General features: G+C 35.0%; 3 protein-coding genes across 3 annotated transcripts in view; 1 reads left to right on the top strand and 2 right to left on the bottom strand.

The window, feature by feature from the left end:
• The window catches only part of LOC127174771 (L-threonine ammonia-lyase), a 15,573-nt gene extending 3,219 nt beyond the window's left edge, over positions 1-12,354 (bottom strand). The window contains exons 1-9 of the mRNA XM_051125352.1: positions 12,131-12,354; positions 8,352-8,663; positions 8,266-8,317; positions 6,466-6,582; positions 4,782-5,023; positions 2,689-2,854; positions 2,407-2,506; positions 2,245-2,320; positions 278-403 (exon numbers count right to left, since the gene is read on the bottom strand). Coding sequence (XP_050981309.1) covers positions 278-403; positions 2,245-2,320; positions 2,407-2,506; positions 2,689-2,854; positions 4,782-5,023; positions 6,466-6,582; positions 8,266-8,317; positions 8,352-8,663; positions 12,131-12,240 — 1,301 coding nt within the window. The 5' untranslated portion in view covers positions 12,241-12,354. The remainder of the gene's footprint in view (positions 1-277; positions 404-2,244; positions 2,321-2,406; positions 2,507-2,688; positions 2,855-4,781; positions 5,024-6,465; positions 6,583-8,265; positions 8,318-8,351; positions 8,664-12,130) is intronic.
• Positions 12,355-32,089: 19,735 nt separating this feature from the next.
• Positions 32,090-127,853, bottom strand: LOC127175292 (serine/threonine-protein kinase 32C). The gene is made up of 12 exons (XM_051126273.1): positions 127,540-127,853; positions 90,607-90,662; positions 67,078-67,229; positions 53,251-53,424; positions 49,500-49,537; positions 49,165-49,254; positions 47,076-47,179; positions 44,029-44,145; positions 39,739-39,864; positions 38,507-38,635; positions 37,895-37,962; positions 32,090-33,525 (listed from the first exon to the last, which is right to left on the bottom strand). Exons 1-12 carry the CDS (start codon positions 127,619-127,621, stop codon positions 33,336-33,338), a joined length of 1,326 nt encoding a protein of 441 aa, XP_050982230.1. The 5' UTR covers positions 127,622-127,853; the 3' UTR covers positions 32,090-33,335.
• Positions 127,854-130,667: 2,814 nt separating this feature from the next.
• On the top strand, positions 130,668-138,609 carry LOC127175463 (leucine-rich repeat-containing protein 27). Its single transcript, XM_051126537.1, has 5 exons — positions 130,668-130,937; positions 131,030-131,160; positions 133,730-133,788; positions 133,865-133,990; positions 138,214-138,609. Exons 1-5 carry the CDS (start codon positions 130,806-130,808, stop codon positions 138,408-138,410), a joined length of 645 nt encoding a protein of 214 aa, XP_050982494.1. The 5' UTR covers positions 130,668-130,805; the 3' UTR covers positions 138,411-138,609.
• The last annotated feature ends 5,570 nt before the right edge of the window (positions 138,610-144,179 follow it).

Genomic DNA, 144,179 nt, shown 5'->3' with positions numbered 1-144,179 from the left:
AATTCAGATAAACAATTTACTCTAGTAATATAGTTCATTAGCACACAGACGGATGCATTAATAACGTGCTGATCTGCATTTCACAGCAGCTTCAAGTGCAGCTCATGCATTCAGAGCCAGAGTTTGTTTTTTGAAGGAGATTCAGTTCAATAGATCACTGAAATGACTTCAGTCAAGTGTTTACCAACACAAACATGATAAAATCCTCTTCTAACTGACTCATCAAAAAGATGGTCCAGTTAGGATGGTAATAAAGTGAGTGAGGGGTTTTAACCACCTTTTTCCTTTAAGTTCTGGCAGTTGTCCCGCTAAGATGGCAGCCAAGCCCATGGCTCCTTCTGTGTCCACGGTCGAGCGCTCGTATTCCTGAAAGCGCAGCATGGCCACCAGAGCGTCCGCCTCCCTTCAGAGAGAGAGAAAACATCAGAAACACATACTCAAACGCAGAACAGACTCCACGTGACGCACACATAGCGCTCCTCAGTTCACCGCTGGAGACATTATAAAACACTTAACGCCCTAATGTATTATTGATGATGCTTACTATATATAGGCCAGCAGATGAGCCCAGAATATCAATGCAATTATTCCTTTTCATTGTGTTAAAATTCAAGGGAATCATTGATTTTCCAGGTCAGTGGATTCAATACAGTTCATCAAAAATACACACACACACACACAAAAAAAAAAAAAAAAAAAAAAAAAAAAATTATGGAGCCCTATTTCTGCTACTTAATAAAAAAAAAAAGTTCTTGCAACTTTTTGTCTCACAATTTTGACTTTTTTCCTCAGAATTGTAAGATAAAAATTACCTTTTTAATTTTTTATTTAGTGGTGGAAATTGGCTTCCATAAAAACAGTACATTTGTGAGAACTACTTTTTAAACATTTTAAACATGTTCATCAACTAAAAATGTGTTGTGGGTCAAATTCACCTGGAACAAAATCTATTCCATTAAGAAACATGCTTAATTGCATGTCAAGCATTTTGTGTTCATGTGTTTGTTGTATATACAGTAGTACGCACCATCATTATGGTGTACACTGAATTTGGTCTTAATACATTACGTCACATTAAGTGTTTTACGGTTGAATACTGGAACGCTCTAATAAAAATACAAAAACAAATAGTTCTGGTCCTTGATTCTGATTGGTGTAGCTGTTGTAAATTACTCTACAAACATACACATTTGTTTACTTTTGTGTGTTGCTCTGCAACCACTTTGTTGCAACCACAACTCTTTCTGAGGAACTACATTGTTTGGTGAAAGAATAATGTTTTTATCAGTATTGTTACACTTTATTTGCTCTTTTATTTTTTGAAACCTTTCTACGTACGCTACCGTTCAAAAGTTTGGGGTCAGTAAGACTTGTAACAGTCTTTAAAGAAGTCTCTTATGCTCATCAAGGCTGCATTTATTTGATTAAAAATATAGAAAAAAAAACAGTAATATTGCAAAATGTTTTTACAATATAAAATAATGTTTTTTATTTTAACATACTTTAAAATAGAATTTATTCCTGTGATGAAAAGCTGAATTTTTATCAGCTGTTACTCCAGTCTTAAGTGTCACATGATCCTTCAGAAATCATTCTAATATGCGGATTTATTATTAGAATGATCAATGTTGGATAATATCAACAGTTGTGCTGCCAAATATTTTTTGGAACCTGTGATTTTTTTTTTCTCAGGATTCTTTTATGAATAACAAGTTTAAAAAGTACAGTGTTTATTCAAAATATAAATATTTTATAACAATGTAAATTATTTATTATTAACTTTTAATAAACTTTTAATTATTAACTTAATACATCCTTGGTGAATAAAAGTACTCATTTCTTAAAAAAAAAAAAAAAAAAAAAAAAAAACAATAAAAACGTACTGACCCTAAACTTTTGAACGGTAGTGTATATGGAATAACAGTTTTCTAAAAGCAATAAGCCCCGTGAAGCTGTGGTTTACAGTGAATTTATAACAGCTAAGGGATTTTAACAACGCCCCTTTGAACATGTTAGTTGAATTAAGCAAATTCTAAGGGAATTTTGCAGCACAGAGGTCTTGGGTTCGATTCCCAGGAAATGCATGAACTGATAAAGTGTAAACCTTGAATGCAATGTAAAATGCTTTTTTATAAATGTGTATGCCAAAATGCATGAATGCCAAATGTTAAATTTTATTGCACATCTCCAGTAACAACTGAATTTATCTGTAGATATGAATGGAACCAGTGATCTTCAAGATACCTGACAGAAATGACTTTGTCCACCATTTTCTTGGCCAGCTGAAAGGTGTGTGTGCCCAGAGAGTGATCCACCAAATCTGTGTGACCAAGCAGAGCACAAACCCATCAGAACTGCTCACAGGAGAAAACAGGTTAGTTAGAATGGTAAAGCAGGGGATTTTACCTCTGTAGAGTTTCTTGTTGGGGTTGCAGTAGAGATCTTTAATGGGAGAGTCTGTTTTGAGCGACTGCAGTAGCAGAGGAAACTCCTCCGGTTCGACACCCTGTGGGAGACACAGCATGAATTCAACACAACCACTTATTCTGTACTTTGTTAATGCATTTGAGATCTAACAGTATATGAATCGTTCACAGATCTGATGAAATGCATGAGTTCATTCAGCTTTAACCAAGTGGAGCGTGAACCCGGAGCCGTAACGCCGCGTTTCCGTCAGACTGGACTCACTATGACAGAGATGCGAGGGTTCAGGTGTTTGATGGCAGCTGCGGTTCCCGCCAGGAGGCCACAGTGTCCGCCCGCAGGCACGATGACCGCGTCCAGCTTGGGCACCTGCTCGTAAATCTCCAGACCCACTGTTCCCAGACCTGCCAGATACACGGCGCTGTCGTCCCTGCGGGGCGGATGAGAGGCAGATGGGTGAGAGATGGATCCGTCATACCTGTCCAACTGCCCTCATGACAGACAGACACTCCGAACTCTGCCAAATCACCGCTTTGCTTTCAGGTTTGTGTTCAGCGCTCAAGGATGAAGAGTCACGCGTGAGCGGGCACAGGTTTGGACACGTCTGTTTGTTCTTTATGTGTTAGGATAATAGTACAGTGGGAGTGATTTAGAGACCAAAACATATGTGACCCTGGAGCACAAAACCAGTCGTAAGTATCACGGGTATATTTGTATCAATAGCCAACAAAACAATGATTGGGTCAAATTGAACGATTTTGCTTTTATGCCAAAAATCATTAGGATATTAAGTAAAGATGAAGATATCTATGAAGATATTTTGTACATTTCCTACTGTAAATATATCTAAACTTAATTTTTGATTAGTGATATGCATTGCTAAGAACTTCATTTTCTCAATATTTTGCTTTTTTTGCACCCTCAGATTTCAGATTTTCAAATAGTTGTATCTCAGCCAAATATGGTCCTGACAAACCATACATCAATGGAAAGCTTTATTCAACTTTCAGACGATGTATAAATCTCAGTTTCAGAAAATTGACCCTTATGACTGGTTTTGTGGTGCAGGATCACATATTACACAGATGAAAACAACCTTATATATCTGAGCTTATTTTTTGGATGGATTCCAACTTTTGACTGCTCATGTCATTTCACTCACTTTTACTGATGCACCTTACTAACTAACCCATCTTTACCAGTACTTACACTACCTGTCAACATTTTGGAACAAATATGTTTTTTCAATGTTTAAAAAAAGTCTCTTCTGCTCACAAAGGCTGCATTTTTTTTATCATAAATACAGTACAATTATGACATATTAAAATATGTTTATTATGTGAATATGTGTTAAACTGTAATTTATTTCTGATGTGCAGCTGAATTTTCATCCTCATTACTCCAGTCTTCAGTGTCACATGATCCTTCAGAAATCATTCTAACATGCTGATTTGCTGCTCAACAAACATTTCTGATTATATGTGTAAACTGTGATACACTACTAACTATCAAATGTTTGGGGTATTTTTTTAAGAAATTAATACTTTTAGTCATAAATGACATTAAATTGATCAAAAATGACAGTAAAGACGTTTATAATGTTACAAAAGATTTCTGTTGCTAATAAATGCTTAATTTTTGAACTTTCTATTCATCTGTGAATCCTGAAAAATAAAATGGGCTGCACAACAACTGTTTTCAACATTGCTAATAATCAGAAATGTTTCTTGAACAGCAAATCAGCATATTAGAATGATTTCTGAAGGATCATGTGACACTGAAGACTGGAGTAATGATGCTGAAAATTCAGGTTTGACCATGGAAATAAATTACATTTTAACATATTCACATAGAAACAGGTGTTTGAAATTGTAATAATATTTCAGAATTTTTACTGTGTCTTTGATCAAATACATATAGCCTTGGTGAGCAGAAGAGACTTCTTTCATAAACACTGAAAAACTTAATTATTCCTAAATTTAGTCTGCAGTATGTAGCCTATTTTTGTCCTCTTCTGAGGTTTTCTGGATTATGAATCTGAACTGTAGATGTCACTGTAGGACTCAGAGAGTAGAAGTGAATCACATGATAAATGACAGGCAGAAACACACAAAGATCTTCTTAAATGAGTCAAAGGTTTCTAGATAATGAAGATGCCGTCTGTCCATCTGTGCTGAATTCACCAACAGACTGTCGTCTAACAAGCGTCTTAATATCTTCATGCCTTATAGTCGCATGTACTGCAGCTCTAATCTGCTCAATCAATAATGCATGAAAAAATTAAGATATTATAAACATTTGCTATCTCATCTAGACTGACTGAACTCCTCAGATGTGAAGTTTTGACCCAGACTCACTCCTCCAGACACAGGTATCCGTTCTCTCGGGCCAGGTGTCTGGCGTGGTTGACGGAGTCTCGGGCCGTGCTGCCGTACGAGATGACCATGGCGCCGTAGTCTCTGTACATGCGCAGGCGAGGAGGAGAGCTGTACGCCGGCATGATGACGAACACCGGGATCCGCATCTCCACCGCGTGATACGCCACCGCCATGGAGAAGTTACAGTCTGTGGCCACGATCACACCCTTCCTCTGCTGATCCTGGAACAGGCACACGGTGACACTCATGTTTCATATTTCATACTGGATTTAATGATGAAAATATGTCAAGAAACCAAAAATCACATACAATCACACTGTGGTTTCTTGACACATTATAATCATATTAAACAAAATATCACTTTTACTATGTTTAAACCCTATTGTGATTGTGAGAATGGTCACGGATGAGTGATTTCCATGTAAAACTGATGGTGCAGACCAAACCGTAAGTCGTAGAGACTTGAAACTTGGAGGGATGGTAGTACTCACACCGCCTACAATGTGACCAAGGCTCGCCCCAATCGGCCTGACGGGGGCGCTACAGCGATCAAAAGTACTAAATCACTCATAACCCCTACACCATCAGTCCAGGCTCAAGTGTCTTATGTCGTTGGAATCCCTGGCTCATTTTTTGCAAAACCTACTTTTGCAAACTAGTCCTAGGTTTTTCACTCGATTGGAACCAAACAAGTGCAGAAAGATTCTCTGGAGAGTGAATACAATAATAATCAAAAAAAGTTGAACTTTCGACTCACTGTGGCAAAGGGACGCCAAAACGTTCAAAAGATGTTCAAAATATAAGAGCTCCATCTGAGGTCACAGGAAGAAAATTGCGGAGATTGGCCATTTGGTGGCGCAATAAGAGGGGAGAAAACATAAAAATGGCTATAACTAGGCAATCATTTGTCCTATCTGCATGAAAATCATTGTGCACAGTCTTGGTCCAAAATGCCACAAGCGTCTATGGGGACATTTTTGCATATTTAAAAAAAGGGCGCCAATGGCCAATTAAATTTGAGCACCTATTAGACAAGGTTAATGGAGGCTGATCAGAATGAAATTCTGTGGGCCTGTTTGACTTACAGCCCCAAAGGTGTGTGAGAAATTTGAAAGAAATCAGCCATCTGTGGAAAACCTACTTTTGCGAACTAGTCCTAGGTTTTTTGTTTTTAAGTGCAGTTCTCTGAACTGTCTATTTCATTAATTATCAAAAACATGTTGAAATGTACCATTTGGGAAGCTATAACAGGGTGCTTTAGTAAAGGTGCCTGTCCAAATATACCCAAAAGCCTATAAAGCCTAAAGGAAAACTCAAAACTTCACGAAACCCGCTGAGCACATGTGACAGGTGATTCAAAACAAGCATGCAAAGTTATAAAACATTATATTTCTGTGGTAAATCACCTGGATTTGACACAAATGCTTTTTTAATAATTGATTTAGGTGGTTACAGACTTGCTAAATAATATGTAATGTCTTTTCTTCATGTGCTTAAATACCTAAAGCGCCTGAACCTCGGTAATTGTTGCTTACAGCTGATGATTTGTTTGTAAATGAAGTTTGTGCATGACTTATGCTCTGGTTATTTCATGTAACGCAGTGACATAAGTGTGACTGAAGTGTTCAGATGCTGTTTGTATTAGAGGTGACGCTGATTGTACCTGTTTGAGCGAGGACAGCAGGTACAGCACTCCTCTCTCCTTCACTGAACCCGTGTAATGCAGAAGCTCTTTCTTCAGGTAGATCTCCATGCCGTACTGTTTGGACAGTCTGGAGTACTGCGGGCAGAACACACACGTTCATCAGTTTGACATCAGAGAGCTGTTTGTAAATCTGGCAAATGCCTCTCATTTTTAGCAGGTCATGAAACTAAACTAACTGACGCAGGGGAACGAATTTAAACAAACCTTTCCAAATTCACACTTAACTCAAGATCCCCTCATACAGCGTAACTGTACCCGTTCAGAGATGGCTTTAGGATTTCATTAAATCATTCCTGCAGAACTCAATATCAGTATCTGCATTTTGATCAGGCGCAGATGTTTCAGTCTGATTGAATGTTGATATTAGATCTGCTCTAGGCTCCCCTAAAATATTCATTATCTCCCCTAAATGAATTAATATGTCACTCAATATATTTTCTCAGTGATTGTTTTTTTTTCCAGCTGTACTTTTCTCACTGTCAGTCACAGCCCATTGAATCAGAGCGCCGGTGCTTTACAATGATGCAAAAAAAAAAAAAAAAAAAAAAAAAAAAAAAAAAACCTACTTAAATCTGAATTTGTTTATTCAGTTATATATTTTGAAATATTGCTCTGATTATATATATTCAATATTATTATATATATATGCAATATTATGCAAATATAGATAGAAGTAAAAATGCTAAATAAAAATAAAATTATAAAACAAAATAAAAATATAAATGGCGAGTCATGTGTAGTACTGTAAAATAATTCAAATTATTCAACTAAAACATAGTAATTCATTATACATATGTTGCCATTCAAAAGTTTGGAATCAGTAAGATTTTTAATGTTTTTAAAGACTTTCTCATCAAGGCTGCATTTATTTGATTTAAAAAAATGCTGAAAAATAGCAAGATTTTTAAATATTACTGCAATTTTAAATATCTGTTTTCTATGTTAATATATATATTAAAATGTAATTTATTGCTGTAAAATTTAAGCTGATGTTTCAGCATCATTACTTCAGTCTTCAGTGACACATGATCCTTCAGAAATCATTCTAATATGCTGATTTATTATCAATGTTGAAAACAGTTTTTGCTGAAATATTTTCAGGATTTTTTGATGAACAAAAATAAATATGCTAAATAATGTAATAGAAATAAATAACACTGCTTTGATGAATAAAAAGCAGCATTTATTTAAAATATAAATATTTGTAACACTATATACTAACATTCAAAAGTTTGGGGTCTGTATTTTTTCTTTCTTTTTTCTTTTAAATATATATATATATTTTCCAGCCAGGATATGTCAAATTGGTAAAACAAAACATTGCTAGAAAAGATTTTGAATAAATAATTGAAAAAAAAAATTATGTTTTTAAACATTTTGTTTCAATGATAGTTAAATTTAGCTTTTCCCTATTAAATAACACTGTCTGAGTTATTGGTTTAATTGAACAACAATTAACAAAACATTTTTTTTTTTTTTTTTTTTAAATAATTCATCTTTCTCTCAAATTAAATAAGTACTTCTGCTACTCATACAGCCATTTTTGTGCCTTTTGTAAAATCTAAAGTCATTTTAGATCAACACTGACCAAAAATATTTTGATTGATTTTACAGCTATTGCTATTCTAAAATACACTACTGATAGGACAGCTTGGACGAGTAGTGTTATCTCTGTGTGGTTTGGTGTGTGTGTGTGTGTGTGTGTGTGTGTGTGTGTGTGTGTGTGTATGTGTGTGTGTGTGTACTTGTTTTTGCTACATTGTGGGGACAAATGGGTGTTTTCTGAATGCCGGTCTGCTGAAATAGTAAATGATGTTTATCTGAAAGTGTAACGGCGCAAACATGTTTTCGCTGAGGGTGTCCTTAGGGGCAGATGTTCTGGTGGAGCTTTGGCTGCTGACTTGCTCTCGCTGCCTTTCTTCATGGCCGGTTTGGGTGTGGACATCAACTGGACTTCCGGCGGTTCTGAAACGCTGGTCTCGAAGACCTTCACATCTCCATTGAGGTACTCCTCGGCTCCAAAGTCCTTCAGGCGTTCTGGGCAGATGAGTGTGGAGCGGCGACCCACGCGGCCGTTCCCGATGTAGCCGTCTTTAGCGCACGGCCCGCTGTGGAAGGAGCAGTCGGGTTTGGAGAAACTTCTGCGCTGCTCCGCACTGTGCGGGGAAAAACCAAGAGTAATTCCTATTCAGCTCTTTTTGCATTTCTCCTCAAGTTGTTTACTAATCTAGTTTTTACTAAACCTTTTACTGTAAATACTGTGGCTCTTTTGACAGTCACTCTAAATAAATAAATGTAAATATATATAATAATATTGTTATTCAAGTGAACTAAAATGGAACAAACAAGACTCTCAAGAAACACAGGACCATCAAAGAACCTGAACAACCCACATGCCATCTGAAGATGCTCCTGACAGTTTACATCTGTTCATGTGTTTCTCTCCAGTGGCTTCAGACAACTACAGACAGCAGGTTAGTTCTATTTTCTGCTGATATGGAAGAGGTTTACAGTTTACTCAGCTCAAATAAACAACAGCGTGACTCAACAATGAAAAACAACGCAGAACCAGTGCTGGCGGATCACTGTGATTCATGCATATTACATGTATATTCCAGCATATTAAATTGCCCGAATGCTTCAGTCAAGGTGACAACATCACTAGAGCCACGTTTACACTGCAAAACAGAAGCAGCATCTCAACAGGCATTTAGTTGAATTTACACAGCAATTATAATTGCATAAATTTGCCTTTGATAACAGAGGCTGCGGTGGGTCAGAGCTGTTTTAATATAGTCTTGCTTTTATGCTGCATCAGTTTTAACACTGAATTGTGAGTAGCCTTAGTTTAGCTGTGTAAAAAAAAGATAATCACCCCCTTGTCATCCAAGAAGTTCATGTCTTCTTTCTTCAGTCATAAAGAAATTAAGTTTTTTTAAAAAACATTTCAGGATTTCTCTCCGTATAATGGACTTCTATGGTGCCAATGAGTTTGAACTTCCAAAATACAGCCTCAAAAGGATCCCAGCCGAGGAAGAAGGGTCTTATCTAGCAAAATGACTGGTTATTTTCTAAAAAAAATGGACAATTTATATACTTTTCAACCTCAAATGTGACCCTGGACCACAAAACCAGTCTTAAGTCGCTGGGGTATATTTGTAGCAATAGCCAAAAATACACTGTAGGGGTCAAAATTATAGATTTTTCTTTTATGCCAAAAATCATTAGTATATTAAGTAAAGATCATGTTCCATGAAGATATTTTGTTAATTTCCTACTGTAAATATATCAAAACTTAATTTTTGGTTAGTAATACGCATTGCTAAGAAATTAATTTGGACAACTTTAAAGGCGATTTCTCAATATTTAGATATTTTTGCACCCTCAGATTTCAGATATTCAAACAGTTGTACCAAATATTGTCATATCCTAACAAACCATACATCAATGGAAAGCTTATTTATTCAGCTTTCAGATGTTGTATGAGTTTTTAAAAAGTGACCCTTATGGCTGGTTTTGTGGTTCAGGGTCACAAATGCTTGTGTTGTCTAGCTCTGCGTGAAATCTGTTTTTTCCGGTTCATGACAGTTAGTGTATGTTGACGAACTCCCATCTCATTTTCTCCTTCAAATTGTCCTACATCGCTGCAGAAGTACCGACCCAGTGTTTACAAAGTGAAAATGCAAAGAAGATCAAACACCCTTTACAAAAAAAAGGTAAAACAGCGTTGTAGGATGATTTTGAAGTTGGAGAAGAAAATGAGATGGGAGTTTTTTGACATACCCTAACTGTCATGAACCGGAAAAAACAGAGTTCACACAGAGCTAGACGAGAGGTTAAAAAGTACATAAATTATTATTATTATTTTTTTTTTTTGAAAATAACCAATTGTTTCACTAGATAAGACCCTTCTTCCTCGTCTTTAGAGCCCTTTGAAACTGCATTTAAACTACACTTTGGAAGTTCAAACTCACAGTCACCATTGAAGTCCACTATATGGAGAACATTCCTGAAATGTTTTCCTCAAAAATCATAATTTCTTTACGACTGAAGAAAGAAAGACATGAACATCTTGGATGATCAGGGGGTAAGTACACTATCTATAAATTCTGGAAAATATTCTGGAAGTGAACTACTCCTTTAAGAGTATTTCAGTGTCTGAGGTCGTTTTTCCAGCACTGAAGTCTATTAATATCTGAGCTCTGCAGGTTTGACCTCTTGCCTCATTCTTACGTCACAGCTTTTATCTGTTAGAGAGAAACACCCTGTGATGAACCATACAGGATCATCTTTGATATGCACATTTCTGAGACTCTAAATGATCAACCTTTGCTGTTAAACCTGTTTCACACACAATCTGCTTAATCTAATAATTTCTTCTGTCAACTGATTGACAGTTTAGAGGTTTTACAGAGTAAAAGCTCTTTAAGTGTAATTGTACAAACGTCCAGCTTCTACAAAATACCCTTACATGTCAGAATAACTGTAGTCATATTTCCAGATGAACACTTACTGGACTGAAGCAGCTTGACTTTACTTGATTCTCTATGAATCATTTAGTAGAAAAATCAGTGAGTGTCAAATCTGATCGTCAGGATCTTTTGAGGAACATTTGTTTCCAGAAGCTTTATTTTAAATGTTCCTCAGTGGAGGAATGATCTTCACAAGCCTCCAAAACATCTCACATCTTTGTTCATTGGATTGCATTGCATTATATGTTTGGATCATTTCAGTCTCATCTTACTAAGACATTTTATTGGAGAAATAGAGTCACCACTGATATTTACAGCATTTTATGTCAGTATCTGCTCTAGTGTTATAAGGATCTCATTGATTTACATTACAAGCAGCAGAATTTTATCATATAACTATCAGCATCTGCTGCAAATTCACATTTTTGCTCAGTTTGACTCTATGAAGAAAACTGAGCTGTTTTTCCTCCATATTCTCACTATATGAGCCATGAAAGACTGATGGATCAAATATGACACTCAACAAAAAACACATGCAAACTTTTGAAATATTTTGTCTGTCATTTAAAAAATGTTTTTTACAAGGTTAATATCATGCATAAATGACTGTTTGTTTGAAGAGTCCTCTTTCAGCTCTTATTCTCTCTAAACATGTTTACCGTGGCAGGAAGAGAAGGATGAAGGTGAGGAAGAGTCTGAGGAGGATGTACACTAAAGCTTGGAAGAGCGACAGGAAGGTGGCGTTCTCAGTGAGCTGTGGGAACGGAGGGAGAGCTACGGATGAGGACGGGTCTGCTGCTTCTACAGGAGAAGGACCAGGAGCTTTGGAAGCAGGTTGAGGAGCATCAACCTTCTTAGAAGCTGCAGGCTTTGACCTGCTGGGTTTTCTTGGAGTGGGTTGAGGAGCAGAAGCTGCTGAGGGTGATGGAGATGCATGTTGGTGTCTCTGTGTGAGTTCTGCTTCAGGTTTGGGTGTCTTAATGGTTGCATGTGAGTCAGTGGATGGAGGAACTACAGGATGGGAAGGAGGAACCGCCACACGCTGGTGAAACTCCACACCAGTCACATCACGCCTCTCAGACTCAGGAGGACACTGGGAAGGTGTTGGAGACTCTCTAGGGGTTTCAGATGTACACGCTACGGTTTCCCACCTTTGCCAGAAGGGATCATATTCCTCGCTGTCATTAAAGCTTCTCCGTGTCTCCTGCGCCTGGGAGCCGTCGTTCACAAAGTTAGCAAAAAACTGCGCCGCGAAATTCATCCTGTACTCAAGCGGACATGAAATACGAAGCTCAGCAGACACTTTCTCTCTGTCCGGGGGTATTGTCCTCTTTCTCAGGCGTCCACCTTATTTAAGGAGGGATTAGCCGTAATCACACGCTCGAGTCTCTCCCGCCCTTCCAGCCCTCCAGACTCCACCTCCAGCTCTATTCCTGTATCAGACCCAGTTTAAACCCGCCTCTCACATGCTATAATCAGACTCTCTAAATGGATAGATGAGGACTTAATGCTTCCCACACAATAATGACCTGGGACTGTTGTTCAGCACAAAGTGCCCTCTATAAGACCTTGAGCTTTGACCTCTAGGACAGGCCAAATCCTCCTCAGACCAGATCACAGATCACCTCTGACTTCACACACATCATTTATGATGCTCCAGACTCTAAACATGCTACATCCATGATATATACTATTCATATTCATTGTAGTGTGTACACACTCACCATCAGTTTTTAATGTAAACATCTCAGCACATTTAAATAACAATCTCATTGGTTAACCAGATTTGGACATTATTTACATTACATTATTTTAAAGGAACTGTAAGTGTTTGCCCATGCAGAGCTCTCCACCACAGTGCTGTTCTGTTTGGTTGCTAGGGTGTTTATGTGGTTTCTAGGGTGTTCCTAGGATGTTCAGGATGGTTGCTGGGCTGTATGTGTGGTTTCTGGGGTGTTTCTAGAGTGTTTAGGTTGGTTTCTACGGTGTTGCTAGGGTGGATATGTGGTTTGTAGGGTGTTCAGGGTGGTTGCTAGGATGTATGTTTGGTTGCTAGGGTGTATATGCGGTTTCTGGGGTGTTGCTAGGATGTATATGTGGTTTCTAGAGTGTTGCTATTATGTTCAGGGTGGTTGCTAAGGTGTATGTGTGGTTACTATGGTGGTTGCTAGGGTGTATTTTTAGCTTCTGGTGTGTTGCTAGGGTGTTCAAGGTGTTTTTGAGGGTGTTGCTTGGGTGTATATGTGGTTTCTAGGGTGTTGCTAGTATGTTCAGGGTGGTTGCTAGGGTGTATGTGTGGTTTCTAGGGTGTTGCAAGGGTTTATGTATTGTTTCTCGGGTGTTGCTAGGATGTATATGTGGCTTATAGGGTGTTGGTAGTATGTTTAGGGTGGTTGCTAGGACGTTTTGGTGGTTGATGCAGTATTCTGTGTGGTTGCTATGTATTGTCAGGATGTTCTGGGTGGTATCTAGGGTGTTGCTAGGGTTTTCTGGGTGGTTGCTAGAAATTGCTGGGAGTTTTGGGTGGTTGTTAGAGTGTTGCACGGTTGTTCTGTGTCATTGTCAGGGTGGTCTATGTGGTTAATAGGGTGTTCTGAGTGGTTTCTAGGGTGTTGCTAGGGTGTATGTGTGTGTGCTTGCTGTGTGCTGTTGGGTTGTTCTGGGTAGTTCTTGGGGTGCTGCTAGGATGTTTTGGTGGTTGATGCAGTGTTCTGTGTGGTTGCTATGTATTGGTACGGTATTCTGGATGGTATCTAGGTTGTTGCTAGGGTTTCCTGGGTGGTTGCTACATATTGCTGGGGGTTTTGGTAGTTGTTAGAGTGTTGCATGGTTGTTCTGTATCATTGTTAGGGTGGTCTATGTGGTTTCTAGGGTGTTGCTAGGGTGTGCGTGTGGTTTCTAGGGTGTTGTGTGTGGTTGCTGTGTGCTATTGGATTGTTCTGGGTAGTTTCTAGGGTGCTGGTAGGGTGTTTTGGTGGTTGACATGGTGTTCTGTGTGGTTGCTAGGTATTGTTAGGGTGTTCTGGGTGGTATCTAGGGTGTTGCTAGGGTTTTCTGGGTGGGGATGTTGCATTGTTAGGATGTTGCATGGTAGTTCTGTGTCATTGCTAAGGTGGTCTGTTTGGTTACTAGGGTGTTCTGAGTGGTTGCCAGGGTGTTTTGTGTGGTTGCTAGGGTGTTGCCTAGTTCTGGGTGGTTGCTAGAGTTTTCTGGGTGGTTGCTACAGTGTTTCTAGGTTGTTCTATGTGGCTCATGTCTCTTCTGGTCTTCTGGATGTGGCTTGTGTACCTCCTTCAGTGTGCATGGGATTTCTAACTGTTTTCTAGTCCAGCAGGTGAAAAGGTGCGTCTGATCACATAGTAAAGTATCAGCACAGTCTCCTAAACAGTGCATGATCTGAGAAATCACTTGTGTCTCAAATGCAGCACTAGCACACTCAGCTTTAGTACTCAGTGCTGGAGGTTTCATCACATCACTGTCAGCACTAGTACTAGTAAATCATATGACCTGTTTGCTTTCAGACCCTGTTGCATGGTTAAATAACATAATTCCTCACATAAATGTTTAAATGTAATACAAGCATTTCAGTTTAAAAAAAATCACACATCAAACTCTGCCCAGAGTGTTTCCTGCATACTATCATTCATCCACAGAATATGTTTTATGGAGCTTGTAATGAAATGTTTCCTTTGTCCCTTTAAATCCAGCGTGATGCAGACGAACATGTGCAGACGAGATTTACAGAAGAACACTAACCCTAGACATCACACCTGACAGCTCCAATACATCACACAAAACTAACAAGGGCTGAAGAAGATCCCAAAGCAGGATCATTGTTGTCCATGTCCGTCCCCTTGATGACCATTCCAGGAAACAGAAAGGGAATGAAGCCCAGCCAAGAGAAAGTCAATACGGAGACAGAGCCAAGAAACGCTTTCCAGCAGATTCTAGCGGTGAGGCAGCACAAATCATTTAATACTCAGAATATTTGGAAGAATTGACTTCCCTTGAGAACAAATAGATCTGTGTGTTTGGAGGAACCAATCACAGTGAATCAGGCACGGAGGTGGCTGTAAACACAGAGGAGAAGATAAAAGAGAAGAGCAGCAAATCTTTCAATGAGATCAGCTATCAGAGAGTCTGCGTTTGTCCGGTTGGCGTACGGTTTGAGTTATCTTCAGTCGCGTAAGCACCATTGTGTATCCTTCTCTCTTAAGGAGCTTTGCACATCGTACATGGTGAACTTTACCCTTGAACACCTGCGGCTGAACTTTTGCTCTGTTTCAGTTTCTTGCTCTGCTGCTACAGGCAAACAAACCATCAGTACTATGTGCAGTGGGTAATAACTCATTACATGTCATCCTGATTACACAATCGGATTCCAAAAATTAAGTACTTGTAATTTGATTATATTACATTTTAAATTGTTCAGAATATGATTACTTTTTTATAGATTACATGATTACATTAGTCACACAATAGCAATAAATTATTCATAATTTGATTCTCCCTATTTTTTTTTTTTTTATCTTTTAAATTTTATCTTCTAAAATCAATGCAAATCTTGCAGATGCAAATCTTCCTGCCGTCCCACAGTTTAGTGCATAACAAGAATGATGCAGGGTTGTAGCTCGAACGAGCCTACTCATTATTGAATTTTGACATCCGAATCGGTAACCAATGCGTTGCAAAATGATTTATTTTTTTCTAAGCGCTCCAATCAGATCATTTGATTCAGATCGGGATCGCTGATGCGTCTAGTGAATCTGAATGATCGAAGTCACGAGTTTGAATCAATCGGAGCGGTTCCAGCGTAAATGATTCACTTAATTGAATCGGTTTGTCTGTTATTCCGTGTTTCTCATCTTCAGTCATGTTTACACAACACTGTCAGTACTACTACTGGCTTAGCTCGCTAGTTTGATGACATTAACTGAAGTAAGCAGAAAAAACATGATGTTTACAAATAAAACATCTAACATAACATTACATTTGACATAGTAAGCTGTTAGTTCTAGAATAAATGTTAACATGCATTAATTCATTACAGATTTAGTATTCCTCAAAATGAATAAAAACAGAGAAATTCAACCCAGAATAAGATGCAAACCTGCAATAATTAAATATGTTAAATAATACAGATATCCTTTATGCATTTAATACCATTTTATTAACCGATGTCTTTGCTGCTGACCTTCGATGATCCAATTCAACCATACTAATAAGCAAAAATTACTCAAGATAATCTAACATTTGTTTTCCTTTTTTTATTGCTGAAGAGTTGACTTTTTTTCTTCTGCAGTCTATGCTGTAAAAAACAAAAAACAATTTGTTGAGTCAGCTTAAAATAATTTGTTACCCTGCTGCCTTAAATTTTTAAGTTCAGTCAATTCAAATAAGTTTAGTCAACTTGAAATGTTAAGTTGTACTAAGTAACAACTTAGATATTTGTGTTTGTTAAACTTAACAGATGGGTAAGTAACCCAGCTGCCTTAAAAATTTAAGTTGAGTCAACTCAAATATCTAAGTTGTCACTTAGCATAACTTAACATTTCAAGTTGAATACATTTTTTTGAGTTCGCTGAACTTAAAATTTTAAGGCAGTTGGGTAACAAATTATTTTAAGTTGACTCAATTTATTTTTTACAGTGTACAGATGTGAATTTACTTTTCTTAAAGCTGAGGCTTTTGGTGTGAAAGGGCTTTTACATTTGCCACAAATAGAACTTTTTATGTTAAAAACAAACAAGCAAGCCCTGCTCAAAATTAAAAAGTAATGCAAAGGTAAAGTAACAAATTACTTTCCATAAAAAGTAAGTAATGTAATTAGTTACTTTTTTAGGGAGTAACTCAATATTGTAATGCATTACTTTTAAAAGTAACAAATAAATAAAATAAATCAATCACAACAAATTATTTATTTTAGCTGGAAAACAGCCCAAAGTAGCGCAGTGACTGTCACTGTTATGTTAAATGTATGTAATATTTCAAACCACGGCAGGAATTTGTATTTTTTTTTATCAGTATGGTATATGATACTATATCCTATTTAAATCAATGTGATAAATGAATTAACTCAAAAGCAATATAAAAGTAATCAAAAAGTAGTGTAATTATATTACCTAACTTGTGTAATGTAATCAATTATGTTACTAACTACAACTTTTGAAAAGTAATTTGGAATCAATAACAGACTACAATTTCAGACTACAAAAATATGAGTGAAAAATTAAGTACTGTATCTTTAATGATCCTAAAACCTGGTATGATGCCTCAAAGACTTCATTAACAAACTTAATTATGCATTTGTGCTCCAGACGTGTGTATTGTTGAGGGAAAAGTGCTGTTACTTTACCAAATGACCAAATGAACCATTTACACCTACTGGACTAGAAAACAAGTTAGAAATGTAGGCTAGAACAGCCTAGCAACCACCTAGAAACTGCATAGCAATGCCATAGAAACATGTAAGCAACTGTTACTCTGGTAGCACTTATAATTTTTGTTAGGAAATGTAAAAGTGTAGTTGTGTTGTAGATTTCAGCTGTTTATTCTGTTAGTGAAATCACTTTTCCTTTCTCTCTCTCTGTGTGTGTGTGTGTGTGTGTGTGTGTCTCACCATGTCTCATTAGAGCTGCTTAGGTTCAGACAGACGTCCCTGACCAGCTGACCACAGACACTCCAGTCTAATCCAGACGGACATGTTTACCATCATCCGCTGCCTCAGGATCATCATGACGCTGTGTGAGTGAGTGTGTAAGTGTGTGTGTGTGTGAGAGAGAGAGAGGGAGAGGGAGAGTGTGTATGTGTTTGTATGCGTTTGTGTTTGCTGTTCTTCACCACTGTTTATTTTCTGCACAGACACTCTGGGGACAATCATTTGTGAATACATCAGCAAAAATGTGTTTTGATGTTCAGTAAGTCTTCTAGTACATAATCTAATTTACTCCATGTCTCTGTGTGATACTGGATTGTGATTGGTTACTGGTGTCTTTCTGTGCTTATATATTAATATTTGTCTAATGATTCTAAAATCAAACTGATCTTTGTCTGTATCTCTGTGCTGTTTTCATAACACAACATATCACGTCTACTCATGACAAGATAATTTACACTCAAATGTGTGTGTGTGTGTGTGTGTATCATCTTTAATATTTCATCTATTTAATATTTATTTACTCTTTAGCCACAAGTAAAGTTACATTAACAGAGTAATCGATGGCTCAGGTCTTCTCAAACTGGGATTTCTGGGTTAATAAAAAAGCTAATAATAAAAAAAATAAAATAAAAATAACAAAATAAATTAATTAAAAAAATGAATTATTTAAAGGAGAAGTCCACTTCCAGAACAGAAATGTACAGATAATGTCCTCATCCCCTTGTCATCCAAGATGTTCATGTCTTTCTTTCTTCAGCCGTGAAGAAATTGTGTTTTTTGAGGAAAACATTTCAGCATTTTTCTCCATATAATGGACTGATATGGTGCCCTGAGTTTGAACTTCCAAAATGCAGTTTAAATGCAGCTTCAAACGATCACAAATGCAGAGGAAGAAGGGTCTTATCTAGCAAAACGATTGATTATTTTCATTTAAAAAATACTATTTAAATACTTTTTAATGTCAAACGCTTGTCTTGTCTTTCTCTCCCTGAACTCTGTGTATTGTCAAGACAGTTAGGGTTTGTCGAAAAACTCCAGTCGTATTTTCTCCCTCAACTTCAAAAATCATTTCATAATCATCCTACATCGCTGCAGAAGCACAGACACAGTGTTTACAAAGTGAACATGCAAAGAAGATCAAACACCCTTAACAAAAAAGGTAAAACAGCGATACAGGACGATTTTGAGGAAGAAAATGTCATGAACTGGAACGAAAACAGTTCAGGGAAAGAAAGACAAGACGAGTGTTTGACATTAAAAAGTATATAAATTGTATTATTTTTATGAAAATAACCGATCGTTTCGCTAGATAAGACCCTTCTTCCTCTGCTGGGATCGTTTGAAGCCGCATTTAAACTACATTTTGGAAGCTCAAAATCGGGGCACCATATCAGTCCATTATATGGAGAAAAATCCTGAAATGTTTTCCTCAAAAAACATAATTTCTTTACGACTGAAGAAAGAAAGACATGAACATCTTGGATGACAAGGGGGTGACTACATTATCTGTAAATGTTTGTTCTGAAAGTGGACTTCTCCTTTAAAAAAAAAAAAAATCATAAAAAATAAAATTAAAATAATTTTAACATAAAATAATTAAAATAATTTTCAAATTATTCAAAAAAACAAAACATTAAAAAAAAAAAATTAAAACAATTAAAAATGAGTTACTGTTAAAGTGTACATTGTCAGAAAAAAAGTACAGTTCTGTCATTGGTACTCTAAGGTACAAAAGTGAAAAGGTACCTTTCTTCTTTCTACCTTTCTAAAAGGTATTTTTGTACCTTACACTCTTAAAAATAAAGGTGCTTTAAAAGGTTCTTTACAGTGATGCTATTGAAGAACCATTTTTGGCTCCACAAAGAATCATTCAGTCAAAGGTTCTTTAAAGAACCATCTCTTTCTAGCTTTTTATAATCTGAAGAACCTTCTTTTGCCACAAAGAACCATTAGTGAAACAGAAAGGTTCTTCAGATGTTAAAGGTTCTTTATGGAGCCATTTAAATAAAAAAGGTTCTTCTATGGCATCATGAAGCACCTTTATTTTTAAGAGTGTACCTACCCCTAAAAAGTACATATTAGTATCTTAAAGACACATTTTAGGCACATATGTGACCCTGGAGCACAAAACCAGTCTTAAGCAGTACTGGTTTATAGCAGTAGCCAAAAATACATTGTATGGGTCAAAATTGGTGATTTTTCTTTTATGCCAAAATCATTAGGATATTAAGTAAAGATCATGTTCCATGAAGATATTTAGTAAATTTCCTACTGTAAATATATCAAAACTTAATTTTTAAATAGTAATATGCATTGCTAAGAACTTCATTTAGACAACTTTAAAGGTGATTTTCTCAATATTTTGATTTTTTTGCACCCTCAGATTAGTTCAAATAGTTGTATCTCGACCAAATATTGTTGTATCCTAACAAACCATACATCAATTGAAGTCTTATTTATTCAGCTTTCAGATGATGTATAAATCCTAATTTCGAAAAATGGACCCTTATGACCCTTATGGTTTTGTGGTCCAGGGTCACATATTCGTACTTTAAAAGTGCATATTTGTACCTTTTCACTTTTGGAGCTTAGGGTACCGCCCCAGTGACAGAACTCTACCCTTTTTTTCTGAGAGTGTAGCTGCATGTCACGTGATCATTAAGCAACAGCAGAGAACCGTAAACAGATGAAAGTGTTGTTCATTTAAGTAAATGTTTTGAGGTTTCAAGTAAATGTTTCAGCTCAAATGAGCTGAGCTGATGAAAACGTTGAATTGCTGGCTTCTGAGTCACGAGTCACAGTCTCTGGTTGAGTTTGTGTCTTCATGTTTCTGTGTGTTTGGCTTCAGTCCTGCTGGAGAGCGTGAAGCAGACCCACCCGCTCACACACACACACACACACACACACACGGCCCTCCTCCTCCAGATACAGAACACTTTTGTTCAGTGTTTTCATCAGGAGTCCAGCGATTTGAGAGCGAGAGACAGTGTGACAGAAGAGACACTTCCACAGACGCTCCAGAGCTCAAGTCAAAGGTGAGAGTGAGCTGCTGCTCTTCATTCTGTTGGTTTCTCACCAGTGTTTGTGACAGACGTCACGTCTCTCTTCCGCAGGTCTGTCATGGGCCGCTGGTCGACACGTGCGGCTCTTCTGATGCTCCTCATTGGTCAGATTTGCGCAGGTAAGACGCCGGATTGGCTGACGGTCAGCGCGAGCCGCGTTTGATAGACGACGGTCTGTAGTTTACGAGTTTGATACGCAGTCGTTGTTATGGAGGATCTAATGGTGTTTTCAGACGCTTCTCAGGGACTTTTGTAAGTCCGAGCCTGTGCGTGTGTGACTAGAACATCTGGTTCTGATTTGGCATGTTCAGACTGACAGAACCTCACAAACGCATGAGATTTCACACATGAACCGTTGGAGTTCATCCAGAACCCTGAGGCGCATCTGTATCAGTGGATCTTCGCTGTCGGTGAGGGAGGATGGGTTGTGTGAGATGACGTGATCAGCAGAGGTGATTAGCGTGATGTGTGTGATCTCACACTCATGGAATGAACACACACACACACACGCTCTCATTTTCTCTTTTTATTGGCTCAGGAAAGTCTCCACCATGCCCAGAGTTGAACTAAACAAATGTGTGGCATTAGTGCTTCATCAGCAGTTAAAGGGACCGTTCATCCTCAAAACATCACTCTGTCATCATGTGCTCCCCTCATGTCGCTCAAACCTGTGTGACTTTCCTGCGTCTTCTTCAATAAGTTTATTAGTTTTTATATGAACAATATGGAAAAAACTTGGTGACATTTCAAATGACAAACTGTTGATCTGGAAGTAATTATGTTTTTTTTAACTTGATGTGTTTTAGAGTTTATTTTGACTGTATTGTAGCACTTTGACCATTATAAAGGTACTTTGTAAATAAAAAGTATCATTATTCTCAAAGTATCATAACTTGTGCACAGGTGGTATTTTAATGATGCTTCTTTTGTGTTTTAAAGAAAAAAGTCATACAGGTTTAAAACGACATGAAGGCAATAAAATGAGAGATTTTTGGGTGAACTTTCATCGTAAAAAAATATTTTAGCACATCGATTTAAACTTTCTTTCCCATGGTCTTTTCTTTGGCATCTGTGAGTCATGAGAAGCTCAGATCTGTGAACCTTGAAGAGCAGATGAACTGATGTCAGAACAGCTGCTGGAGGCCGATGGAGGAGCACGTCAGTCTCTGTGTGTTAACAGGGAACATCCTGCAGCACTTACAGAGAAGATCTATTAAAATGCTGCTCACGACAGGAAGTTAAATGCAAAAACATCAAAGACTGCGGAGGTGGGAATCCTGCGGGAAAACTCATGAAACATAACGAGCCCTGAGAGCGGAAACACTCCTGTAAAAGCTGCGTGAGACGTGTGTGTGTGTGTGTGTGTGTGTGTGTTTTTACCTGGTATTCTCTACATTATGGGCAACCAAATAGTAATAGAATAGCAACAGCAGTACATTTTGTCCTTGTGGGGATATTTTTTAGGTCCATATTAGCATTACATCTTGCAGTTTTTGACTTTTTCCCTTTCAATTTTTAGCTTATATCTTGCAAATTTGTGACTTCCCCCCTCTAAATTCTGAGTTTCTATCTTGAAAATTTCTGTCCTCTAAATTTTTGCAGTGGAAAACATTTGACATTTTTATCCTGTAATTTTCTTATTTTACATCTTGCAGTTTTTGATTTTTCCCCCTCAAAATTCTGAGTTTACATCTTGCAAATTTGACTTTTTTCCTTCTAAATTCTGAGTTTGTTTTTCCAAATGTGTGACTTTTCTCCCTCTGAATTCTAAGTTTGCATCTTGTAGTTTTTGACACCTTTGTCCTCTAAATTCTGATTTTACATCTTGTATTCTTCATTATTTTTTGTTTGTTAAATTTTGAGTTTATGTCTTGCAAATTTGACTTTTTTCCTTCTAAATTCTAAGTTTATGTTTTCACATGTGAGATTTTTTTTTCCTCTGAATTTTAAGTTTACATCTTGTGGTTTTTGTCACTTTTGTCCTCTAAATTCTGGGTTTACAGCTTGTATTTTTTAAATTATTTTTTTGTCTGTTAAATTCTGAGTTTACATTTAGCAAATTTGTGACTTTCCCCCTCTAAATTTCGAGTTAATATCTTGAACATTTGTTACTTTTTTGTCCTCTAAATTCTAAGTTTACATTTTGCAAATTTGTGGAAAACATTTGACATTTTTATCCTGTATATTTTAATTTTACATCTTGTATTTTTCATTATTTTTTGTCTGTGAAATTTTGAGTTTATATCTTGCAAATTTGTGACATGACTTTTCCCGCCTCTAAATTCTGTTTACATCTTGCAAATTTGTATTTTTCCCCTCTCAATTCAATGTTTGCATCTTGTAGCTTTTTGTTCTCTAAATTTTGAATTTACAACTTGTAGTTTAACATTTTTGTCATGTAAATTCTTGGTTAACGTCTTACTGTTTTTGACTTTCCCCCCTCTAAATTCTGAATGTATGTCTTTTTTTTAATTTTTTTTTACTTTTTTGTCCCCTAAATTGTTAGTTCACATCTTGCAGCTCTTACCTTTTTTCCCTCTAAACTCTTTTGTGACTTTTTTGTCCTCTAAAGTTTATATATAGTTTTTTTTTTAAACTTTCCCCTCTCTAAATTTTAATGGAATAGCAATACCAGTAAAGGTTGTCCTTGTGGGGACACTGTTTAGGTCCCTATGAGAAAACAAGCTTATAAATCACACAGAATGAAGTGTTTTGAGAATGTAAAAATGCCTGTAGTTTAGTGTGATGTGTAAGGGGACAGAAGATACAGTTTGTACAGTAGAAAAACCATTACGCCTATGGAACGATCCCATAATGATAGGAAAACCAGCGCGACAGTGTGTGTAATATGAGCTCTGATCATCTGTTGTCATCATTATTCAAACTGTGACTGTATTTGTGTGTCCAGATGATTGTTCATGTTTGAGGTGAATCTCTGATCCATTTCCAGCAACGCTCCTCAGAGTGTTTGTGTGACTCACAGAAGCGGCGCAGCTGTGTGATTGATGTTTAATGTGTTTTGCAGTGACTCCAGACTGTAATTCACATATTAACAGGAGATCGTGTGTGTTTGTGTCGTAGAGACGAGCAGCAGCTCAAACGCCTGTCGGGATCAGAACGCTCTTCATGACCGGATGGACGCCGTAGAGAAGGTGACGTCACTGGAGCAGCTCAGTATCATCTGATCTTCATCAGCGTTTAATCAGACTCAAAGTCTCTCTTAAGGCAATTTGAGGAAAGTCACACGTCACGTGAGCTCTGTTAATGCCGGCCTGTCCTTTACCTCCGGCTGAGCACATGTGTCTCGTCTCTCCTCCTGGAAATGTCTCCGATTTCTTTTATAATAATCAAACACCTCATGTTACTTCTTTACCTCAGTTTTGTTTTTTTCAGTCTCAGTTCAGTTTCAGTTTCATCATATATTTTTTGTCATGTCTTCATCTTAATCATATCTTTTTTCTCTCTGAATTGTGAGTTTGCCTCTTGTAGTTTTTCACTTGTTTGTCTTTCACATCCTGCAAATTTGTAAGCTAAATTCTGAGTTAACATCTTGCATATTTATGACTTTTTTCTATCTAAATTCTGAGTTTATATCTTGTAGTTTTTAACTTTTTTCCCGCATAATTTTATTAGTTTATATCTTTTTGGCTTTGACTTTTTGTTCTTTAAATTCTAAGTGTACATCTTGCAAATTTATGACTTATTTATCTTAAAAAGTTTATATCTTGTAATTTTTGATGAATCTTGTAAATGAATTCTGAGTTTAAGTCTTGCAAATTTGTGGAAAACATTTGTTTTGTTTACATCTTCCAGTTTTTGACATTTTTGTGCTATAAATTCTCGGTTTACGTCTTGAAGTGTTTGACTTTTTCAAAGTTTAAGTCTTGCAAATGGGTCTTTTTCCCTCTAAATTCTGAGTTTACATCTTGCAAATTTGAGACTTTTTTTTACCTTTGAAATTCTAAATTCAAGTCTTGTAAATTTGTGACTTTTTCCCTCTAAATTTTAAGTTTACAACTTGTAGTTTTCAACTCTTTTCCCCTTCTAAATTCTGTTTTAAACTTGCAAACTTGAGTTTTTTTTCCTCTAAATCTTTTCCCTCTAAATTCCGAGTTTACATCTTGTAGTTTTTGACTTTTTTTCCTCCAAATTCTGAGTTTACATCTTACATATTTATGACTTTTTTCCTCTAAATTCTCAATTTATATCTTGCAGTTTTTAAACTTTTTCCCTCTGAGTTTATATTTTGCAGTTTTTAACTTTTTTCTCTCTAAATTCTGAGTTCACATCTTGCAAATTTGTGACTTTTTTTCTTTATAAATTCTAAGTTTGCATCTTGTAGTTTTTGACTTTTTGTCCTCTAAATTTTGAGTTTACAACTTGTACTTTGACATTTTTCTCCTGTAAATTCTTGGTTTACATCTTGCAGTTTTTGAGTTTTTCCCTTTTAATTTTGAGTTTACTTTACATATGACTTTTTTCTGTAAAGTCTTGGTTTATATCTTGCAGTTTTAGATTTTTTGCCTCTAAATTCTGAGTTTATGAATTCAAATTTTTTGACTTTTTTGTTCTCTAAATTCTGACTTTACAGCTTTTAAATTTTGACTTTTTGTCCTTTAAATTCTGAGTTTATATCTTGCAAAGGTATGAATTTTCCCTCTAAATTCTGAGTTAACATCTTGCAAATTTATGACTTTTTTCCTTCTAAATTCTGAGTTTATGCCTTGCAAATTTGTCACTATTTTCCTCTGAATTTTAAGTTTGCATTCTGTAGTTTTTGACTACAGTTTACAACTTTTAGTTTCTGAATTTCCCCTCTTGGTTTACATGTTGCAGTTTTTGAGTTTTTCCCTTTTAATTTTGAGTTTACTGTACATCTTTAAAATTTGTGGAAAACATTTGACTTTTTTCTGTAAAATCTTGGTTTATATCTTGCAGTTTTTGACATTTTTGTCCTGTAAATTCTCGGTTTACATCTTGCAGATTTAGATGTTTTGCCTCTAAATTCTGAGTTTATATCTTGTTTTTTCTCTCTAAATTCTGAGTTTACATCTTGAGAATTTGAGACATTTTTCCTATAACTTGTAACAACTTGTAGTTTGGTACCTAACTAAATTCTGAGTTCTGAATTCTAAGTTTGCATCTTGTAGTTTTTGACTTTTTTTCTCTAAATTTTGTTCTCTAAATTCTGACTTTCCATCTTTTAAATTATGACTTTTTTGTCATTTAAGTCCTTTAAATTAAATTCAGTTTATATCTTGCAAAGGTATGAATTTCCCCTCTAAATTCTGACTTTACATCTTTTAAATTTTGACTTTTTCATCCTTTAAATTCTCAGTTTATATCTTGCAAATTTATGACTTTTTTTCATGTAAATTCTGAGTTTATGACTTGGAAATTTGTGACTCTTTTCCCTCTGAACTCTAAGTTTTTGAGTTTTCTGAGTTTACAAGTTTTGGAAAAATGTCTCAGATTTTCAAGATGTAAACTCAGAATTTAGAGAGAAAAAAAAACAAGATATAAACTCAGAAAACTCAAAAACTTAGAGTTCAGAGGGAAAAGAGTTTTTTTTTTTTTTTTCTCTCTAAATTCTGAGTTTACATCTTGAAAATTTGAGACATTTTTCCAAAACTTGTATCAACTTGTAGTTTGTTACCTAACTAAATTCTGAGTTTATGTATTGCATATTTGTGACTTTTTTCCCCTCTGAATTCTAAGTTTGCATCTTGTAGTTTTTGACTTTTTTTCTCTACATTTTGTTCTCTAAATTGTGACTTTACATCTTTTAAATTTAGACTTTTTTTGTCTCTTAAATTCTGAGTTAACATCTTGCAAATTTGTGACTTTTTCCCCTCTGAATTCTAAGTTCGCATTTTGTAGTTTTTGACTTTTTTGTCCACTAAATTCTGAGTTTACAGCTTGTAGTTTCTGAATTTTCCCCTCTAAATTCTGAGTTTACATCTTGTTTTTTCTCGCTCTAAATTCAGGGTTTACATCTTGAAAATGTAAAAAAAAAAAAAAAATTCTCAAAATTCTGAGTTTACGGCTTGTAGTTTTCAACTTTTTTCCCTCTAAATTCTGAGTTTACATCTTCAGAATTTGAGACATTTTTTTTCTGTAAATTTTGCGTTTACAACTTTTTCTGGTTGTAAAAGGTTAAAAAGTTTTTAACCTTTTTCTCTCTAAATTCTGAGTTTATGTATTGCATATTTGAATTCTAAGTTTGCATCTTGTAATTTTTTACTTTTTTGTCCTCAAATTCTGACATCTTTTAAATTTTGACTTTTTCTTTTTAAATTCTGAGTTTGTCTTTCAAATTCGTTCAACAATTTTTACAAAATGTATTACAATTATTTTTAGTTTTTTAGACTTCTTTAAATTTCTGACTTTTTTTCTCTATAACTTTTACGTTTTGATTTGCAAATTTGTACCTTCCGGGTTAATTCAGAGTCTACATCTTGCAGTTTTTTTTACTTTTCTCTCATCTAAATTCTGAGTTCATATCTTGCATATTTGTGACTTTCCCCCCATAAATTCTGAGTTTGGGTTGTAGAAACTTGTCAGTTGTTTGTTCTCTAAATAATTTTTTTTCTTGTTTGATTTTGGGTGAAATATGACATGGACACTTAATTTCTGAGACATTTCATTATTAATGAAACTGAGATGATCAGTATAATGAGTGAACGCTTGTTTTGCTCTTTTCACTGTAAACACAGTTTAATGTGTAAAAGTGTGCACTCTAATGCTTGTGTTTGTTTGTTCAGCGGGTGGACGACACGCTTCAGAAGCTGGAGGCTGAACTGGCTCTTCTGCTGGACGCTGTCGAGGCCCCTGAGTGGAGCCCCCCGCTGGACAAACCGCTCATCGACATACTGGACGAGCCGCCGGCTCCAGACTCATGAGAGGACGCTGATGATCATCAGAGGGTTGTGAATGTGTTTTGTTAACCAATGAGTTGTCAAGATTACATTTTTATGTAACAAATAAGGATTTTTTTGCGTACAATTTTCGCCCAATAAATATTTTAGAGCTAAGCATAAATAGTAAAATCATATATGCAGGTTTTGCAAGACTATTTGAATCCTGTTTCTTTAATGACAAAAACAGTTGTTGAGGTGGTGAACAAGTATGCATCATCTTTTCCAAATGTGTAAAAAAAAGAAAAAAAAACAAGAAAAAAGCTGTCTGTGCAGGATGAGAAATTTTCTGCAGATTTTCTACAGCAATGAGACTTCAGCAGTAAAATGTGCTTATTATCTGGTCATAAAAATAACATTATTAATTCATTTTCTTTATGAAAAGTGTAATTTCTTAATTTTTCCCTCTTAATTTCAGGAATATGATCCAGACGTTCATGAGATTGCACACAACAATAACGGGACGGAGCAGATCATTAGTTCTGGTCCAATAATGAGTCGAAACAGGGTTTTCTATAAAGCTTTTCACATTAAAATTAATTTTAAACTGTAATATAATAAATATTTTGAGGAGATGGTTTTACCATGATCAGTCACTGTATGCATGTAAATATACAAAATAACATGTTTACAGTGAACATGAATCTACAATGAATCCAGGAAACCTGTTGCCTGTTCAGACTCCCAGCATGCACTGCTCTTCTATTTTTAATTTTACTATTGTGTTTTGTTACAAAATGAGTCTGTTAATAAACAAAAATAAAAAATATCACCAATTTTTAACGACATGCTCAATAGCAAAATGCATCCCAATTTACCCCAAATTCACTTTACAGTATTGAAACATCTATTTCTTTATTCTTATTTAAAATGTCCCATATTGAACCACAATGTGGGCGAAAAAGGCAAAAAAATGTCTTGGATCTTTCTTGAGCTGAGGCCCTTAGCTTTTTTCCCCTCGAATAAATAAATACATACATGCATACTTTTTCTCTTTTAGAAACTTTTTTTATCTTCTAAAAATTCCTTTTATTTTTTTCAAGAAACTTCTCAGAAAAAAAAAACTTTGTCATAAAAAACCTTTTTTTTTTTTTTTTTGGGAGGATAGAAAAAGCTTTTTTTTTTTTTTTTTTTTTAAGTACAAGATAATGTTTTTAAAACTTAGATAAAGTTTTAAGAAGGAAAAAAGTTTTGAAGACAAATTGCAAGAGAAAAATACAGAGGTAGAGAGAAAAAACTTGTGCTTTCATTCTGTCTTTTCTATAAAGTTTGCACTGATGTTACTGAATCTAAAGCTGAAAATAAGCTTTCAGTGACTTTCTGGAGGATCTGTACTGAAATGTTCTTTCTTCTGTATGTTTGTGTCGTGTTCATCAGCAGATGGTGTGAATCTGAGCAGATGGAAAGAGAACATGTTTATATAGAAGCAGGAAACAAACATTTTCCTGCTTTGCTGACATTTTTGACCTGCATGTGATACAGAGAAAAACAACACGAACAGACTTCCATTTGACTGTTAGTCAAAATACAAAAATAAATAATATATATATTTATTTTTTGGGTTTTATTTTTATTTTTACTAGTTTGTCTACCAGAATTTTGTAGATTACAGTTATATAATATAATATAATATAATATAATATATAATAGAACAGTAGTCTACAAAATTCTGGTAGACAAAATAGTAAAAATAAAACTAAAACCAAAAAAATTGCTACCTGAAATTAAGATATTTACAAAAAGCAAATGTATTCCAGCAAAATTTCTTATTTTCATTTAAATTAATGTCATGCACGTAAACAACTAAAACTAACTGAAATTAAAAATAAAAACTATATTGACATTTAAAAAAAATAATTAATGAATTATTAAAATAATTAAAATGAAAATAGATACTATAAAATAAAAATAATCTAACAACTATTAAAACTATTATTACAGTAAATAATACTAAAATAACACTGAATGCATGCAGTACCTTACTAGAGTACTTCAAGTTTTATCGATGGGTTATTTATATATTAGTACAATTACTTTCAGATTTTTTTGTATATTTGAAAATATGTTTATATACAAAACACACAAACCAAAATATATTTGATTTGTTCAGAAATGAAGAGGCACAAGAGTATATTAACACTTTATTCATACTTTAATGATCGTCAAAATCTATGGGTTGCCAAAATATTCAAGAGAATCTATGTATACGTACAGTATCATGCCGTCCACATTACAATGGAAAACAAGGTTAAAGTCAGACGTCTGGTCTTCACTGGATTCGTCATGTGATGTGAAACCAGATTCAGGCGGCGTCTGATTGAGCGTTCACACCGCAGACCGACTTCAGATTAAACATTCCAGGAATTGACTTCTTACAATAAATGCTTCTTTACAAATGTTACTGTGTTTCTATGAGCTTTACACACTAAACACACACACACTTAAAATCTCTCTTACACACACGCACGCACACACACTCACGCAGGCACTCGTTTCGATTAGAAATGGCTATGCAAATGGTACAAAAGCTTTGGCGTTTTTGCCTACAAGTTGTGCCTGCACACTTGAGAGAGATTTTAAACAAGACGTCGCTTCATAAAACCTCTCAGTATCGTATCGTCTATATTTAAACTCGCTAATGTCAGCACATCCACATAAAACTGTGGAAAATACTCAGCCTTTTCACTATGTACATGTTTACATGATGAAGCGGTGAGTTTGTGATTCGCTACACGTGTGCCGACGTCACTTACTGAATTAATGCTACGCTCTACACACACACACACACACACACACACACACACACACAGCTATAAATCAATCTTAATCTGGCGTCCTATAGCGATCAATAAGCAGCAGAGATGAAGGATCGGCGTCTCATCAAACCTTCACTGAGTTTAAGAGTCTAACAGTCAGAAAGGAGTTTGGCAACATGTGAGCGCAGGGCAGGAAGGGTTAAAGCAGCGACAACGAATATACTAGAGGAAACACCAGCATCATCATCATCATCATCATCATCATCATCATCGCTAACAGTGATGATGTGAGCTGAACACATCTGTCCTTAAACACACCAAAACGAGAGACTGTGGCTCATTTACACTACTAGTCAAAAACAAGGAGTCTCTTCTGCTCACCAAGTCTGCATTTATGTGATCAAAAATACAGTAAAAATTGTGAAATATTATCCATTTAAAACAGCTGTTTTTATATGAATATCTCTTAGACTGTAATTTCTTCTGTGATCAAAGTTGAATATTCAGCATTGTTACTTCAATCTTTAGTGTCACATGATCCTTAAAAAAAAAAAAATCTAATATGCTGCTTTCCTGCATTTATTTTAATAAAAATACAGTAAAAATGTGAAATATTATTAGAATTTAAAACAGCTGTTTTCTGTGAATATGTGTTAAACTGTAATTTATTTCTGTGATGCGCAGCTGAATTTTCAGCATCATTACTCCAGTCTTCAGTGTCACATGATCCTTCAGAAATCAGAATAATATGCTGATTTGCTGCTCAACAAACATTTCTGAAATTTCTTGAAATACAAATCTTTTGCAAAATATTAAATATTAAATGTCTTTTATACTTTACACTTTTGATCAATTTAAGGTGTCTGTGATGGAAATTGGACAGACTGCTGACTTCCGTTGCTGCTTCTACTTGTGTGAGCGTGTAATGAACTTGGAAAACATTCCAAAGTCCAGTAATTTCCTTTCAGTAAGTTTAAAAAAAACAAAACAAAAAAAAACTGGAAATGTTATAAAAAAAAACAACAAAAACAAACTGTAGCTTCAATCTTTTATGAAACAAATTCTAACGCCTCTTGCCGGAAATGACATCAGCATCATTTTCAATATTTATAAGACACACATTAAATTATTTAAGTACAATTATGTAACAACTACTTAATCCAAACTATTATTTTACATATCAGTATAAACAAACAAATAACTTAAATGGCTCTTACAGTCTCCTTTTTCAAAAAAAAAAAAATAAAAAAAAAATAGCAGAGTATCAATTTCCACAAAAATATTGTGCAGCAACTGTTTTCAACATTGCTAATGATCAGAAATGTTTCTTGAGCACAGGGTTGCCAGGTTTCCACAACAAAATCTGCCCAATTGGTGCTCAAAACCAGCCCAACTGTGTTTTGGTTGGGGTCCCCCAATAAAAATTGCATTCTAAGGGATAAAATACACACTTTTGGTGGGATTCCCTCTGGTAAAACTCAAATTCCAGGGGAAAAATATCAACTTATTGGGGTCGCTTTAACCCGCAGATATAAAAAAAAAAAACCATGACAACAGTGTTAAAGTAGCCTGATTCCGCAGGAAAACTGTGAACTTGGCAGCAGCAAATCAGCATATTAGAATGATTTCTGAAGGATCATGTGACACTGAAGACTGGAGTAATGATGCTGAAAATTCAGCTGCGCATCACAGAAATAAATTACATTTGAACAGATTTTCACATAGAAAACAGCTGTTTTAAATGGTAAAAATATTTCACATTTTAACTGTTTTTTCGATCAAACGAATGCAGCCTTGGTAAGCAGAAGAGACTTCTTTAAGAAATATTTAAATTCTAACCAGTAGTGTATATGCTGACAAATACTCAGCAGACAGACGTGTTTCAATCAGGGCTGTAAATACTGTAAGACCGAAGCTCCTCCTAAACTGTAAGTAGTAAATGACGGGTGATGCAGAAAGTAAAGACCACTGGATATTTACAGTAAAAGGGTGATGAGCCCTTCAGTGTCATGCATCAACTTCAACACAACAAATCAATAATTCATGAGGTCTTTAAAGAAAGACTGATGTCATTGTAGAAATGGTCATGTGATCATCCTCGTTTAGAATTAAACAGATTCATCTCACTGTAAACACATCAGTCCGGGGGTTTTTCATTTCTTCAGGAAATGAAACTAATGAGTCTCCAGATCCGACTGAATTCAACAGAGGATTTTCTCCTTTAAAGTGCTGGAAGAAGTCAAACGTCTCAAACGCACAGATCAGGAAAACATGAATAAAACAAGAACACATATCTGCCAAAATCAACTTCATCCTGACCCCACGGACGGATGTTTTGTTTCAATGTTGTTTTAATCATGAACTCCATTTTGACACATTTTTGAGAAAACTTCACTTTAGATCTGATGCCGTTTAGTTCTTCCCTAAATTAGGTTTACTGTATCTCGATCTAAGAATCCTTAGAAAACAAAACTGAAATATTGAGGATGACTAATTTTTCAAACTACATAAACATCTTTATTTTTACACTTCGGTGGCTTGTAAGTGTTTAAGGTTTTATCTTTTTATGACAAATGCTGTTAACCTAGTTTGACTTCCGGCAGCACATGAATTCAAGAGGCACCAGACGCTTCCATGATCAATAATGACTCACATATGTAAACATACAAACGCAGTTAAGTCAATTATCGGTTGCTCGTCAAGCAGCTTGATGCGTGCGGACTCGAGACGAAGATCTCCTCCGTGGTCTGGCGCGTGGTGTCGTCATACTCAAGCGAACAGTCTTACATTGTAGAATTGCCTCTATAATCTCTATTTTACATCATGCTGAAGAGTTACGTTGCATAGAAGTTCAAACTTACTCTAGGAGCGACGGAGACGAAGGAAGCCGCGCGGCTCGCTCACGGCTCGGATCACGAGGGCTTTTAAAGGCATGGTGAGCAGCTCAGAGACAGCGGGGGGCGCTAGCAGCTTCCTGGAGACGAGCAGACCGAACCGCACATGCTCAGTTTGGAGGTCTCGGGTTCGGCCTCGGTCTCTTCGTCCTCCGTTCCTCCCTCGGCCTCGTCGGCGTCTCCGTCTGGATCGGCGTCTCCCTCGGCTCCGTCCCCGTCTGCTCCCATACAGCCCTCCTCCTCCTGCCGACGCTTCAACCTGAAACGCATCACAGGAACTAATGCAACATCTTTATATAAAACCAGTGAACACACACACACACACATTAAATCACATTAACACTCCCACACACACGTACAAAAACACACCAGACAAATCAATTACAACTAATGCATTCTTATGAAGGGGACTGACTGATGGTCAGAGAAATGATGCATTCAACTCATGTCAGAAAAATCATACTTCTGAGATGAACACACACCATAAATTCATAATTACAAATGGGAAACTCTTCAAGGCCAGGGTTTCTGAGTTGGGTTCATTTCAGTTAGAAAAAATGTCAGATCCAAAGTCTGAATTGATGGTATATTTGTTAAAATTGTTTTTTTTTTTTTTTTTTAAATTTAAATTTAAAATAAAACTAAGTTCAATGTACAAAATACACAGTATTGCACAGTTACAATAGAAAATGTAAGTTTACAGCACCTTCATAAATTAAATAAAACACACCCAATGCACAGTCTTTCTACATAATTAAAATAAATAAATACACTTTGTTTAGGTATTTTGCTCATCATCTTGCTCCAAAAAATAGTGATTTGAACAAACACGATATCATAATTACACCTTCCCAATCTAAATATGAACTAACCAGAACTTGCATGCATCAAAAGTGATGTGAGCATCCAACTGCTTGAACACAGTGTTTGAAAATATTGCAACTGTGTTTTTTTTTTCCTGAGTTACTGAGTTTACATCTCACAATTCTGACTTTTTCTTGTAACTTCTGAGTTTACATCTCACAACTCTGACTTTTTTTTTATAAAACAAAAATCTTCTGCTGTTTCTGCTGGATTTAGTGCATTAAACACAATGTTAACATGGTACATGTAATTTTTTTGGACCGTTTCATTATGACTAAACTGGCTGAAAGAAGGAAATCATATTAAAATGACAATGATTTGATAATTTAGAAACAAAGCTTGCATTTATTTTTTCCAACTGTGATCATGTACATATGATAATTGTGACCCTGGACCACAAAACCATTCATAAGTGTAAATTTCTCAAAATTGACATTTATACATCATCTGAAATGATAGGACAATATTTGGTCGAGATACAGCAATTTGAAAATCTGGAATCTGATGGTGCAAAAAAAAAAAAAAAAAAAAAAAAAAAAAAAATCAAAATATTAAGAAAATCGCCTTTAGAGTTGTTCAAATGAAGTTCTTAGCAATGCATATTACTAATCAAAAATTAAGTTATATATTATTAACAGTAAAAAAAAATTACAAAACACTTAATATCCTAATGATTTTTGGCATAAAAGAAAAATTGATAAATTTAACCCATACAATGTATTTTTGGCTATTGCTACAAATATACCCATGCAATATAAGACTGGTTTTGTGCTCCAGGGTCACAATTATATTGGCTGTGCACTAAAATAAACAGTTTCTACACATATGTTCAAATCACTTAGATCAGAACAAGATGGTGCTGCATCTCTTCTGCATCAAATATCTGATTATTTAAATCAAAAACATGATGAATAAAAAGCGTGCATTGTTTTTTTTTTCCTTTTTTTTTTTTTTTACATTATTTTATGAAGGTGCTACAAATGTAATCATATGCAACTTTTTGCACTGTAAGGAAAAAAATGCTAATTAATGCATCTGGCATGTTTTCTCACCAACATCCTCAAACTCTGGGCTTAAAGGAGAAATTCACTTCCAGAACAAAAATTTACAGATAATGTACTCACCCCCTTGTCATCCAAGATGCTCATGTCTTTCTGTCGTCAGTCGTAAAAAAACCTGTTTTTTGAGGAAAACATTTCAGGAATGTTCTCCATATAGTGGACTGATATGATGCCTGTGAGTTTGAACTTCCAAAATGTAGTTTAAATGCAGCTTCAAAGGCTCTAAACGATCCCAGCTGAGAAAGAAGGGTCTTATCAAGCAAAACAATTGGTTATTTTCAAATGAACAAAAAAAAAAATTGACAATTTATACACTTTTTAACCACAAATGCTCATCTTGTCTAGCTCTGTGATGCACATGCGTACTCTGTGTAATCCGGGTCAATACAGTTAGGGTATGTCGAAAAACATATTGCAGAGTTAGACAAGACAAGCATTTGAGGTTAAAAAGTATAGAAACTGTATATTTTTCTTTAGAAAATAACCGATCGTTTTTCCAGATAAGACCCTTCTTCCTCGGCTGTGATCGTTTAGAGCCTTTGAAGCTGCATTTTGGAAATTCAAACTTGTGGACACCATAGAAGTCCACTACATGGAGAACATTCCTGAAATGTTTTTCTCAAAAAACTATTTCTTTAAAACTTAAAGACATGAACATCTTGGATGACAAAGGGGTGAGTACATTATCTGTACATTTTTGTTCTGGAAGTGAACATCTCCTTTAAAGAGTATCTTGAGTCTCCCACTCATAATTAGGAATTTGTGGTGACAATCATGTGCATTTAACTCATAAATGCAATATTTCTGACAGCCCACAGCACCTGTGGTCTAGTGTTGTAGGCAGCATAAGTGAGCAGAGGTTTGCGGCTGCAGTGTAAACATGCTGTTAAGGGAATGATGACTAGTACTAGTGATATTTGACTAAACAGCCCTGCAGATCATCAGGCGACAGATTCATCAATAATGAGGCAGTTCTAAAAATAGCATCAGAAACGTAAATTACAGCAGAGAGAGAGAGAGAGAGGCTCGTCCAGTAATGCAGACGCTGGTCAATAATGAATGAGGTGATGATGTGGAGCAGCGCTGCAGTGATATCAGACCTCTGGAGAACAGAGAACACAACTGCAGCGCTGCACTGCCGGAAAACATCAGCACCTCTATATCACGTTTACTATCCAATGGAGACATTCCATAGACTTTATTGTTTTTCTATCAGGGTTTCTTGAAGGTAAATTCAAGATTTTTAAGGTCTTTTATGAGCAAGAAAAGAACATTTAAGGAATAAATTGAACAGAATACAATATGGTCTCTAAATATCAATATTAAAAATATTAGCAACACTAACATAATATAATAGTTTGAAGAAACAACTTCCAACAGATCCCCATTACTCTTAAATTCAATTTACAAAAAAAAAAAAAAAAAAAAAAAAAAACACACTGAAATAACTTTACTGTACCCTCTGATCACACCGTAAAAAAGTCATGCTTTTGTTTAATATTTGTGTCTTGTTTTTTAGTGCAAATGTCTAAAGATCCTTAACTCAAGATAAATTTAGTTAAGACGCGAAATGACATAAAATAAGAATGTTTTATGAGAAATTGATCAAAATGAATTGAGCTTATGATTAAAATGAAAAATCAATACCAAATATCTGCAAATCAACTAAAATTCAAAAGGGAAAACGAGTTTTTATTCTCCACTGACAGATATTGGTTCTTGTTTTAATCAAACTCACTTCCTTGAAGGATGTTTAGAGATTTATACTGGAAAGACAAAAATACTGAGGAAGAACGTTTTTGCAGCGCATGCAACATTTAATTCCATGAATTTATAAATGCCAAACTTTCTGCTCTGATTTAAGATATTTTAAGGCTTTAATACGTGAAAATGTGAATTAAAATGTTTTAAGACCTGCAGAAACCATTATATACAGCTAATTATAAACACTATAACTTCACACTACACTGTAAAAAACAATTTGTTGAGTCAACTTAAAATAATTTGTTACCTGGCTGCCTTAAAATTTTAAGTTCAGCCAACTCAAAAAAAAAAAAAAAAAGTTTATTCAACTTGAAATGTTAAATTATACTAAGTGACAACTTAGATATTTGAGTTGAATCAACTTAAAATTTTAAGGCAGCTGGGATACTTACCCATCTGTTAAGTTTAGCGAACACAAATATCTTTTATCTTTAACTTAACATTTTAAGTTGACAAATTATTTTAGTTGACTAAACTTAAAATTTTAAGCCAGCAGGGTAACAAATTATTTTAAGCTGACTCAACAAATTGTGTTTTTTTATTTTTTACAGTGTAACAGCAAACTTTTTACAATTAAAAAAAATCAAACTTTATTTACATTGTATTTATACTGTTTTTCTACAGATGAGGACGCCCCCAAAAGGAGGTCAAATTTATTTTACTTCTGGGTACAATTTATCCTCAAAATATGGCTAAGAATGAAAGAAATAATAAATGCATTTTAAATAAAATAAAACAATTTATTTATTTATTTTTTATTTTTCGCCTGCATGTCATGTGACCATCAATCAGAGAACATGTGAGCATATGAATGTGTTAGTAAATTATTGAAATATTAACTTAAAATCTCAGAATGACTGCATGGAAGTATTTTATTTAAAAAAAAAAAAAAAAGGATCACTAGGATGAAAAACAAAACTCTAGTGTTTATAGTCTCACTTTTCACGGTTGAAAATCATGAACTCTTGCTGGACGACTTCAAGGCACTCCTGAAGATACTCGTTCTCCTGAGGGAAAAACAAGGAAACAACACGTTAATCAGCTCTAACTAGCCGTCAGACGGCAGTAACATCCTGCAGCTCCGAACGGCAGAATCCTGCTGGAACACACCAAAAATAGCTTGTCGTACTTCAGGAGAAGCTCCAGCACTGAAAGCTTCATAATTTAATCATCCAGGTAATAATGCCTGCACTTCCTGCATCTACAGACCACAGGCGCTCGTCTTCAGGCCTCTCGTGCTCGAGAGAGAGGAGCGAGCCGATTCATCCTGATCTGATTAGAGACACGCTCCGTAATCACGCAAACACGCGGAAAATATCTGGAGAACGGCGTCTGCCGAGAGGACGGTGTGTGAGGAGCCGGCGCTCACCGACTGCAGACGTCAGTCAGGCTCAGTATAATAAAGTCTAGGGATAAACACAATCAATGCGCCGGCCTTTAGGTCCTCAGGCCGTCGCCCGAGACGCTGTTATCTCAGGGATTACTTTCAAATGTCACACAACTAGAAGAGTGAAATGTAATTTCTGAGACGTGTGTGTGTGTTTCACCCACAGACTGAGAATCTTTGCTGTTGTCTCTCGATCTGTTTTTGGCCAGTCGCTTCTTCTTCTTATGAAGAGGACGAGACTCCAGAATCATCTCCTCCAGTTCAAAGGTGGGATCGCAATGCAGACGACCTTTCTGTTTGAGAAACAGAGTAAGCGTTATAGAGAAACGTTTGAAAGCAAATATTCAACAAAATCACAAAGTGCCTGAACGTGTAAACCGGGTCCAAAATTAAGTTGAACGTGGAACATTAGTCATTTTATTGGCTTTTATTTCCCTTTGGAATTATTTAAACGGAACGGATTTTTAGAAATGTGTCATTCCATCACTGTCTCACTACTGGATCCTCTGCAGTGAATGGGTGCCGTCAGAATGAGAGTCCAAACAGCTGATAAAAACATCACAATAATCCACAAGTAATCCACACCACTCCAGTCCATCAGTTCACATCTTGAGAAGACAAAAGCTGAAACAAATCCAATTTTTAAGATGTTTTTAACTAAAATTCAAGTCCATAATCCATTATATTGCTTCCTTTAGTGAAAAAATGGTCTGATAAGGAGAGGAAACTGCACAGATCAAGTACCATTTACAAGCCGAAACAGACCAAAAGAAATATGTGGCTGGATTTTGATGTGAGACACAACAGGAGATGGTTATTATGGACTCAATGTATTTGAGTTAAAAACATCTTCATGATGGATTTGTTTCATCTTTTGTCTTCTCAAGATGTGAACTGATGGACTGGAGTGGTGTGGATTACTTGTGGATTATTGTGATGTTTTTATCAGATGTTTGGACTCTCATTCTGACGGCACCCATTCACTGCAGAGGATCCGTTGGTGAGACGGTGATAGAATGACACATTTCTACAAATATACATTTCAGTGCTTTTGCATTTCTTTACAAATCGTAAGCAATTCACCATGCATTTGCTCAGAAACAATGCAGTTGTTTTCCAAACCAACACAAATGCACTAAAAATAATTTTTCCTCCCATCTCATATTTTTTGATAAGATATTTTTCCCCTGAAGAGAAGGACAGTAAACTTTAATGCATATTTTTATTTAAATATTTATATATAAATTTATATACATTTAATTATTATGTAAGCATGTATTTTATTGTGTTGTAATTTACAATGCTTCAGTCAGGTTTGTTGTGTTTATATGTGATATATAAATGAATAATGTGTGTATATATGTATGTGTGAGTCACTAGTTGAACTCAATCTCACATTGGGAACAAAGCCGGGCTCCATCTTCTTCTCATAAACATCGTCCCAGTTGACATCGGAGAGGTAGGGCGCCGTCTGCATTTGAGCCAGACTACAGAAGCGATGCTCTGGGTTTACAGTCAATAACTACAGAAACACAAGCACATACAGCAAGAACACCATCAGAACAGTCAAACAAACAAACCACACTTCTCACTCTCACACAAACATCAATGTTTATTCATATCCACAGAAGTATTCACACCACATTTTACTCAGAAATGGCACTAATGACACTACATTTCTGAGTAAACCAGGATATAAAGAGCAAAATTAAAGAGTCAGAAAAACTCTTGATTAGCTTTAATTAACTTGCTCAGGTAACAGGAACATTCTGTTCTCTCAAAGTCATCAACACGTTCTTCCAGTAATGTTTACTAGAATGTTCATTCAGCGTTAACCGGTCCTTAATAACATTTCAAAACTTTTTTTTAAATGTTACAAGTTTTAGAATGTTTAGAGAACATTCAAAAGTAACATTCCACCTTTCGGCTTTAGGTAAACAGCAAACGGTGAGCATTACGCATTTAGAGTGGTAAACAATGGAGGAGTATGTCAAAGTCATTTATATGTGCCGAACTTCCTGCTGCCAGCTGGTGGTGCTATGACTATAACTGAATATTGGCATGTAAATGTCTTCAAGCCACGACTTTGATCAAACCTATGAGGTTTGGTACAGACTGAACATGGTATGCTTGAGTTAGTGTAAAGCATGACATAACCTGCTGCCAACAGGTGGCGCTATGATTATAACTGAATATTGCCCTTCAGATGTGTTCAGGCCAAGAGTCTTACAAAATGAAGTGTGGTGCAGATTGAACATGGTATGTTTAAGTTAGTATAAAACAAGTCATTTCCTGTTGCCAGCAGGTGGCGCTATGACTATAACTGAATATGGGCACTGACGTGTTCAGTACATGACTCTTATCAAACATGTGAATTTTGGTGCTGAGATCAAGATCTTCACAATTTGACATCACAAAGTACTTCAGATTACACTGATCAAATCTGGTGTTGATCTGTTTAAATCTCTAGGAGGAGTTTGTTTAAATACAATGCCTGAAATGGCAAAAACGCCTCAAAACATGCAGAGAAAACTCAAAGTAACAGACTTCCTGTTGGGTTTCGTAATTCGTCCCGAAGGACTTTTTTTGTAGGTATGGGTATGTTACATGTGTCTACCAAATTTTGCACATGTACGTGAAAGATAGCTCGAGGGGTAATTCGTTGAAATTTTATAGGTGACACTATCGAGCCACTTTGCCACACCCGATTCTGAAACCCATATCAGATGTAAATTTCCACCACTTTTATTCACACCATGAGTTTCGAGCATGTTTAGGCCCTCAAAAACGCTATTTATTTTGGAGAAGAAGAAGAAGAAGAAACAGCAATTCCAATAGGGTCCTCACACCATCAGTGCTGGGGCCCTAATAATGTTTTCATAACTTAATGGAAGTGTTAGCAAAAATGTTGTTAGCTGGGAAACTTCCTCTTCAGCTCAGGAAATCTCAGGTTTCATTTGAGCATCCCTTTGATTCTCTGAAGACAAACACATGCACACTATTGAGCGAATCGGTTTCTCTCTTTTGACGGCAGACTTTGTACATCAGCCAGTTTGAGCTCACTTTAAAACTCTTCTAAAACTCTCACATCTTTTTCACAGTCTTTGTCTCATGAGAAACATCTGAGAAGCAGGAAGCTTTCACATTCATCATTTACATTTATGCATTTAGCAGATGCTTTTATCCACAGCAGCTTACAGGAGCATAAGGAATTCATCACAAGGGCACTGCATTTAATATGAATGTTATTTAGGAGAAACTATAGAGTCTGTTTTGCTAGATGTGACACAAACAGACTTTATAACTTTTATATCTTTACATGCATAGCTGAATCGAATTAGTTGATAATTGATGTATTTTGCAACTGACACTGTGCTTGAACTGAACAACACTACTGTCTCACTACAGCTGCTTTGGATTTGCCTTGTGGTTGAAGTTTGCATCTTTGATTCTGTTCCTTTGAGACAATCTGTATCTCATACAGCTCTGTATAGGTGACTTAACATGTCATCCACTGATGAAGTGTAAACACCAGTTTTATTTGCTAATACACTCAGGAGTGTGATCAGCTGTGAGTGGCTCACAGGAGGCGCTGCTGTTCTGAGGGCCAATGAGACGCCGGGGAGCCGTTGCAAACGTTATTCTCTTATCAGGCGAGGGCTGATTTTATGAAGCGCTGACAGCCGAGTGTCAGACAGGACGCGCTCCGGCCCTCGGTCGTCAGGGAAACCGTATCTGCCGGTGGTCTCGGTGCAGCGTCTGCATCTCTCTCTCCACGGAGCCCAGACACGAGCAATCGATCCGCTGAGAATCCGATGAGACGATACGCCTGAACGCTGCGTGAGCCGATCGGTTTACATTGCGTCATGAGAATAGTAAACCCTCAGTCGCTTACACTAACGGTTTACACAGATTGATAAACATATTATAATAATTATAATATAAATGGATAAAAAAAAGTTTCTCCTAAATAGACGTTTCTCTTGAGAAAAAGACCCTGTAATCTCACAAGTGTTATATTTAGTTATATTTATCATTGAGATACTATTTTAGTTAATAGTTTGAATTATATTTTTTGTGTGTTTTTATTCTAATTTTGGTTAATGTTTTCAATGTCATTTTTATAATTTATGAAAGCATTTTAGAGGCATGTTAAAAAAACAAAAAACAAACCTAAGATTACGAGATTAAAGTCGAAACATTTTGAGAATAAAGTCAAAATTACGAGAATAGTTTCGATATTACTAGAATAAAGTCTAAATCTTTCAAGAATAAAGTTGAAACATTTAGAAAATGAAGTCGAAACTTTGCGAAAATAAAGTTGAAATGTTTTGAGAATAAAGTCTAAATATTTTGAGAATAAAGCTGAAACATTACAAGAATAAAGTTGAAATATTGTGAGAATAAAGTCAAAATGTTTTGAGAATAAAGTCAAAATTACGGGAATTAAGTTTCAAACTAGAATAAAGTCTAAATCTTTCAAGAATTACGTCGAAATATTGCAAGAATAAAGTCGAAACATTTCAAAAATAAAGTTGAAATATTGTGAAAAAGTTGAAATGTTTTGAGAATATAGTCAAAATATTGCGAGAATAAAGTTGAAATATTACTAGAATAAAGTCTAAATGTTTCAAGAATAAAGTCAAAATATTTTGAGAATAAGGTTTAAAAATTGAGAACAGTCAAAATACTACGAGAATAAAGTCGAAACATGTTGGAAAAGTTGAAATATTGCGAGAATAAAATAGAAATTACGAGAATAAAGTTTCAATATTACTAGAATAAAGTCTAACTGTTTTGAGAAGTTAAAATAAAAACTTAAAATATTTTGAGAATAAGGCTGAAATGTTTTGAGAATAAAGTTGAAATTAAAAGAATAAAATTAAAATATTTGGGGAATAAAGTCAAAATATTTCGAAACTAAAGTAGAAATTACGAGAATAATGTCGAAATGTTTGGGTCTATTAAGAAACATCTGAGCTCAAACTGATACTTAAATAAAAACATCATTGAGAACTACTGATGTGAAAGAGGAAGTTCTAAGCACCACACTTCCTGTGTGTCCATCCTACCCACAATGCTCTTCTCCGGTGATTCATGCACACAGTGTAATCTCTCCGTTTCTCTCAGCTCTAATAAATGACCGTAATGTCTCCCGTCGCTCCCCGGTTCTTCGCTAATATCCATTCTCCTCTCATAATATTTCTTCTCTCTCTTCAGCGTTTTCTTCATTCATCTTATTTTATTATCTCTCCAGCTCATTATCATCTCCTCCTCTTTCCCTCGATCCGTCTCTTTATCCTCTCCTGCATCACTAGAGGGTTTTATTCTCCCTTTATTCATTCTGACTCCATCTGTGTTCTGTCTGTTTTCATTTCTCTCTCTACATATTTTGTCCGTTTCATGCTTATTAATGAGAAAAACAGTCAGAACACATTAACAACCACAATAAAGTCATGGCAACCATGCAGAAGCCCTAGCAACCACATAAAGTCCTGTTAACTGCCCAAAGCACCCAGAACACCCTAGCAACCCCCTGGAAACACCCCACTATATTTACACTATCATAAGTATATGTGAGTGGGGTTTCAGACACTATGCTGGGGTGTTCCGTGTGGTTGCTGGGCTGTCAGTTCTTGATCTGTATCACGAGTCGTGCATGTGTTTGACGGTCAGTTCATCTCACCTTCCTCAGCAGCGACACGAGGTCTTTGTGCCAGGATGAGCTGTACTGCACACTGACCGTACTGAACAACTGCAGCAGAGACTCCACCGAATTACTGGCGTGGATGTCGTACGGCCTCTGACAGACGGGACAAAAGAAGAAAATGCATCAGAAAATGGGTTCAGGTCATCCCAAGTTTAGATTAGAATAATGTTGTGGGAAAATTCTTTTGAAACATTTGTAAACATCCAGCACATTCCCTCTTTGAACTGTTGCCGTCCGGTCGACGCTACAGAGCACTGAGCACCAGAACAGCCAGGCACAGGAACAGTTTCTTCCCTCAAGCAATCCGTCTCATGAACACTTCACAATAAACGCGGAACACACTACGCTATTATACATTCACTTATCCAGTTATTTATTTAACACACATACTTATTTACCCTTCTAATTGCACCTTACGTACATAGTTAATTATTTTGTATTTTGTATATTGTAAAGTTATTGCTTTTTTTGCACATTGTATGTCTTGTATAATTGTATATTGTTCTTTTTATTATGTCTTTTTTCGTGTCTGGTCCTGTCACTGTCATTCTACTGCACTGTGGAGCTTCTGTCACTACAACAAATTCCTAGTATGTGTAAACATACATGGCAATAAAGCACATTCTGATTCTGATTCTAAACACGGAAATGTCCAATTTTCTTGTTGTGATTTAAAAGTTACAAAAATGTTTCACCCAAAATACAACATTATTTGGATTTTTATTTTTAATTCTAAGAATGTTACATTGTCCAGTTTTCTTGTGATTATACTGTTATTTAAAGGTTACAAAAATGTTTCATTGAATGTTCAAGTACAAGTACAAATTATATCATAAGGATGTTTTCGAGAACAGTGTTGGGGGTAACTCATTACAAATAACGCGAGTTACGTAATATTACTTTTTTCAAGTAACTAGTAAAGTAACATTACTTTTGAATTTCTAAGAAAATATCTGAGTTACTTTTTTCAAATAAGTAACGCCAGTTACTTTTTTCCCCATTTATTGATTGACAAGTCTCCTGTCGGAAATTGGGAGTAAACATGATGTCACTGTATTGTAGACTAAATGTGAACATGAACATTAATTCATCTCACTCACAAAAAACAGATTCAGTATTGCTCACTCAGAATATGACGCAGCCCTGCAATAATTAAATGCGTTAAATAAAACTAATATCCTTTATGTATTTAATCCCATTTTATTAACCAGTGTCTTTGCTGCTGACCTTCAATGATACAATTTAACCATACTAATAAGAAAAAATTACTTTAGATAAACTAACATTTGTGCTTCATTATTTTATAGCTGAAGAGTGATCTCCTGCATAAATGTACTTTTCTTTTTTTTAATTTATTTCACCTTTGGTGTAAAAGGGCTTTTACATTAGAATTGTTTTATATAAAAAACAAGCAAGCAAGCCCTGCCCAAATTTAAAGTAACGCAAAAGTAACGCAACACATTACTTTCCGTAAAAAGTTAACTAAGTAACGCAATGTTACTTTTTCAGGGAGTAATGTAACATTGTAATGAATTACTTTTAAAAGTAACTTTCCCCAGCACTGTTCGAGAATGCTGATCTCAGAACATTTTCTCTAAATATCATGAGAATAACTATCAAAAATTAATAGTTATAAGAATGTTCTGTAAACATTACTTCAAGAACATGTTGTCCTAACATTTAGCTAACTTTTAAAAAACATAGGTTAAGTTGTGAGAGCGTTCCCTGTTAGCCGTGGTTTCAGTGAAACTTGTTTCGATTTGTATGAATCTGCACAGTTGGTTGATAGGGAAAGCTGGCCAAGGATGACCAAGGATGTTAAGTTAAGCTAGTTAAGCACCAGCACATCAGCATCCCCTGCTGGAGAATTCAGTCCAGAAGACATGTTAGTAATTTTTCTTATTAGTATGGTTGAACTGGATCATCAAAGGTCAGCAACAAAGACACTGGTTAATAAAATGGGATTAAATACATAATGGATATTTGTGTTATTCAACATTTAATTACTGCAAGTTTGTTTCACATTATGAGTTTGCATTTCACTGTTTTAATTTATTTTGAAGAATACTGAATCGAGTGAAATGAATTAATGCATGTTCACGTTTATTCTAGAACTACAGTAACATCATGTTCACACAACACCTCTGTAATCACAATTTCTCTCAATCTGGGGACAGGAGACTGGTCAGTCAATAACTGGGAAAACAAAGTTCTTTGAAAAAAGTTTTCTTGTAAATTAAAAAGTAATGTGTTACTTTACTAGTTACTTGAAAAAAGTAATCTGATTACATAACCCACGTTACTTGTAATGCGTTACCCCCGACACTGCCATCATCATATGCATGAGTAGATCATAGAAACCACTGCCACCGATGCTCTCTACAATCACGCTCTTGTGAATCACAGTCCAGGGGTCCATTCTTCACACGTCCCTAACTCTGGATATGATTGTTGATAATTTGGCATGATTTTGGTCTTGGATTGGCTGTTTTTTCAAAGCTCATCCCAGAGTTGCTGTCGTAGCACAAGTCTGTAAGCTTAAACCTGCTCAGGAGCAGGATCATTTCACATAAACAGGATTAGATTGTATGTTTACTTAAAATCTGTTCCAGCCCCTGCTACTTTATTACCAGACCCAGGGACAATAATTTTAAGTAATAATAATTTAAACATTCATTTAAAAATAATATAATAATATTGTGTAGTCTATAATACTATAGGCACAGCCAGTTTTACTCATTAAAATATTTATTTGTGATAAAATAATTACTTTAGAATTGTATTGGAGTTTTGCACACATGCTATACATGCTATTTTTCTATTTCAGCATTTATGTTGTTTTGCTCACCTGGCTGTTTCCTTATAAAGGTCCAGAATGTTTTCACAATTAGATCTGGCATCTTTCAAATCATCTCAGATTTATTAACGAAGAATGGTTTCCCAAAAGCTGATCACAGAACCATTGTCACCAATGCTTTTGAGAAACGCAGCTTTGGTCAGTGGAGATTTCATGCTCATTTTACCCAGCTTCGCAGAACCTCAAAGATCGTCACACCCAACGACCACCAGTCCACCTCGAACGCATAACCGGTTCCTCCACTTACGAACGACTGGAAGATCTCTGGAGCTGTGAGGAGAAACACGTGCATTTAGAGCAGGATTATGATGGGATATTCTGACCAAGAACTGACACTCAAGACAAGAGGAGACCGAATGGACAGGTAATTTTAATTTAACATCCTAGTTAGATCAGTGGTTCTCAAACTGACTGATTCCAAAGACACTCCTAATTTGTGAAATTACATTTCAGGTTTTAGGAGCTTAATGTTTTTTTAGGGTTCCTGCTTTTTTATCCAATAATCTCAAATGACTTTCCCAGTTGATTCTGCTCTTGGGATAAAATAAATACTAATAAACTGTATATTCATTATAAAAATGTCTCTGTTTTTTTTTTTAAGATTTGATTAATTTCCATGACTTTTCCTGATCTGGAAATCGTATTTTTAAAATCACATACCCAGGTTGTCCAAGATCACATGAGCAACCATCCAAAATAACCTAACAACCTTCTTTTATTATTTACATTATTTTTTTCTTCAACTCATAACACTATTTTTTATTTATTTGTTTTTTTTTATTAAACACTTGCTTAGAAAATACAAATATGAGAAAACAGATGGCAGGGAAAGAAATGGCCAGGGGTTCAAAAATGGCCAAACAATACATAGCAATTATAAATCAAAAGAAAAAAAATATATAAATAATAAATAGATGAAGAAATGATTAAAATAAATAAATAAATAAATAAGCGGATTACATAACAATAAACATACCTATCCCTCAAAACATAAATGATCAACATAAAAATTAAAAAAAAATAATAATAATACAAAAACACCAAAGAGTGAGCATACATCCATAGTTTTAGTTGCCTTTTTGTTACATAAGGTAGATAATGATTTAATATAAATTTTAATGTCTTCCTGAAAGTAAGAAAAATGGGGGGAAACTTTCATAACCTTGCATTTGTGGATAAAATAATTAAATTTCAGAGAAAGTAAATATTTTCACACTGCTTCTCAAAAGTAAAAAATCCAAACAAAACATCCTTAAAGAAAAGCTCAATGTCATGAAGTTTACACAGTTAATTGGCAAAAATGTCATGCCAAAGTTTTTTTTGTATGAACACAACACCAAAAAAGTGCAAAGATGCAAGTTTCTGGAAAAAGTAGAGTTCACATCTATGCTTAATCTGAATTTTGAGACAAAGGTTTTAACAGGATAGTACTGATGAATACGCTTAAAAGAAACCACTATCTAACCATATCTACCAATAAATACCTGTTAGGAAGCGTCCAAACATTTTTCCATAAAATATTTTCCACTGATCTATACTGAAAGAGCATGAGAAATGGAAACATAGTAATTAAGAAAAAGATTTTATTTACTTTAAAATTAAGAAAGTGAATATTTCTGTTTTTTTGTTTTGTTTTTTTTAAGTAGATTAAAAACATATTCCATATTCCTATCTACATAACAATACTTTGTCATTTTCTTAACTTATTGTATAATACATGTGTTGTTTAACTATATTTTAAGCTGTTCATTTATTTGTTTTATTTATTTATTTATTTATTTTATTTTTACATTCACATTAACAAATAGGGCTGGATGATTATTTTATTTATTAATTCAAATGTAATATTTTGCCACAATCTAATATTTTTATTTTAAATCAACAAATTGCAGTTTTGAATAAAATAATAGCAAACATTACAATTAGACTGATTAAAAAAAAAAAAAAAAGTTTTAGAATTTTAGTTCTTTTAGCTTTTTTGTAATTCTGGTTTTTGTCTTATTTTAAATTATTTTAAGTCATCTTGAGCCGCCCTAGTGGATCCAGAGTTTGACCACTAAAATATTTGACAAAACAATAATTTATCAGTTTGTAAAAAAAAACTGCACAGTATTGTCAGTCTGTGACCGGCCGAACAGACTTAACTATCATTATTTCTCTGTTTAAAAGGATCAAGCACTGATTATCACAGATGAATGTGCAGTTGTGTTTGTTTGAGTTGTGATCTCTCATTTAGACGGTGTGACGTTTCTTACCCATGTAAGGCTTTGTACCGGCTAACGCCGTGGCTCGTTCGCCGTCTTTGATTATGGTAGCGATGTTAAAGTCTGTTAAATGCGCGTGACCTGAAGAACAACAGAGACACGAGTGACAACCAGACAAGAAACAGAGCTGAAGCTCAAACGCACCGATGTGGGAACAACTAGAAGAATCCAGGGCAATAATTCGCTCTTTCTAAAAAGGGAACATCACGAATAGAGCGAAGAGAACACGACACCATCATACGGATGTTTAGTGGAACAGCGTGTCCTCGCGTCACACACGCGTCTCCTTGAACCGTTTCTCAGAGCTTCACACACACGTGTCTCACCTTGCTCGTCCAGCAGGATGTTGTCCGGTTTGATGTCCCTGTGGAGAGATCATGACATCATCACGTCAGCTCGCATGACATCAACACCTGCACTTTATTTACACGTCACGTCCTCTCGGACTGCAGCCGTGTGTGAGATCGGCATGTTTTGAAAGCTTTGGCCACCTTCTTTTGTGTGAATGTTCAGTTCTCAGGGGGCGTCACACTTTCATAACACTAATTACAATGAATTCACACACACACACACACACACACACACACACACACACTATTAAGGAATAAAGGCTCGTCCAGCTACAGCCGCATTCTGGTTCCCTCACAGCTAATTAACAGCGAGCCGTTCCCCTGCTGTCATCATGATTCCAGAGAGCATGATGAGATTAATTCACACAGAACTGTGACACACACACACACACACACACACACACACACACACACACACACAGAGCAGTGATGTGATTACAACACATCACATTCTTCAAGACAATCTACTGCATCCTTAAAGAGGAAACTCCATCACACAGAGACACTTTTATGGCTGATCTGGATCAACTGTCAGCACTGTGCATCAATGCCAGGGTGTTGCTATGCTGTTGTTAAAAAGTGTTTTAGCAGGTTGCTATGTGGTTGCCAAGGAGTTTCAAATGGTTTTAAATGCAGTGCTATGAAGTTGTGAGTTGTTGTTCAGCTGCGTAACTACTGTGTTTAAATGTTACTAGGGTGTTTCTAGGCTGTTCTGGTGGTTGCTAGGGCGTTGCTATGGTTTTTTGGGTCATTTGTAGGGTGTTGCTGAGGTTCTATGTTGTTCTGGCTGGTTTCTAGTGTGTTGCTATGAGATTGCTAGGGTATTATGGGTTGTTGCTAGGGTGTTTCCATAGTGCTCTGGTGGTTTCTAGGCACTTGCTGTGTAGTGTGTTGCTATGGGATTGCAAGGGTATTATGGGTTGTTGCTAGGGCGTTTCTGTGGTGTTCTGGTGGTTTCTAGGCAGCTAACGCTTCTAGTGTGTTGCCATGGGAACGCTAGGGTATTATGGGTTGTTGCTAGGGTGTTACTAGGGTGTTCTGTGGTTTCTAGGCAGCTAACGTTTCTAGCGTGTTGCCATGGGAACGCTAGGGTATTATGGGTTGTTGCTAGGGTTACTAGGGTGTTCTGTGGTTTCTAGGCACTTGCTGTTTCTAGTGTGTTGCTATGGGATTGCTAGGGTATTATGGGTTGTTGCTAGGGCGTTTCTATAGTGCTCTGATGGTTTCTAGGTAGCTAACGCTTCTAGTGTGTTGCCATGGGAACGCTAGGGTATTATGGGTTGTTGCTAGGGTGTTACTAGGGTGTTCTGTGGTTTCTAGGCAGCTAACGTTTCTAGCGTGTTGCCATGGGAACGCTAGGGTATTATGGGTTGTTGCTAGGGCGTTTCTATAGTGCTCTGGTGGTTTCTAGGTAGCTAACATTTCTAGTGTGTTGCTATGGGATTGCTAGGGTATTATGGGTTGTTGCTAGGGAGTTTCTATAGTGTTCTGGTGGTTTCTAGGCACTTGCTGTTTCTAGTGTGTTGCTGTGGGATTGCTTGGGTATTATGGGTTGTTGCCTGGGCGTTTCTATGGTGTTCTGATGGTTTTTAGGCAGGTAATGTTTGTAGTGTGTTGCTATGGGATTGCTAGGGTATTGTGGGTTGTTGCTAGGGCGTTTCTATGGTGTTATGGATGGTTGCTAGGTGGTTCATCAAAAGGGTTCATCTCATAGAATCAGCAGCAGCTCTACAGACATGTGATTTGAGGAATCAGTGATATCTGGAGCACAAACTGCAGCTCTGAACTCTGATCAGTGTTTAAGCAGAGCAGGATCTGTCGGATCTTCCAGATGCTCTGCTCACCCTCCTGTTTCAGGAATCCTCCACTCGGACTAATTTTACTGCGGTGGCGGCGTGACACGACACACTGTTGCTAGGAAACACTTCTGCCCAACTTAGCGCATCTAAATAATACTATAGACAGGAAACACTCCTTGAGAAACATACAGCTACATCCACCACAGAGAAAACAATGTGACTGACTAATACACACACACACACACACACACACACACACACACACACTATCAAAGCCAGAGAGAGAGATCCAGTCCACTGCGTTCCCTGTCAGTTGTGTTCTAGAGCGTTTGTGACGGGGCCCAAAACAAGACAAGCACACATTTTATTTGGCACAGGATCCTCGTCTCCCTGAGGAGCCCCGCAGAACTAAACATGCAATTACACAACAAATCCCTGTGAGCAGACAGTACACACACACACACACACACACACACGCACACGCACACGCACGCACGCACACGCACTCCTGAATTTCACTATTGAGGATGTCAGCACAGGGAAGTTCACTCACTTTGGGTTCATTTCTTTGTCTGGAAACTGGAAACTGGAAATGAATACAATCTAAAACTAACACTAAAAATAAAGTAAATACAAAACACAAAACCATAAAATTTTTCATTACTTAAATGTTGACTAAAATACATAAAATACAAATCTATCAGTCAATAAATAAATAATGCTGGTAGGTATGTTTTGATGCCTGTTTAAGATGGTCCTTGACCAGCAACATGACCAGCAAAAACCAGCAAAGGGACAGCTTAAACCAGCATCAAAACCTACCTACCAGCATATGCTGTTTTTTTCACCAGGGACATCAACACAAATCTCCTCCATATTGAGGTGTGGTAACCGGTTTACTGCTAACTAGTGAAACACTCCATTAATATGACGAGCTGCAGCTCAAAATACATGTTAGATGGACACATTGTTCATTATGATGGAGTTTGTAGCTTAATTCACTTTATTTGAAATAGTTTGAGCTGCAGTTCATTCAAGTCTATCTCACATTTATCAGTATATACTGTAATAAATATTTGAGAAATTATTTCTGCGTCTAATTGTATTATGACATTGTGTGGAAGATGAATTTTAGCTAAAAGTGGTAGGTAAAGTGGATTTACTTTAGTGATAATGAGCACTGTAATGTTTAAGGTAGTGTTGAAAAGGGCCGGGGCTTCATAAGCTCAACATCAGACGGGCTGCAGGGATTATTTTGTGTGAAAAGATATGTGCTTATTGAAAAAAATAAACATTCATTTAATAGATACATTGTCTTTCAATAATTCAAGCACTTTTCAAGTACCTCTTCAAGGAGCATTGATATTTTCAAGGGTTTTCCAGGACTTAAATTTCAACAAGTCAAATTCAAGCACTTCAAGCACTGCATTTATTTTAACATGAAGTAAAATAATTAAAGCTAAAACTGAAATAAAAATAAACAGAAAAAAAACTAATAAAATGACAAAAACACAGTAGAATTACTAAAACTTTAACTAAACTTATATAAAATATTATTAACCAAATAATTAAAATAAAAATACAAAAAAAAAGAATTAAACAATAGAACAGCAATTTACAAAACAGTTTTAAAAATGACAAAAGCACAACAAAACTACTAAAAATGTAACTAAATTTAAAATGAAAACTAAACATATAATCAACCAAAAAAATGCAAAAACATAAAAGTTCATGTATAAATTAAATATGTGTAAACTGACTAGTGAAGTAAAGCAAAAGCTTCTCAGTCGTGTTGCTCGTGTTGAGTGGAGTCTGTGTTACTGTGGTAAACAAGTAAATCACTGGAGACAGGTGATGGATTATATAGTTAAACCAAGAGAAAACACACTAGCTGGAGTGTAGCTAATGCTGCTAACGCTGACACACACCTGTGTATGATGTGTTGGCTCTGCAGGTAGTCGAGCGCCAGCGTCATCTCGCACAGGTAGAGCTTGACGGCGTCCTCGGTGAACTGCACGTTCTGCTGCAGATGATAGCGCAGATCTCCTCCCAACAGCAGATCCACCACCATGAACATGTCCTCCTCATCCTGGAACGAGTACCTGGAGCACAGGGTCACAGGTCAGAGGTCACAACAAACAGGAAGTGACATCACAGCTCACATTTCACATGCAAATCCATCTCCTGATGAGCTGGAGTCATTTATAAGATCTGTAGATATGTGTGTGATATCATCACAGTCAGAAGCTTCTCTTCTATTGTCTTTCACAGATTGAGGTTTATTAATTAAAGTCACAGAGGTTATCTGATGTGGATATTTTAATTAAAGTGTTGACACAGTCTGCATCATCTGTCAATCATCTGTCAATCATCTATGCAGACACACACACTCATGCTCATGCACTAACACTGCTAATAAAAAAAAAGAAAGAAATATATATATATATATATTTAAAATCTAGGATTCCAAATAAACATTTCTCATTTTCAAATAGTTCACTTTTAACATAACTAAAACTGAAATAAAAAAAAGCTATACCAACATATTCAAGCAAACAAACAAAATAAATAAATAAATAAATACAGTAATAATGACATAAAAATGAAAATGTAATTTTACTCAGAAAAAAAAACATCTACTTGTTTTATTTCTGATAATGAATTTCTCATTTTCATTTAGTTTAATTTTATGTATTAACACAAACTAAAATAAAAATTAATTAAAACTATATAGACATATTAAGAAAAACACATTACCAAATGTTTAACTAAATTTCAAATATTAATAATTTAACACATTTTTATTCAGAAATGTAGCCTCTATAATTATTTTATTTCAGCTATGTACCAATACAAAATTTCTCATTTTTATTTTATTTGTACTAAAATAATTAAAATTAAAACTGTATGGACATTGTAAAAAAAAAAAACATGAGTAAGAATGAAAAAAAGAAACTTGAAATATTTAAAAACTAAATATTTTATTCAGAAATTAAATAAAATGTGCAAAATGGCTCATTTTTATTTGATTTGTACTAAAATAATTAAAATTAAAACAAAAAATAAAAATTGTATGGACATTGTAAAAAAACACAAATAAGAATGAGAAAAACTTAAAATTACTAAAACTTGACATTTTTAAATATTAATATTTAAAAAAAAAAAAAATGTACAAAAGTACTTATTTTAGTAGTTAGTTGCAAGGCAGCACTTCTTATTTTTATTTATTTCAACTTGATGTAACAAAATTTAAATATTCTTTTTTTAAATATGAAACTTAATTAAAATAAATAATAATATAATTATTTAATTACATAATTAAAAATATTAATTAAAATGAATTAAAACTACATACTTAAAAACAAAAAAAAAATGCAACAAAAATGGGAAAAAGTATTAATAATTCTAAACAAACTGCTAAAAATATAAATGAAAACATTAAAACTGGATCACTGAATTCAAACATTAATATTAGAAATATAATGAAAAGTATAACAGTGTGTGAGTGATATTAAAATAAGAGTGGTGAAGCATCACGAGCGGTTCGGCTCAGCTGCTGATCACAGGAATGAAGTTTCCATTTCACACTGAATATTTGTGAGTGTCCCTCGTTCTCATTATATACTCATGAGATGCTGTGAGAACCGTGTGTGTGTGTGTGAGAGAGAGAGAGAACTCTCTGTGCACCGTTTATGTGTGTGTGTGTGTGTGTGTGTGTCTCCTATCAGAGCACTTCAGAGCTCATTTCCCGTCTGTAAGAGGCTGCAGGTCTGAGAGCCAATCATCACCACATCTATTATAGATCTCGCCGCTCTCCATTCACTCTGACAAAGACAGCATCACATTCAGTCAGACGGCTCATATTAAAGATCACAGGGTCAGCGCAGAGACGACGGACGCGTGAGGATGTCAGGAGCCGCCGGAGACGTTCTGAGACTCACAGATGAAGATCTTTAACGTCTGAGAACCGCAGAACGGTCCGATTAAAGAGAGCGTTTCACACACAAATCATCATTTGTTCACCCTCACGTCCGTCCAAACCAGTACGACCGACTGACTTCTGGAAAAAAAGATATTTCGAAGAATGATGGGAACAAAACTGGGATAAAAACCCCAGGCATTTCTCAAAATATCTTCTGCTGTGTTGCTAAAATAGACATGAGGACAGCAAACGATGACAGAATGATCACTTCTGGCGGAATTAAGACTTTTTTGTTTCAAGAACCGGCTGGTTTAAGCAAAAAATAGAAAAGTAGAGAAACAGAGAAGGTACTGCTAATTTTCTGCCAGGACATTTTCTGCTTTTTACATTTATGGACATTTCCTGAACTTTCCTGAAGCAAAACGCAATGCAACGCATACTTCGAAATATGGGTAAAACACCTGTGAAGAATCAGTATGGAAAATTCCTTCATATTAACACAGTACACTGTGCCCTATTTTCTTTGAGTGTACGGCTCTGATTAGACAAAGCTCTGTTTTTTTAGCGATCAGCAAATCCAACACAAACCAGGTCTGTGAACAGCAGAAACCTCATGAAAACCAGTCATTACAATATAATATTTTGACATTCATTTCAATCTAAATGATCAAAACTTGAAAAATCAAGCCTTATACATCATCTGAAAGCTGAATCAATAAGCTTTCCATTGCTGTATGGTTTGTTAGGATAAGGTCAGCTGAGATACAACTATCTGAAAATCTGGAATCTGATGGTGCAAAAAAAAAAAATCAAAATATTGAGAAAATCACCTTTAAAGTTGTCTAAATGAGGTTCTTAGCAATGCATATTACTCATCAAAAATAAAGTTTTGATATATTTACAGTAGGAATGATCTTTACTATATATATATTAAATTTAGGACGCCAAATAAACATTTATTATTTTCAAATAGTTTAACTTTTAATGTAACTAAAAGTAAAATAAAAAAGCTATACCAACATATATATATATAAAAATAAAAATTAAAAATAATGAAAACAAAATTACTAACATTTTTTCTGAAATTAAAATAATAAAAAATAAAAAATAAATTATTTTATTCGGAAATTAAATAAACATAAAAAAACATTATTTGTTTTATTTCATCTAATGAATTTCTCATTTTCATTTACTTTAACTTAATGTATTAACACAAACTAAAATAAAAATGAATAAAAACCATTTAGAAATTAAGAAAACATTAAAACATTAAGACAAACGCTAAGAATGACAAAAACACATGACTAAAACTTAAATACTTAAATATTTAAATACTAAAAATAATTTAAATATTTTATTCAGAAATGTAAAATCTATAATTATTTTTATTTCAGCTATGTATTTTTACTTGTAGTAAAATAATTAAAATTAATATTTTAAAAATAAACATTTTATTCAGAAATAAAATTAAATTTAAAGATATTTTGCAATTCATTTCAAATGGTCAAAACCAGTCAGTTAACGTCTTTTGAAGTGAAAAGTTGCATGTTTGTTAGAAACAAATCCATCATTAAGACGTTTTCAACTTAAATACAAGTTCATAATCCATAATAACGCTTCCTCCAGTGAAAAAGTGGTCTGGTCTGAATCAGGAGAGAAATCTGCACAGATCAGGCACTGTTTACAAACCAAAACAGCTCTAAACAAATATGTCGCTGGATTTTGATGTGAGACACAACAGGAGATAGAAGTGTTATTATGGATTACTCGGTGTATTTGAATTAAAAGCATCTTGATGGATTTGTTTCATCTTTTGTCTTCTCAAGATGTGAACTGATGGACTGGAGTGGTGTGGATTACTGTGATGTTTTTATCAGCTGTTTGGACTCTCATTCTGACGGCACCCATTCACATCCATTGGCGAGACAGTGATGGAATGACACATTTCTACAAATCTGATGAACAAACAAACTCATCCTAGTCTCAGATGACCTAAGGGTGAGAATAAAAAGCCTCTACAGGACAATAATTGTCAAGTGGGTTAAAACTGCAGCATGTTACTAAGAGAACAGGCGTTCCGCAGCCATTTAGGGCCGGAGCGAGGGGGGAGACGGCCTTTATTCGCTCCCACACCACAGCAGGAGCGCGAGGAGGAAGGTTAGCAGACTGGAAAGAGTCCGAGAGGCTGAAATAATCAGGCCATGATGACAAATGAGACGAGGGATGCAGAGAGAGAGAGAGAGGAACACATAAAGAGGAAAACAGAGGGAGTACAACATTTCGTCAAAAATTTCGCAGTGTCCCAGATAGAAGTGAGCGCTCGTCTGCGCTTCACGAGCGACTCGAGGCGACACGCACACACGCGCACACGCTCTCGTTCGTTCCTCCGAGTATTTCTCCTGAATGTCCCGCAGTCAACGCCTCACCACTGGCCTTATTTCACAAGGTGCCTTCATAAGGAACGTCCCGAATGAACTTCACAAGTTTCCTGAGCTGTGAAGTTGAGGAAAGTTCCAGCAGAGCGGAGACGAGCGTCCTCTACGACAGAGACGCTGGACGGGATCAAGTGTCTCGACACGAACAGATCAAGGAGAAAATAAGGAGATGAACGCCTTGAGCAAAACCTGAACTCTAAGGGAAGACAAGGAACGAGTAATTCACCCTAAAATGTAACAAAAAAGCAGATTTATTAAGAAATGTCTTTGTCCACGATGAAAGTCAGTGGGGTTCAAAGTTGTTTGGTTCCCAATGTTCTTCAAAATATTTCCCACAGAAACACGTGTCTCATTAACTGCAACTAAATTCAACTTCCAATAATCAAAGACACCCATGCACACATATTACAGTATTTTTTGTCTTTAGAATGTCTTGATAAATGTGTATTTTATATTTACTGTTTTTAAACCTACTTTTATTCATTACTTATCACTTATCATCTTATTTTAATACTATCTTTACTGTTACGTGGTATTACTTTATTGTATATTTATTTTTCATTCTTTCGTTGCTTGAAATAAAATAAATGTCAACTGAAAAAAAAAATGTAGAACTTATTTTACTGCAGTTTGGTGTCAACATTTTTCATTTAAAAAAAAAAAACTGAAAAATAAATGTCAACTGGAATAAAATATAAAAAACTAAATAATTTTATTGCAGCTAGTTGCCAACATTTCATTTTCATTTAACTTGATGTACTAAAATAACTCCAACTAAAACTAAAATAAAAAAAGAAATAAAAACTCTAAAGACGTATTTTTAAAAAGTGACAAAAGCAGCAAAATTACTAAAACCTTGTAAAAAAACTTGTAATTTTGCATGTAAAGCATTATAGTTATCTAAAACTAAAACCATCAAAAAATATTTATTACTTTTAATAAAATAAACATTAACTGAAATAAAATATCTAAAAAAAAGTTGAACCTTTTTTTAATTTCAGCTGGCTACCAACACAACATTTCTCATTTTTATTTAGTTTAAACTGATAAACTAAAATAACTAAAACTAAAAAAAGAATTAAAACTACAATAAAATTACAAGTTTAAGCAAAATTTAAATGAAAACCAAAAACATAAAATATAATAAAAATATGCCAAAAAAACTATTAAATTAAAAAAAGAAATAAAACCTATACAGAAATATAAAAAAAAACCATAAGAGTGACAAAAGCAGAAAAATTACTAAAACTTTAACTAAATTTAAAATATTAATAATTAAAAAATATATTTCATTTAAGAATAAAACACAAAATATAACAAGAAAAACTTATTTTGTGCATGGTATGGCAATATTGTATGCAAAAGGTTATTATGGTTAAAACGTAAAAAAAACATTTTCATAACTTGAAATAAAAATAAAACCCTAAAAAATAAATGTCAACTGGAATAAAATATATAAAAAAATATTTTATTGCAATAGTTGCCTGAAAACACTGAAAAAACTGAAATTAAAAAAGAAATAAAAACTCTATAGACATATTTTAAAAAAGTGACAAAAGCAGCCAAGTTAATTAATAATATTTTAAATAATTAAAATTATTAATATTTTAAAATTGATATTTTATTCAAAAATTACACCATCAAAAATATTAATTACTTTTAATAAAATAAACACTGAAATAAAGTGTTTAAAAAAACCTTGACACTTTTTTTAATTTCAGCTAGTTGCCAACACAACATTTCTCATTTTTATTTAGTTTAAACTGATGAACTAAAATAACAAACTAAAATAAAAATGAATAAAAATCTTATAGACATATTTTAAAAGGAAACAATAAAAGTGACAAAACCAAAATAAAATTACTAAAATTCTGAGTAAACTTTAAATGAAAACCAAAAACATAAAAATAAATCATAATTTTAAAAAATAGTCAATCTCAATGATACTATAATAAAATAACACCGGTAAACACAATCATGCCAATAAAGTCCTTTAAATTGAAATAAAGACTGCAGCTCAGATCATCAGAGTCATTAGTGATCGGGATTGTGATTCGTCAGTTAACGAGCGTTAATGTGATGTTGGTTCCGTGAGGTCTGACCTCCGTCCGTGTGATGGAGGTGTTCACCGGGTTTATGTGACGGAGCCGTTCTCCTGCTGCTTCGTGACTCAGAGCGGGTAAATGGATACAGTAATTACAACTTTGTGCAGACGTGACATTTTAAAGGCTTAAAGAGACTCTGTGCTTCCTGTGAGGAGGAGGAGGAGGAGAAGAAGGAGGAGGAAGCCCTCTTCATTTCCCAGCCTGCAGCAGAAGCTCCTCTGACTTACAGAGACGCGGCTCTTCAAAGCTCGGTGTGTTCAGGAGAGACACATGAAAGCTGCTTCTGAGAGAAAGAGAAAATCCTCCCTGCTTCAAATAAAATAATTATATATACACACACATACACCGAGTGTTGAGATGGAGCTGTCAATGTCAAACTGTCCTTCCCTACTTCACATACTTCAGTGTTCAACACTGACTTACAAAAGCGATACTGTCCTTCAACACCAAACCCTCACACACACACTTATCTAAACAAGGACAGAACATCTACTGCTCTTGTAGAAATTGTTTTTTGTTAGATTTTATAAAGAAAATGGCCGTGATGCACAAACGCTGCAGGACACACACACGCAAAAACTGGACACTTAGGGTTAGAAGTTTGATCATCTTGAGTACTAGTAAACTGACTGAAACTGATTATTACAGATTACCACAGAACATCAGCACTTTATCATGTTTTGTTACATTTAGTTCAATTCTGGGGCTAAACATCTTCAACAAATAAAGATTCATTCGTAAGAGTGCAGTTCCTGAAAAAGTTCTTAAATATTTTCATTTATCCTAGGAATAATAAAATGACAGGCTTACTGTCGTCTGATCATGGTCTTGTCTAATACAACCATTATTAACTAAAACTATTAAAACACTTTTATTAACTGAAATAAAATATAGATGAAAAAACAAAAATAAGAAATGTTATCTTGGCAAAGGACTGAAATATGTTTTAGTTAAAGCACTAACATTAACTCTAAATAAATTAGAGCTAAATCTGAAATAAAAATAAATTAAACTTAAAGGAGAAGTTCACTTCCAGAACAACAATTCACAGGTAATGTACTCACCTCCTTGTTATCCAAGATGTTCATGTCTTTCTTTCTTCAGCCGTAAAGAAATTATGTTTTTTGAGGAAAACATTTCAGCATTTTTCTCCATATAATGGACTGATATGGTGCCCCGATTTTGAACTTCCAAAATACAGTTTAAATGCGGCTTCAAACGATCACAAATGCGGTTGTAAACGATCCCAGCCGAGGAAGAAGGATCTTATCTAGTGAAACCATCGGTTATTTTCATAAAAACAATACAATTTAAATACTTTTTAAGTCTTGTCTTGTTCTCCCTGAACTCTGTGTATTCTGGCTCAAGACAGTTAGGGTTTGTCGAAAAACTCCAATTGTATTTTCTTCCTCAACTTCAAAAATCATTTCAGAATCATCCTACATCACTGCAGAAGAACAGACACAGTGTTTGCAAAGTGAACATGCAAAGAAGATCAAACACCCTTAACAGAAAAGGTAAAACAGTGATACAGGACGATTTTGAAGTTGAGGGAGAACACGAGATGGGAGTTTTTCCACATACACTAACTGACATGAACCGGAACAAAAACAGAGAAAGACAAGACGAGCGTTTGACATTAAAAAGTATATAAATTGTATTATTTAAATGAAAATAACTGATTGTTTGGCCAGATAAGACTCTTCTTTCTCAGCTGGGATCATTTGAAGCCGCATTTAAACTACATTTTGGAAGTTCAAAATCGGGGCACCATATCAGTCCATTATATGGAGAAAAATGCTGAAATGTTTTCCTCAAAAAACAATTTCTTTACGACTGAAGAAAGAAAGACATGAACATCTTGGATGACAAGGGGGTGACTACATTATCTGTGCATTTTTGTTTTGGAAGTGGACTTCTCCTTTAAAGCTGCAGTCTGTAACCTTTGTTGCTCTAGTGGTTAATAAACAAAACATTTTTTAAAACATCAAATATTAGATCAAGTAAGCACAGAATTGACTTTACGCTTCTGCCCACAATCACTTCAAGAATCAGACAAATTTGCACGTGTATGTTGAAAAGCAGATGTTTTGGAAAGTGCTACGCCACGTTTTTCTGCCATCTAGTGGTTTAGAGGAAAATAATATCAAAGGTGCGTTTTACCCCAGGACACATTTAGTCCCGTTGTACCCTACTGAATAATAATAATACTAAATACTAAAAAAAAAAAATTAAATACAACAAATTTTGTATTATATGACTATATTAAGAAATAATTAATTTATTAAATTACATGATGAATATACAAACCAATTATTTCTAGGGCTGTCAAATGATTAATCACATACAAAATAAAAGTTTGAGTTTGCCTAATATATGTGTACTATGTGTAATTATTATGAATGTATACATACAAATACGTTCATGCATATATTTAAGAAATATTTACAAGTATATGTATTTATTATAATTTTTATATAATTTATATTATATATAAATAAAAATATTTTGTACATAAATAACATTTCTCTTAAATATATACATTAATTTGTGTGTATTTATACAAACATAATAATTACACAGTACACACACATTTATTAGACAAACTCAAACTTTTATTTTGTATGCGATTAATTGTAATTAATCATTTGACAGCCCTGTTTCATTAAACATCTTACATCTGGGGATTTAAGTTTCTAGAAAGATTCTTTTCAAGAACTAAAATTCTTATTGTGTTCAGCTTTGAGAACATCCTTAAGAAGTATTTTTTGAAATACAAATCTTTTACCCTAACTTTTAATGGTAAAAAACAAGAAAATAGAAGTTGTTCAGTGAATCCGTCTCCCGAAGACGAACGTGTCCCTAAAGTCCATCTGAAACACAGTGATATAGTCCTGACGCTGGCCACTTCCAGGAAGCTACAGCAAATCTAGTTTGTGCTTATAGAAAACACAACAAAATTCAATTTCGCAGAAGCAGAATCACGTCTGTCAGAGGAACATTACTCAAATCACACTACAAACAGCAAACACCCCGAGCGTCCATCACAGAGTGACTCACGGACGGCCGAGACTGTCCTCAAACGGGGAGGATGGAGGGAAACCAGGAAATGTCTTGTGTTTTATGGAGACGTTGTGTATCAGAGCGAATCCACAGAGGAGAGACCACACTAGCGATCTGACAGACTTCAGAAAGTCACTCCTAACCATCCATATCTTTGTCTCTCTCTAACAGAAGCCTGTTTCTAAATAGGTAATTGCAACTTTTTTCTCACAATTGCATGATATAAACTCACAAATGCAAGAAGAGAAGGGAAAATTGCAGGATATAAAGGACATTTACATCTCACAATTTTGACTTTGTAATTCATAATTGCAAGTTTCTATCAGCGTTCTAAGAAAAAAAAGTCCGAACTGTGAGATAAAAAGCACAATTACCTTTCTATTTTGTATTGAGTGGCAGAGATGGGTTTCCATACTCTCTGGTTGGCAGTGATTATGAACAAAAAGCCAACAGATGCTTCTCTTTGACAGCCTGCCTCTGATTTCTCTCTCTGATGAAGTTTACTTCATTTCTGCTCCGCACGTTGCGGATTCTGTCACGCGCAGCTGTGGGATCCAGACAGGTGATGCGGCGCCGATATTTCCACCCGTACGGGCCGCTTGAGCAATAAACGACAGGTATTATTTATAAACGGCGTGGTGTTGTGTGCATATGCTGGCCCGATGAAGCGCCTCCATCATGAGCGGGGAGAGAGAGAGCCATTGTCTAACAGATGGAGACTGGAAGAGAGCTGTCACGCTGGAGCGGCGTGGGAGAGACAACGAGCGCTGCAATATGCATGAGAGAGACGCATTGTGTGCGGCGCTGCACGCGCGTTCCTCTTTCATTCTCGTGTTTGTCGTCTGTACGGCTTTGGCTTTTGAAAGCGGCCGATCAGGAGCGATTCAGAGAGCTTTTTCTCCTCCAGGTTCACGCGGCTTTGATGTCAAATGAACAATTATCTACAGAACGGTAAAGAGTTCTGATGCTCAGACGGACCGGACGCCCACAGATGCCACCTTAAAAGCGACTTTTTACTGAATTGACAATTGGCATTTGACAGATGCTTTTATCCAAAGTGACTGACATTGCATTCAAAGTTTAGACTTTATCAGTTCATGCATTCCCTGGGAATCAAACCCGTGAGCTTTGCACTGCCACTGCTCCAGCTGAATTACAAAACAAACTGATCATAATGTCCATGCACATTTACACTAAAAAAGGCCTAAATTTAAGATTTATGCATTTGAATTGCATATAAAATTTCTATACATTCAGATTACATGGTTTATTTATTTATTTATTTATTAATTAAATAACATAATAAATGAGAAATACTTAATATTTGAAACAATGCATTTACTTAATTAAATATCTTGCTTTTAGGGATTGAAGACAAGTTGGAAGTTATCCTAACTTTAAGAAGATATTTATGATATTTACGATGACTTTAAAGGACATTATTTTCAATTATTCAAATTCAAGAATTCAAAAATAGTAAAAAAGAGAACACTCTGAAGACTTAAAAAAATAAATAAAAAAGTACTTTACCTTTACCTTCAGTTTTAACTTTTCTCTGAAGTTAGAAATTAAGAATGCAACATTTCTATCCATTCAGATTACACAGTTAATGTATTATTTATTAACCCTTTAACTGTCACTCCCATTTTGAACACAGATGTGAAAATGCACTATTTAAACTTAATTTTTTTATAATTAATGAATGAAAACATTTTTTAATATGATTTAAATGTACATTTTCAATGATGATGCAATGTCTGATTTTAAAATGGCTTTCAAAGGATGAATTTTGAGATTTTAAGTTTTCAACTGATATATCATTTCTAATGATTTCTAAAGTGTGACAGGGAAAAAAGCAACGAAGAAAGTCTTTTGTGACAAATTAATCTATTACTTTCCTACATAATTTGTAACACAAAAAGATGGTAAAATATCTATTTAGGAGTCTTAGACCTTTCCAAGATGTATAGCTTGTCATGATTAGATTAGAATTTATTTGGAATATGGTGAAGTAAACGTAGGCGTCCCGTATATATATTATTAACATATTAAATAAGAAATGCTTAATATTTGAAACAACCCATTTAATTAATTAAATGTCTTACTTTTTTTTTTTTAAATATGAAATGTACTTAACTTTTGCCTTAAGTTTTATCTTTTTTCTTAAGTTAGAAATTAAGAAAGCAAAATTTCTATCCATTCAGATAAAAACATAAATGAATGAACTTAATGTGATGCATATTTATCAGTCATACACAAACATATTTATGCACTTAAAAACTCATGGAAAGGTTTATTATTAATTATTTGTATCTATTTAATTTCATTTAACTGTCGCTCCCATTTTTGAACACAGACGTGAAAATGCACTTTCCAAATCCAATTTTAAATTTTTAGAATTCATGATGAAAACATTTTGTAATATGATTTTGATGTACATTTTCCATGGTAATGCAATGTCTGATTTTAAAATGGCTTTCAAAGGATGAATTTTAAGATTTTAAGTTTTCAACTGATATATCATTTCTTATGATTTCTAAAGTGTGACAGGGAAAAAGGCAACGAAGAAAGTCTTTTGTGACAAATTAATCTATTACTTTTCCTACATAATTTGTAACACAAAAATATGGTAAAATATCTATTTAGGAGTCTAATACCTTTCCAGCAATGTATAGTTTGTCATGATTAGATTAGAATTTATTTGTAATATGGTGAAGTAAACTTAGGCGTCCCACTGAGGGCACGGGTGACAATTTAGTCAAATTGCTTACATTCAGCCTACGTCTGATCACTGTGAAAATTACATTTGTTCGGTTAAAAAGTAAGAACATGGTTAAAATATGGCTAGCTGTGGAACAAGAATATTTAATTAGTTAAATGTGTGAGATTGAAACAGGATTTACTGATGATAAATACATAAACTTTATATTAAAACTGTATAATCCAAATGCATCAAATACAAAAACCTTTCATTTAGGTCTAAATATTTTTTCTGTATTTTCTGTACATCTATTTGCAGATATTTCTGCATCACATTTCAAATCAATATTTTACAAGTCAGTCTCTTATTTTAATATAATCACATAGAAATGAGGCCTGTAGTACTGAAAGCACATTAAACACTCACTAAATCAAGCATGTCCCTCACACGTCTGATCACATGCACACGAGCGCAGCACACCGAGTGATGAACTGAGTGTCATACGGAGATACAGAGTCACAGAAGGACAGGAAGTGATGAAGCGTTTCTATGGAAACAGCCTTAAAGTTGACCTGACCGCGTAAAGAGGAAGATGATGATGAAGATGATACTCATACAGGCTTTCTCTCCTTCAATTACACGAATCTCAGCCCCGTGACGTCAGACAATCAGACATGTGACATTACTGCAATGATCTCGTTTCAGGTTGAGCTGCCACATTAAACACATTAAGAGAGTTTAACAGTGTTTTGTGCATTTTTTTCAGTCATTTTCTCCCTGAGGTCACTAATGCAAAAACAACAGATGTCAGTTTTCCGGCATTTCTCAAAGCAACAGTTCACTCAAAAATAAAAATCTGTGCTCTCCCTCAGGTCATCACAGATTTAGATGAGTTTGTTTCTTCATCAGATTTGTAGAAATGTCTCATTCCATCACTGTCTCACCAATGAATCCTATGCAGTGAATGGGTGCCGTCAGAATGAGAGTCCAAACAGCTGATAAAAACATCACAATAATCCACAAGTAATCCACACCACTCCAGTCCATCAGTTCACATCTTGAGAAGATAAAAGCTTTAAAGTTTATAGACATTTTGGCTTGTAAACAGTGCTTGATCTGTGCAGATTTCTCACCTGATTCAGACAAGACCACTTTTTCACTGGAGGAAGTGTTATCGATTATAGACTCAGATTTTAGCTACAAATGTCTTATTGATGGATTTGTTTCAGCTTTTGTGTATGCTTTTATCAGCTTTTTAGACTCATTCTGACGGCACCCATTCACTACAGAGGATCCATTGGTGAGACAGTGATGGAATGACACATTTCTACAAATTTGATGAACAAACAAACTCATCCTAATCTTGTATGGCTTGAGGGTGAGCACATTTACAGAATATTTTCAGCATTTTTGGGTGAACTATTGCTTTTAGTTGCATTTAAAAAAGAGAATGAATAAAGAACTGCTCAAAAAATGAGTCTCATTATCATGCACATGCAGCAGAATCAGAGTAAGCACAGGATAGTCACCAGAGGTTTACTAAAAACACATGTTCAATCTCCTGAAGGATCTCAAGCTCTCTAAAGACGTTCCGGACCTCGTCCCGCTCAATGCACTGCTGCTTGTTCATGTACTTCATGGCGTACATCTTCTCCGTGTCCCGCTTCTGCACGATGCACACCTGAAACGCACACAGATGAACACGCAATGAGAAACACGACACAGGCCACGCTAATGAGAACAACACGAGGAGCACATACATCATCACAGACCCACGGCCTATTAATAACACGCTCGCTTCGACCGGAACAAAATGTCACGGGTCAGAGGTGCTGCATGAGCACAGAATCTGCATTAAAAGCTCATTAAATGATAATCAAGAGTGTGTGAGATGTGACACAGAGATAAAGGTCAAAACACAGTCAAGACTGTCGGACAGATCACATGGACTCCGCTAATATCACTGCAAATGCCTGTCACGATATAGTATTTTTTTTTTTTTAGAAATTTAGAGACAAATAATTAAAAATATTGTATTTATTATTAAACAATCAATACATACAATACAAAAATTCAGAGACAAATAATTAAAAATATTTAAAAAATATTATAAATATCATATATGCATTATAAATATTTTAAATATATTATAAAATTGAAAATATATTTATTATTAAATAATCAATACATAAAAAATGTAATAATTCATGCAAATAATTAATACACAATAAATAATATTTTACAGTAACTCTTCATGTTACAGAGTCACACAAGTAAGTATGAGTGAGTCATTTGAATCATTCATTCATACATTTCATACGAACACAGCTTCATTCGGGAACAAAACAAGTGAGTCAATGCATTATTCATTCAACAAATTAGTTAAAAACAGATCTATTTAGGAACAAAACATCAAAAGTTCGGGTAAAAGTAAAGTTTTAGTTCAAAAGAATAGATTCATTCAGCAGCAAAAGTGACCCATTGAATCATATACATAAAAGATTCATTTAAAACTACAGATTTGCTCAGGAACATAAACAAGTGAGTCATCGAATCATTTGTTCAACCTGTAAGCAGCCAAGTCTACTACTTAAAGGAGTAGTTCACTTCTAGAACAAAAATGTACAGATAATGTACTCACCCTGTTGTCATCCAAGATGTTCATGTCTTTCTGTCTTCAGTCGTTAAGAATTATGTTTTTTTGAAGAAAACCTTTCAGGATTTTTCTCCATATAGTGGACGTCTATGGTGCCCCTGAGTTTGAACTTCCAAAATGTAGTTTAAATGCCGCTTCAAAGGCTCTAAACGATCCCAGCCGAGGAAGAAGGGTCTTATCTGGCGAAACGATCTGTTATTTTCTAAAAAAACCAACCCAAAATAAATTTATATACTTTTTATATACATATATTTATATATTTATATACTTTTGCATGTGCATCGCAGAGCTAGAGAAGACAAGCATTTGAGGTTAAAAAGTGTATACATTTGTATTTTAGAAAATGTACGATCGTTTCGATAGATAAGACTCTTCTTCCCCAGCTGGGATCGTTTAGAGCCCTTGAAGCGGCATTTAAACTACATTTTGGAAGTTCAAACTCATGGGCACCATAGACATCCACTATACGGAGAAAAATCCTGAAATGCTTTCCTCAGAAAACACAATTTCTTAATCACTGAAGAAAGAAAGACATGGACATATTGGATGACAACAGGGTGAGTACATTACCTGTCAATTGTTCTGGAAGTGAACTAATCCTAAATCAGATGGTCTCAATCCCAGTCCAGCCTTTTACGTGATTCCCTGTGTGTCGTTCATGTGCATAACTCAGAAGTGCTCACTAAAGCCCGGACAGACAGAGGACACGTGAAGCGCTGACGCAGAGACCAGTCAAAGTCATTTGCTCTCACGGGAGTTTTGAACACAGTTCATTAAGCTCAGATTATTGTATTTTCTTTTCCAGTCATTTCTCCTCACGCAAAGGCAAATCACGTTCCAGCGCACTGCTGTTTTTCCTTCACCACATTCTTCCCGTGTGAAGCAGCGTCCGATATTAACACGTACCAAATACATGCTACATGCTGGACCAATAACCAATAATCAGATATTTATCACCAAGCACAGCAATAATAGGAGCTTCCATTAGTGTGTTCAAGTTTTTCTGGTAGGTTCATATTTATGAGTTGGAAAACCATAATTATGACATCAGATGCATTCAAGTCACTTTGGTTGAATCAAGATGACCAAAAAAACAGCAATATTTTTAAACTGCTTCTACAAAATAATGAATAAAGAATTTTTGTTTTATGTTTTTACTCACTTTAAGAAGGTGCTGTATATACACTACTGCTCAAAAGTTTAGGATAAGACTTGTAATGTTTTTTAAAGAAGTCTTTATGCTCATCAAAGCTGCATTTATTTGATCACAAATACAGAAAAATCAGTAATATTGCAAAATGTTATTACAATATAAAATAATGGTTTTTATTTTAATATACGTTAAAATATAATTTATCTCTGTGATGCAAAGCTGAATTTTCATCAGCTGTTACTCCAGTCTTAAGTGTCACATGATTCTTCAGAAATCAGAATAATATGCTGATTTATTATTAGAATTATCAATGTTGGAAACTGTTGTGCTGACAAATATTGCTTTGCAACCTGTGATTCTTTTTTTCAGGATTATTTGATCAATAAAAGGTTAAAAAGAACAGCATTTATTTGAAAGAGAAAGGTTTTCTACTGTTCAAAGTTTGGGGTCAGTACATTTTTATTCTTTCTTTTTTTTGAAAGAAATGAATACTTTTATTCACCAAGGATGTGTTCAATTAATAAAAAGTGATAGCATAGATTTACATTGTTAGAAAACATTTATATTTTGGATAAATGCTGTACTTTTTAACTTGTCAAAATTCATCACAAAATCCTGAAAAAAAGAATCACAGGTTCCAAAAAAAAAAAAAAAAAAAAAAAAACAGTTTCCAAGACTGATAATTCTAATAATAAATCAGCATATTATTCTGATTTCTGAAGGATCATGTGACACTTAAGACTGGAGTAACAGCTGATGAAAATTCAGCTTTGCATCACAGGAATAAATTACAGTTTAAAGTATATTAAAGTAAAAACCATTATTTTATATTGTAAAAACATTTTGCAATATTACTGCATTTTTCTGTATTTTTGATCAAATAAATGCAGCCTTGATGAGCAGAAGAGACTTCTTTAAAAAACATTACAAGTCTTACTGATCCTAAACCTTTGAGCAGTAATGTATTTAGTGACATAACCTGCCTTCGATTAATGGAATAACTCTTATTTTACAAATTTTTACAACGGCTGTTCTTCGAAAACACATTCCAGATGTCCTCGTTCAGGTGAAATGAAACAAGCCACAGCGTGACCGCTCTAGAAAATGCTCTGATTCTGTCAAACGGCTGCTGTGAGAGTCCAGAGGCAACAATCAAGTGATTTAGCTGTTCAAATGAGACAAGCAAACAAAATAATCCAGTTGAAAAGGCCTTCAAGGCGTCCAGTATAAATGTTGTTTTCCTGAACTTTAGAAAAGCCTTTGAGCTCATAACGGAACAGCGGCGTTTCGCCCCACAGATCCAGACGGAAAACACTCTAAAACGGTCCCTAATTGCATCCGCTTTGATCCAGCAGCGACTCGGCGGTTCGCAGCAGACACCTCCAATACAAACCTGCCCGCGGGCACCGATAACTCAGACAAACAGCCCAAATGTCACCCTCCGAGATGAGACTGATAACAGCGTCCCCGACTGAGATCTAATCACCCGTTCCACAACATCATAAACACATTAACCGGCACAAACCACAAAATAAGATGTTGTTCTGCTTTGACAACAAATTTTCCATTTTCTTGCTGCTAGAACATCATTCTGCAGGCAAAAGAGAAACAGAAGCAATAGTTCATCCAAAAATGATTGTTTTCTGAAAATATCCTCATCCTCGGGCCATATGAGATTGGGATGAGATTGTTTCTCCATCAGATTTGTAGAAATGTGTCATTCCATCACTGTCTCACCAACGGATCCTCTGCAGGGAATGGGTGCCGTCAGAATGAGAGTCCAAACAGCTGATAAAAACATCACGATAATCCACAAGTAAACCACGCCACTCCAGTCCATCAGTTCACATCTTGAGAAGACAAAAGATGAAACAAATCCATCATTAAGACATTTTAGTCCATAATCCATAATAACATTTCCTTCAGTGAAAAAGTGGTCTGGTCTGAATCAGGAGAGAAATCTACACAGATCAAGCACCGTTTACAATCCTAAACGCCCTTAATTAATAAGTGGCTGGATTTTGATGTAAGAGACAACAGGAGGTGGACTTTTATTATGGATTATGGATTCATATTTTAGTTAAAAACATCTTAATGATGGATTTGTTTCAGCTTTGTCTTCTCAAGATGTTTTTAACTAAAACACAAGTCCATAATCGATAATAACGCTTCCTCCAGTGAAAAAGTGGTCTGGTCTGAATCAGGTGAGAAATCTGCACAGATCAAGCACCGTTTACAAGCCAAAACGGCTCTAAACTTTAAAGTTTTTGTCTTCTCAAGATGTGAACTGATGGACTGGAGTGGTGTGGATTAGTTGTGGATTGTTGTGATGTTTTTATCAGCTGTTTGGACTCTCATTCTGACGGCACCCATTCACTGCAGAGGATCCATTAGTGAGACAGTTATGCAATGATACATTTCTACAAATCTTATGAACAAACCAATTAATCTATATCCTGGAAGATCTGAGGGTGAGCACATTTGAGTGTGCAGTGAATGGGTGCCGTCAGAATGAGAGTCCAAACAGCTGATCACAATAATCCACAAGTAATCCACACCACTCCAGTCCATCAGTTCACATCTTGAGAAGACAAAAGCTGAAACAAATCCATCATTAAGACATTTTTAAATAAAAATACGAGTCCATAATTCATAATAACACTTCCTCCGGTGAAAAAAATGGAGAAATCTGCACAGATGAAGCACCGTTTACAAGCCAACACAAGTGGGATTTTTGATGTGAGAGACAACAGAAGATGGGCTTTTTTTTTTTTTTTCACTGGAGGAAGTGTTATTATGGATTATGGACTCATATTTTACCTAAAAACATCTTAATGATGGATTTGTTTCAGCTTTTGTCTTCTCAAGATGTGAACTGATGGACTGGAGTGGTGTGGATTACTGTGATGTTTTTATCAGCTGTTTGGACTCTCATTCTGACGGCACCCATTCACTGCAGAGGATCCGTTGGTGACACAGTGATGGAATGACACATTTCTACAAATCTCTATATCACGGCACAGAATGACCCTGTTTTTTTAACGGGCACTAACGACAATCTAATTAGCTTAGTCTACCCCAAACGAGAGCATTAAACTCCTGCTGGCTGTTTTTCGTGGTTAAATATTTATAATGAACACCTGTGATTGTGCTTGAACACACATTAGACAATGAGCTAAAGGTCAGTGTTTGGCTGTGCTGGAGCTGAATGCGTTTCATGCTGTTCTGAGGTGATATTTCAGTCACTGCTCTGGGAAACATCATAACAATGCTGGCTGTCGTTCCACCTGCCCGCTCTGGTCAAAGGCAGTCGAGCGAGCGGATCGACCCGTCGAGGCCTAACCGAGCTCTGACCGAGTCACGCTGGAGCTGTGAGATAAACCGGCACGCCAGGGAAAGAGCCGCGTATAAACCCGTCCCACCGGAGAACATCTCCACTCCACAGATCATTTCACACTTATCATCATCTGTTCACATGTTTAGAGAATCTCTGAGCGGATTCTTACGAGACACTGCTGAATCAGCGACGAGCGTCCTGATGAGAAACAGCGTGAGAAACCCTGCAGCTGCCGACCAGACGATCTTAGTGCTGGGTTACTATCGTTAACGAAAACTAAAGCCATAAAAAAATCATTACCTGGAAAAAAAAACAAGCACATAAACTGAAATAAGATTTCTAAAAATGTTATTTAATTTCAGCAAGTTGCCAAGGCAACATATCTGGTTTAACTTGATGTTCTAAAGTAATAAACAACTCAAACATAAATGAAAACTGTATAGACATATTTAAAATAAAAATAATTAAATAATTAAATAAAATAAAAATATTAATAGTTAAATATATTTTATTTAGAAATATCCACCACATAGACATTTTAAAGTAATAAATATTTCAAAAACAAAACACAATTACTAAAATATAACTAAATTTAAAACATTAATAATCTATTTTTTTTTTGTAAAAATTAAAACATTGAAAATAAAATAAAATTAAAACCATTTAATTGAAATAAACCATCATACTTGAAATAACCTTAACTGAAATAAAATAAAATATAAAAAAAAAAACATTAAACTTATTTAATTTCAGCTAGTTGCAAAGGCAATTATTGTAACTAAACTAAATTATTGTTTAGTTTAAGATGAATGACTAAACAAAACCCTAAATAATAAAACACTATGTTGACTATAGTTTTTGTTATGTTTCAAAAATAAATAAAAAATGACAAACAACAAATGTACTAAAACTAACTACAATTAAAATGTAAAAAATAAAAACTCATTTATAATCTTAAAAACTATAAACATTACAAACATTAACATAATTTGTAACTATTGTAATTAATTAGAATATTTCACAGTTTTAGCTTTTGAGAGATGGTTTTTAAGGTTTTATCTGTTTCATTCTGTAGAGAGACACTGTAAAATCAAATAAATTTTGTGTACCAGTTGACGTTTTCCTAATTTGTGTTTATGTGAAAGTGCAGTTGAAAACAATCATGATAAATCAGCACAATTATAATTTTTGTGCAAAATAATCATTAAACTGTTACCATGCAGTTCTAATGTGAGGGAACAGGAAATGACGTGAGCCGGACTCACAGTGTCAAACTCTCAACGGTGTGTGTGTGTGTCACGGTACGTGCTGGATAGATGAGTCGAGAGACGAGATACGATACAAATAACAATTTAATATAACTCTTAGTAGGAACAGGCAGGAACAGGCAGGAACCGAACGATAATCCACACACATCCAAATAACGTCAAGGACCGACAGCAAACTCAAATCACAAGCAGACTTATAAAGGGTGGTGATTAAGACACAGACAGGTGTAGTAAATAAACTAATCAGGACAAAATGAGGACAGGAAGAACCAAATATGGGCACAATGGGAAAAACAAACATAAACAGTCCAAATGGCACACAGAACTCTGACATTACTCCCCCCTCCCGGAAGGCGCGACCTCGCGGCGTGGAAAGGGAGTGAAAATAATAAAGTCATTGTGGGAGGAGGCTCTGGTGGCGGACGGTCTTCCGGGAGGAGGACAATAAACAAAGTCCAGGGTGGTGACGACGGAGGGAGGAGCCAGGGAGAACTCAGGAGGGACCCGGAGCAGGAGGAGCCATGCGAGACCCAGACCACAGCCATCATGACGACCCACGGTGGAGCCGACGGAGGGAGGAGCCATGGTGGAGAAAAGGCTGACGACTCCAGGGGGCGACCGACGGAGGCGGAGCCGCTGGCGGAGGAGCTGGCGGAGGAGCCCGAGGCGGAGACGGAGAGCCGAAGATCCAGGGCGACACCGAGGATCCGGAGGGCCAAGGCGGAGCCCTAGGCTCTGGCGACCGAGGCGTAGGCGGAGATCCGAAGGTCCGCGGCGGAGCCGGAGCGACAGAGGATGGAGGCTGTGCCAGAGGGAGGAAGGAGGTCCACAGAGCCGGTGGGACGGAGTGACGAGGCGCAGCCGTAGGAACAGAGTCCTGAGGTGATGAAGGGCCGACGACCGACCAGGGCGGAGCCGGAAAGACGAGGGAGCCCGGTGGAGCTGGTGGACCGATGGGCGACGATGGAGACGAGGGCGCTGAGAGCCGTGGTGAAGCCGCAGGGTCGGAGGGCTGAGGCGGAGTTCTGGACTCTGAGGCTGGAGGCGGAGATGAGGGATCCTCCAGCCCTGACGCCGATGGAAGCTGGCAGACCCGCGGCGCACCCACTGCACAGGTGGTGGGCTGAGGGTGAGCAGAGGGGCTGTCAGGGGACAGCGGTGAGCAGACAGATGTTGACATAGGCAGAAGAGGGAGGGTGGGTGGGGATTCCATACAGGCAGGCATAACGAGACAGGTAGATACTTCTGTAAAAAAGTCTATTAAATCCCCAGAGTTATTCTCTAGATCTTCCGTAGAAAAGTCAATCAAGTCCCCAGAGTTATCCTCTAGATCTTCCGTAGAAAAGTCAATCAAGTCCCCAGAGTTATCATCCAGCTCACCCCCAGCAGTGGTGCAGTGGGCAGGGCTCTCCAGCCCTCACTTGCTCCATCTTGCACTCCCCGTCATGGTAGATGTAGCCGGCTCTCGCACCTGATCGGATGTGTAGGGCTCTGGCTCTGTGGCGATCTTTAGCTCTGTCGCTCGTGGCTCTGGCTCGTCATCCGCGGTGGGCTCGGGCTCAAACTCCGCGTGTCGGGGTGCTGGTTGGCTGGGCTCTGGGTCTTGAGTGGGGCTGGTGTCATCCTCCGCGGTCAACGAAGATCTACAGGACACCAGCACCCACTCCATGTAGTCGGCGAAGCTCTCTCGTGGACCCTCCCGGACAGCTGCGCTTTCGTGGCGATGTTCAGTCCTGCACGGTAAAATGTGCAAAGGCTGCTGTCCGGGAAGTGTGTGAGTGGTACGAGGTGGACAAAGTCTCTAGTGTGGTCCACGAGAGAGCGATTCCCCTGCTCCAGGAGAAGGAGGAGGACAGCAGGGTTATCCATAACGAAAAACAAAAAAAAAAACAAACACTGAGAAAAAAAAAAACGGAAAAAATAAAGCAGGGAAACGCCGGGGATAAACTGTAGGGTCGGTCCTTCTGTCACGGTACGTGCTGGATAGATGAGTCGAGAGACGAGATACGATACAAATAACAATTTAATATAACTCTTAGTAGGAACAGGCAGGAACAGGCAGGAACCGAACGATAATCCACACACATCCAAATAACGTCAAGGACCGACAGCAAACTCAAATCACAAGCAGACTTATAAAGGGTGGTGATTAAGACACAGACAGGTGTAGTAAATAAACTAATCAGGACAAAATGAGGACAGGAAGAACCAAATATGGGCACAATGGGAAAAACAAACATAAACAGTCCAAATGGCACACAGAACTCTGACAGTGTGTGTGTGTGTGTGTGATTTCACAGATGACACACACCTCCGTCTGTGCTGCTTCTGACTGACTGCCTTTATCCCATTTTCACACTCATGCACTGTTGAGAAGCTTCATCATTTATCACTCTCTCGACGGCTTCTACAGATCAAATAGTTTGAAATGGAAAATTATTATTGACATCTCAGAATTAACAAGCTAGTGTTGCACGATATACCGCTACTTAAAAAGTATAGTGATACCCTGCTTTTAAAAACGTTATGATTCCGCATTTTACTAGCACCGGTACTTCAAGAATGTATTTTATTAAGAGGCGTATTTCTGCGTGTCTGTGTTAGTGAATGGCGCAGACGTGCTGTTTTGTTTACTACACACATACGCTGACGCTCGCAGTGTTTTCAGCCTCTGCCGCATCAATATACGAGAACATGAACACATGAACATCATCTCTAGAACTGATCTGAGACTCACTTCATCAGCATTTCACCGTTTCTTTTGCGGAAAACTATCGTCATATACTGAAGACCCTAAAGGTCACAGCAACCCGTCAAAATAAAAGTTCGATTTAACTTGACAGTCAGAAACATATTAATATATTACTTAAAGTAAAGATAATATTTGTACTATTAGTAGTAGTACTATTAAAACAATGTTTAAGGAATATTTACCAGAAAAAATATTTACCAGAATTTATTTACCAGAAAATTGTAAATACACAACACAACTTTTCTGAAAAAAATAATAAAATAAATAAATAAATAGCCTATAATAAATTAATCAAATCTAATTATCCTTTATAAATTCATCAGACATGCTTTTGATTATTAAAATGTAATGAAACGATTAAAATAGAATCCAGAAAATTTATGGAAAACAGATTCACAAACAAAACTGAATTAAAAAGAAAAAAAGAAAACATATTTCATAGAGCCTTAACATGTAATTTTTGTTAAACTTTTAATAAACCGCTGTTAAATTCTGCAAGTTTCATGATTTCAATTAATTAGACATGCTTTTTGATAAATATTTTTTTATGTAACCATTAAATAGAGTCTAGAAAAAATTAGAAATTTAGAAAAAAATAAAACAGATTTCATAGAGCCTCTTTATTTCATTTGTGTCTTTGTTTTATTGTAGTTGTGCTTTAGTTTATCACTTGCATCTAGGTTCTTATTATTAATGACAAACATAAAATAACAAAAAAATGACTATGTCATGATAGAAATTGTTGCTGTGAAATAAAATTACTGAATCATGAAATAAAATTTGTCTTTATCCTTTAAGCAAACTACACCAATATAGCAAAGATCTGCACATATCTGTAGACTCAGTAGTTGTTCACTTTAATCCTGTGTAGTGGCACTTGCATGTGATTATTATTATACTTATTTATTTTTATTTTTTTAAAGGGGGGATGAAATGCTTTGTTTTAATAGATAAAACAACTATGATCTCCATTCTGATCATCTGTTATTCAGTTACTTTTCCTGTTGTTCTATGTTTTTTTTTTCTCTGTAGTATCGGTTCAGTAGTAGCACTGTGAGATTTTATGTTATTATTGTATCAAAGTTAAAAATGTTGGTATCATGACAACACTATAACAAGCAAGTCCAGAGATAAAGCTGTTAAAAAGGTCATGACATGGATTTATTATTTTGATATTAAATATTTAAACATTCCTTGAGCTTCACTTATAATGTTGGTAGTTTTTTGCACAATTATATTAGCCAAAAATATTATTTTCAACCCTCATTCTGGTCCTCTGTCAGTAAACATTCACAATTTCAATAAATAAATGCTAAATAACAGCATGTTAAATAAGTGCTGGTTTTGTACTGAGAAAGACGTTTTAAGATTCAAAACTTGAAGGATGTTTTACAGGTGAGCTCTCAGATGCTAAAAGATCAAGGCAACTTGAACAACTTTAAATGAGATTTCATAAGAATTCAACATCTCAAGTTCACTTCCATTCTTTGAAATACTGAACTGCATTAATACTGTATTTTCTGACATACACAAGGCCAAAAGTGATGCTTACAAACACATGAAGCACATGAAAGCAGCAGCTGCTCTTCAGAGAAGAGTTTGATGAATCTCCATCAGCTGCTTTATTATGGATCTGCGGCTTCTTCAGTCCGACACAGAGAGAAAGAGGTGAGAAAAGACAAGGACAGAAGCACAAAGGGCTTCTTCTTCTTTCTCTCTCTCTGCGAAGGACGTAAAAAGACACTTCAAACCAGCGTTTACGGATCAAAAAGCTACATTTCATAAAACCAGATGATATTCGGTCGGCACCGACGCCGAGCCCAAATGACACCTTATTAAATGAATCAGCGCAGCCTCGGCCAAAATCGGCAAATTATCTGTGATCTGCTCCCTTTCGTTCCGGATGACAGCAGTAAGTGCAGTTACTATGGTATTTTGGTGGAGACTATGGTTTCCATGGTTACCATTTTTTGTAAAGATCCTAATGAGGAAAAATGACTTCTCTTTCTGAGACGCCGGTGTCAGCTCTTATAAAGCAACATTTAATTAGCAGCAGAATGTCTCGGCACCATCGCTACTACTGAATCTGCGAAAGCAGGATACACAAACACGGACGTGACGGCTGTGATTCACATTCAGGTATGATTTCAACCTGGAGGAGACGCATAAAAATGACTAAACAATGCAGGTTTTAGTAAGGGAACGAAACTTTGCAAATGCACCAAGACCCTCAAAATACACTGCATTTTTCCCCTGATTTTTTAATATTATGTTTAGGGCTGTCAAACGATTAATCGGGATTAATCGCATACAAAATAAAAGTTTGAGTTTGCCTAATAAATGTGTGTGTACTGTGTGTAATTATTATGTAGATATAAATACAAACACATTTATTCATGTATATGTATTTATTATAATTTTTATATAATTTCTATTATATATAAATAAAAATTTGTAAGAACTTTTGTATATGTACAAAATTTGTATATGTTATTTTGTACATAACATATTTGTCTTAAATATATACACTAATTTATGTGCATTTCTATATACATAATAATTACACACAGTACACACACATATTTTAGGCAAACTCAAACTTTTATTTTGTATATGATTAATCGTTTCACAGCCCTAGTTCTAAGAAATTAAAGAGATTTGTTTTGTGTCATATTAGTATCAAAAAATTGTAAAATGTAAATATAAATAAAATATTAAATATAAATAAAATATATTTCACCCTTTCCCCAAATCTCACACACTTTTGGGACTGAATTTTGTTTATAAACATGAATATGAATGTCTATTGACAAACCACTGAAAAATGAACAAAAAAAACAACAACAAAAAAATTATGTAAAATGAATTTATTTTATTTGAAAACTTTTCAGAGTAATAATCTAATATTCTAAGAGGGGTTCTATAAATGTGAACTATTTTTGAGCAATCATGAGTTATAAATTCAGAGGGATTTAATTAAATTCTAATAATTCCAATAATTCTCAGATTAAATGGTCTTATAAATTTCAGACAATGATTTATTAAAATCAAATTTCACATCAGTGCTGAAAAAAAAAAGATATAGATATTTTGCATTCTAGTTTTTGGTGTAGTTCATGTGTACTTTGCAAAAATAAAAATAAAAATATATTTTTTAAATAATAAAACGAAAGGGGTAAATGCATTAAAAATACATAAAAAAATTGTATATGTATTTGTACAAAATTTGTATATGAGATTTTGTACATAACATTTGTCTTAAATATATACACTAATTTATGTATATTTATATATACATAATAATTACACAGTACACACACATATTTTAGGCAAACTTAAACTTTTATTTTGTATGCGATTAATCGTGATTAATTGTTTGACATCCCTAGTTTAAAAAAATAAAGAGTTTTTTTGTGACATATTAGTATCAAAAAATGTTTACATTTAAATATAAATAAAATGTTAAATATAAATAAAATATATTTCACCCTTTCCCCAAATCTCACACACTTTTGGGACTGAAGTTTGTTTATAAACATTGACAAACCACTGAAAAATGAAAAAAAAAAAAAAAACTTTTTACAGTAAGTTTACAGTTTATGCAAGTAAAATTAATTTATTTTATCTGAAACCTTTTCACAGTAATATTTGTGGGGTTCTAAAAATTTGAACTGTTTTTGAGCAGTCATGAGTTATAAATTCAAAGGAATTTAATTAAATTCTAATCATTCCAATGTGTTAATACAGATAATTCTCAGATTAAACGGTCTTATAAATTTCAGACAATGATTTATTAAAATCAAACTTCTCATGAGTACTGAAAAAAAGATGTAGATATTTTGTATTATAGTTTTTTTTGGTGTAGTTCATGTGTAATTTGAAAAATGAAAGAAATAATCAAAAAGGGGTAAATGCAGCAGTAACAAATGACAAGTGGCTGATCAGATGATTTTAGTTGAAAAGTATGAGGTTATGACTGAATAAAAAAATAATGATTCTTTGAATGTAAAAGTGGTTTACCTATTTTGATTGCATTCTGATTGTTAAGTGAACGTCTGGGTTTGCGGTGAGGCGGCGTCTGCAGTAATGCAGCATTATGCGCTCGTAAATCGTGTCAGGTGTTTTCTGTAATGCGTCGCTGGCGTTACGACTGCCGAACCGCTGGGGTTTGCGGTGTCTTTACTTTTTAAGCTTGTTCTATTCCCACGACTCTGATATATTTAGCCGCTCGCTCCATTGTTGTCACCAAGCACAAGTGTGTTCTGTTCAATCTACAGGAGACTCCAATCAAAAGCGTTTGCTTTCTGGGTCACAGAACTGCTGAGCGGAGCAACACGGCTTCAGGCTGAAGAGAAACAGATCTAAGAGCAGAGAGTCGCTCCGTCTGACCACCAGTCCGGTCGCCCGCTCCCAAAATAATGCCGCTTTAATGGCATCGGTGGTTCCGTGAAGAATCTTTAACATCCATGAAACCAATAAAGCTTCTTATAGTAAAAGAAGGTTCATTAAATAATTAACCCTTGTGTTGTGTTTCGGTCATTTTGACCCGGAGTTGATTTTCTTTTTGCTGAAAAATGCAGTTGATGCCATTGCACTGGAGTACAACTTGCTGACTTCGCTCACACTGGGTAAAACAACTTCATAAAAAAAAACACTCAAAAATGACCAGCCTATAAACTACTGTTCATAAATGTCTAGTTTTGCCATATTATCACCAAATATTGGATTTAATCTTTCAGTCAGCTTGTTTTCTGTCAATTTGCACAGGTTTTGTGTTTTTTTTAGAAACCGACTGATTGTAGACCTCACTGATCTGAACTCATGAATGAACATAAACAAAAATAAAATGGAAATTACTGTATAACACAGAATGTCGGAATTGAATTTTGAATGAAAAAAAAGTTGAAAAAATTTGTTTTAACAAGTAAAACTTATTTTTAGTAATCATTCAATTTTTAGAAATAAATATGTAGGCTTTGTAAATATGAACTGTTTTTGAGCAATCATAAGTTATGAATGAAAAGTAACTGAATTAAATTCTATCCATTTTAACAGAGTTAATACTGACAATTCTCAGATAAAATGGTAAATACATTTTTTATTACATCTTTTGATTTTAACAGTAAACCTCTGTTGTTGTGCAGCACTTTGGCAAAAGATGAAAGGGTTTCATTCTTTTAACTTTCATTTGATTAAAATATTAACTAGGCTGTTCATATTTTATGCTTTCATTTAATTACCAGAAATTAAGGTACAAAGAATTTCTGGGGAACAAAAATTCACATCAGCTTCACAGGCTGTTTATTGGCAAACAAAGCTTATACATTAGAAAAAACAACACAGTACTACACAATACAAAATACAAAAATATAAATAAAGCAAAACAAAGTGTACATAAATTCTATAAAAGATTCCTTAAATTGACTTTTGAACAAAATTGAAAAAAAAATTCTGGGTCCATCTTATAAAACAAGTCCTTAAGAGTTTGTCCTGATATTAACCTTTGGCCATATTATTGTAAAAATAAATAAATAAATAAATAAATTTACGTTTTTTTAAATTCAACTGAATAGACATTATTTTGATTATTTAAATTTAATTAAACCATTCCAGTGGAATCCAGAAAAACTGTAATGAAAAATACTTAAAATTAAAATGGCTTTTAACAGATTGTTGTTAATCTATCTATTAAGACAGAGTCCAGAAAAAAGTAAACAGAAAAAATGAAATTCAGGGAAAAAATAAATAAATAGAACCAGGGGAAAAAACCCCAGAATTTTTAAAGAAATAAAGAGAGATATACAAGCATTTTTAAAAGGCCTTAGAAATTTCCACTTACAAAAACAGTTCTTTTAACAACTGATCTTTGTATTTCATAAGGCTCTAAAAATATATTTTTTTGTTCAACTTTTAAGGTATTGTTGTTAAACTGCATCCATTAAAAAGGACTAAAATTAAAAAAAAAACAAAAACAAAAAAAAAACATAATTTGGGAAAAAATAAAACAGGTTTTACATCCAATAACACCAATAATATTTAAATTTAATTAAAAAATTCTATGTATTTTGTAGGGATTTTTTTTTATTTTGTACTTTTAACAGAATGGTGTTAAACTGTCACAAACAAATTAAACAGAAAAAAATGGAATTTGTAAAGAAATTTGGAAAAAAAAACAGACAGTAAAAAAAAAAAAATTGTAAATAAATACAGATATACAAGCATTTTTAATTTTTGCAAGCTGATAAAACACTGAATCCAAGATTTGGTGATAATCCAGCACAATGACACATTTACAGGCGGTTTAAAAAAAAAAAGTGTCATTTTTGTCTGGAAACACCAAATAAGATACAAGATTTTCAGCACAAGGGTTAAAATGCTCTTCACACTTTCAGAACTGTCCTTTGAGGAACCCAAAATGGCTCTTTTACGGCATTCCAGTAAAAAGCCCTTGATTTTTCCGAGTGTATCTAAATCCAAACGAATCATATTCCCTCGTGACGGCGTAAAATCATCCGTGAGATTGACTGGAGTGGATTCGATTCTATCAAAGCTGAACTAAACACATCTGACTGGAACAAGCAAAGTGATTTTTCTCTGAATTATCTCACACACACACACACACACACAGAGCCGCAGTGTTTCCAAACAGCCCTGATGAGTCTGTCAGTGATAAAGAGAAATCATTTCCTCTTATGTAAATTTGTTTTCTCTTCAGTGACGCAACGCAGGAAATGAAAGCACACGAGCGGCACTTACAACCCCAATAACAAAACACATCATTCATCCCGCATCTGAACATCCGAACATCTCATCTGCGCGCACAGAGACCTGGAACTGGCCGAAAATGAAAAATTAAAGGCCTGGAAACGGATGAGCGGAGAGGAAGAGAGGAAGACGAGATGAGACAAAGGCTGAGAGAAGAACACTGAAGGCTTCATTTGCTCTTGAACACGCTCATCTGAGAGACAGAAGCGCTATCGGCCCACACACACACACACACGCACACACACACACACTGAGAAACCAGCAAACAATTACACAAAGCACTGTGGGCTGAAGATTCATTCAGACGAGCTCATGTGAACCAACAACTCAATTAATCACTATTGGTTTCATAAACACAAGAACAAGGAAACAAACAGCCTGTAACACTCAACACAATCTGATCACGTCAGCATGAACGACAACATGTGAATGTAAATGAGGGACGCTTTCAAAACACTCATGAAGCGTCCAAACATTTACAAATCCTTTGTTTTGATCAGTGATTTGGAGCTTGTTTGATTTCAGCAAACGTGGCTTTGTCACATCATCCTGTTTTGAACCTTAGTCTCGAAAAAAACACTTCAAAATTCATCATTAAAATTGTTAAAAAGGTGTCTAATGGTTGAAATGATCTTGGGTCAAATGTAGGTTAATTTTTTATTCATTTTAATAGATATGCATGTATAATACACAATGAAAATATTTAATTGACTCTGATTTATTGCTTCTGATATTTAATTACTTGATTGATTTATTTAGTTTGCTGAAAAGTTGTAAATAAAAGATTATTGGGGCATATTTTATGATAAAACACTATTTTAGCTCGTCTTCAAAGATCATGTTTAATTCAGCATGTTACTTGCCTTTTTTTACAGAACCCCATATTTAAGTTATTTTAATTATTCATAAGCTACATTTAATAATTTACACTTTCATGAAAACATCTGCAAAGGTTTATAAATGAGTGTTCCTACTGTAAAATGAAATTTAACAGAAAAATAAAATTCAGAAAAAAAATAAAAAAAAATAAATAAATAAATCAAGGGAGATATACAAGCTTTTTTTAACAGCTTAAAAATTTTATGAATTCAATTTTAATAGATAAGCACATATGATATAAAATGAAAATATTTAATTGACTCTTATTTATTGCTTTTGATTTTAAATTACTTGACTGATTCATTTAGTTTGATTTAATTTGCCATGTCCTGCCTAAAGTTGGCTAAAGTTATGTAAAGGTGTAAATAAAAGATTATTGTGGCATATTTTATGATAGAACACTATTTTAGCTTGTCTTCAAAGATCATGTTTAATTCAGAATGTTTTTTTACAGACCCCCATATTTCTGTTATTTTACTTGATTGATTAATTTAGTTTTGGACTGATTTAGTTTGCCAAGTCCTGCCTAAAGTTGGCTAAAAGTTGTCTAAAGGTGTTCATCTGTGCAGAGTTTGTACAAGGTGCCTAAAGTGAATTTGACTTTTTGAAATTTAAGACCTGGAAAACCCAACATTCCTGAAGAGGTACCTGAAAAGTGCTTGAATTATTGAAAGACAACGTATCTATCAGAATTTATGATTCTGTAAAATGAAACTCCAGAACTTTCAAGGACTTTTCAAGCACTGCTTTTTGATTTTCAAGGACTTCAAACAGAGTAACTATGTTTTTTTGTCTGACCACAGTTTTACTACAAATACCATGGTTGAACTGTAGTTAGTGTACAAAAAGGGATGTGGCTTTACCCCTTCATATTTAAGGAGAGAACTATAGTTTCCAAAGTTGGACACCGTTTGTAATGAAGAATTTAGTAGAGACGCTGTGACACGTTCCTACCAATATCCAGATTCGTGATCCGCTCCGAAGTTCCACCCACACAGAAAAATTTTGGTCTGATTTTTTGGTGTTTATCCAATCTTATTTTGTAAGTGACTTCTCATTTTGTTTTAAAGATGCTTTGTTTGGATTGTTTGAATATTCTAAGGAGAATACAGGAAAATATTACATAATTTGTGTTTTCTGTTTTCTGCTAAATTTCACATCCATAAACAGAAGTTTACTGGCTCTAAACCTCTTTTTCTTTGTTCAAAGTGGATTTGGATAAATATGTGGAAACTATCCAAAGTTCTGCTCATTTGAAAGCTATGAAAACTGTATCTCTGTATTCATCCTTTGTGTCATCTTAAGATGTAATTGTATTACCCTGTTTTTTTCTTTGTTACCCTGGCAACAAGTCTATGTATATTCCTGTTTTTTTTTTTTTTATCATTTTATTTTGACTATAATTGTACTGTCTTGATGTTTTGGATATACGTATTGCTTAATAAATTTTTAAAAAGCGGTCCGAAGTTCCGATTCTGAAGCAAAAGACTCGCGAACCCGCACCGTTCCGATCCAAGTCAAATGATTCGCGATCCGCGCTCAAGTTCAATTTTGAAGCAAAAGATTCACGAACCCGCAGCGCTCCGATCTAAATCAAATGATAAATAAGATGAAAAATAAAATGTATGACGGTTTCCACAAAAATATTGTGCAGCACAACTGTTTTCAACATTGCTAGTAATCATAAATGTTTGTTGAGCAGCAAATCAGCATATTAGAATGATTTGTGAAGGATCATGTGACACTGGAGACTGGAGTAATGATGCTGAAAATTCAGCTGCGCATCACAGAAATAAATTACACTTTAATAGATATTCACAGCTGTTTTAGAGTGTAATAATATTTCATAATTTATAGTGTGTTTTTGATCAAGAAGACAAAAATATTACAAAGTCTTACCAGCTCATTTTGAAACTAATTTTTCTTATTTGGCTACAAGAGACAACTAATTATTACTTAAAAACATTACACACGTTTATTTGATTAGTGACCTAGAAACAGTTAAAGTTGTCTAGTGACACACATAAAGTTTTGAAGAGCATTTTGGCTGAACTATCACTTTAACATGCACAATTTAGGATAATTTCTGTTCTCAGACTAATGAGCTCCCGTTCTAATGAGTCTTGATTTGTTGTGTCCCAGTTGCATTTTTTAAAAACGAATGTAAGACTGCAGTTAAACTGAGATCTGGCAGCGGGAAGCGTCTCTGCTGAAACACAGACTCTGTCATCATGTCTGATAAACGGCCGTGTGAAACGCTCTCCCGTCCCTCGGGTCACGCAGCCGTTCTCCTGCCGTCTCATTACCATCCGCTCTGATGGGGAATCTAATCCTGCCGGCCCCCGGCGGCGCTGCTCTCCACGGGGCCGTGTCTCTCGGCAGGACACAGAAATCAACCCCAGACGCCGCTGAAGGTGGCTTTCAGATTGGGATGAACTCAGGTTCGATCCCAACACACAGGCCCTCTCCAGTTCAAACCACGCTACACTGTAAAAAACTATTTGTTGAGTCAACTTGAAATAATTTGTTACCCGGCTGCCTTAAAATTTTAAGTTCAGTCAACTCAAAAATTAGTCAACTTGAAATGTTAAGTTGTAGTAAGTGACAACTTTGATATATAAGTTGACTGAACATAAAACTTTTAGGCAGCAGGGTAACACATTATTTTAAGCTGATTTAAAATTGTGCTTTTTACAGTGTACGTTAGTGTCAAACCCACAATGTTTTATTGGTCTTAAATTACATTTTAAAAATTGTTAAATAATCAATAAAATATTTTAATTTAATTAGGGCTGTCAAACAATTAACCGCGATTAATTACGTACAAAATAAAAGTTTGAATTTGCCTAATATATGTGTCTGTGCTGTGTGTAATTATTATGTATATATACACTACCGTTCAAAAGTTTGGGGTCAGTAAGACTTGTAACAGTCTTTAAAGAAGTCTCTTATGCTCATCAAGGCTGCATTTATTTGATTAAAAATATTAAAAAAAAACAGTAATATTGCAAAATGTTTTTACAATATAAAATAATGTTTTTTATTTTAATATACTTTAAAATAGAATTTATTCCTGTGATGAAAAGCTGAATTTTTATCAGCTGTTACTCCAGTCTTAAGTGTCACATGATCCTCCAGAAATCATTCTAATATGCGGATTTATTATTAGAATGATCAATGTTGGATAATATCAACAGTTGTGCTGCCAAATATATTTTGGAACCTGTGATTTTTTTTTTCAGGATTCTTTCATGAATAACAAGTTTAAAAAGTACAGTGTTTATTCAAAATATAAATATTTTATAACAATGTAAATGATTTATTATTAACTTTTAATAAACTTTTCGTTATTAACTTAATACATCCTTGGTGAATAAAAGTATTAATTTCTAAAATATTAATTAATAAATTAATAAAGTATTAATTTCTTTTTTTTTTAAAAAAGACACAATAAAAATGTACTGACCCCAAACTTTTGAACGGTAGTGTAAATACACACAAATTAATGTATATATTTAAGAGAAACATGTTATTTATAGGCAAAATATTTTTATTCATATATAATATAAATTATATAAAAGTTATAATAAATACTTGCAAATATTTCCTAAATACATACATGAATATGTTTATATATATTTTTATATACATAATAATTACACACAGCACAGACACATATATTAGGCAAATTCAAACTTTTATTTTGTGTGTGATTTTAAATTATTATTTTTTTTAATTCAAAATTATTAAAAAAATATTATTATTATTATTTTTAACATAATAGAATAAAATGCAACATTTATTTTTGGTCCACAGCTGTCAATCAAGTTTGATTTTTGGCCCTTCATATTAAAAACTGTGGGCACCTCTGCTCTAGCTCAAATTTAACTGCTAGTTGCTAAGCAACCATACATCCCATTAATCCTCAAATTACACAAAATGCAATTAGCCACATTCCCTTCATGCATATAAAGTTTGCTGAGTTTTCACCGTGGGAATATAAAGTTATAGCTGTTCAAACAGCCATTAATAACGGCAGAAGCAACGGGAAGTAAATCGGATAAAAAGGCTCTTCAATTAAACGCACAACATGTTGCGTGTCACGCTCTGACGTGGAAAGTATCTGGAAAACCAGAGTTTTAAAGCACATGCTAGCAATTCTGCCGTCTCTCGCAGATTAATGATGTTTCGAGGCTTACAAGCATGAAATATAATGTTCATCGGCGCCGCACAAACACCGACAGCAGCGGCACATGAGCGCAGGTGCTCGTCCTCACTGCTGCTCTTCTGTTCTCATAAAGCAGGTGTGTAAAGCTCGGGAGAAAGCGTCTGCCAAACCCAGCCATTTCTCATATTTTTATGGTGACTGCTATGATGAAGACGTGATGAGGCGATTCTAACTCTCGGTGACGTGATTTACTGCGCGGCGGCAGCTGACGGCCTTTCGGAAGAGGGTCACTTATTTCCTAAAAGGCCATTTAAAAAGAGCAATGGGAAAGATGAAATCAGGCTCTGGGAACAACATTGCCCTCAGAACCATCTGATATTTGACAGCTGCTCCATTTCATCACCATCAGTTCCTCTGACCACATATCACCATATCTGTTGTTCTTGAAAACACTGTCTGAGAACGAAAAGACACTGATATGTACACTTCAGTTACTAATATGTATCTTTAAGACACTCATATGCAGCACTCACGGGTAAATGAGATGGGCCTTTCGAAAGTGTACCACCTCAGTGACAGCATTTGTACCTTTTTTTTTTCCCTGAGACTGTATATTATCTTCCACTAATAACATAAACATTATTTCATTATGCTAAACTAGTGTTGACCTAGTTTCTCAATTAACTAGCTCAGATAAACATTCCTAGTCAGATTCATCAAAGCATAAAGAAAACCGTTTTTGTTACTTTAAATAACATGAAACAAAATAAATAAAATATAAAAAAATACTTACTTCATTTCAGTTATTTGCCTAAGAAACATTCCTCATTTTCACTTAGTTTAACTTGAAATAACTAAAACTAAAACTGAAATATAGATGAATAAAAACAACATGGACAAATCTATAAAAAAAGGCCCCAAAAAGTAACAAAAACACACAACAAAATTACTACTTTAACTTTAAAATTAAAATGAAACCGAAAACATAAAAATAAAAATAAAAAATGATTAAAAAACATTAATAAAAACAATAAAAGTATCTCAATGTTTTAAATATCTTAAACGTAATTAAGGCAGTGGGCCTAAAAAAATTGCATTATATAATCTTGTATTTTAAACATTTTTAAATAATTAAATGAAAAATGTAAGAATTGTTTGAAAATATGAAATTAATTTTTAATATATTAATAATTTTTACTTAAATAATTATTTTTCATTCACTTATATATCACTACAAAATATTTAATATATTTTAAATATTTCATATATATTTTTAAAAGAAATCACAAATGTTGTTTTACAATTAAATTCAAAAATAAAAGAAAAATGATAAATAATAATAATAATTTGTTAAAACAAAAATATAAATTAGCAATGAAGATATGCTTCAGTGGTATGTTTTTTGGCATAGCAAGTCATCATGAGCCAATTTTTAGTTTGGGCATCTCTGAACTACAGAATTTACCCATGTTGTTTCTTTTGACAGTAAATTGCTCATTATAACTCATGAGACTTAAGATGCAGTCAAGAGTCTTTATGAAAAAAACTCAGATCTGCATTGAGTTTCAGACACTGTTTCTGTTTTGAATCTCCAGACGAGACACACACGAGTCTTTCACAGCGGCAGAAGTCTCTGTTTGCTCTCCAGTGAATCTCGTCTCTGTCTGAGAGATGTAAAGCAGATCTCACGTGTGATTTGAGCAGATTCTGTCTTTCTCGTGTCTCACACCACACACACGTCTTAAATTAATTAACTGCTATGGTCCAGATTAATGGAAAAATTAAATTGTAATTACTTAAGGCCTACTTTAGCGGTAAATCTCAGCCGGCCTCGTTTCAGATAAGCAGAGCTCAGGATAATTAGAGCATCTGAATTACCCAGGGTTCTCGGCGACGGCGTCGATTTCGATCTCTTACTGTACTTACATTTGACACAGCAGCGACTCGATGGCTCGTTTCACACTGATCTTTCATCATCTGTTTATTAATTTATTTGTACAAGCTCCAGTGGTTCTGGAGGGCTCGTCTTTTACTACAGTAAGTGCAGACGTGGATAATGGATGTGAACTGGTCGTCTTACCTTCCCAAAGCTGCCTTTCCCGATGGCCCGCAGAATCTGGAAGTGATCGAAGTTCACTACGAAGGCAAAGAAGAAAAAGAGTAGATCAATTAAAGGAAATGCAAGAAGATTAAAGAGTTTCTTCACCAAAATGGTCAATTCTGTCATCATTTACTGCCACCATCTGAACATAAACCTATTCCACAACACAATGCAATCAATGTACAGTATATGACAACAATTCAGCAAACTAATGTTTGAAATGTGTATGAGAGAATAACGTGTGCCTTTTCACTTATTTTTATGCATTGGTAGATGTTTTTATCCAAACACTTTTTATTTCAGGTTTAGTGTTTAATTAAACGACTAAATTAAATGGGAAATGTTCCATTGGCAACTACCTGAAAAAAAAAAATCATGATTTTGAGTTTATGTCTTACAATTCTGACTTGGAATAATACAAAAAAAAAAACTCAAAAGAGTAAACATTTTAGTGCGCAAACAAAAAAAAGGCAGAATTACCTTCCGCTGATCAGACTGCAAACATCAAGACATTTTTAAACAAAACTGCATTGCATTTATGCATTTGGCCAATGTTTTTATTCAAAGCAGCTTACATTGCATTGCAGGTGCTTCATGATGCCATAGACAAACCTTTTTTGTCTAAATGGTTCCACAAAAAACCTTTAACATCTGAAGAAACTTTCTGTTTCACAGAAGGTTCTTCGTGGCAAAAGAAGGTTCTTCAGATTATAAAAAGGTAAGAAAAAGATTGTTCTTTAAAGAACCTTTGACTGCCAACATGGTTTTATGGCATCGCTGTGAAGAACCTTTTATTTTTAAGAGTGTACATTTGATCAGTTCATGCATTCACTGGCAATAAAACCTGTGCTCTATTGTCTGAGTTACACTTTAAATCTAAAACTGGATTAAAAGTGCAAACTTGCAAAATCAGCAGCCATTAATCAGGTGTTTTCCTGTGGTGTGTTGGCATCAGGACCAACTCAGCTTCAAAAACACACTTTAGACTATCAGAAAGAAAAAGTTTTTTTGTCAGAAGAAACGCTCACAGAGCAACACGAGCTGATGTTTGTTCATCTGAATGTCTGATGTCAGCAGTGCCAATCAATGCTTCCTATCAGAAAAACCCCGGCGCGTGTGAAGTCATGAGAAAACAGAGCGCATCGATTCGACCTTTATCCAGCCAGAGTCAGAGTTTCTGTCGAGATCAGCAGAAAAACACTACAGCACATTATTATTATGATACTGCCTTTATATCCACACTGCAACAAATCATTTTCATTCTTTTCTTTCAGACTTTTGTCTCGTTTTCCAGCACAAATGTTTAAGGATTCTAAAGGCACTGCAGGCAAAAACACTGTTTTTTCATGCACCTGTCAAGCTTAAAATTTTGGGCTTTTCGGTTTTTCATAATATGTTTTTTTAGACTAGTGGAAAGAAAACATCCAAAAGACACTGTTAAAGTCCCCATGAAATCAAAATGAAAGTTTTTTGGCTTTTAGTGTGAATATGGTTATCTATAAGCTAGTGTGCTCAAAAGCAACGGCAAACTTTGCGTTTACAAGATAAAAGCACTCAAAACTTACAGCATCTCACTTCCGCTAATATGAATCAATGATTTTGATGACATCACGCTGCACTTCAGCTTCTCCTCAAACTTTCTGTCCAATCAAATGCGCTCTAGAATCCGATGTGTCCCGCCCCCTACACTAGAAATAGACACTGTGCACAGTGTAGTATTTTCTGTACGGTGAATGGAGGCGACAGGGAACGATTCATAGTGTAAATATGCTTCGATTGGGGCAAATGAGGTCTGTTTTTGTGTTGTGTCACACAAACCGCGGCAGCGTGCACAGTCTGCTCTGGACTTCTGTGGCATCACACCGACAGAGGCGGCTCCCACGTAGATTGACACGAGCGTCTTACCTCAGACCCGCCCTAAATCAGCTGTAACAGTCCGACCTCCATTGTTTCGATGCAGGAGCAGGGATGTAAGTTAGACAAGAATATCTCTGATTGAGCGACTGAGGTGTTGTGTTGCTGGATGTAATAATGAACATAGTGGTCGTCATTTACTCCCGACATCTGAGCCGCTGAAGATGCAGTGGATTACGTTTGTTTGTGAAGGGAATGCACCTCCCGATCTACATATATCCGTCTGTGTTCACGCGAATCATTCATGATCCAGCTTCACTTACAGCAGAAGTGAGTATAAGGGTTTTTATGAATCTTTGTGACTGTCTTTCCTAATACCATGCTAGTTAGCAAGTTTAGTGGCTAAACACGGCTAAATGGGGCTAAAGTAAACAGGCTCGTCACTCCACAGAGAGAAGAGAGGGGCGGGGTGAGCAGAGCTCATTTGCATTTAAAGGAACAACCCCTTAGAATGAGATGATTTTTGCAGAGCTGATTTTGTCAAGGTAAAAAGGGTTTTGTTTTATAAAACCATTGAGAATTTTTAATCAAAGTATATTAGAGACTTTTCAGTAAGACCCTAAAGAATCATATCAAGAATCAATCCAATGACCCCTTTAAACACTTTTACTCAAAACTACACAGCCTCAGCATGATTATAATCACTATTTTGTTTTAGTAAGAGTTTAATTTAGACTGTGGCTGTCAAATGCGGCTTTTCTGAGCTCAACAGCACTGGCCCAAGCAGATATAAACGAAACGCTATTGGCTATTTTAAAAGGGGGGGCTACTCGATGTGTCTGTTTTCCTGCTTCAGCTGAAATTACGTCACCACGTAGAATAACGCTGCGTGTTTCAAGGCACTTCAGTGGACCTTTAAGTGTTTCTTTTTATAGCACTTTATCTATTTGTGTAAACAGATTTCAATTACAAAACATATTTTTAAAGGCCGTTTTCTCAAAATGAGTTTTTTCTCCTGCACTGAGCCATAAATCAACACTTCAGCAGCACTTACACACACCAAACCAAACATTTTTATTTCTGTCTATATCCTGAAGGTTTGTACAAAGGGATTTGTTCATATATAATTAGCTTGATTATATACAACATATATAGTTTTCTGTTTGTTCTAAGCGTTTTCTGAATTATGGACTGACAACAATGAGATACACAAAATTTCCTCTGTAAAAACATTTGACTGTAATATGTCAAAAAATTGAAACAAGAATTTTGAAATTCACTTCAACCGGTGTCCAGATTTTTGTACTAGAAATGTATGCAAATGAGTGCATATTTCATTAAATAATGCCTCATTTGCATATTTAAACCTAGCATTTTTGAAAAATTGTAATACAAAAAATGTTTGCAATCATTAATGTAATCAATCAACTGGGTAAGGCGATAACTATTAGTTAATTTTTTCATTCTATTCACCTGCAGTGTTTCAAGATACATTTACTGGATATGCAAAATGACTTAAGGTATTACAGTCTTGTTTAATGAAAAAAAAACAACGCAAGTTTTTGCTTAAAATGTGAAAATTATCTGTCAGTGTGCTCAGAAAAATATTCTTTTTTTTTTCATTTGAATTAAACTGATTTTTCTGACACTACTGACACATATTTGTTGTTTTAATGATTTATAATTTTAGTCAAATTTTCATACATTTTTCAGAAAGCAAGTCATTTTGCATCTCAAGTAAATGCATCTTGATTTAAGAAAAAAATACCAAGTAAAAAATGTGCAATGTAACACATATACGAAACTAAATGTGATGGCTCATCATTTCATTTAATGTTTCTGAATGTTTACTGAATAACGGCCAATATTATAATAGTACGTGGCATCAAGCGAAGCTAAATGAAGATGTTTCTATTCAATATATATTAGAGCATCAGTGATTAGTCATTAGATATGTCTTCAGTGATTGCTGAGGTTTTCCCATTTAAAGACTCGTGCACTGATGATAAAGCAGAGCTGTGATGTGGATGTGAGCAGATGATGGAGGCTTCCTTCCACTAATGCTTCTGCTGCGTTTTAACTGCGTCCTGAGGCGAGACGCAACACACAGCAATTGAAGAAACGCTTAGAAACACACTCATCCGCATGAGAGGACGTGGGCCGCCTCGGGTCACTTCTGAAGATGTGAGAGTCGAGACGCTCTAAAGACTCCCAGCGTCTCTTAAGAATCTCATTCTGCAGACGCTTTCTTGCTTGAACTTTCATGCGACCCGTTTCTCCTGTTGACCCGAAGCAATCACCGAACAGATTTCTGCTGCCTGATACCATTCAAGAAAAGCACATTTATTTCTACAGCGCTTCATACAATACACATCCTTTCAAAGCAGCTTTAAAAGAAAATGTACACTGTAAAACTGGCTGTGAATTACGGTAAAAAACTGTAAAACTGCTACAGTAAAATCTGTTAAATGGTTAACGGTAAGTTCCCCTACTAAATACAGTGAAAAACTGTATTGCATGTACACTAGTATTGTCACGATACCAAAATTTTGATTTCGATACGATTCCTGACTAAAATATTACGATACCACTACTGAAAAATAGAACAGTAAAAGTAACTGAATAATAGATGATTCAAATGGAGATCATAGTTATTTTATCTATTAAAACCAAGCATTTCATCCCCGATTTAAAAAAATAAAAAATAAAAAATAATAATCACATGCAAGTGCCGCTACACAGGATTATGATGAACTACTACTGATTGATATTGGTAAGTTTGTTTAAAGGATAAAGCCAAATCTTATTTCATGATATAGTCATTTTATTTCACAACAACAATTTATATCAATTTGTTATAAATAAAAAGAACCTAGATGCAAGTAACAAACTAAATCACAGCTACAATAAAACAAAGACACAAATGAAATAAAGAGGCTCTATGAAATCTGTTTTATTTTTTCCTAAATTCCATTTAAATTTTTCTAGACTCTATTTTAATAGTTACACTTTATTTTTGTTTAAATTTTATATTTATCAAAAAGTATGTCTAATTAATTGAAATCATGAAACTTGCAGAATTTAACAGCAATTTATTAAAAGTTTAACAAAAATTACACATTTTTAAGGCCCTATGAAAAACATTCTCTCAAATTCAGTTTTGTTTATGAATCTCTGTTTTTCATTAATTTTCTGTATTCTATTTTAATTGTTTCATTACATTTTAATAATCAAAAAATACGTATAATAATAATATATAATAATGTATAATAATGAATTTATAAAGGATAATTAGATTTGATAAAGAATTAATTTATTATAGGCTATTTATCTCTTTTTTTTTCAGAAATACTGTGTTGTGTATTTATAATTTTCTGGTAAATAAATTCTGGTAAATATTTTTTTCTGGTAAATATTCCTTAAACAGTTTTAATAATATTTTTACTATTAGTAGTAGTATCTTTACATTAAGTAATATATTAATATATTTCTGACTGTCAAGTTAAACCAAACTTTTATTTTGACGGGTTGCTGTGACCTTTAGGGTCTTCAGTATATGACGATAGTTTTCCGCAAAAGAAACGGTGAAATGCTGATGAAGTGAGTCTCAGATCAGTTCTAGAGATGATGTTCATGTGTTCATGTTCTCGTATATTGAGGCGGCAGAGGCTGAAAACACTGCGAGCGTCAGCGTATGTGTGTAGTAAACAACATAGCGTCTGCACCATTCACTAACACAGACACGCAGAAATACGCCTCTTGGTAAAGTACATTCTTAAAATACGGGTACTAGTAAAATGCGGAATTGTACCGTTTTTAAAAGCAGGGTATCACGATACCAGTTTATCGTGCAACACTAATGTACACTGCAAAAAATGTCTTTCTTACCTATAGATTTTTTGTCTTGTTTCCAGCCAAAATATCTAAAAATCCTTAAATCAAGAAGGAGTAAAAATTATTGTCTTGTTTCAGAAAAAAAGTCAGAATTAAATGAGTTTTTGCTAAGAACAAGCAAAATAATCTGCCAATGGGGTAAGAAAAATAATCTTATTTTCATCTTGAAATGTTTTTGGCAGATTATTTTGCTTGTTCTAAGCAAAAACTCACTTAATTTGTGTTCTGAAAACATGAGAAAATCCTTCTTGATTTTTAGATATTTTGGCTGGAAACAAGACAAAAAATCTATGTAAGATTTTGCAGTGTAATTTTACGGTAGTATAACGTTTTTCAGAAGTGGAAAAAGATCATAAAATTTACAGTCAGTAATTGTAAACTGACACTGTGAACTGAAAAAAGTTTGATGTTTTCTGTGTAAATTACTAAGTTTCTTCTTGGTTTTTCCTTGTCAGTTTTGTACGTTAGGGTTGTATGTCACATCTAATGTTGTTAAATGAATGTTTATTGCATTATTTCAGTTTCATGTGTGTTACCGTGATGGTGTTTAGTGTTTAGTGAAATCAGTGTATTACAAAACAGATTTCAGCACTTTAATAGGTTGGTACATTAACATTATATCAGTTCATAAAATTACAGTATTTAAATGTAAATTTAGGTAAAAATCATACAACTTAAAACATTTCTACTGTATTTTTTTATGGTAAAATTCTGACAACCACAGCTTTTTAACCGTAAATTTTACTGTTTTTTTTTACAGTGTAACATTGAACAGGAATATTTAACATTGTGAAATTCATTAGTGTTTTCAGTTTCAGCTCTACAGAAGACAATACAGTCATTATTCAGATCAACTCAGTTCCGGTGCTACCAAATCCATAAAGTGACTGAATTTATTACAGCAAACTAAAACTAAACTAAAACCTTAAAAAAACCTTGATATTTCCAGAACATAAATCTGATCTTTGGATAAACCAGGTTCATAATTCCTGTCTGATTTTGTTGTCATATTAGAGTTCATGTTTTTTTCCAAAGAGGACTTTGGATTTCTCTTTTCATCATTCCATAAATCAGAAAATACTGTCAACAGACAGAAAACAATCACATAAATGTGTATTTGGATGTTTTCTTCCACTAGTCTGAAAGCAGAGATAAAACATGGAAGCAAAATAGACCGAAATCTCAAAAATAAACCGGTGCATGAAAACACTGGTTTTGCCTTAAACTTGCAGACTAGGATCTCATGAATTAGACCTAACAAGAAAACAAGAGAAAACTTGGGTTATAAATATAGTTCACTCATTAAAATAGCAAAAATGTAATGTCTTATTTTTCCAATATTTTCACATGCTGTTCAGAATCAGGTTGATGTTCCCTAATGTTGCTTGTATGTTGGTGAATCAGTGATGGAAATGGTTTTGCGCTGACATTCAGCAGTTCTTGTCGTTGCGATGCTTTACATTCATGAACCGGAGTCTGTGTGCAAGTTTGCTCTCGCTTTAATACACTTAAAGAAAGAGCAAATAAAAACAGGCGTCATTCTGACAGCCAAATGTGATGACTAATGTTTAGCCATTTGTTTGCTGGAACGGCGTCTGTAATCTTGTATTCCCAGAATGCAATAACGCCAAACTCCTGCTCCTCCGAGAGCTCTGATTCCACTATTACACACATTCAGACGTCACACACCTGATATTAAACACAAACACCTCTTCTGTCTCTTCCAAACACGTCATTGACCTTTATCCTAACGAGACTGTGTTTAAATTACAAGAGGCGCTTTGGGGAAGATCCACTCAAAAAGACCAAAAGAAATCATTTTCTAATCATAAGGTATAAACAAATAAATATTGTATAGTTGCACATTTCCCTTCATTGTATTTTCTGATGTCTGGAGAACGACGTAACGCTCGGTATTTCAGTTTTATAATAATGTGAGCGGAACAGCTCAATCTTTTCCTCCGAATTATTGCTCATTTTTAACACTGCAAAAATGCTTTTCTTAGATTTTTTGTCTTGTTTCCAGCCAAAATATCTAAAAATTCTTAAATCAAGACGGATTTTCTAGACAAGCAAAAATTATTGTCAAAATTAAGTCAGTTTTTGCTTAGAACAAGCAAAATAATCTGTCAACGGGATAAGCAAAATAATCGTATTTCAAGCTGAAAACAAGATTGTTTCGCTTACCCCATTGTTTCAAGCCAAACTTACTTCATTTTCTAAAAACAAGACAATAATTTTTGCTTGTCTAGAAAATCCTTCTTGATTTACGAATTTTTAGATATTTTGGCTGGAAACGAGATAAAAAATATGTGAGAAAAGCATTTTTTGCAGTCTATTTAGTTTAACTAGATCTAAAATAACAGAAAAACTGAATTAAAAATAATAAAAACTATATAGACATCTTTATAAACAACCAAAACTAATAAAAAGGACTTCACACAACAAAATATTTAAAAAAACGTTAACTTAAATTAACATGAAAACTGAGAAAAATAAATATATATATATATATACATATATATAATTCCAAATATTAACAAAAACTCTAATAGTACTGGATAAAGTTAGGCTCGTGTTTGATTCTGTCATCATATTATAGTTGAAGTTGGTTTTTCCAGAGGGGATTTTGGATTTCTCTTTTCATCACTCCATAAATCAGAAAATACTGTCAACAGACTGAAAACAAACAGTTTTTCACTATGAAATGTTGTATAAATCAGTGTGAATGAAATATGAACAAACCCCTCAGTAAAAGCCTGCAGAATACAGATTTCATTTTTCCTTTGTATAAAATGAAAAAACACAGCATATACTGTGCATTTGTCATTATCAATAAATCCCATGAATAATTCACTGAATGCACTAAAAAACTCACATTTTCACCAAGAAACTTTAAAATGTCACTGCAATGTTTACAAAGCAAAGAAATACAATATTTGTTATCTGTGAAAATAATGGAAATGTCTTTGAAACTCAATCATCCAATTAATCAACAGTTTTGATTAAGACACTGCAGCAGTGATATTTAACACATCTATAATAATCCATCTTATCGTGGTCTATTGTAGCATTTGTAAATGCTTTTACACTTTTAAATTTGATTTTAACGTTCTATAGATAAAGTGTAAGTAGAATCATCTCACCGCACTGAACCCAGTCTTTAAAAATGCGTTCACAGAGAGAATCTTTTGCTCACTGTTTACAGTTTAGCAGAAGTCGCTCCCATAATTCATGGAAAAAGCAGGATAGCTGAACACTCAGAAAGCTGAATGTTTCGCAGGTGTTTTACGGCGAACACATCAGCAGATGAGTCTGAGTCAGCAGCTGGAATCAAGCCAACATCATGAAGATGGAGCGAGTGATTTCCAATGGAGCGCTAATGGATGACAGAGCAACAACAAGAGCGTCGACCCTCATGAATACTGACTCGATGCTCACAAAATCTACTGTATTATCAGCCAGAGACACAGTTCAGTGCTGTATGAGCTCAACTGCTTGATTGTTTGTATTGCTGTAAAATGTAACTCTATTATCATCCAGCTCTAATCTGAAGAAATGCAACTATAAGGCATGAAGATATGAAGATATTATAAACATTAACAGCAGGATTTTCCATAATATGCAAAACACATCATTAACAAAAAATTGCAAGACAACTGTTATGTCCGTGAAGCTAATTTTAGTTTCCTGTTGACTATAAGTATCAGTATTTATTGGCTTCATTATGAAACATCTTGCTGAAGGTTTTTTCAAGATGACTGACAGCAGTTCGCCGCTCGTGGGCAGAAAACCCACACAGAGGAAGTCATTAGTGTCTTTTCCTGTCTGAGGTCCATCTTGTGCCGCACAGCACTCGAACTAATGATAATGGCCCGCACACGCTACGCGAAGCTCCAAATGAGACCAGCCTTGAGACTTCATTCAGACCGTAATAACAGTCCAAACTTTGGGGTTGGTGATGTGTTTCTAAATAAAGACGTTGTTCACCAAAGTTGCATTTTTTGATGTAAAATACAGTAAAAATCTGAAATATTATTACAATTTTAAACAGCTGTTTTCTATGTTAATCTATATTAAAATGTAATTTATTTCTGTGATGCGCAGCTGAATTTTCAGCATCATTACTCCAGTCTCCAGTGTCACATGATCCTTCACAAATCATCATACACAACCATTCAAAAATTTGAGGTAAGAAATTACTATTTTATTTATTAAACTGATCAAAAGTTCAAGTAGAAACATTTATAATGTAACAAAAGATTTCTATTTCAAATAAATGCTGTTTTTGATCTTTCTATTTATCTGTGAATCCTAAAAAAATAAAATGTATGACAGTTTCAACAAAAATATTGTGCAGCACAACTTTTTTTAACATTGCTAATAATCATAAATGTTTGTTGAGCAGCAAATCAGCATATTATTCTGATTTCTGAAGGATCATGTGACACTGAAGACTGGAGTAATGATGCTGAAAATTCAGCTGCGCATCACAGAAATAAATTACAGTTTAACACATATTCACATAGAAAACAGCTGTTTTAAATTGTAATAATATTTCACATTTTTCATCAAATAAATGCAGCCTTGATGAAAAAAAAAAGATTCCTGACTTTTAAATTGGTTATATACATATATATACACTGTGTAATTCCTATCTATGTCTGCACTATGTCTATACTAAATTCCTAGTGTATGTACAAACTTGGTATTTGGTAATAAAGCTCATCTGACTTCTAAAATATATATATGCAGTTGGCAGCTTGGTAGAAAGTCTTTTAAATAGTTTTTTTGCTGGCGTCTGCAGCAGATTCCCCGTGTGGATCTGACGCTGATGGTCTCGTTTGGCCTCAGGACAAAGACTGACACTGAACGGTGCAGCTAATTGAGTGTTTTATATCAAGCCTACACTCTCACGATTTGTTCTCAATATCAGAAGAGCTGAACAAACGCAGAATAAGAAGAGGGAGTGATGTCGTTTATTAAGGGAGTGTGTTTGTCTCCTAATGAGTCCTGCATCCTGAGCTTTTCTTCTTACTGCGCATTAAAGCAACAGCAGACCTGCAATAACACTCACTGTTACTAATATTACTAATAATGTCAATGGAGATGACCATACATCAATCTGAGAATCACTTTCTATGATAATATTTTCAGTGCTGGGGAAAGTTACTTTTAATAGTAACGTATTACAATATTGTGTTACTCCATTAAAAAGTAACTAATTGTGTTATTTAGTTGCTCTTTATTATGGAAAGCAATGCATTACATTACTTTTGTGTTACTTTTTGTCACCTAGGCTGAGCTTGCTTATTTGTTTTTAATAACAAACCTCTCAAAAGTTCAATTTTTGTCAACTGTAAAGGCCTTTCACACCACAGGGACAGAAGAAATATCAGTCAATAAATAAGAAAACAAAGTAACTGGATGCATTACTTTACCAGTTACTTCAAAAGAGTAGAGTAATCTGATTATGTAACTTGCTTTACTGAATTTGTGATTCAGTTTGATTCATTCAGACAGTTTACTCACTCAATGAATCGTTTGCAGTGGTTTCTCACACTAAAATAGTAACAGAATCTTTTATAAAACACAAAACTGAGCTCTGAGTGCTGGATGAAGTGGATATTTGCCTGCAATCAATTGCACTTGTCTTCTCTCATTAGTCATTCCTTATCCAAATAAAGAGTATCAAAGTATTGATGAGGTCTTTGCTGTCCAGAGAACAATTAAAACACTCTGGAAAAGCACACTTACAGCTGCTTTTGCTGCAGCGCACACCGGGATCATCGAGCGTGCGTGTGTTTTGATATATGAGGCTGTGTTAAGGGTCCTGTAAGGATCATTAAAGAACCTTCAGATGGTCAACAGATACATGAAGGTCATTAAGAACAGGATGAGTCTTTTCCAGCAGCTCTATAACGGAGCTCAAGTGACCTGATCATTATGTGTGTGTGTACGGCACATAACGTTACAAATATATATAATATATACATATTTTTTATGTATTTGTTTATTTATATAGCATTTAAATGAATAAATGAATCAATAAATATAAAATGCATGCATATAAAAATAAAAATTCTTAATATATATATTCTTTTATTCTCTGCATTTCTTGTTGTTAACTTGTTTTCTAATCTAGTGTTTCAATCAAGCTGGCATTGTATAATGCAATTATTGTTGGTTATTTGACAAATTGATTTTGTTCCTATTGTAAGCCACTTTGGATAAAAGCATCTGCAAAATGCAAAAATGTAAAAATGTTCAAAAACATTTGAACTTTACAAAAGTTTAGGAAGTGTAAAAACAGATGCACGTTATGAAACCAGAGTTATTATTGTTAACTAAAACTATAAACATTTTTTAAAAATGACCTGAAATACACAATACATAAAAGAAAAGAAAATATAAATTACTTTATTTCAGCTACTTGCCAAGAAAACTTTTTTTAAATTTTTTAGTTCAATTTGAAGTACTAAAATAACTAAACCTAAAACTGAAGTTACATAAATTTTTTTACAAACATATCAAAAAACCTAATAAAAGATAATTAGAACTTTAATTAAAATTACACCAGATACTAATGAAAACTCATTCAAACTATATTAAAAACTATAATATTATATCAAACTAATATGAAACAGTCATAAAAGAGTTCATTTCAGACTTTCAGAGTTTGCAAATCAGTGCACAATTTTTCCATGATTTTTCCTGGCTCTCAGATGTAAATGATGTGAATCAGTGATGCCCACTGACAGTACAGTGGATATAAACATTATGAACCATCATCACACTCCATACTGTCTTAACGTACAGTAACGTTACTCACATCATCTCAAATCATCTCCAGTCATCCTCTCTCATTGGTTCAAAACTCACTCAACTCTGTCTGAATACAGGACTTATTTGTTTGGAGATGCCGTCATGGTTTGCCATTAATTATGCAAAAGGAGATTATGCAATTTTCATAAGCTTTTCCTTATTAATCACAATCAAGGGCACGAACGGCTGGCGGGCACAAACAGAGCCGTGCTGAGCATCATGGGTAATGTGAAATGTGCTGAGAGATCATGTGGATAATGTGAGGCCTGCGTGAGAAACAGACCTTCTGCATGCAATAATTTTCATGAGGACGATAACACAGCAGACACTCACAAAACAAATCACATTTATTTCTACAGCACTTTATACAACACAGACTTCACAGAAATAAAAGGAAAATAATACTGTAAAACGTAATTTATATTATAAATTATTTAATTTATATTACTATTATAATCTGAAATATGAAACAAAATCAATTTAAACTGTAAAGCATCTTTAAATAATTATTCCATTGTTTTAATCCAGTTCAGTAACATTGTCAGTGCTGTAAAGTGAAAGGAAGAAAAAAACATTTTTATTTTTCTTGAAATAAAATAACATTTTTTGTTGAAATAAAATATAAAAAACTAAAAATGGCACTTTATATTAAGCTGAAGTAATAAGAAAATAAACAAAAAAACTTAAAACACATGAACTGATTATTACTAAAAATCCCCAAATAATTCTAAAATAGAATAGAATAGAAATATTGTCAAACGATAATGTTATCATTATCCTTAAATAAAGCTAAAACCATAAATAATCATTGAAATAAAATAAACTTTAAATAAAATAAAATTAAAAAGTTTATTTTAAAAGTATAAAAGGATACACTTATTTAATTTCAGCTAGTTGCCAAGGCAACATTTTTCATTTTCATTTAGTCTAGTTAAAGCACTAAAATAACTAAACAACCAACTAAATACAAAAGCATGACTCATTTTTATTAAAAATAATCTCCAAACAATTCTAAAATATAGAATAGAATGGAATAGAATTATTGCCAAGTGATCAGGGTTACATCATTACATCATTTCGTTTAGTTTGAATGAATTTAGATTCAGTTCAGTTTAATATGTCAGCATCATTATTTACATCAGTTCACTTCATGTTTTGTTTTCATCTGTTAGCATTAGCGCAGGTAAACTGATAATATTACTGCATAGCTAGAGGCATTCAGTGATGCAAAGCAAAATGTTGGTGGATTGGCGACATTTCAAGATTAATAACATCTATTTGCTGCCAATATCCAGCTTCTCCTGGACACAGAATTTTGCCGTGATTCATAGAGGAAAGCTGCTGCACATTCACACGTTTGCACACACACTGCTAGAAATATAAACGACTAAAGCACATGATCTGATTATCTCTTACCAAACACATCATTATATTCAAAAGAGAAGTTGAGAAAGAGCAGATTATACTGTGAGATACCAGCAGGTCTTCACAGACCAGTAACTGTGCCGGAACTCAACTTCTTATCTTTTCTGGTTTTCTCTGGAGATTTCTTATCGTGTGTCTGTTATTATTCCCCTTGGATCATTTATATAGAAAATGTCTCTGGTTTGGCCTGCAGCAGAACTTCATGACAGAAAAATAAAACAAATGAGCATGAAGAAGCGAAGAACAGCACAACATGTTCCTCCGTAAATCAAACGACAAGAGTCAGACGACATAATGTCTGGCCCGAAACATCTCAGCGTCCCTGGAGCTAAAAAACCACGTGCTTCAGGAATCTCATGATAATCAATACGGCTGTCTGAAGAAACCAGGCCTCGCCTGTCTGAAACCAACGCGCTCTCCACATATGGATGGGACTCTCAAGGGCATCAAACACGCATACTCAACACATGCTAATGGAAGAAAACTGCACAGCACTGAACACAGATAACAAACTTCAGACAGCCATGACTGATTTACATTAAAAAAAACCCATACAACTCTGAAATAAAATAGAACAGCATAGAAATATTGCCATCGGACCAGGATTATTGTCATCAGACTAGACTAGAATAGAATAGAATAGAATTAATACCAGCATCTGCCAACTGAACTGAATACTGCTGTTATAAAATACAACAGAACAGAACAGAACTGAAAGGAAATGAAAAGAACAGATTAGAAATATTGCCAATTGACCAGGGTTATTGTCATCGTAAAACAGAATCGAAAATGAATTGAATAGGAAAACAGAAACAGAATTACTGCCAATTGACCAGTGTTATTGTCGTCATAGAATAGAATAGAATAGAATAAAAATATTGTCAACTGACCAGGGTTATCATCAGTATAGAATACAACAGAACAGACCAGAAAGGAATTGAACAGATTAGAAATATTTCCAATTGACCAGAGTTATTGTCATTGTAAAATAGAATAGAAATGGACTGAATAGACAAATAGAATAGAATACAGAATAGAAAGAATATTGCTAATTGACCAGGGTTATTGTCATTGTAAAACAGAATAGAAAATTAATTTAATAGGAAAATAGAATAGAATAGAATAGAATAGAATAGAATAGAATAGAAAAATTGCTAACTGACCAGGGTTATTGTCATTATAGAACAGAAATATTGCCAAATGACCAGTGTTATTGTCATCATAGAATAGAGTAGAATAGAAATATTGTCAACTGACCAGGGTTACTGTCAATATAGAACAGAATAGAAATATTGTAAACTGAACAAGGTCATCGTCATTATAGTATACAACAGAACAGAAACAAATTGAACAGAACAGAATAGAAATATTGCCAAATGACTATGGTTATTGTGATTATAGAATAGAAAAGAAATAGAATAGAATAGAATTAATACCAGCATCTGCCAACTGAACTGAATACTGCTGTTATAAAATACAATAGAACAGAATAGAACAGAAAGGAATTGAAAAGAACAGATTAGAAATATTGCCAATTGACCAGGGTTATTGTCATTGTAAAACAGAATAGAAAATGGATTGAATAGAAAAATAGAATAGAATAAAACATAGAATAGAATAGAAAAATATTGTTAATTGACCAGGGTTACTGTCATTGTAAAATAGAATAGAAAATGAATTGAATAGGAAAACAGAAAGAGAATTACTGCCAATTGACCAGTGTTATTGTCATCATAGAATAGAATAGAATAGAAATATTGTCAACTGACCAGGGTTATCATCAGTATAGAATACAACAGAACAGAACAGAAAGGAATTGAACAGATTAGAAATATTTCCAATTGACCAGAGTTATTGTCATTGTAAAATAGAATAGAAATGGACTGAATAGACAAATAGAATAGAATACAGAATAGAAAGAATATTGCTAATTGACCAGGGTTATTGTCATTGTAAAACAGAATAGAAAATTAATTTAATAGGAAAATAGAATAGAATAGAATAGAATAGAATAGAAAAAAAATTGCTAATTGACCAGGGTTATTGTCATTATAGAACAGAAATATTGCCAATTGACCAGTGTTATTGTCATCATAGAATAGAGTAGAATAGAATAGAATAGAAATATTGTCAACTGACCAGGGTTACTGTCAATATAGAACAGAATAGAAATATTGTAAACTGAACAAGATCATTGTCATTATAGAATACAACAGAACAGAAACGAATTGAACAGAACAGAATAGAAATATTGCCAAATGACTATGGTTATTGTGATTATAGAATAGAAAAGAAATAGAATAGAAGAATAGAACAGAACAGAATAGAAAGAAAATATTGCTAGCTGACCAGGGTTATCATCATTATAGTATAGAACAAAACAGAATGGAAATATTGCCAATTGACCAGGGTTACTATCATCATAGAATAGAATAGAAATATTGTCACCTAACCAGGATTATTATCGTTATAGAATAGAATTATTGCAAACTGAACAGGGTTATCATCATTACAGAATACAACAGAACAGAATAGAACAGAAAGGAATTGAACAGAACAGAATCGAAATATTGCCAAATGACTAGGGTTATTGTGATCATTGAATAGAAAAGAAAATAAATAGAATAGAACAGAACAGAACAGAAAGAAAATATTGAAGAAAAACTGACCAGGGTTATTAACATTATAGAATAGAATAGAATAGAATAGAATAGAATAGAATAGAACAGAAATATTGCCAATTGACCAGGGTTATTGTCATTATAGAATTGAATATAAGAACAGAATAGAATAGAATAGAAATACTGTCAGTTGACCAAGTTTGTTATTGTTCACGAAAACTAAAGTGATGAAAAAACAACATATCTATTACTTGAAATAAAATTATATTAACCAAAATAAAATATAAAACATATATTGATGTTTGATGTTTAAGCAACCAAAACTTACTTTATTTCAGCTAGTTGCCATGGCAACATTTCTCATTTTCTTTAGTCAAAGTTGAAGTACTAAATTTCAAGCTTACTACAAATGGCTATGACTGAAATAAAACAAAATATATAATATAGTCCAAAATATATGCTGTTTACAAATGCCAACACATCAGCTCTAGTGTTACTGTAGAATAAAAACAGAATCGAACTGATCACTGGTGCATGTATATGGTCTATATTACAGAGAGAATGTGGCTCATCCAATCAGATTACAGAACTCTGTGGAAGGATCCATGTTAATGTGCTTTAATTCACTTATCAAGCTGCGCTCTTTAAGTTTTACCTCCAGTAATTACCCAACACGCACGTCTTCCTCTCACACTGACAGTGAAGTGAGAACTACACAGCCGAGGAGGAACCGCAGAGGAATCACAGAGCCACGAGCCCCTAAGCTGCTGTTTCATCTTCTTTAAGGATTACAGAAGAACACACACTATTGATCTTCAAAGCTCATGCATGACCACGTGTGTCTCTGAAAACACCAGCGCTATATTACTGTCAGAGATGAGAGGCGTCTCCATTAAGAATACTTTCACTCCGTCTCAAATAAAACCCCTGAGACAAGCACATTCACACTACATGACATCTGCAGTATTCAGGACTTGGCAGCGATCAACCCGAACCCTTTATCCACACGCACTTCCATAAACTACAGAACAACGCGCTGCTCTAACACACTAGAGATTTGCAGCACAACAGCAAACCTGATGGATTTCACAGCTGCAATAAAGGAAGAGTTCAACATCCTCATCTGATGTGTAGAAATGTGTCATTACATCACTGTCTCACCAGTGGATCCTCTGCAGTGAATGGGTGCCGTCAGAATGAGAGTCCAAACAGCTGATAAAAACGTCACAGTAATCCACAAGTAATCCACACCACTCCAGTCCATCAGTTCACATATTGAGACGACATCTTGATCTGTGCAGATTTCTCTCCTGATTCAGACCAAAACACCTTTTTCACTGGAGGAAGTGTTATTATGGATTATGGATTTTAGTTAAAACTGTCTTAATGATGGATTTGTTTCAGCTTTTGTCTTCTCAAGATGTGAACTGATGGACTGGAGTGGTGTGGATTACTTGTGGATTATTGTGATGTTGTTATCAACTGTTTGGACTCTCGTTCTGACGGCACCCATTCACTGCAGAGGATCCGCTGGCGAGCAAGTCAAGTGATGCTGCATTTCTTTTGGATGATCTGAAGTTGAGCAGATTTTTTGCATACAGACACAAATCGGCAGAACAACGACTAGATCGATATGCTCGTTTCTCCATTCTCGGCATCTCTGAATTTTCCCAGATATAAATCTATAAGTCTGAGTCTTTGTTTACTCAAATTACTATCATTAATAGCGCAGCTCTCATTGTTTTCTCGTCGTGCGCTGAAGGACTAATACAGTTTAATGGGCGCTTTCAAAACACGCGCTGCTGAATATGGATGAGAACTCACGAGTCCACTGCAAACGTGGCTATTTTCTCTCTGCATTTATAAAGATGTGCCAAGAATTAAAATGTCACCAAGAACACAGGGAGTGCTGGATTTGTGTGCCATTAAGTAAAACACTCGGTCTATGTTTAACTTTAACCGCTCATTTAACACTTCTGGGCCAAAGCCTGTTCACTGCGCTTTCATTGTCCTCACTTTGATTATCTGATCATTCATCCTTAAAGGCAAAGCGAACAGGAAACTCTCTCGTAGCGTGCTGTCAAAAAGAGCACTGCATCAAAAGCTTGCTTTGCATTATGACACGTTCGTGAAAGCAGCGATGCATTCGCTAGACTCCAGCTTCTCCTTGGCTGTAGTCTGATTGCATTAGAATGGAGCGGTGTTGTAAATATCAGGGTTCGGATCGATAAAGGGCAGCAGATGGCCTCGTCTTTGAAGTGCCTCCATCCACTCGCTTCACGAGAGCCGCAGCGCCACGAGCTCGTCCGGCGCATTGATTTTCCTGCCTGTTTATTTTAGCTTCCATGTCGTTATTGTGCAGCGTTATTCTCTTTGAGACTCGCCGCAAATCTGCTGGACAGAAACCAGACTCCCAAATTAACAATTATGAGTGGCAATACAAATAAAACACCGGACTGCTGTACCGCGGGTGAGTAAATAACCAACATTAACTGCTACATAATAATTCAGAATATATTGCGAGAAGGATGGACAGGGTTATTACCGTTAACTAAAAAACCTTTTTATCTATAAAAAGTATTTTCATTACTTGAAATGACATAAACATTAACCAGAATAAAGTAAAATATAAAAAAGCAAAACTAACACTAAATAAAAACTACACTGATATATTAAAAAAATAAAAAGAAAATACAAAATTTGCAATAAATAAATAAAATCCAATTCAACATAAAAACAAAATCTATAATAGTATATCGATAGTAGCTAAATAAAGCTGATGATCAAAGTGACAAAATAATCATATATATTAATAAATTAAATTAATATTAATAATATTAATTTGGTAACACTTCACTTGTACGATGCATTAAAAATATATTCATATTAATGCATGATAAATTACATTGTAATGCATTATGTTTTCAATTTTAAAAATTAAATGTATTATTTTTGCACATTTCCTACACCTGAAATTGGTTGCTTGTTTTTTAATGCTTCACATTTTCTGTGTAACAATGAATAGATAAGTATTATTATGCTTTATAACTGTAGTTACTACAATTAATGAGATCATATACTGCATAAAGTGCATTATAACACATAATTAATGCATTAAAAATACTTTTACAAAGCATTATATATATATATATATATTCTTAAAGTAAAGTGTTACCATTAATTTTAATATTTTAATTAAAAATATAAAATACAGTTTCATGGCAGACGCATTTCCTCATTTGTGAGCCTGGACCACAAAACCAGTCATAATGGCCAAATGAGATTTATACATAAGCTGAATAAATGAGCTTTCCATTGATGTATGGTCTGTTAGGATAGGACAATATTTGTTTGAGATACTATTTGAAAATCTGCAAAAAATAAAAAATAAATAAATATTGAGAAAATCGCCTCTAAAGTTGTCCAAATGAAGTTCTTAGCAAAGCATACTACTAATCAAAAATTAGGTTTTGACATATTTATGGTAGGGAATTCACAAAATATATTCAAGGAACATCATCTCTCCTTAATATCCTAATGATTTTCTGGCATGAAAGAGTAATCAATCATTTTTGACCTACAATGTATAAATATACCTGTGCTACTTAAGACTGGTTTTATGGTCCCATTTGATCTGGCCTGTTCATATTGCATACTTTAATTCAGAAGTGCAATTTTTGTGTTTCACTTTCTCACCATCAGAAATAAGACTTTTCATGTATGCAAGTAAAATAAAACACTTGCTCTCTGGATCATCAAACTCTACAATAAAAAAAGCATGATAAAAGTAGTCCACATGAGCACAGAAGAGCATAGAGTATAGAAGTGCTTGTGTGCTATTTTCCCTTTCAGCACACAAAAGCTTGAAATAACTCTTGATATATAGCACACAGGTGTTTATGTCTTTATACAGCGCTTTTCACAATACACATGGTTTCAAAGCAGCGTTTACAGAATATTATGTTTATATTAAGTTTATAAAATCTTAATATCCTCAATCCTTATAGTCACATTTATCAGATTGGAGCTGGATGAATTCATTTTTTGAGGAAAGTTACTTTTCAAAGTTATGTATTACAATATTGCATTAAAAGTAACTAATTGCGTCACTTTGTTACTTTTTATGGAAAAATGCATTGTGCTACTTTTGTGTTACTTTTTGTCACCTGGGCTGGGCTTGCTTATTTGCTCCTAATAACAAAGAAAGTAATATTTTTTGCAACCTTAAAGGCCCTTTCACACCAAAAGTGAAATGAATAAGCGTCAGGCTGTGCATTAATGAACATCAAGCTCTCTTTCATAGAAGAGCTGTCAGTGAATAAATGGGAAAACAAAGTAACTTTTGATACTTATTCGAAAAAGCAACTCAGATATTTTGTTGTCAATTTAAAAGTAATGAATTACTAGTTACTTGAAAAGGTAATCTGATTACTTGTAACGCGTTACCTCCAACACCGTTACCCATTATTGTTTGGAGAAATGACCCATTTAGTGCTTCACAGCAGAAAGAGCGTCATACAGAATGAGGGTGAGTAAATGATGAAATATTCCTTTAACAAGCTGGCGATGATTATGCAGCAGCAATTTTCACCTTGACTTTTCAAGTGTCTGAGGAAGGCATCATACAGAGAGACAGAGATGAAAGACAGCACGAGTGTGTGTGTGTGTGTGTGTCATAAGACTCCTGGCTGATTGAATTAGTCAGTAAAGCGGATTTGCCGAAGCAGTGGGGCGCGTGTCGGCTCACAAACACACGGACCGCACGCGCCCCTGAGCCGCTCAAATCACACACACCTCCAGCCGTCACAGCTGTCACAGCTCACACGTGTGACCATCAGCACATCATTCATTCATGTGTTTGCGTTCATCCGTTATACACGCCAGCTCTGCTGCTTCGACCGGTTCCTCACGGAGACTCAGTGTTTTAATGTGATCACTGATCAGGGGTCAGAGAGACACGGCGTCAGTCCACAGAGACGTTATTAGTCTCTCACCATCACCCACCACCACCCGCCTAGAGTTAACTAACACCTCATTACTTGAAATAAAATGCACTTCAACTGAAATAAAATATGTGACCCTGGACCACATTAGCCAAAAATATATTGTATGGGTCAAAATGATCGATTTTATGCCAAAAACCATTAGGATATTAAGATCATGTTCCAAGAAGATATTTTGTAAATTTCATACCGTAAATATATCAAAACTTAATTTTTAATTAGTAATATGCATTGCTAAGAACTTCATTTGGACAACTTTAAAGGCGATTTTCTCAGTATTTTGACTATATTCCAGATTTTTAAATAATTGCATCTCAACCAAACATTGTCCTATGAGAAACAAACAAATCAGTAGAAAGCTCATTTATTCAGCTTTCAGATAATAATATAAATCTCAGTTTCAAATAATTGACCCTCATGACTTGTTTTGTGGTCCAGGGTCACAAAATTAAAAAAAAAAAAAAACTAATAATTTAGATACTTTTGCCTCTAAAGCTGTAACTGTATAAAATAATAAAAATATACAAACTATTATTATTATTAAATTATTTCTCACTTTTTCATTTAACTCAATGTACTAAAACAACTCAAAGCATTCAAGTAACAAACTAAAACTGAAATAAAAATGAATAAGACCTATATATGCACATAAAAAAAATTAAAATGACAAAAGCACAATTAAATCACTAAAGCTTTAACTAAAATTAAAATGAAAACAAAAAATATCCAAATAAATATTTAACAATATGAATAAAAACTACAATATTATCTTAATGATAATAAATGATGCTTAAGACCTAATAAGAAAAAATCCCTGATCCTTTCTTTATTGGTTTGATGTGGTTACTGACAGTTACTGTAATATAGAGTCATATCACTGATATAACTGCGCTGGCAATTTCAGATGAGAACAAAAGCTGAACTGAATTGATCTGAATAATGACTCTATTGTCTTCTGTAGAGCTGCTTTACAGCTGAAACTGAATTCGCCTCACATTTGATGAATTTTGCATCATTGGCTCTGTTATTTTCCTGTTTATCTCTGTGAATTTCCTTTGCATTGTATACTGCACTACAGAAACAAATACAACTTGAAAACTATTTCAAAGTAAACCCTACAGCATATTTTATTCCGTGCATCATCTTCATCATCTAAACACAATCTCCTCTTTTCGGCATGATGGGAAACCTGAAAACTCAACAGAAAATCCTCTAAGTGCCCACATTACACAACATTACACACTAGGAAAGTCTACCTAAAAACACTTTTAACATTTAATCCCAATTTAGTCTTATACAAAGCAGTTAATGCAACACAATGATTCATGCAGCAATGCAAACTTTCATTGCACAATTTTAAACAATCATTTTCTGAGTGTAGATTAGGACACAATAATATACCTAAAAGAAAAAACTTAACAGAATATCAGCACAGCTGTCTGTGTGTGAAAACTTCCTGATTTAATTCAAATATATGTACGTCCAACAGCATATTTCATGATTATTTCACAGACATCACGGAGCACAATATCTGCTTTGAGATACTCAAACACAGCTCAGTATTTCTCACGGGGAGCAGACTGTGGGCGTCCTGTAGGCGCGTCGTCTGAGCATCTTCACTCGAACCTAAAATGCTTTAAAAGGAAATATTATCAAAAGCAGCACTATTGCTATTTTTCCTTGCCAAGTCTCTGTTCTGTCATTTTGCGTAACGTTCTGCTGAAGTTCACTCAGATCAGCGGTCACAAACTGTCATGAAAATGAATGACTTCCACAAATCACACTCACAAAAGAGCTCATTCAGTATCAAGAATATAGAAAGAAAGCTCAATTTGATTTCAGATCAACATCACATTCATAGGGGCGCTCCCTTAGACGGCAGCTCAAAAAGATTAAAGTGCAATATAAGTCAATAAAGTACTAGAAGTGCAGAATATGATTCTTTAAACCCTCATGCTGCGTTCTGGTCATCTGGAGAGGATTTTCATTTTCCTGAAAATGCATTGGACTAAAACTTAATGGCATTGCTCCTACAGGGCAGGGTAATTTTTGTACTTTCTTGGAATCTTTTTTCAACCTTGTTACACTCAAAAATGACCAGACTACAAAAAAATTGCTTGTAAATTACTTCTTATTAGTGGTTCAAGTGTGTAGCACTGAAACCCTATTTTAATTATTAGAATCAGCAATATCCATGTAAAACTGATGGTGCAGACCAAACCGTAAGTCGTACAGACTTGAAACTTGGAGGGATGGTAGTACTCACACCGCCTACAATGTGACCAATGCTCACCCCAATCGGCCTGAGGGGGGCGCTACAGCGCTCAAAAATACGAAATCGCTCATAAATCCTAAACTGTCAGTCGCAGACTCAAGTGTCTTATGTCGCTGGAATCCTTGGCTCACAGCGGACTAAACACACGCCTCAAATTCGATCGTGAGCCTACTTTTGCAAACTAGTCCTAGGTTTTCGCCTAATCGGAACCAAACCAGTGCAGAAAGATTCTCTGGAGAGTGAATATCAATAATTATACAAAAAAAAGTTGAACTTTCGACCCACCGTCACAAAGGGACACCAAAATGTTCGAAGGGAGCGGGGCCACTTTTAGTAAAATGCCTACAAGTCCTGAACGGAATGAGATATTTACGCCAAACTCGCAGAGATTGGCCACTTGGTGGCGCTATAAGAGGGGAAAAATATAACAATAGCTATAACTAGGCAACCATTTGTCCTAAAAGAGTTGGTTGTCCAAAATCGCTGTGCATGGTCTTGGTCCAAAGTGCCACAAGTGTCTATGGGGACATTCGCGATGCTCAAAAAAACATGGTCGCCATTGGTTGATGAAGTTTGAGCACCTGTTAGACAAGGTTAACAGAGGCCGATTGGAACGAAACTCTGTGGGCCTGTTTGACTCACGACCCCAAAGGTCTGTGAGAAATCTGAAAGAAATCGCATTTTTTGAGGGCGTAAATGATTGTACATTGCACGGTTTTCCGCACATACATGCGATATTCGTATTGTATGATAGACCTTGTTCCGAACAACTTTGCCTCTAGAACCACTGCCATCGATCAAACCATTTTTTAAATGATTGAGAAAATGGGAAAAACCTACTTTTGTGAAAAAACCACAGCAGTGCAGTTCAATAGTTATCAAAAACATGTTGAAATGTACCCTTTGGGAAACTATAACAGGGTCCTTTAGAAAATGGACCAAATATACCCAAAATCCTATAAAGCCCAAAGGAAAACTCAAAACTTCACGAAACCTGCTGAACACATATGACTGGTGATTCTAGACAAGCATGCAAAGTTTCAGGGAGATCTGACCATAGCTGGCACTATAACAGTCATTAATGTTATAAAAACAACAGATTTCTATGATAAATCACCTGAAATTGACAAAATGCTTTTTTAATAATTGATTTAGGTGGCTACAGCCTTGCTAAATAACATGTAATAATATGTGACCATGGACCACAAAACCATAATAAGGGTCAGTTTTTTGAAATTGATACTTATACACCATCTCAAATCTGAATAATAAAATGTCCATTGATGTATGGTTTGTCATGATAGGATAATATTTGGCCAAGTTACAATTATTTGAATATCTGAAATCTGAGTGTGCAAAAAAATCTAAATATTGAGAAAATCACCTTTAAATTTGTCCAAATGAAGTTCTTAGCAATGCATATTACTAATCAAAAATGAAGTTTTGATTTTCATCTTCATGGAACATGATCTTTATTTAACATCCTAATCATTTTTGGCATAAAAGAAAATTTAATGATTTGGACCCATACACTGTATTTCTATTGCTATAAATATAGCAGTGTTAACTATGACTGGTTTTGTGGTGCGGAGTCACATATGTTTTTCCTTATGTGCTTAAATACCTATAGTTCTTGAACCCCGGCAATCGCTGCTCGCAGCTATATTTCTATTTTTTAAGTCAACGTGTTTTCTTTTAATTAGCACAGATTCTGTGTTTCTTTTTGGAAATGATTGATCTGAACTCATGCACATCAGTTTTTAAATAAAAATGGCCAAAATTATCCACAAATAATGCATGGAAAAAACAAAACTTGTGCTAATTTAAAGAAAACAAGCTGACAAAAAGATTAAACCCAAGATTTAGATAATACAGCATAATCAGAGATGTACTCGCAGTTTTTAGAAAGCAGGTCATTTTTGACCAAGGATTTTCTGCAGCATAAGGATTTAAAGGCTAATAAATATGACACTGACACTCGTCTGCATAAATCAATTACAAGCATCTGAAAGACGAAAGCAGAAAACCAGCAGGACACTGAGAGTCTCAGAGCCGCTGTGAATGATGACGCTCTCCAATCAGCCCTCTGAAGAGCACATCATTAAAATACAGTAATTACACGTATTCAGCGCTCGCTCAATCAGCCGGAGACGCCTAATGAGAGCCGCGCGATACAACAATTAATGAGCGAACGCTAAACGCTCTCTGTGAGACGCATCCCGGCCCGCTCTCCTGCCGATCCGCTGAAGGTGAGGAAGGACACGTGGAGAAACGGCCCATATACTGCCCGCTGAGCAGAGCAGGGAAAAACACACACACACACACACAAAAACACACACACTTATCCAGCCTCTAAATGAGGGCAGTGTTGTTTTATATAAAGCTACTTACAGTTACCGACTAATCCAATCCCCAATCACACCAGTCACTTTTAAAGACAATTTTAAATTTATTGCAATAATAAGATTTTTTTTTTATTATAAATAAATCATCAAAATATGTATTTATTATTTATGCAATGCAGAATATATTTTTAAAAATATTTATTATTTATTCATGAATACTTTTTCCAGTTAAGAACCTCAACAAAGACAGGTTTTGTCAACAATACCTCATTAACCCAACCAAACACAGAAATTATGGCTACTTTCAGAATAGCACTGCTCTTGTATAATTGTGTATATACTGTGCACAGTAAGCAAATAGTCTGTATGCACATGCGGATGAACTAATTTGTCAAAATACATTACAAAACACAGGTGCTCTTACTAACAATGTAATGCAATTGACTTCAATTTCCAGAACAGGAATTAACATCAGCAATAATTTGCCAAGATTACACTGAAAATAAAATAAACAGCTTGCATGATTTACTTTCAAACAATTTTGTAAATTTGACAAATAATTACAAAGAAACACTATGAATTAAACATTGAACAATTATTATATTGTTAAATATAAATATAATGTGTAAGTTAATACTTGTTCAGAACAATCACTTTAGCAAAGTTTGTGATTGTCCACTTAGTTTGAAAAATAAAATGTAATTTTTTGTTCAATAAATATACTGTCATTACAATATGTTAATGTAAAAACTAGATTTTAAAATACAGAAACAAAATAATTTTGAAAAGTAAAGATTCTGAAAGCATTAAAGGATATTTCATAATGATTTAATATAGATTTACAGTAATGACAACAAATGATATTTTATTATTATGATATAATTAACATCATGTTTTTAAATGTGATGGTTTCATCCTAAACATGGTGATTATCTCTAAGATAGACACCTGACAAAATATATGACATTTACCATCTGAATCTAACAATGTCATGTCAACAAATGGAAAAGTCAGCCTTCTATTAATTATCATGTTAATTATTGTGCCTTTTAACCCCAACAGCAAGGGCACTTTTTACCCCAAATACCATACTTTTACTTTTTTTTTTTGTTATTTATTAACTGTTGCTTTAATTATCTTAAACAATCCTAAAAAAAAATCATTAAGAAGACATTTGTGTCAAAATATATACATGCAATTTAGCAATTCTCATGTGCTACTTAAATCTACAACATTTCAAAAAGCATCAAATATTGCATTAAGTAAGCACAGAATCAACTTCGCTGCAGCTTGCGATCGCGTCAAACATCAGACAAATTTGCAGGTGCATCTTGTAAAGGGAATGTTTTGGAAAGTTCTACGCCACGTTTTTGTGCCATCTATTGGTTTAGAGGAAAATAATATCAAATGCACCTTTTACCCCAGGGCACCTTTAGCCCTGTTGTACCCTGTTTTTTGTTGTTTGTTTGTTTGTTTGTAAAACATACTTAAATATTCTTATTTTTAAAATAATATTTAAAAGGCACTTTTGGAATTAAGCATGCAATGTAATGAGAAATCATAAATAATTGCATAAAGCACAATATTTCAAAAACAGTAGGCTGCATTCAGTGCACACAGCTTAGCAGCACACTCTTCTAATATTAATATTGTGTTTATGTGAGCAGAAATAATAAGGCAGCAAAAGCTAATTGAGTTTACTCAAACTGCAGGGACAGGTTTTACACGCTCACTGACCGCCGATTATCAAACTGCACAACTGAAGCGTCATTACAGTCAATAAACTCACTCAGGTGAGCAGCCTCTGCAACCTGCCAATCACACGCCAGCTTCAGGTCCTCATTTGCATATGGGCCAAAGGGAGCCAATGGCGCTCAGGGCGGGCGGGGCTTTTAAAGTGTCAGTTGGAGTGAAATTATGTGTAATTTCATGAATGACTGCGCAGACATTACATCCACTGACTACGGAGTCAGTCCACTGCCATTATTACACTACAATACAAAACAAATGAATGGAGAAACCGCCGACTAACGCCAATCTCACCCAGAGTGATTATTTTCATATGAATACACTCTGTCAAATTCATTAACCTCAGGACAACAGCATAGCATTCATTGAAATTAATAAAAGAATCACACATCTGCTAGAGAGCTAAAGGACCGCAGCAGAAGAGTGAGTGTGTGAGTGTGAAGTTCTGCTGTAGATGAGTAGAACTTTCACTTTTATTTTTATTTAAATGCATCATAACATTAGTCCACATTTTATTGTCTAGTCATGTGACAGATTTGTAAAACAGATCGAATTTAATCTCTCAAATCTCATTCAGGGTTGTGTTGAAACATGACTCGTAGATGCGTAGATCACTGGCTCTCGTATTTGTCAGAACTGATTTACTGAATGGAGAATGAGATCTGAGAGTTACAGTAGTCATATAAACACAATATATGACAGACTGCTGTTATGATGCTTCTACATGCTGCTTCTATGGCATTTTTGTCCAGTTTGGAGCTTGACAGGCATGATCAGTGAATGGAAAAGACCTGCATGAACCTGCGCGCGTGTGTGTGTGCGTGTGTGTGTTTGTGTGTGCTGGAGGCAGAATACTGTCAAAGGTCAACAGAGACAGCAGGGAATGGAGAAAAACAAGCAGAGAGGAAGAGTGTGTGTGTGTGTGTGTGTGTGTGTGTGTGTTTGTTTGTATAGATGAGGGCTGAAGCCCAATGATAGAATCACAAGACAAAGAAAAACTACACAGAGAATGAATGAAGAGAGACGGAGGATCTGATGGAACAAACACACCAGAGCAGACACATGTTCACAACTGATCAGTGTTATTTTAGCATCATTATATGGTCCCACTTTATATTAAAGGGGTCATCGGATGCCCATTTTCCACAAGTTGATATGATTCTTCAGGGTCTTAATGAAAAGTCTATAATATACTTTGATTAAAAATTCTCAATCGTTGTGTAAAACAACACCCTTTTTATCTTGCCAAAATCAGCTCTGCAAAAATCATCACTTTCTGGTCGAGGCTGCTTTAAAATGCAAATGAGCTCTGCTCGCCCCGCCCCTCTCTTCTCTCTACAGAGTGACAAGCCTGTTTACTTTAGCCGTGTTTAGCCGCTAAACTTGCTAACAGCACATTATTAGGAAAGACGATCGCAAAGACTCATAAAAACCCCTTATACTCACTTCTGCTGTAAGTGAAGCTGGATCACGAATGATTTGCGTGAACACAGACGGATATATGTAGATCGGGAGGTGCATTCCCTTCACAAACAAACGTAATCCACTGCATCTTCAGCGGCTCAGATGTCGGGAGTAAATGACGACCACTATGTTCATTATTACATCCAGCAACACAACACCACAATCAGAGATATTCTTGTCTAACTTACATCCCTGCTTCAGCATCAAAACAAAGAGGTCGGACTGTTACAGCTGATCTGAGGTAAGACGCTCATGTCAATCAACTATTGTGGGAGTGGCCTCTGTCATGTGACGCCACAATGACAGGCATCTGAGAACGACTCGATTTGAAAAAGGGGATATTATTTTTACAGATTAATTAAAAACCACTGCATGGATTTTTATCATTATAGGGTAGATTTGTACATACACTGACAACACACATTAATGTTCAAACAACATGAAAAAGTGAACTTTGCATCCAATGACCCCTGTAAGTGGCCTTAACTACTATGTACTTACATCAAAAAATAAGTACAATGTATTTAATGTGGTCATATTGTATTGCAAAACACTTTTGCTGCTAGGTTAGGGAGAGGTTTGGTGTTATGTGTAGGTTTAAGAGTAGAATAAGCTGTAAGGGATGGGTCAACAGTGTAATTATAAATGTAATTACAGAAATTAATTACAGATGTAATTACATGTAGGTATTTTTAAAATCTACAGTGTAAATACATGTATACACACAATAAGTGCATTGTATCAAATGATTAATTTCAATGTAAGTACTTAGTAGTCAAGGCCACTTAATATAAAGTAGGACTGTTTCTTTTATGTCTATATATATATATTTTTTTTTTTTTTTTTTTTATAGGTTTTTAGTTATTTTAGTACATTGTACATGACATTTATCACCCTTTATGTAGAGTAATATTTCAGTATTGCCATGTATGTTGTAGGCCATAGACAAAGCCATTTAAAATTTTTGCATACATATATTTTCTGTGTAGATCAAAAGTGCATATATCAAAATGTGCAGATGTACATTGTGGTAATAATAAGAAACAATAGAAATAATAAAAAACGTCAACAATATATATTTTATTTATGTGCAACTTTATTAAAACGACATACAAAACATTTTTAAATGCATGTCTGTGTATGTAATTAATTACATGTTTGATTAATTAATCTAATTAATCGCACAATAAATTTGACTGTGAAAATACCCACAAAAGATTATTTAAATCTATTTGTGTGTTAAATGAGAGAGCATCAAGCAGACATTAAAAATTGTGGCTCTATAAAGAAATATTTTATTTTATTAAAATTTATTTAACATAAACATTTAGGCTGCGTAAACTATGAAACGTAAGAAACTAAATCTGCCAGCAGGTGGCGGTAAATGTCTTTATGAGTCATTCATTCATCCATTCGATTCATTCAAACGGCTGATTCATTCAGGAATGAAGTGAATGGCTCTCTTTTTGAATGGGCTTTTGAATCATTGATTCACACGATTCTTTCAAAATGCAGATTCATTCAGAAACTAAACACCGCTGTGTTGCTCAGAGATGCGCAACAATTCTGCTATGGCTTCAAAGGTAATATGTTCTCTGCAAAATTGAGCAAAAACACATAATATAGTGTTTAAAATATAACACAATATCGACTCCTTATTTACTGAACTGTTGTATAAAATCACATTTAAGCTTGTGATAGATCGGGACAAAATCAGCACTCGTGTGTGATATCCTGTGATATGTAATATATATATATATAAATATGAGACAAAACACATACGGGGATATTTCTTGCACTGATATCTTGAATTTTAGGGCATAACTGCATTTATGGAGTTGTTGCCCTGCCTCAAATTTTGTCAACAGTTATGACATTTGCATACAGGTAGTTAATTATAATAACCCTGAACAGATTGCTGCAGCAGAATCCGAATCTCACACGCACAAACAACGTCTATAAAGAAGAAAAACGAAGCTCAAAATGAATCATTTCAACCTCCAAATAAGATATAACACTGACTTTAATAACTCAGACATTAAGAACTCAGCGTCAACACGAGCATCACACTCATCTCAAAACATCAGCAACTCATCAACTCACAATCAAACTGATGTTTTGTGATGGTTTCATCAGTGCGTGTCATTCTAAAGTCTAACGGTCATTTGGTGCTTTAGCCTCCTCTTTCATAAACGCCTGTCTACAGGCTCCACGCTGCATCTTCAGTGAAGAACACTCTCTGAATCACACTGAATTATTGATGCCAGCCAAGAGAGCAACTCGGAATTAGTGGTAAAGCAGTCAGACTGAAGCAGCTGAAAGAACGGCCAAAGATGACAGAGACGAGACAGAAAGAGACTCTGTGTGCTTGACAAGAGATTCTCACAGCTCAGTCTTTACCTACTTCATTAAAGGGCCACACATGCAAATATATGCACACACACACTCACATTGTTATCAAATACAAATGACTTTCTCAGGAAGCACATGTGAAATGTTTATTCTCGGCTCGTGCATATTTGATTTCAATAACACACGTGGTGCGTTTCACCCTGCGGGCGGCATCGGTCCACGGCTGCTTATTGAGGTCAGCGTCGGGCTGTTGAACCATCACGTTCTGATATGGCCATGACATCATATTCAATTGTCACACATGCATGCACACATACAATCTCCATCTCAGTTTTTACTTTTGCACATTTTACTAACTCGTTAACTCATTTCAGTGGAATCACAGGTGGGTCATTCCGTGTCAAACCAACCACATTTCAAAAAATCTTTTGATTTTGCTAATATTTTTTCTGAAGAAAGACAGACATGTATAGTGATGAAAGCCAAAATATTAAATGTCATTAATCCACTGTGTTGTAGAGGGAAGTCAAAATGACAAATTTCAGAGATTCAGAGTCAAATTACACGGGCATAAAAATGACTTCAGAAAGATGGCTGCATTCTTTTAATCACAGCTCTTTTTGAACATTATGTATAAAATGGGAAACCAGATACAATTCTAGTTTCAACATTATTTCTTTTTCAGACATTGTTCTTTAAATAAAATAAGTATCCGCTGAATACAAACTAAGTGACCAACATTTGGTTTTCAACCACCGAAAATGGCTAACATTCAACAATCTGGACATTAAGCCTCATTGAGATCCCCATATCTCTGGGATTGAATGATTGAAAATTTAGATTCCAAAAGAAAAGTTTATTAACAAATAGAATCTAAAAACATATTGCAATATATTTAATACTTCTTGAGTTATAGGCACACAAACTTTGGAAAAAGAATATTTATGGCCCTCAGACAGATATGTTCAATGCAGCTGGGTGATTTCGTGTCAACTTCCCCAGCTCAATTTTTTGATTTTGCTAACAGTTTTTCTGCAGAAAGATACACATGTATTGTGATGAAAACCAAAATATTAAATGTCATTGATGAATATTTACTGAGTAATCCACTATTTTGTAGAGGGAGGTCAAAATGGCAATTTTCACCTGAGATGCAAAATCAAGTTACGGGGGGTAAAAATGACTTCAGAAAAATGGCAGCATTATAATGTTATTTTTACACAGAGATTTCTATTAGTAAAATCTGTTGACGTTTTTCTCCAAAGTTTTCTTTTCTTTTAAAGACGAATGTCTGAAGAACAAATAATCTTGAAACTGGTGATGTATCTCGTTTCTTTCTGTGAAGACAACTGCATTGAACATACCAGTCTGAGTGCCATAAATGTTCTTTTTCCAAGGTTTGCATGCCTGTAACTAATGAAGTAATACAATGTGATTTTAGATCTCCTGGAGCCATATTAAAATTCCAATATCTCTGGAACCAAACGATACAAAGCCTTAAAAATAAAGATGCAAAAAGGAAAGTTTGTTAAAATCCAATATCTACAAGGGCATTAAGATATCTTTAATACTTCTTGAGTTACAGGCATGCAAACTTTGAAGAAAAAACTTGAAAAGTGCTGTTTCCCCATTTTTGAATGGTCACCATTGACACACAATGCAACAAAGATTGATAAAGTCAACAGATTTTACTAATAGAACTACCAATCTCTGTGTAAAATTATGAATAATGATGCTGCCATCTTTCCGAAGTCATTTTAACCCCCTGTAACTTGACTCTGAATCTAAGATGAAAATTGCCATTTTGACCTTCCTCTACAAAATAGTGGATTACTCAGTAAATATTCATCCTATCACTATATTTGTCTATCTTTCCTCAGAAAAAATAATAGCAAAATCAAAAATTTGACCTCTGGTTGAGCTGACACAGAATTGACCCGGGTAAGTTTTACTAACTCCTGTCTGAAATTACTTAAACCCACTGTCCTTTTTACAAAGTGAGAATATAGACATACATATAAACTGTTTGATGTAGCAAACAATATATAATAGACAGAACATTATCGTGCATTGGTATGGATGCTAATATAGGGTGAACAGGCCTTAAATAAAGACAAAACTATTTTTGTTTGCACTTTTAATCACAGCCATTTTGGACATTATGAATAAAAACAGGGTCTGAGTCTACAGCTCAATGTGGGTCACATATTCCCTCCAAACGCTCCCGAGAAACCATCAAAACACTGATCTCAAGCTGAAACTAACCTCACAATCTTCTCTCTCCCTGGTGTCCTCTTTCATGTAAGGATCGTGAGGAATAACCCTTTTTTCTCGTCTAGCAGCATCAAAGCGGCCATACGCGTGATGTAACACAAACCGTTCTCCAGCCTTAACGCCGCACACCGATTACGAATGTGAGAATCTCGTGGAAGGGTGAGAGAATCAAACCAGCAGACAGATCAGATCTCGCGTCTATCCCGGAGAACTGCTGCGGATTCTGATAATGATGTGGATATTATTATCAGAGTGTGATTATACTGCCTTTATTTCAGTTAAAGCTCAAATCCAACAGATTCTTCTTCAGTCAGAATCAGAATTTCAGTAATGGATGATCAAATATACCTAGTCTTATCTTAAACATCTCTAGTAATTCCTCCTGGAGATTTCAAGAAACATCCATCAAACTCATCAGAGACCGTCAGTCTGTTCTGACTCAGACTACGATTACTCATCTTTTGGCCTCTGTTGATCAAAACACCACAAAATTCCACAGATGTATACTAAACGAATACTTCAGCCAAGCAATGAAAATGTGCTGTAAATATCCGAGATGAGTTTGTTCGTTTATCAGATTTAGAGAAACGTGTCATTCCATCACTGTCTCACCAATGGATCCTCTGCAGTGAACGGATGATGGATGAACAAGCCATGCAATGCTACATTTCTCCAAATGTGATGAACAAACAAACTCATCTCCATCTCAGCTGGCCTGAGGATGAGCACATTTTTGCACATTTTCATTGTTTGGCTGAACTATTCCTTTAACTGAATGTTCTTCCATCAGCTATTTAATTCTCGTCTGAATATACAGCCAACAAAGCCTTCAAATGTCAAGGATGTCAAGTAAAAGGCTTTGTGAATTTAACATGTTTTCTAGCAATACTTCTCTCTGCTGTACCATTGATCAATTAAACCCATCAAACTACTACAGAACAACCCATACACCGACTGTCCTGAGCTCAACTCATGATCCCGCACATAAGTGTAATTACTTTCACACTCATTAGTGCAGTGATTTTCACATAACAGAAGTAAGCAGCGTCGAGTCCATACTGTAACTAAATGGGTCATTACGCGTCCTCCTGCAGTCGCATCATATGATTACAGATCCACAGTGAATTGACCTCATTTCTGGCTTTTTTTGATGCATTCTGACCGTTCAATGTGACATAACTCACTCAACAATCGCATGTTCAGCCACCGTTCAACTGCCTGTTCTGATAAAGCAGTATCATTTCCCTGGATTTCCATAATCCTCTAATTAACCAATTAAACAGCAAATGATTTAATTGGCAGGTTTTGTTCCAACAGTCTGCGTTCCAGCTCATCTCTACAGTCACATTGTTGCAGGAATTGGATTTGAAATGTAATACGCCTTAAAGAGGCAGAAAACAAGTGGAGCATTTGCATTGTGTACCCATATGACAGAAAAAAACAACCTTGCCAAAACATATTTAAATCTATGTTGTAAACAGCAAAATTTTCAACCTTCATATACCAAAATAAATGTTAAAATGTATTTCAGGGGAAACAAAATATATTCCCAATCTCACAATCTTTTTTTCTTCAACATATGCTTTTAAAAATATATATTAAATGTGACTCTGGGCCACAACACCAGTCATAAGGGTCATTTTTTAAACTGAGATTTATACATCAAGCTTTCCACTGATGTATGGTTTGTTAGGATAGCACCATTTTTGGCCGAAATACAGCTATTTGAAAATCTGTAATCTGTAAATAAATAAATATTGAGAAAATCACCTTTAAAGTTGTCCAAATGAAGATCTTAGCAATGCATATTACTAATCAAAAATTAAGTTTTGATATATTTACAGCAGGAACTTTACAAAATATTTTTTCTTTACTTAATATCCTAATGATTTTTGGCATAAAAGAGAAATCAATAATTTTGACCCATACAGTGTATTGTTGGCTATTGCTACAAATATACCCGTGATACTTAAGACTGGTTTTGTGCTCCAGGGATACAAATATATTCTCAAAAATATCCAAGAACATACTGGTAGAAGTAAATATTTACATAAATATATTTTAATTATATTTTAGCAGAATCTTGGCCATTATTTTGAAATATATTAAAAAAATATAATGGAAAAATATATACATTTTTGCTGTATGTGGTCAAATTTGTATGTAATTTTGAAAAATAACTAAGACATCTGCTACACTCCCAATCATGAGCTTAGTTTCTTCTGTATTTACAGCATAAGTTACAGCATACAGTCTTAAAAATAAATGTTCTTTATTAGCATTGATGGTTCCATGAAGAACCTTTAACATCCATGAACATTTTTAAATGCAGAAAAGGTTCTTTAGATTTTTAAAAGGTTCTTCAAAATGGTTCTTTTAAGAACTGTTTACTGAAAGGTTCTTTGGGGAACCAAAAATCACAAAAAACACACTTCTGGAACCTTTATTTTTAAGAGTGTACTACCTTTTTAAACAGAGGACTGAAGTAAAATATAGTAAAATGAAGAATAATGCATGTTTTACTGCCAAAGACATAATTTGCACATAACTGAGGAGGACAACAGGGAAGAAATGAATTCACTAACTCCTAATCTGCATAAATCTGCCTTAGAAATTGTCACCCAAGCATGCGCCAGTGCATCTAACAAAAGCTCATGTGTGTTCTTAACTGCACTGATATATCCATCAGACTCACTGTACAAAATGTGTACCATCATGTGGAAAATGCACTGTTTTAAAGTCATAAATGTAGTGTTGTCAGGAGTCAGATGCACTGCACATGTTGTGTGTGGAGTAAACTGCTGTGTGATGTCGCGCAGTGAGATCCTCACCATCCTCTTTGTCGTCGAACACTGGTCTCTTGGATGAACTGTTCGCTCCCATCCTCTTCTTCCACTTGCCCCAGTGAAACATTGATGCTCTGATCTCATTCCTTTCAGCGCGACGGAAACTGATGCTGCTGGATGCCTCTAAAACACGAGCATCTCTGACAAACGCCGACGATCCGCTCCGCTGTGCTGGGCTCTGATGATCTGACGCGATCTGAGCTCCGGAAACAACAAATCAAGAGACTCACACACGGAATCAAGGAGCTGGAAGCGTGTCTGGCGCTGCTGAACCACGCGCTGCTCAAACTGACGACGAGCTTCAGCAGCGGCGACTATATGAACCTCCCCTCACTCGCGCGCACACACGCGCGCGCCCGCAACTGGCGGCTGACTTACCAGTGCGCTTCAGCTGTGACTTTATTCAAGTGGATATCTATCTATCTATCCATCAATATACACACACACACACCTATATATGGGTCATTGACGTATAAGGGTTTTCTACAGGCCAGTTTTAAATACAAAAAATAATAATATCTGTTGTAATTGTTCAAATTAAAAATTCATCTCCGTGAATTGGCCATAGCCTTAAAAAATGTCATGTGGTGCGACCATGATTTATATTGAAATGAATCAATTTCCTTAACATGCTTAGCATTTTTTAGATGTTCTCAGTAATTAAAGTGTTTAGAAGCAAAGTATTTGCAGTTATTTTGATAATGAGCTCATATTTTTGTTGCCTTCTTAAATGTAGTTAGCAGACTTATTTTTCCTGTAAATTGCATAAAACGGATAAAAATGTTTTAAAAATACCATTCACTGAGGCATGCTGTAGCAGAGATTCATATTTCAACCACAGAAATCAGATATTTTATTTTTATTTTAATACAGTTATTCCATAGCATTGGTCGCACCACATGATGAGTGGTCACACCAAATGACGCAAAACCCTTATATCATTACAAACCTATTTAAAGAGACCAGTTATTTCTGAACTTTGCCCAATCTGCTCAATTGATCCTTCGCTGAGAGTTTGATTAACAGGCGATCAGACCAGTCATAACACCAAATGTGCAGTTTTGTCCAACAAACAAACCAGACAGGAGAGTAGATTTGAACTGGAAAAGTGGTGTATTGACATCTTTTCACGGGTGAAACACGATACCTTCTGATGTTCATTCATGTTTATTTGGTGCTATAACTAGTAAAGATGAAGAGACGATCGGTTCATGTGCCGCTTGAACTGAGACACTACAGCGATCTGTCAGGACACATTAAAGAGCCACAAAACAGTATTTGTTGTTTGAATTTAAAAAAATGTTAAACTTTTAAAAAATGACAAAACTTGAACACGTAGGTTTTGTTTCATAAAGAAACCAGCTCTGTCTTGTGTTGTCAGTGTCCTCTTTGCTCCATGATGTATTTTTCACTGCATGAGAACATGATGTGTGGCATAAAAGTGCCATGGTTAACAGTCTTTGTGAAGGGTCAATTTAGAGTAGAGGGAGGTTGCTGGCTCAGATTCTGAGATCACAGCATGAACATCTTTCTTACAGTAGGAAATTAAATTTGGAGTTTGTGTTTGAATCAGATGGCGAGCATTTATTTTACTTCACTTGGCAGTGGAATCTGGTAAAATAGATTAAAATAGTTATTAATAAATAAGTAAATAAATAATAAATTACTAATAAATGCATAATTACCAACCTAAAATTATATGCTCTAAATTATTTATTTCTTTGCATTTTTTCTCATATTGTACAAAGATTAAACATAAATTGTCTGAAATGACCCAAACAGAATATAAATCAGTTCCAAATGATATTAAAATAAAGTGTTTTATGTATATAAAGCAACAATTAAATATAAAAGCACAAAAACTGCAAAACTGGGACAAATATCCATAATGGAAAACACTCTGCAGTGGTCGCACACATGATATTTTAAATTCAGTCAAAATTTACGAGCACAGAATTGACCACCTACATAAAACAAGCTAGCTTCATACAAAATGTCACTATGAAATTTATAATAAAATAAATACTTGTAGAATATAACTTAATATTCATAGGTTTTTTTGTTTGTTTTATTTTGTTTTGTTCTTTTTTTTTTTAGATCATACCACATGATATCCAAATGTGGAAACTACATATCAGCTGTTAAAAAGGTTATTTTTTCCAAATTTGAAAGAGAGTTACAAACCTGCTTGATGCTTCCATGTGTCCTTCAATATAAAAGTCTCAAAATATAATATTTCACAAAATGGAAATCATCCGACAAAGTTTGTACACTAGTCAGGATTCTGGACTTTGTGTTCCGTGTTTTACCCCCAGCCTTAGTTCCTGTTTCCTTATTTGGTCATTTTCCTGTTCTTGTTTATTTAATTGATTACTCCTCCACCTGCTCTGAATTATCAAGTGTATTTAAGCTCTTGTTGTCTATGAGTTCATTGTCTTGTAAAGTTTATCTACAACATACCGTGACAATACTATGAAAGAAATACAAATACAAATGTTTTGCAATTTTATACAGGATTATGATACACAAAACACTTTGAGAATCATGCCAAATAGTGACGAAAACTAATCAGAATAAATTTAGAGTCATTTCAGACATTTCCAAAACAACAGTTATGGCCTGACGTTCGCACCACATGATATTTTGACACTTTGAAAAATACACAGAAAAATAATCTACACAATCTACATACAGCTAATATTAGACAGAAAGTGTCCTGATCAGATACAAACAATTCTGTTTTCCTTTATAATATAGCCTAACGTTCTTGACGTTAATCGAACAATTAATATTTTACCACATAAAGCACATTTTGTTCCCTTACCAAACTTGTTTATAGTGTAGAGCGTCACTGAAAACATACTTCATAAAATCTGTTTCAGGTCTTATAAAATTACGAGTCCAGTTTTCTTTAAATTATTGCTGTTGTACTTCTCCGTTTCACAAATAAATTAACAAAAGTTATTAAAGAAATCAAAACAAGACATTTCAGTCAGAGTAATAGGCTACACACTACACACACACTGTATTTTTTCAAACGCGTTCGGATGTTTGTCCTCCGCCGCGCACCGTAGTTTTGGTTTCGTTTTCACACGCCGTCACCATAGCAACGACTGACAACATCCCATCTGCCAGCATGCTGCAGTCACACGGATACTATCGCAGATATGACATCATAACCCTTCAGCAGCTGATGTGATCAATCACACGTGATCATTACAGTATTATTACTCTGGCTGTTAAAATCAAACATGAGTGAACTCCATCTGAGCCTCGACGGTGAAGAAGGAGCTGAAAAATCAGCATCTGCAGACATGCTGTACATGAGCAGGAGAGCTCTGAGGAACATCTCAGCATCTGTGTTAAACATGACACATCTAAAGGTAGATTCACAGCACAATGCATGCAGGATTCTTATTTTCAGCACATCCTTGGACAGTTTAGCTCATATCATACGTTCCTCTGCATGCTCTAGAGTTTATATCTGGAGGGGAATGAGATCAGCAGTCTCCCTGAACGCTTCTTCAGCAGTTTGTCGTCTCTGGTTTGGTTGGATGTGAGGAACAATCGACTCACAGGTCTACCAGCCTCCATCGGACAACACAGGTGTGCGAACAATCCATTTTAAAGCAATACGCAAAAACGAGTAAAAATGTGCTCATTTTCAGTCCATCCGAGATTAGGATGAGTTTGTGTGTTCATCATATTTATAGAAATGCGTCACTCCATCACTGTCTAACCAATGGATGTGAATGGGTGCCGTCAGAATGAGAGTCCAAACAGCTGATAAAAACATTGCAATAATCCACAAGCAAAAGCTGAATCAAATCCATCATAAAGATGTTTTTAATTAAAATACAAGTCTATAATCCATAATAACGTTTCGTTCACTGAAAAATTGGTCTGGTCTGAATCAGGAGAGAAATCTGCACAGATAAAGCACCGTTTCAAAACAGTTCAAAACAAATATGTGGCTGGATTTTTGATTTGATTTTGATGTGAGAGACAACAGGAGATTGACTTTTTCACTGGAGTGGAGTGTTATTATGGATTATAGACTTGTATTTGAGTTAAAAATGTCTTAATGATGGATTTGTTTCAGCTTTTGTCTTCTCAAGATGTGAACTGATGGGCTGGAGTGGTGTGGATTACTTGCGGAGTATTGTGATGTTTTTATCAGCACCCAAATATGGAGTGTGAATGCTTTTATTATGCAACAAAAGAGTGTGGATTGACATGAAAGACAATGAACTAAAAAACACTGTTTTCACTCAGAAATTACTGGTAAATTTTACAAATAATTACAGAGAAACGTCAAGTAACACATTGAGTTAAACATGAATATTTGAAGTAGAAAAATTGAGATAGTATTTTCTTAAAATGCCCCTATATATTTTTTTCTTTAAATTTTTTACAGTGTAGCACAGTTAATGAAATCACTCAGAAATGGTACATTTCCGCAAAAATGGTAGAAATTGAACAAATATTAAAAATGAATCTTAAATCAATATAGGTGACACTTACATGTGTCAAAATTAAGTGAGTGTATGATTAAAACAAGAACAAACATCTGCCAGTGGAGCCAAAATAATCTTGTTTTTGATAAAAATGATAATTAAGAGAATGACATACGCAGTAAATGGTAGAAATGCTTCCGCTACAAACCAGTGTGTTAATAGTTAAAACAATAAATTAAACAATATCATACCAGATACCAGTTTGCAATATCAAGCAGCATATCAGACTATTTTGTACAGCTAAAACAATCCAATTAAACCAGAGGTAAAGCAAACGCGTGCTGCTAAAATTAAGGAGTATATTGAAGTAAACGTGATATGGCATTTCTGACTTAAAGAACACATAGATATCCACTGTAAATCACTGGTTTTAATATATAAAAGTGACATATACAGTCTATAAAGACTGCAAAACACACTGCAAAAATGGTAGAAACTGAACAAATATTAAAAATTAATCTTAAATCAATATACATGTGCTTGAGATGAAAAAAAGTTAAGTCTTGTTTCTAAAAATTTATGATTAAAACTCCATTGGCAAATATTTGTTCTTGTTTTAATTATAAACTCACTTCATTTTGACACATTTTTTAGAAAACAAGACTTCATATAATTTTATATCTCAAGTATTTAAGCAACATTTAATTAATACAATCAATATTCAGTAATATTACAGATTTGACTGCACTGGCACTATCAGATGAGAACAAAACATGATCTGAATTGATCTGAATAATGACTCTATTGTCTTCTGTAGAGCTGTTTTACAGCTCAAACTGAATTTGTTTGCAACATTTTCCTGTTTATTTCTGTAAAGCTGCTTTGAAACAACCTATATTGAGATACAGAGATACAGTTGAAGTCAAAAGTTTACATACACATTGCAGAATCTGCACAATGTTAATTATTTTACCAAAATAAGAAGGGTCATATAAGATGCATGCTATTTTATTATTTAGTACTGACCTGAATAAGATATTTCACACAGAAGATGTTTACATATAGTCCACGAGAGAAAATTCGTTGTTCGCTGTTCTTCAAAAAAATCCTTCAGCTCCCACAAATTCTTTGGTTTTTCGGCATTTTTGTGTATTTGAACCCTTTCCAACAGTGACTGTATGATTTTGAGATCCATCTTTTCACAGTGAGGACAACTGAGGGACTCATATGCAACTATTACAGAAGGTTCAAACACTCACTGATGCTCCAGAAGGAAAAACCATGCATTAAGAGCTGGTGGGTGAAAACTTTTGGAAGTTGAAAATCAGGGTAAATTTAACTTATTTTTTTCCTCTGGGAAGCATATAAATATCTTGTGCAGCCTCTGAAGGGCAGTACATAATGAGAAAAATATAATATTTAGGCAAAGTAAGAAAAATGTACACATCTCCATTCTGTTCAAAAGTTTTCACCCCCGGCTCTTAATGCATGGTTTTTCCTTCTGGAGCATCAGTGAGTGTTTGAACCTTCTGTAATAGTTGCATATGAGTCCCTCAGTTGACCTCAGTGTGAAAAGATGGATCTCAAAATCATACAGTCATTGTTGGAAAGGGTCCAAATACACAAAAATGCTGGAAAACCAAAGAATTTGTGGGACCTGAATTACTTTTCTGTGAATCACTGCAAATAAAGCTTTTCTTTCTTTCTTTGTCTTTAAGGTGTTTGAAGACGCTACTGTTGGAGGGCAATCCGATCTCAGCGCTTCCTCCAGAGCTGGGTTCGTACGCACTCGTGTGTTTCTGAAGCACGTGAGGAACCTGTGACGTTGAGCTCGTACCTCTGTCGTCCCGCAGGTCACGTGATCACGCTGAAGGCCTTGAGTCTGAGGAAGTGCCCGCTCACGTTTCCTCCCCAGGACGTCGTGGGCCGCGGTCTGCCTGCCATCCTCCACTACCTGCGCGCCTCGCAACTGGGTGAAGGTGAAAGAAACCTGAGAGCAAGGTGTAGATGTGTGTGTGCGCGTGTGTGTGCGCGCCATCTGTGGCTTTGCATAAAAAGGATGGCCTGCCTCAAAAATAGCTCCTTGCCCTGGTTCTGCTCGACTGGTGTGAGTTCTGTTCCCTTGGAGACGCGCGTGCAGCTCAGCTGGATTCTGGCGCTGCTGCGAAAACGATCAATAACCCCAGACGCAATAATCTTACACTCATTAGACTGACGAGTGATAAACTCAGCTCTCGTCTGATTAGACAATGCATTACGGGGGAATGATGCTGAGATCTTAATGAGCTTTAAAATGAAAATCAAATGATCAGCAGGAGTGTGGTTTGATTGGAGAGACTCTCAATATGTGGCCAAAAAACCACAACTCTAACCTCATTAAATCCTAAATCAGGGTCAGGATTAAACCAGCGCTATTTTAGTCATATTTATTATCACTTATTAATCATTTTAATGAGCTTTCGGTTTTAGATTTTCAGATTTTATTTTAATATTGTTATGGTCTCCTGTTCAGATCTCAGAGTCAGGCCATTGCTGTGCGCTCCGGGCTAATTAGGAATTAGAATTAATTAACGCAGGTTAAATATTGAACCAGTGTTATTTTAGTATTATTTCAGTGTTATTATGGTATTTTTTTAATAATTTGAGCTTTTCAGTTTTTATTTATATTTGAATTTCAGTTAAAATGTTAGTAACCTTGTTGTGTACTTTTGTCATTTTTATTATTTCATTCTAGTTAGTTTTAACTTATTTTTATTCAAGTTTTAGTTTCTTTCATTTCAGTACTTTAAAACCTATTTTATTTTAGTTATTTGCCAATGCAACGTTTCTCACATTTTTAGTTTTCAAGTTTTTTATTGTTTTATTACAGATTTATTTTCAGTTAACAAAAAACAAGGTTATTATAGTTAACTAAAACCAAACCAAACGACATTATTTGTTATGCTGACTTTAACTGGAATAAAATAAAATATTATAGAAATTCTGACACGAACGAACTCACTCCGAAAGTCCCGATCTGAATCAAATGATTCGTGAACCCGCTCGAAAGTTTTTTTTGTTTTTGTTTTTTGCCTCGAGGTAACATACAAAAAACCAAGTAAACAACAATAAGAAAAATCGTAATAAAATTCCAAGAAGTCCAAATAGCAGCATAACATAAACACAATAAACAAATAAAAAAAAAACTGAGAGAAAAATAAATACAAAAATAAATAAATATAAAAATAAAACACAATACAAAGGGCTTAATCGCCAAAAAATACCTTCAAAAGATTACATAGTTTAAGGGCTTTTTTATGACGCATAAGTTTTAAAGATTTGAAGAAGATCATTAAATCTTTCTGAAAAAGAGAGAAAGTAGGGGGGGTTATTTAAGAATCTGCATTTATGAATACATAATTTGCCAAAATCACAATATTATTCACCAAAAATTCGACATCACAATTCCGACAAAAGGACAAATATTTTACAATTTTAAAATCAAAGTCAGGTATCACATATTTCAGACTTAACCAAGTAGAGATGTCATCCCAGAGTTTCTTCGAGAATTTACATAAATAAAATAAATGTTCCAATGACTCTGTGTCTGGTTCGCAAAAAGTGCACTCATTACAATCCATATTAAATCTACGTCTGAGGAACTCATTACAGGGATAAATATCATTAATAATTTTAAACTGAACTTCTTTTACCTTCGGTAGAAGTGGAAAAGAGAGAAATCTTGTTCTAATTTGAACCACTTTATCTTCTGGAAAATCAAAAACAAGAGTTCTCTTCTTTACTGTAGAAGGGAAAGTCTGTGTATTTACTAGTGTTCTTAAAACCTTATTTTTACAGCTCTGCTCTGTCAAATTTACACCTGAGATAATCAGATTACCTAATCTTGGTTTCACAGGAAAATAACACAATGCACCTTTAATTAACTGCACCAAACCAGCAGGGACAGCTTTCAACAAAGATGCATATAATTTCTGAGTTTAAATTATATTATATTTTACACAAAAATCATCATAACTAAGGCAATTTCCACACCCGTCCATAATATGTACAATGGACCAGACGCCTTTGTCCATCCAGTCCTGAAAATACACAGATTTCCCCTTAATACACTTATTATTCCACAAAGAACAACTGTGTGGTGAAAAATGTGTTTGTCTATTAATTTCCAATATAATAATACCTGACTATGAAAAGATCATAATTTACACTTTAACTTAGATGGCTCAAAATCACACCACCCGCTCGAAAGTTCCGAATCTGAATCAAATGATTCGCGAACCCGCTCGAAAGTTCCGATCTGAATGAAATGATTCGCGAACCGCTCCGAAAGTTCCGATCTGAATCAAATGATTCGCGAACCCGCTCGAAAGTTCAGATCTGAATGAAATGATTCGCGAACCGCTCCGAAAGTTCCGATCTGAATCAAATGATTCGCGAACCCGCTCGAAAGTTCCGATCTGAATCAAATGATTCGCGAACCCGCTCGAAAGTTCCGATCTGAATCAAATGATTCGCGAACCGCTCCGAAAGTTCCGATCTGAATCAAATGATTCGCGAACCCGCTCGAAAGTTCCGATCTGAATGAAATGATTCGCGAACCCGCTCGAAAGTTCCGATCTGAATCAAATGATTCGCGAACCGCTGATTCGCGAACCCGTTCAGATTCTGAATGAAATGATTCGCGAACCGCTCCAAAGTTCCGATCTGAATCAAATGATTCCCGAACCGCTCCGAAAGTTCCGATCTGAGTCAAATGATTCCCGAACCGCTCCGAAAGTTCAGATCTGAATGAAATGATTCGCGAACCGCTCCGAAAGTTCCGATCTGAATCAAATGATTCGCGAACCCGCTCGAAAGTTCCGATCTGAATGAAATGATTCGCGAACCCGCTGAATCAAATGAAAGTTCCGATCTGAATCAAATGATTCGCGAACCCGCTCGAAAGTTCCGATCTGAATGAAATGATTCACGAACCGATCTGAATGAAATCCGAAAGTTCCGATCTGAATGAAATGATTCGCGAACCCGCTCGAAAGTTCCGATCTGAATCAAATGATTCGCGAACCCGCTCGAAAGTTCCGATCTGAATGAAATGATTCGCGAACCCGCTCGAAAGTTCCGATCTGAATGAAATGATTCAAACCCGCTCGAAAGTTCCGATGATTCCTGAAAATGATTCCCGCTCCGAAAGTTCAGATCTGAATGAAATGATTCGCGAACCGCTCCGAAAGTTCCGATCTGAGTCATATGATTCCCGAACCGCTCCGAAAGTTCAGATCTGAATGAAATGATTCGCGAACCGCTCCGAAAGTTCAGATCTGAATGAAATGATTCGCGAACCCGCTCGAAAGTTCCGATCTGAATGAAATGATTCGCGAACCGCTCCTAAAGTTCCGATCTGAGTCATATGATTCCCGAACCGCTCCGAAAGTTCAGATCTGAATGAAATGATTCCCGAACCGCTCCGAAAGTTCCGATCTGAATGAAATGATTCCCGAACCGCTCCGAAAGTTCCGATCTGAGTCATATGATTCCCGAACCGCTCCGAAAGTTCAGATCTGAATGAAATGATTCCCGAACCGCTCCGAAAGTTCAGATCTGAATGAAATGATTCGCGAACCGCTCCGAAAGTTCCGATCTGAATGAAATGATTCGCGAACCCGCTCAAAGTTCCGATCTGAATGAAATGATTCGCGAACTGCTCCTAAAGTTCCGATCTGAATGAAATGATTCCCGAACTGCTCCGAAAGTTCCGATCTGAATGAAATGATTCGCGAACCCGCTCGCAAGTTCCGATCTGAATCAAATGATTCGCGAACCCGCTCGAAAGTTCCGATCTGAATGAAATGATTCGCGAACCCGCTCGAAAGTTTCGATCTGAGTCAAATGATTCCTGAACCGCTCCGAAAGTTCAGATCTGAATGAAATGATTCGCGAACCGCTCTGAAAGTTCCGATCTGAATGAAATGATTCCCGAACCGCTCCGAAAGTTCCGATCTGAGTCATATGATTCCCGAACCGCTCCGAAAGTTCAGATCTGAATGAAATGATTTGCGAACCGCTCCGAAAGTTCCGATCTGAATGAAATGATTCGCGAACCGCGGAACTTTCGGAGCCGAAACATGAAAGTGAGCTCAGTGCTCATGTTTAGATATATGACAGGCCTCTCCTCAGTTCAAAATCTCGTTTGTGTCTCATCCAGAGTTTCCTGTTGTGGAGAAGCTGCGTCTGTCTGAACTGGATCAGAGCGAGGAGGACGAGCCGGAGATCCGGCGCTTTCAGGAGCTCCGGCGCAGGATGATTCAGATGGAACGGGCTGAATTAGGGTCGGCCGGCGACGGAGGAACCAGAACACCCGGCTTCAGGAGCTGCAGAGCTGGATCCCATCATGAGACCTGATTTCATTAGGAAGAGAAACAGCAGCTGCTTTATTAGATTCTGGTGCTGATTAAACATCAGACGGGTCTCTGTGTCTGTTCTCTGTGTTAATGCACAGTGGAGTCCAGCAGTCTAGTGAACATACAGACTGCACTCTTTATTTAAAGCAGCTTTATTGGCATCAGTGGTTCCATGAAGAACTTTTAACATCTGTGGAAACTTTTCCAGGTTCTCTATAGAGTAAAATGTTCTTCAGACTATTAAAAGAACTGTTCAGTTAAAGGTTCTTGTTCTTCTGTGGCATCACTGTCACAACACCTTTGAAACCATTATTTGTACATACAATATAAATGAGTTCGGGAATCATATGACTCAGTGCAAAATTTGAAAAACAATAAACTTTCGGAGCAGTGTGAATCATTTGACTCAGATCGAAATGACCATGTTTCATTCAGATCGGAACTTTCGACGGGTTCACGAATCATTTGATCTCAGAGATGATCCAAAGATTCAGATCGGAACTGGAGCTTTTCATTCAGTGGAAGAACATCTGCACAAAAAAATGTTCAGAAACAAATTTCTAAAAAATCGGAACTTTCGAAATCTACAAAGAAACTGTGAAAACAGGGTCTCACACTGAACTTTACACATTTGATAAAAAAAATCATTTCATTCAGATGTTTTAACTTAAAATAATTTGATTCAGATCCTGGAGCTGACTTAAAATTTTTAGTTTAGTCAACAAAAATATTCCAGTTGTCACTTAAATTAATATTAAGTAACTTAAAATTTCAAGTTGACTAAACTAAAAATTTAAGTCAGGGTAACAAATTATATTAAGTTGAAACATCTTTTTGAATTTTTTTTTTTTTTTTTTTTTACAGTGTAAAAAGGCTTTAAAAGGTCTTAAATCAGAGCAGAAAGTCCTAAATTCATAAAGTCAAGGCATTAAATGTTGCATGAACTACAAAAATGAAAATTTTAAGTTAAATCAACTTAACAACAAACAAATCCTGCACACTACAGAAATATGCAAAACGTATTAAAAAAAGTTTATTTACAACGTTTTGGTCGCATGACCTTCATCAGGTATTTTTAGACATCTCATTACTAACCACATTTAAAAAGGACATCATAACCAATCACTGCAGAGGAACATAGATTAGTAACAACACTCAATGGGTACATCATCAGGAAACTATATACACAACATATGGCATATATACATATACATACCAACTCAAATGCATTACAGCATCACATTAAATAAAGCTTCATCGTTCATACCCATAGGTGATAACGTTTAAAGAGTAAAAATCCAAAATAACTCACATCACTGTAGAAGTAATTCCAAATCGCCGCCTTTAGAGAGCACATTAACCTTTTCAATACCACAAAAACGCAAAGTAGAAACATTCCTATTCCTATGCACCTACAGATTTCTGTCAGGCGTGCAGAGACTAATTGATAATTTAAGTTAAATCAGCTTAAAAGTACAAGTCATTTTAACTCACTTCATTGTAGTGCGTTGAAATGACTTGTAGTTTTAAGTTGATTTAACTTAAAATTTTAAGTCAGCTGCTGAACTGTTTTTAAGCTGAAACCTGTGAAAATGTTTTACAATGCGTATCTAAACATCCTTAACATTTCCTGGAGAGCAAAATGAAGATATAAAGCCTTGTTTTATGACAAATTAAACAAAATTAAGTGAGTTTATGATAAAAACAAAAACAAATATCTGTCAATGAGAAAAGAAACCTTGTTTTCCCATTGAATTAAGTTGGTTTTTGGAACCCTTTGACACATATTTGTTCAAAACAAGACTTATGGCAGTTTGCTTCTGAATCGATTTAAGAATCGTTGGACATTAGAACTGGAAAGCAATTTTTTTGTTGTTTTTTTTTCTATCACTGTGTATTGGTAAAAAACAAACTGACAAAAGAAATAATGTTGGAAACCCAGAGCTGGGTTAAAACCGAAGGAGAAACTGCTTGAACAGACACAGAACTAAGTCTTTCTTGCATTCAGAGAGAAAAAAACAAGTGATGGCTGTGAGCAGAGTGACTGAGAATTGTGGGTTGATTGCGGTTTCGTAGGGGGTTTGAGTCTCTCATAACGCTGACGGAGCTCTTATGAGTGTGATTGAGCTGTGAGACTGGAATATGAGCCTCGTTCTGCAGCGCTGCGTGTGTTCAGACTGATGAAGAAAAGACAATCTTACAATCTGCAGCAGTGGAGGAGTAAATCAAGTTACACTTTCTAAGCACTTAAAGGAATAGTTCAGACAAAAATGAAATTGTGCTCAGCCTCCAAGATGAGGGTGAGTTTGTTCATCAGATCTGTAGAAATGTGTCATTCCATCACTTGCTCACCAATGAACGTGAATGGGTGCCGTCAGAATGAGAGTCCAAACAGCTGATAAAAACAAAACAATAATCCACAAGTAATCCACACCACTCCAGTCCATCAGTTCACATCTTGAGAAGACAAAAGCTGAAACAAATCCATCAAGACATTTTTAACTAATCCATAACAACACTTCCTCTAGTGAAAAAGTGGTCTGGTCTGAATCAGGAGAGAAATCTGCACAGATCAAGCCAAAACATCTTGAAATGTTAACACTTTTGTCTGCTCATTCTGACGGCACCCATTCACCCTAGAGGATTTCTACAAATCTGTTGAAAAAACAAACCTGAGGGTGAACACATTTTCAGCAGATTTACAGCATTTTTGGTTGAACTACTCCTTTAAGCACGTGCTGTAGGGATGTTGGCGTGTTTATGTGTATTTTAGAGTCCAGGAGCTGCTTTGGGAGCAAAGAAATCAGGCCAGAGTCACGCGGCAGCAGCGGAAAGACCCGGAACATCAGCAGACGAGAAGACAGACACATCGGGGCTCCTAAACACAGATAAAGAATCACCTTTTCCTTCATCTTTTGAGATAAAAGCATTTGATGTGCTGTGAAAACAAACAGTAACACTCAAAACCTGTCCAAACACATTTAGCATTTATTCAAAATGATCATGAATAATTAAAATATGACTGTTTTTGATGCAAAAACTAACACTATAAATGCATCGGAAGGGGAAAAATAATAATAATAAAATGTTTTATGAAAGACTGATATTATACCTAAAACTAAAACATTTCCATTACTTCAACTAAAATAGCTATAAAATAAACTTATTTTCTATCAGCTACTTCCCACAGCAACATTTCATTTAGTTTAATTTGATGTACTAAAATAACTAAAACTGAAACTGAAATATAAATAAATAAAAACTATATAGACAAACTAATAAAAATGTCAAAATACAAAATTTGTAAACTTACTAAACTAAAATTAACATGAAAGTAGACAATATAAAAATAAAATCTTAATCAAAAGATAATGTTAGAAAAAACTATAATAGCATCTCAGTGATACTAAAATAACACTGGTATGAAATGAACCCTTTAATGATTGTTTTATAAGTTACATCAATTAATATCGAGCTATATGGAGACTCCAACAAGGGTCTTATCATTGTTTTCTGACATTTAGACTCTCAGTTACAGATGCATTGTATCTTGAAACAGCTGCGTGTCATTTCTATGTGATCTAATTAACTTACAAAAATAAAAAGTTTGAAACACTTCTACTGCTCTGCCATTGGTCAATCAAACCGATAGTCCCGCCCCAGGCTCATGTGATTGGCTGAGCCAGAATTTGTCGCGTCACTGAAACAGATCAAAGTTCTGCAAGTGTTACACTGTTTCTCTCTTCAGAAAGTGTCAGTGCAGCTCTGAATGTTAATGTTACAATTAGTTTAATCTCAAAACATTACATGTAGGCCTACATCAACTATTACAACCCAAACTACAGATCAAATGGGTTTCATTCAGTGCGTGTCCTACATAACAGCACATGAGCCGCTATTGATTCCAGCGTTTATTTTCAGCAGTTTCAGATGTGTAAGCTGAGAGGTTATTTATGGTCTATTTTCAGGATCTGAAAACTTACACATCCTCAACACACGAGCAGACAGAGACATTAATCATCATGGACTCCAGAGAGATGGAGCGCGTTCATCTGATCGTCTAACGTGTTTACACTGACATCATGTGGTTTGTGGAGTAAATTACAACCACTTCATGTTCACTTCATGTTCTCACTCCTGCCTGCTCCTGAACCACAGCAGATCATACAGAATGAGATATACAGATAATGCTTTTTTTATTTATTTATTTTGTTTTGAGTGTGTTTTCATATATTGTGTACTAGGAAACTGAGTATATCAAGGGGTTTATCGAAAGAATAAAAATTTGTTGCATATTTAGGATCATACACACACAAACATATCCAGATCACATTTCGAAAAAAATTTTTTTAAGACTGTTAAGCACATTTCTGTTTCCACAGAATAATTTTTTTTTTTAAAAAGTGGCGCACAATTCTGACTGTTGTTGATTGCAAGTTTATATTTAACAATTCTGATTTTTTCCTTAGAATTCCGAGTTTACATCTCACAATTCTGTTTGTTTTTGTTTTGTTTCAGCCACAGAATAAAAATGGTAATTGTGACTTTTTATCTTGCAGTTCTGACTTTTTTCTCTCAAAATTGTGAGACATAAACTCAGAATTCAGAGAAAATAATGTAGAATTGTGAGGTTACAAATACCTTTTAATTTTTATCACAAGAGAAGAAATGGGCTTTCACAGAAATGCGCTTAATTGTCAAAAACAAACAAACAAAATACTGTTTAAAAAACACAACACTAATCCATGCTTTTTACTTTTGTGAGTTTTTTTGTAATTCCCATTATTGTCAGTTGTTATTCTCATGACTGTATTACAGTAACAAAAACATTTATATTTAGGTCAGTACTGTAAAGGCAGCACAATAAATGATGCACAATATAGTATAAATAACACATAATTGTTGTTTTTTACATTACAGTAATAATATTTTGGAAATAAACATGTATAATTGTCATGAAAACATGTCAAAATATATACATAAATAATAAAATATCCTCCTTTTTTCTGGGCCTCTTTGTTTAAGAGTCACTCTTGGCTCCTTCATGGTCAAAAGTGACAGAAGCCTTGAAATGTAACTTTTTGTTTTTTCATGAACATCATTGTAAGATATATTTGTTCAATAATATTTTTGGATTATTATTTAGAATTTTGAGGGGATTTTATGACAATATGCAATATTTATACAATTTTAATGAGCTATTTTTTCCTATTAAAATTAATATGTTTATTTATATAATTATTATTTTTTATTATTTTTCAATAAATGCAACATTTCACATTAAAACAGAGTGAATGCATTTTAAAATCCTTTTTAAAAAAAAAAAAAAAAAAAAAAAAAGTGAGAATTGTGCCATTTGTTGTCATTAAAAAATAAAAACTTGTGTAATGTGATGTAAACTCCTGTATATCTCCCTATACACATATGATACATATATAGAGAGGGTTTTAGATTACCATTGTTTTTTGTTTGTTTTTTTGACATCTTTTATTAGGTTTTGCTTTTAGATATACATTTAGACATTCTAAAAGACTTTTTGTCAAGGTTTAGATATTTTTGGTTAGATAAATATCAGGTTGCATTATGATTACAATCAAACATTACAGTTTTGTCAGAAAGGGAACGCATGGGAAGCATTACTGTTACTCAGATATCAGGAACATCTGCTAAAATAAGAGCAAAAACAATAATTATCAAACAGTAAATTGAAGAAAATGAGGTAAATTTTAATTTACAGATAAACTGTAATTATTTTACAATTGTTATTTTA

The sequence above is a fragment of the Labeo rohita genome, chromosome 13 (genome assembly GCF_022985175.1).
Source record: "Labeo rohita strain BAU-BD-2019 chromosome 13, IGBB_LRoh.1.0, whole genome shotgun sequence".
NCBI lineage: Eukaryota > Metazoa > Chordata > Actinopteri > Cypriniformes > Cyprinidae > Labeo > Labeo rohita.
Note: the sequence above shows the minus strand (reverse complement) of the source record. Positions and strands in the feature narration are given on the sequence as shown.

Excerpts from the sequence above, each read along its gene's own strand:
- LOC127175292 (XM_051126273.1), bottom strand. The coding sequence starts at position 127,621 with ATGTTTCACTGGGGCAAGTGGAAGAAGAGGATGGGAGCGAACAGTTCA. Across the intron at positions 47,180-49,164 it reads CGGTACAAAGCCTTACATGG|CTCCAGAGATCTTCCAGTCG; the intron begins GTAAGAAACGTC and ends TTCTCCTCACAG. Across the intron at positions 38,636-39,738 it reads AGCCCGGCTTTGTTCCCAAT|AAAGGTCGTCTGCATTGCGA; the intron begins GTGAGATTGAGT and ends TTTCTCAAACAG.
- LOC127175463 (XM_051126537.1), top strand. The coding sequence starts at position 130,806 with ATGAGTGAACTCCATCTGAGCCTCGACGGTGAAGAAGGAGCTGAAAAA. Across the intron at positions 130,938-131,029 it reads TAAACATGACACATCTAAAG|AGTTTATATCTGGAGGGGAA; the intron begins GTAGATTCACAG and ends TGCATGCTCTAG. Across the intron at positions 133,789-133,864 it reads AGCGCTTCCTCCAGAGCTGG|GTCACGTGATCACGCTGAAG; the intron begins GTTCGTACGCAC and ends GTCGTCCCGCAG.